Genomic DNA, 121,896 nt, shown 5'->3' with positions numbered 1-121,896 from the left:
CCTGATTCATTTGCGACATACTGGCTTGCTTCCTCCTCTAGCTTCTATCTCTGACATGACTTGAAGTTGCTTGTGGCAATGTGCGTCAGTTTTAACAAAATTTTTGTAATTATTAGCCTTTACTGTTCTGTTCTGTAGCAACACTTTGGACTGTCTGCATTGATACACTAACAAATCCCAAATTCTCATTGACAGTGTGATCTGGCGCCACTTTTATGCGACTGGCGCGAAATTCGAATAGATATCGTCTTTCAGATGTAGAAACATGCTTACCAACCTTCGTTTATGTCACCCAAATACTTCTCGCTTTTGTGATTATTTTTTTCCGTCACTGTTTTTTTACCCGGTGAAATAAAAATCAAACGGTCTACTTTCGTGCTAGCTTTAGTTTAACAACTTCGACATCTGGTGATCTATAACAGGCGTGGAGCCTCAAATTCATCTCATTATATCTGATGGAATGTCTTTCACAGATGCTGCGACAACATTGCGAAGCCTTCCTGCACGTGACAACGTCGCTCCAGTGAATGCGACGTCTTCGACAAAAGCGGCCGAGTCCCGGATACTGGGTGGTAGCTACGCACCAGAGGGCGCTTTCCCCTACCAGGTGAGTGGCGTCAGTCGACCTGTGCAACGAGTGACTCGAACTGCCCTGCAAGAGCGAAGGAACTATCATTTCGGAGTGGCTGTTGGCTAGTGCAGGCATTTCTAGCTGATAGTACTTCGCTAGCTATGTCAGATGTAAAACGTAACTGTTTAGTGCAGGTTAGTGTTTTGGGCACATGTAGAGTGTAGTGTTACGTTTATGTTGTTGATAACAACGAGAGATTAAAGCGAGAGCGAATCACGGTGCCGGCCGTAGCATAATTCTCTCATACATGTTGTCTCAGGAGGAATGGCAATATGACAGTAACGATCATTTGAAGCCAAAATGTCTAGTAAAGATTGACTCTAAACTGCATACCTTAAGAGCTATGAAAACTGCCTCACTTTCGATATTATGAAGTAAATCTCTACACTTGCAACTTGTTTACTTTCCATGGAAATGAAGACAAGTAAACGTTACCGCTAAAGCGTATACCTTAAGAGATATGGGTTGTTCATCTTCGCTGCTGCGAGACACATCTGTGCTACTGAAAATGTGCTCATAGCTCTTACGGTATGCATTTCAGAGTCCATATTTACTGGACATATTTTCTTGTCTTGGCTCCACCCATAATAAGGAAGTGTTTGTTCAACAGTATCGAAGACGAAGAAGTGCTCACTTAAGGTACGCATTTTTTAGCCCGTGTTAACTGTTATTTTTAACCCGTGTTAACTCTCGCATCAGAGAATGTTGACCACTTCTCCTGGACGCATCACCATCAAGTGTTCTATATCCTCACTGCATGAGACGCCATGAGGGTTTCGAAATTTTTATCGGGGTACTGACGAGGAACTGTGTACCATTGTCTCCCTCTCCCTCTTTTGAGTTGAGCGCTGGTAAAGGAAAACTGCTCGCCCTCTAGGATTCGAATCATCTTCTTGGAAAGGAAGTGTGGCTATGGAACTGGGTAGAGAGAGAGAGAGAGAGACACGACATAGGGGATTAACCAGAATAACCTCGAAAAGGAAACAAAAATAAATAATTTTACTTTTCACACTTAACCTTAATGTTGGGGGTTTCTCGGGGATCGTCCTAATTTTCTTGTTTTGTTGTACAGTGTTTGTTTTTTAATAAGGAACTAATCTCACCTGTTTTCTGCTGACTGTTACAGTATTCATGTTTGTAAAACAATACTTTTAATCTTCTTCTGGAAACAGGCTAAGCTAAAATTCTATTGATCATTAATGAACGTACTTGAACAGACTGGAAAGTCGAAGCTTAATCATGAAAAGCACACTTTTCCATTTTGAGTGGGTATTCCATCGTTCTCACAAATTATGTGATTTAGCCTCCTATAGCAGGTCAGAGCTGTCACACACCGCATACTGCTATTAGTAATTCTGAAATAACTTATCATACAGATACTTCATTACTGCTATTATTATTATGTAAGTCATTATTATTAGCGATGAATTACCATTTAGCCCATTTAGAACTGCGCAGATTGGTAGTAGAGTAATAGTGGTGACGCTTGATATGTCACATCCCAAGATCATGAACAACGTTGCACTATTACGTAATAAAAAATAAGTAAGTAAAAACTCACTTCATGCATAAAATACATGCATTATGTTTCTAAATCCGAATTACTCCCTATGGCAGCTTGCAGGTGGAATCGAGCACGAATCACTTTGAACGATGGCTAGTGTATGGAAACGCACCACTTCCAAGCTCCAGGGCCAAACATATCACAAAAGATATTTCACTCTATGTATATGCTGATGGAAGAGTTATAGTGAGGTAACCTGACTCTGGTAGGTGTTGTATGTTGAAATAGTTCAAATGGTTCTAGGTACTATGGGACTTAACTTCTGAGGTAATCAGTCCCCTAGACTTAGAACTACTTAAACCTAACTAACCTAAGGACATCACACACATCCATGCCCAAGGGTGTTGTATGTAATTAACTAATGTAGTACTTGTGGTGTACTTGTTGATACACAATGGTAAGGAGAGCTGAGCTTCAGTGTGGAGCAGCAGCTGTCACTGAATGAAAGCTGGACAGATGCAGAAATGATAAGCGAACAAATTAACACAGTAAACAGATTTACTTAACTGGTATTTCTCCAAGCATATGAAGCGAGCTATCAATGTCGGTAAGGATGACACTTCCTTTACTAAAGTATGAACGATGGAGTCCGAGCGGCGATTGGGCGGCGTCTGCGTAGCTTCACATAGCAAACAGGCTCCATGCGTGAGAGGGCTGCGGGCTGCCGCCGGCCATCCTGTACTGCGGCAGCAGAGGGCTCTCGTAGTCCAGAACCTCTGGAGGCGTGGCTCAGCGGGCGTGTTCCGCTGGGTCCGCTGGATCCGACGCGAGCGCTATCGACGTCTGACAGCAACTTGCATTTCCGCTGCCAACTTTTAGGCCTGTGGGATGATATCGATATATAATACCACAGTACTAATGGCCAATGCTAAGGCAGAAACGAAACGTGTAATATCCATACACATAATGTTTACTAAGCGTCTCTCCTTCCACTGAAGATGTGCGTCCTGTTCCACTCCTTCATCGGCAGTTAGCATTGGGCTCAAAGTGGCTCTGAGCACTATGGGACTTAACTTCCGAGGTCTTCAGTCCCCTAGAACAGAACTACTTAAACCTAACTAACCTAAGGACATCACACACATCCATGCCCGAGGCAGGATTCGAACCTGCGACCGTAGCGGTCGCGCTGTTCCAGACTGTAGCGCCTAGAACCGCTCGGCCACTCTGGCCAGCTTAGCATTGGGAATTGTTACCACATTAGTTAGTTGATTTAACTGTTATAGACTAATTCCCTTATTCAGTGCAAACAAACGACAAGAATAAGTTACAGTAGGATCTCGAAGATGGTAGAGGCTGACTAGAGGGTTACTTTTATGTCAGGTAATGGTGGATTTAAATGGTTTATACTCGGACTACGGGAAGAGAATAACCACTGAAGTCACAGTAATCTTTGAATACGCTCCACTGGCTCCCAAACTAGTTTTGCTATTATGTGGGATACAAACTAGTAATCCTGTAAGTTAGACAGAGCTGAAAACAGCACAATGAGAAACCTCCAGCTGACAAATTTGTTAAATCAGTGCTTTATAAAAGTACAGTGTAATGTATGTCCGAGTTTTTATGTAGACAGACAGGGAGGGCATTTAAGACTCGCTTTCATGAACATTTACTCAAAAAAGGTGGCGAGAATTCATATAAGTCGAATTTTGCAGAAAATACAGTGTTTCTACTCCACCTTTGCTTAACCTGGTAATTTTTCATATTGTTGACAAGGGGTACAAAATGAACCTTCTAGAAGAATTTGAAATATGTAAACATTCCCACCAAAATTCAAAAGGTTTGTTGAATGATCAACTAACTTTAAAAGACAGACACTATTTTGATTACACAGTATCTCTTATACAATGTGAAAATTCCTTTTATGTATTAGAACTACACTACTGGCCATTAAAATTGCTACACCACGAAGAAGACATGCTACAGTCGCGAAATTTAACCGCCAGGAAGAAGATGCTGTGATATGAAAATGATCAGCTTTTCAGAGCATTCACACACGACTGGCGCCGGTGGCGACACCTACAACGTGCTGACATGAGGAAAGTTTCCAATCGATTTCGCATTCACAAACAGCAGTTGACCGCCGTTGCCCGGTGAAACGTTGTTGTGATGCCTCGTGTAAGGAGAAGAAATGCGTACCATCACGTTTCCGACTTTGATAAAGGTCGGATTGCAGCCTATCGCGATTGCAGTTTATCGTATCGCGACATTGAGGCTCGCGTTGGTCGAGATCCAATGACTGTTAGCAGAATATGGAATCGGTGGGTTCAGGAGGGTAATACGGAACGCCGTGCTGGATCCCAACGGCCTCGAATCACTAGCAGTCGAGATGACAGGCATCTTATCCGCATGGCTGTAACGGATCGTGCAGCCACGTCTCGATCCCTGAGTCAAGAGATGGGGACGTTTGCAGGACAACAACCATCTGCACGAAAAGTTCGTCGACGTTTGCAGCAGCATGGACTATCAGCTCGGAGACCATGGCTGCGGTTACCCATGACGGTGCATCTCAGATGGTGTACTCAACGACGAACCTGGGTGCACGAATGACAAAACGTCATTTTTTCGGATGAATCCAGGTCCTGTTTAGAGCATCATGATGGTTGCATCCGTGTTTGGCGCCATCGCGGTGAACGCACGTTGGAAGCGTGTATTCGTCATCGTCATACTGGCGTATCACCCGGCGTGATGGTATGGGGTGCCATTAGTTACACGTCTCGGTCAACTCTTGTTCGTATTGACGGCACTTTGAACAGTGGACGTTAGATTTCAGATGTGTTACGACCCGTGGCTCTACCCTTCATTCGATCCCTGCGAAACCCTACGTCTCAGCAGGACAATGAACGACCGCATGTTGCAGGTCCTGTACGGGCATTTCTGAACACAGAAAATGTTCGACTGCTGCCCTGGGCAACACATTCTTCAGATCTCTCCACAATTGAAAACGTCTGATCAATGATGGCCGAGCAACTGGCTTGTCACAATAAGCCAGTCACTACTCTTGATGAACTGTGGTATCGTGTAGAAGCTGCATGGGCAGCTGTACCTGTACACGCCATCCAAACTCTGTTTGACTAATGCCCAGACGTATCAAGGCCGTTATTACGAACAGAGGTGGTTGTTCTGCGTACTGATTTGTCAGCATCTATGCACCCAAATTGCGTGAAAACGTAATCACATGTCAGTTCTAGTATAATACATTTGTCCAATGAATACCCGTTTATCATCTGCATTTCTTCTTGGTGTAGCAATTTTAATGGCCAGAAGTGTATTTGCCACATTTTTTTCAAATTTATTGTATATAACTACTTCATATATCTTAGTTACATGGAGCTCGCACAACAACTTGTCATGTACATAGATGTGATTCAGTTACTTTAAACTGTCAACTTGTGTTTACAGTAATCAGATACAACATATACATTTTTGGACTCATTATGGCACTGTGCTTCTATGAAGAAGATACTGAATTTTCTGTAATCTGATATTTATACTTAACATAAAATGGAGCCAAGGTCTAAAGATTTATAATATCCCTAATTTTATAGGCTTCTGAAGATGAAATTTGGAAATTTGTGCCGGCCGCGGTGGTCTAGCGGTTCAGGCGCTCAGTCCGGAACCACGCGACTACTACGGTCGCAGGTTCGAATCCTGCCTCGGGCATGGATGTGTGTGATGTCCTTAGGTTAGTTAGGTTTAAGTAGTTCTAAGTTCTAGGGGACTGATGACCACAGATGTTAAGTCCCATAGTGCTCAGAGCCATTTGAACCATTTTTTTTGGAAATTTGTGTTAAGGGCTATAGGAGCAAACTGCTGAGGTCATCGGTCCCCAGGCTTCCGCACTACTTAATCTAACTTAAACGAACTTACGCAAAGGGCAACACACACACACACACAGCCATGCCCGAAGGAGGACTCAACCTCCGACGGGGAGAGCCGCACGGACAGTGATAAGACGTCCCAGACCACACGGTTACCCCGCGCGGCTCTGAAGATGAAAAACTAACCTGTCGAAACCGGTAAAGCAAAATAAAAATAAATTTGCAGCTGACGACTGAATTTAACTTTGAAATTGTAACTCTCTTGTTAGCTGAACTTTTTGCTTCTGAACTGACGGAATTTGGAAGACTCCAGGCTGCCAGAGGTTTCTCTCTGAGCACTGAACTAATAGTAATAATAATAATACCGAGTAGGTACCCCAGCAGTGTACTAGCCATTACAGAGTTACTGTTGTGTTGTGCTGTCAGTCATTTCGTTTATCGTTGCGAAGTGAATAACAAAGCAATTTCTGGTCTATTGTGGGTACTACCTACAGCTCGAAGAAGGGATTTTCATGAGATATTGAAGCATACGTGACATATATGTCTCAATTTTACTGTCGTAGAAGCTTGGTTCGAAGTACAAAGTATGTACGTAGAGGCTGGACTATGTGAGGGAAATGTTGTTCATATAATCGTTTTACAAGCTCCACTAACCCTCAGGGGTAGTAACATCAACATTAGCAAGCACTGTTGTACATGAATGGATTCGAAAGATAAATGCAAAGCAGTTGCAACCGGCGACATTCGCAGTCACCCTCCAGGTGAACTCAACAATGAACCAAACGCTACGCTAGTGACTGGCCTATACGTAAATGCAGCCCTGTTATAATAATATAAAATATACACGGTTATGTCACATAGGCTGTCTGGTAAAAAATACTATATCGATATATTTTGTTGTGGGGCATGCGGGGAGGGTAGTGTGGGTGGCAGTCGCGTGGGGGAGATAGACAGATCGAGTTATATTTATTCAGATTTTAAATTAAAAGTTCTTAAAACTACAGTGATACATCTATGATATAATAACATCTACCTTGAATGTAATCCACGAGATTTAATTTGATCGGGTTTTCTATGTTATGTTATGGGGCTCAGTATTGTGAATACATGTTCATAGCTGTTCACTTTCAAGAAAATTTGTTGTGCTGTTCCTTTTTAATAAAAAGAAATACATTTTTTGTGCCCCTCACTTCTTTTCTCAGGCTGTAAGCAAGTAGTCAACATTTTGGGCTATGAATCTCTTGCATATCAGAAGTACCTATGATATCTATATTCTTGTGCTAGGAAAACTACATTCTTTACTAACCACTCAGTCACTTACGCGGCATGCATTCAGTAACAAAAACAGCTGATGCACTAAACAGCAGACGAATGCTCTGCTGAAGCGGAGGGAACGCGAAATTGGAGATTATTATGGCATGGCGTGAAGCAAAGTAGGGGAACATGTAGATCTGTCATAAGCGGTGGTTAACAACCAGGCCAGTAGTAATCTCCTAAAGTTCTGTCAGCTGTAGATTCTTCGGTAGGAAATTAATCCACTAGTACCGGCGTATAGTCACGGCTACCTGTTAGGGAGCAAGAATTCCTTGGTTTGGCTAAGCCGCTGTATAACGCCATTTTCAACATCAAGCACTGTAGCACCTCTTACCTGCGAGTTCCTCTGGGCGTTCTCGATATGACAAATACTCGATGAAACCATCCTTCCTCTTTCGTCGTCGACCGCGGTGGTCTAGCGGTTCTAGGCGCGCAGTCCGGAACCGCGCGACTGCTACGGTCGCAGGTTCGAATCCTACCTCGGGCATGGATGTGTGTGATGTCATTAGGTTGGTTAGGTTTAAGTAGTTCTAAGTTCTAGGGGACTGATGACCACAGATGTTAAGTCCCATAGTGCTCAGAGCCATTTGAACCATCTGAACCTGTTTCGTCCTCACTTGTCGTCGTTCATGTCTTTGTGAATTTTAGAACTAAATGATGTTTATTCTCCTGTTAAGTAAGAGGAGGAATCATAATATTATATAACATTCGGTAAGAGAATAACGATTTTAGATTCTCAATTTAATGAATATTAATAGAATAGATCTTTTCTTAGAGTATTGTAACAATGGACTTAAACATGTCTTAAGAACTAGAATCGATTATAAATAAGAAATTTCAGAATAGTTGTAATATTGTCAGGTTTTTTGCGTATTGTTTGTGGCGGTGTATGTGAGTCGAATGGGATTCGGCAGCAAATAAATGCAATTTCCTGCCACACTTGCCACCTCATTTCATGATTAAGTCAACAAACAATTCTACCCCTTGTAGGTGCAAGCTGCTAAGTGAAATGCACAGGGTGTATAATTACTTAAATTAAGAAATAAAATAAAAAAGGTGGACTGAAACAATTACCTTTCCTCGTTAATCGAAAATATTACTAGTAATGATACCTATACTCCTGGAAATGGAAAAAAGAACACATTGACACCGGTGTGTCAGACCCACCATACTTGCTCCGGACACTGCGAGAGGGCTGTACAAGCAATGATCACACGCACGGCACAGCGGACACACCAGGAACCGCGGTGTTGGCCGTCGAATGGCGCTAGCTGCGCAGCATTTGTGCACCGCCGCCGTCAGTGTCAGCCAGTTTGCCGTGGCATACGGAGCTCCATCGCAGTCTTTAACACTGGTAGCATGCCGCGACAGCGTGGACGTGAACCGTATGTGCAGTTGACGGACTTTGAGCGAGGGCGTATAGTGGGCATGCGGGAGGCCGGGTGGACGTGCCACCGAATTGCTCAACACGTGGGGCGTGAGGTCTCCACAGTACATCGATGTTGTCGCCAGTGGTCGGCGGAAGGTGCACGTGCCCGTCGACCTGGGACCGGACCGCAGCGACGCACGGATGCACGCCAAGACCGTAGGATCCTACGCAGTGCCGTAGGGGACCGCACCGCCACTTCCCCGCAAATTAGGGACACTGTTGCTCCTGGGGTATCGGCGAGGACCATTCGCAACCGTCTCCATGAAGCTGGGCTACGGTCTCGCACACCGTTAGGCCGTCTTCCTCTCACGCCCCAACATCGTGCAGCCCGCCTCCAGTGGTGTCGCGACAGGCGTGAATGGAGGGACGAATGGAGACGTGTCGTCTTCAGCGATGAGAGTCGCTTCTGCCTTGGTGCCAATGATGGTCGTATGCGTGTTTGGCGCCGTGCAGGTGAGCGCCACAATCAGGACTGCATACGACCGAGGCACACAGGGCCAACACCCGGCATCATGGTGTGGGGAGCGATCTCCTACACTGGCCGTACACCACTGGTGATCGTCGAGGGGACACTGAATAGTGCACGGTACATCCAAACCGTCATCGAACCCATCGTTCTACCATTCCTAGACCGGCAAGGGAACTTGCTGTTCCAACAGGACAATGCACGTCCGCATGTATCCCGTGCCACCCAACGTGCTCTAGAAGGTGTAAGTCAACTACCCTGGCCAGCAAGATCTCCGGATCTGTCCCCCATTGAGCATGTTTGGGACAGGATGAAGCGTCGTCTCACGCGGTCTGCACGTCCAGCACGAACGCTGGTCCAACTGAGGCGCCAGGTGGAAATGGCATGGCAAGCCGTTCCACAGGACTACATCCAGCACCTCTACGATCGTCTCCATGGGAGAATAGCAGCCTGCATTGCTGCGAAAGGTGGATATACACTGTACTAGTGCCGACATTGTGCATGCTCTGTTGCCTGTGTCTATGTGCCTGTTGTTCTGTCAGTGTGATCATGTGATGTATCTGACCCCAGGAATGTGTCAATAAAGTTTCCCCTTCCTGGGACAATGAATTCACGGTGTTCTTATTTCAATTTCCAGGAGTGTATTTACTCTGGAACACCGTCACAGCGAGATTACAATTCAGTCATATAAAACCGACTGGCCATATTTATTAAGATTATAAGGTCACCTCATCAGACAGTTGTAAGACAAAATGATGATGCCGTTAAAAATTAAACATTAATTTGTTTAACTTCAGAATGTTTCTCAGATCAAGATGAACTACAGTTTCAGTTCTCTTTATCGAGGATAAAAATTAATGGGCGTGGAATTACAAAAAAATTATTTACATCAATCAATAGTGTGAGAAATTGCTTATTAATTCTGAAAGCACTTTGTAAATTACACTGTAGGTAATAAAGCAACCAGCCAAAAATTTTCTGAAAGGATTTTATTAAACCATTTCTAGTTCCAGGTCTGAGCCCATCGTTATGTGGTGGCGTTGATTTCTCGCAAGTTTTACATTTGTGTTCTGTAAAACTAGAGAGGGGTCCAGGAAAATGTATACAGTCAATGTTAATGAAACAGAACGGCATCACCGGCCGTAGTGGCAGAGCGGTTCTAGGCGCTTCAGTCTGGAACCGAGCGACCGCTACGGTCGCAAGTTCGAATCCTGCCTCGGGCATGGATGTGTGTGATGTCCTTAGATTAGTTAGGTTTAAGTAGTTCTAAGTTCTAGGGGACTAATGATCTCAGAAGTTGAGTCCCATAGTGCTCAGAGCCATTGGAACCATTTGAACCTCTTCGATCTATCCTTTGTCCAGGAAGATTATTATCTAAGTAGGGTCTGACATCGCTGTGGTAGTGAGACGGAACACTATCCAGTTGTAGTTAAAGGCGTAGATTTCCTAACACCTCTCGGATGACAGGTAAATCGATGTTTGCAGCATATGAAGACAAACATCATCAGTAACGGTACCTACTTTTAGAAATTAAAAAAACAAATGTGTATATTCCCACACATATTACTAAACGAGCAAACCCAATTCAATTATTCACCTCTCTTAGATGAGATCACAACCCCAGGATAGAAGAAAAACTTCGGACCCTAGTCCATCGTAGTTAAAAATGTCTTAGCTGATGCATAGCTTCAGTCCGGTCATTGTAGTATAATTGGTGAATGTGTAATGATGGATGCAGTTTGTTAAAAATGGCCATTGATGTAAGTGTACCTTAAGCTATGGATCGATGCCTAAGAAGCTGAGATTATCTTTGCCTTGTCATCATGTTCATCTATGTATTGTCAGCTTTGGGAATCAGTAATGTACTTGAAAATGAGGTTATAACCCGAAACCTAGGTTGTGCAATAACATTAATAATAAATTGCGAAACAAGGCTAAAAACAATGTTTCCTTAGTTAAATAGTAAAATCTTTTCTAAACTATTTAGCACGAAAATTTCGTCATACTTTAAGACACAACTGTAAATCTTGAAAGAAGTCAACGCTACCATCTGACTATGGGTTCCAGCCCGAAACTATTAATGGTATAATAAATTTCTACAAAGAGGCAACTCACATTGTGGAATAAAGACTCATATTGTGAGCTGCATAGAGCAAAAACACCACAAACGCTAAAAGCGATTCTTACAGAAAAAGTAGCGAAAGAAGCACCAGGATGGGACCGGACACCTCTTGATATCTCTACAGCGAACCGTCGCCGCGCAGTACAAACACCAAGTGTCGTCTCCTGACACGTTCCATCCCGGTACTAAATGCCACCGGTTGGATTCAGACCGGAAGATTCACGAGTTTTGCGACCGTGACAACCGAGAATTTCTCCGCACCTTCCGAAAGGCGAGGGACCCCCGCAGAATTTTATCAAAAAGCGCTTGCTATACATCGTAAACTGACTAGCGACTGGTAATGGACGGGCTCTCACCTTGGTTGGCTGAAAATTTGTCTGGGCGCAAAATTCAGCTTTTTTCACATTCTGTGCTCGGTGAAAAAGAAGTGGCTCATTATCTGCATAGGCTTCTAGGAAAGTCCGTGGACATTTCTGCCTATCCACCAGGGACCTCTCATAGTTCGCACAGCTCTAAAACAGCGCTTTGCTGTCACCAACCTGGGATCACCGTTACCTGAAGCGGACTTATCATGCGGCAAAACAATCTTTGGGAGAATTTGGGGAAACGTTTCGAATATCCGCAACTTGACCACCCAACGTGTAAAGCCTGCAGCTGGACTCTCTCAACATTTCCAACACATGGAAATTTTAAGGGCTCAAAACTAGAGATTTCACAAGACCTATCAATTTAGCCACAAATCTTAGGAGAATACAACAACAATAAATTTATTAACGGTCGTTTAACGACCTTTGATTAACCAGTTTTGTCACACAAAGTGTATGCGCTGCTCTGCTTTTGTTAAAGTACCAAAATCTTTAACTAGATGTCTAAAAATGGCCATAGGTGGGCACTTAGTATTATATATATGCAATGAAAACTTTATCTTAAACCTGAATTACCTAGAATATAACTTCACATAAGTAACTAACTGAAACCAAGCGAAGTCTGGTACCATCCCAGTTCCTTCCTCTTCACGTTTTGCCATAACATGAACTGCGAAAGTGGCTGATCGGACTTTTCTCTGGAGCTCTAAAATGTGTTTTCAATTCAAGTTCTGTTAAACCTAAATACCGAAACACATTTATGAATTTCTAGTAATGACTCAAATTGATCCAAGGTGCTGTATCTATCTTTTAAGTAAGTCCATGAACATTTGTCTGTAATTTATTTAAATACAAGACTTGCAATTTCCTCCTTAATTCTATTTCTCTCGGTAGTGATTTTAATAATTGTGTAATTTGCGAAAGAACCACATCTACTATTTATGGCACAAATGAAACAACTTTACGCTTCTGGTCAAAGAAACCTCCTCGTCTTCATTGTTTTTCCTGGAATAACACAAGCTATTTGTAATCTGAGCCGTCAAATATTTAAATCTACAGTATTTCTACAAGAATGTTGTGATTTACACTTTCAAATGCACTCCTGTTGCAGGCTGGACTGTGGTTGAGCGGCAGCAGTCGGCCGTTCTGTGGCGCCACCATCGCTGACGCTAACAATCTCGTCACGGCAGCCCACTGTGTCCTCTACACCAACGGAGACATGTGAGTGAATAAATCCCAAACACTCTTTCCATTTATCACTATTTATCTTATAGATTTGTCCACAAACTGGTAGCTTACGCGTTATCTTCCATGTTAACACAAATATTACAATTACATAAACGCCCTTGTGGAATTTCTAACTGTAAACAATGGGATGCAAAATATTTTGAGAACTTCAATTACTTTTCGCGTGATATATCTACGATTATGACATAAAGAGCATAGTACACTATTACGGAACAAACCCAGTTACATATTGGTGGTTTCGGGATAATGCCAAGGAAGGAAAACTAGAGTTTAAAATCAAGTACGTTATTGATTAGTGCTGCAAATGCAAGATGTCCACTTGTGTCCAACAGTATGTTTCCCTGTAGTCTTCATTAATTAGGTTCACTATTAGTAATTTCTGAAATCACTTGTGGTGAATGCTGGAATGGTTTCTTCAAGAAAACCATAGACAATTCCTTCTGTTTATCGTGGTTAATCTAACTGTGTCTTGTGAGCAATTAAGCTTATAACTTTCTTTTCTAAACTGTCTTCTCACAGGCAACAGTCTGAGGTGATACATAATCTATTCGTGATGAAATAATGTGGCGTAACGTCCCTTTGATAAACATATTTACCTTGATGTAATACATTATGACTCTGATCATTTATGCTGTGTGATATATTCACAAATTTGGAGCTCAACTGCATGTGAAACTGCTCTTTAACTTAAATTAGCCAACCGTGAGTTAAGACAAGTCTAACACAGGCGTTAGTTTCGACTCAACCATACTGTAGAATCGCAACAATCGGATATCGTCTCGTCTACGTAACAAGATCCACATTTGTTCGAATTAATTTTGAGAATACAAAAAAATAGGTACCAAATAACTCTTCCAAAAGAATTATGACCCGAAACATTTCGACAGACTCGGCCTTTGTTTCCCAATGACCACTAACAATCAGCAATACCAGTGCACGACAGGATACTTGAAATTTCGAAGTAACTGGTCAAAATAACCAATCTCGTTCAGCAGAGAATGGAAAAAGGTACAAAGTAACTGAATTAATACTGTCTACATGTCAGAGCGTTAACACTAAAACATGCGCACATCAATAATTATTATTTTAAGCACGACTTAGTAATGGAGTGAAATGCAAGAAAGTTCCAATGAAATAAACGAAAAGGCAGTTGAAAAATTTATAAAACCTTGGCTTTGCGTTAAATCCCCTCGTTACAAATGGATGCAAAATGGGGAAGATTCAGCTTTAGAAGCAGATATTTGTATCATCATCATAATCAACCATTTGTATTTCTGGTGGATAAGGGCATCCTCAAGGCTTTTGTACATGAAACACATTAAATGTACTTTATATTACAGTTCTGGGCTGTACACATTGGTTTTTTAATGATATGTTTGTTAGCGTGGCCATTTTCCGTACCAGTTGTTACATGTTTTCCATTGTTAGGTCTATTAGTTTTCCCTCCTTAAGCTTACTGCAATTAAAGAGTATTTTTCACGAGATGCGCATCGCCTTTATTTATAAATCATCTTCTGTGATATTCTGGAAATATGATGTCCATGCGTAATATGTCTCTACAGTTTAGTATTTATGGATTCAAAGCCATAGTTGTTTATGACATTGCCGTACAATTTCTTAGACTTGATGATGCCGAGAGCACTAATGCGCTGCTTCCTGGACTCGGGTAGGCGCGCCGGGCTCGGATCGAATCCGCCCGGCGGATTACTGGCGAGGGCCGGTACGCCGGCTAGTCTGGATGTGTGTTTTAGGCGGTTTTCCACATCCCGCTAGGTTAATACCGGGCTGGTCCCCACGTTCCGCCTCAGTTACGCGACTCGCAGACATTTTAAAACGTTCGCACTATTTCCAGGCTTGCACTAGACACAGACGGCTGGGGTACACTATTTCCATCCCGAGGGGTTCGGGGTGGCGGCAGGAAGGGCATCCGGCCACCCTCCGCAACTAACACTGCCAAATCCGTAGTAACACGGCCGACCCTGCGTTGAAGCAGGACAAAGTCCCAAAGGAAATGGTGATGATGACGATGGAAATGATCATGCTGCTTGTTCACATCTTCTGAAGACCACTACTTTTTCCCTCGCTGTTAGCAGATGTTGAAGTCGGATGAAACATGATTGCTCTTCCAATTTTCGAAATTTTTCACCTTTTATGATATGGCAAAAGCACAAATGCAGCGTTAGTAATAGCTCGTTCATAAAGAGATTATTAACTACCCAATATTTGGATGATTAATTTCAGTACAGAACTATAAAAGGCATTTGTTTCATAAGACAGCCATGAACGAACTCTAGATTTTCAGCAAGCGTCTCAATAGAAATGTGGGTCTGAATTATTAAACCAACCCAAATTCGTAGGACTTTAGAAATAGATTCAGCAACATGATATTCAGTAGCCATGCATAAATGAAGAATATGAAAAAGACTAGGTAGATCTCGCATAAAATATCGTGGCACCAGTGCAGGAATGCATTCCGTTGGACAGCTACATGATTCCAACCCAGTGTTCCGAAGGGGAGACAGCTTGACTGTTTGCCTTCTGGGCTTCACACTCCATTTCCAGTATCAGTGTCGATAATAGGCACAAATCGTCGAGTTTCTCCATTCCTGGGATGTAAGGACTCCTTATATACACATTTGAGTTTGTGCAGAACCCTCTGATCACGAGTCCGACTGGCACCTGGCCAGTTATTCATTACATGCTCCCACTGAAACATTGTTGATTATCCTTTGACGTTACACATCAAGTGGTGCGACTACTACTGCTACTAATTTGCGCAGTTTTAGATGGGCCTTTTTATATCAATAACAATAATAATTTGCATAATGACGATAATAATAATAATATTAGCAATAACGACAATAATAATGAGATGTCTGTACAATATATTATTTTAGAATTATTAATAGTGGTATGGAGAAAGTGACGGCTACTGCCTGGGCAATTTTTGGCAGCATGTTGTCTATCACGTTTTGCTTTGCATATATTCTCTATCGGTGCTCTAGTGACAGACTGTTGAATCTGAACGTCTATGGTTGTCGAATTATTGGCCGTACCGCATAAGTTGTTAATATAATCGTTCGCAGACTCCCTTGCTGTAGGTACCAACTTATGCGAGATATACGTTTTAGCATAGGTTTCAGCGGTCGAACTCCACTTTCCCTATCGCGTGGTGGAGGATCACAGTTGACTACCCACGACCACCATCCCCCCGCCTGCCTTTTTGTCAGTGCAGATGCGGGTCTACTTGTACAGGGTGGCTATAATTAAACTTACGCTATTTGCGCCGGTGTAGACGGAAAACAGTTTACCGTAATGGTACCCAACTTTATAGGAGTGATGTTCGGGATGTGCGCTGCAGGATTTGTGTCGTTGGTAGTCTTACAAGGGGAAGGCCTCAGACACGGCCAACCGATTCGGCTCAGATTTGGCAGGTCGCTTGTGTACAACCTAAAACAAAGGAATCTAAGATATTTTTGGTCAACACCCCCGAGTTTTTGAGAAAATCACTCCTAAAGGTTATGACGAGCAACCAATTCAAAAATGGCGGGATCGATAGATAATTGTAAGTAGAGCATGTTTCACCATCAGGTATGGGGTCCGAAAACGCATACTATCCAGAAATCGAGGTAAGAAACCTTTACAACTGCCGCGTCTGTGCCCACATGGTAAACGCTTACCCGCCGGCAGCACCGATAGCGCAACGGCCAAGATAACTGGCGGTGATTCGGAGTACCCGGGTTCGAATCTCGAAGAAACCTCGCGGACGTTATTTTTTCCGTTTGTATTTTTCCATATCTCAATTGATAGGGATAGGAGCATTAATGAGGTAATTAAATCAACAAGGAATGATGATAATAAGGTAAGCAAATAAAATTCTTAAACCTCTTGGAATAGTAAACAACTAAAATGATACTCCAGGTCACTTTACAATGGCTCTTCCAGTCACCGTTACGAGTCCTCACTTTTCTTCGAACAACTAGATGGATGGTACTTGTCATATAAACATTCGAAACAAATATATTCACGGCTACAAGAACATCTAATGAATGCAATCTTTCGACAGCTACACTGTTCCTTCCGAAGAGTCGGCGGAAAACAAACTTGGTTTACATTTAAAAATATGTCTTTTTCGGTAATTAATTTTGATGCATGCCACGCATACGATATCATCGCCTGAAAAATCGGTGCTGAAAGTTGGTTATGAATTATGCTGTGAATAGTTATTGCATCCGTGCGGTTGTGCAATTCCCGCTGGGTTTCCAGAAGCACACTGCAATTCTGAAGCCTGGAAATAAAGTTTTTAACCTGACGTTAGAAATAAACATTACACGGTTGGCATACAGGTGTGCAGTTTGGCGGTATTACTTTTACTGCGCACGTCGGCTGACCCTCGCCATCCATAAACATTGTGTCATATATTGTAGTATTAAATTGTCCACTCCAGGAATCCAATATTAGACAAAACTTGGTATCAGAAACGTATGGTTTTAAAACGTTCTCAAGAAATGTTCTGTAAATCGCATTCGTCAGTTTTCCGGATTTGGAGCAGGTAATGTAAACATTTTTCAATGAGTCGGTTAAACGATTCACCTCTTCTATAACCCGAGGACCAAATGTAACATTCGTTTCTTGTAAACACAGGAAAACCTTAGGCAACACTTTTACAGAGGCTGTGATGGCATATTGCGCCGTGTACGAATGTGTTAGTTTGTTTTTACTACCAACTGCGACAAGGGTTCGTTTTTCTCCCTTATGCGATAACGTGCGTCGAATGTTCACCCGATACTCGCATCCTGTGTGATCGGTGTTGATCACGTAATCACGATTAAAACCGGTCATAAGTGACGCTGTTTGCGTGCTGAAAAGAGCCGCCACTTTCTGTATATCTGCTATATTTTGTACCTCCTTATGAGAGACGTATTTAGTGACGTGCCGTTGACGAATTTCATACTCCGATTTGAAATTTATTGCCCAAGATAATGATGCAGCAAACGTAAAATCCTTGTTGGCCGTATATTGAAGCGCTGCACCTGCAGCCCACTCCTGAAGTATTCTCGTTGTTACATTCTCGTTACGACAATGAGATTCGCCAAATCTGTCGTATGTCCACTTATTTGTCGCCTGGTATTTGTCGTATCTTGTCCCTCCTTTAACAATTTCAAGTCCTTCTTCCTTTTCAGGGCTGTTGTTGCTCCATTATTTTGCAGTGTTTGTAAGTTCCAATTTGGATGAGTCCTGGCTAGCGCTACCGCCTTTACATTTACTTCAAGGGGTATAGCGCCGTAGTTCAATCGTTTAGTAACCGGTTCGTAATACTCATCGGGAACAGATCAAGCACATACTCCCAGTGACGTGGAGATTTCCAAAGTGTTATGGCCATTTTGCTTCGTCTTCATGGTATACTACTTCAGTATCAACAAAAGTCATTTCGTTCGTCAGCTCAAAAAATCGCTCGACGATAGCCGCTCCTATCAATCTGGAACGCCGAGAAATAGAACTGCCTGCTTCCGGTAGTGCATTGATAATGCATCTGTCTTGCAACACATTTACAAACCAAAACACAGCGTCGATAACTTCCCGCTTGCCATCGTCTGTGACAGGCTCCCAACTATATATTACAGCGCTAGTCGAAGGGTGTACATCCTCCATTATTCAGATTATGCACCAGAAAGATATGACACAATAAACAATGACTAGTTACTACGGCATAAACAGACGAGCTACAAACTACATACAGTACTCGTCATATGTTACTTACGGAAAAACACTGTATTCATTCACAAAACGAATTTCATTCGGCGCATTAACGACGGAAAAATCACTACATGTATCCACGAGGTTCGCGGCAGCCTAATGACGGAAAACAACTCTTTCCGATTGACTTATATAAGGCTCGTGATGGACACCTTCACTCTTCCAAGTTCACAACTACGATATGACGAAGAGGCAACTGGGACAACATAACTCTCCCCGCGTGCATTCCGTCCCGTGCCTCGGTGTAAACAAGCGTCGCACGGTTGGCTATCTGTGATCCCTCGTGAGGAATTCGCAGCACTCTTACTCGGAGTTGTTTTCATGTGACAAGGCTTAAAAGTTTAATATTTTACTAACACACGGCGTTTGGGAAATTATTTTGCCTACCTTAATATTATCATTCCTTATAGATTTACTTACCTTATTAACCCTCCTATCCCTATCAATTGAGATATGGAAAAACACAAACGAAAAGGATAACATCAGCGAGGTTTCTTCGAGATTCGAACCCGGGTTCTCCGATTCCCAGCCAGTTACCTTTTCTTTTTTAAATTATTTTTTTATTTTGTTCGCTTTTGTCCGTTGCATCTGCTCGGGGTGGACGTCATAAGACATCCGTTTTAAGTTCGTTGTTGATCGATTAACTCAGTTTTTTTATTACAGAGGGCAGCTAACCCTCTGACCGAACACGCTGAGCTACCGTGCCGGCGACTTGGCCATTGCGCTATCGCCAGTGACGGCGAAAAGTATTTACCATGAGGGTACAGAAGCGGCAGTTGTAAAAGATTCTTTCCCCGATTTCTGGAAAAGTTTGCGTTTGCAGACCCCATACCAGATGATGAAAAATTCTCTGTTTACAATTATCCATCGATCCCTCCAATTTTGAGTCGATTGCGCGTCATAACCTTTAGGGATGATTTTCTCAAAATTGCGTGGATGTTGACCCGAAATATCTTAGATTCCTTCGTTTTAGGTTGGACACAAGCGACCTGCAAAATTTGAGCCGAATCGGTTGGCCGTGTCTGAGGCCTTCCCGTTGTTAGTGTCATGAACTCATGACTTGCCATTAAACGCCGGTGATGAAACACAAACACCAGTGTGTATTACAGTTGCAGACAGTCAACATGGGTCTGGAGCTAGATGAGGAAGTCTTTACTCGTAAGGCTGTTTTATCAAAACAATGTCAGTAATGCTGCTGCTCTTCGCATTATTTGTCGTACATTAAGGAAATACAGACAGACCTTCATTCCATACCGGGGTTGAAGATCATGATTCAGAAGTTCGAATTAACTCGCGATATGTGTTTTGCTCGTGGGAAATCGACGGCCAGTTGCACCACAAGCTGTAGAAGAACTTAACTGTTGCCACGGCTGAGAATGCTGGACGCAATATGCGATGTTCAAGCAGCGAACGATCTGTGTCACGACAGCTCAACGTTCCATGGTCCACCGTTCGAAAAGTGCTGCGAACAACTGTGAAATGGTACCTCTAGTGCGGCTCCATACTGTCGTGGATGCAAACTTCTGTAACCTGGAACGTAAAGATAGTACGCATTTAACAGATGTTACCCTCTCATGTGGAAATTAAAACATATTTATTTCAAAGGTTTATTCGTTATGTCTCTTCCGTTTGTCTTTAAAAGTGTTTCCACGAAGTTTTTCTGTCCTACGATCACTCGTTTTTCATGAGGGCACTCTCAAGTAGCGAAAGCTTAACTAACCACATTATACCTCATATCACGCTGTAAGAGACTTGGACACAAAAACCCACAATAGCGGAGGAAAATGTTTGTTATGGTTGGTTTCAAAATCTAAGGTATAACTCTACGTAAATAAGTGGGAAAGCAGAGAACGCTATTGCATTCTGCTTGACAAACATATTCTTTGCATGTACCAACTGAAAATACCAAAACATTTCGCAATAGAATTATTTTGTGGAGCATGAATATTTGATTACAAGCTTTCTTCGGCACTCTTGTATACGTTCCAATTCAACTGACTGTAAGGTAATTAGCCAGTGAATCAGCTTCAAAAACCGATTTTTTTTGTTTTTCACCTTAAATCGATATTTAGAGGTTTTTGATTCGAACAAAATGTGGTGGTTAAAAGAACTGAATTGGGCATCATGAGGTTGTTGAAAAATGAGATTAAAGGCCTCTCGGTGTGTGTCCACAGCCATAATTCCCCTGCTTTCACATGTCGTGTTGTGGTTAGACTCCTATAAAACTTTTATTCAAAGTGATAGCCCTGACAGCGAATACGCTTTGCTTTTGTGTTTCCTTTGTCTATCTTTGGTTTTCGAGTGTTGTTATTCTTATAAACTTATCTGCAGTTTCAGTTTCTGCTATTCTGTCACTCACGAAAGTTATTACGCCCGTAATTAGTTTTAATGTGTGGAAGTTGGCACGTGTAAAGTTCTGTAGTTGATAGGAATATACTCTGGGTTTAATATGAGACCATTACTGTTGGCAAATGATTATGTGAGAGTGGTCGAAGCTGCAAAGTGGGTCCTTGAGGCAGCTGAAGACACGAGAATGTCAAGGAGAAAGAAGAAAAGGAAGAGAGAAGATGAGGAACATGTAAATTAAGAAAATTGTGCAACTGGAGTGTATTAGGGACAAGAGAGGTGAGTCAAAGATCAAATATAAAATTGGAGTTCCCGAGAATTAAATTTTCTAACATGTTTACTTTATGCACAAAAAATCTATTTGAGCTAGAGGGCTGAAATTTTTTGGGATATTTCAGGATACTATTTGGAGGAAAGTAGACTACAAACACTAACGCACTATTGACATGAAGGGAAAATACGTGCTCATTAGTTGCAAAAAAGTATCCTTAATTTTTCTTCTCAGTTGTAAATACTGTGTAAAGAAAAAGTAACTTTGTTCACTCATGGAGACAAACTTCTTGCATGTCTCTAATGATTGTGTGTTACATTAGTTCACCAGGTGGTCTCCATGGCCATTCGTTTGATACAGTTTCTGATCCGTTTTCCATTTCAGTCTCCAACTCATACACATTACATTTCCGTAACCAGACATAATGTTGTTCATAGATCTTACATTCATTTTTACTTTTGTGCCTACTGGAAAATAAAAGCCATGTATCTTTTTAGCAACGACAAACATAAATTTACTCTCATAGATTGCAATTATGCTTTCCTTCATTATGTGAGTTGCCACCCTCCACTTCATTGCTTGGACCAATCAGTTAAAGTGTTGGTGATTCTACTAAATTTGGCACTGGGCTTGAAGGGTGAGCCTGAGATTTGATAATAGTTAACCTCAGACTCAGATAGGCTTCACTTCTCTCTCTCTCTCTCTCTCGTTCTCTCTCAAACACCCACGCACACACGTGCTTTTCTTCATAAGGACAAATAAGTGTGAGGACTACAGCACACTCAGCTTAACAGCTCGTACATCCAAGCAGCTGACAAAAATAATATACAGAAGAGTGGAAAAGAAAAACTGTAGATGCGTTACGTGGCGATCAGTTTGACTTTAGGAAAGATAAAGGCATCAGAGAGGCACTTCTGACGTTGCGGTAGATAGTGGACGTAAGACTGAGCAAAAATCAAGACACGTTCCTAGGATTTTGCGATCTAGAAAAAGCTTTCGAAAACGCAAAATGCTGTAAGATGATCGAAATTCTGAGAGAAATAGGAGTAAGCTGCAGGGGAAGACTGGTAATATACAGTATTTACAAGAACCAAGAATGAAAAATACGACTGGAAGACCAAAAACGACGTGCTCAGATTAAAACGGTTGCTAAGCAAGAATGCAGTCTTTCACTGTTTAATCTATACATCGAAAAAGCAATGGCGGAAATAAAAGAAACGTTCAAGAGTGGGATTAATATTCAGGGTGGAAGGATATCAATGGAAATATTCGCTGATAACATTGCTGTCCTCAAGGAAAGTGAAGGTTTTGCTTAATGGAATGAACAGCCTAATGAGTACTGCACATGGTTTGAGAGTAAACAGGAAAAAGAGAAAAGTAATGTGAAGCACTAGATATGAGAGTAGCGAGAAACCTAACATTAATATTGATGATCACGAAGTAGACAAATTTAAGGAATTCTGATAGCTGCTCATGAAAGACGAAGCAAGGAGGGCATGAAGAACAGAGTAGCACAGGCAAAAATGGCGTTGATGGCCAAGAGAAGTCTACTGGTATCACACATAGGCCTTAATTTGAGGAAAAAATTTCTCAGAATTTACGTTTGGAGCATAGTGTTATACGGTAGTGAATCATGAACAGTGGGGAAACAGGGACAGAATAGAAACGAACGGTTTGAGATGTGTTGTTACAGAAGAATGTTGAAAACTAAATAGACTGATAAGATACGGACTGAGGAGGTTACCTTCAGAAAAAACGTTTGGGGAAGACAGTGACTGGAATAAATCCAACAAATAATTAAGGACGTAGGGTACAAGAGCTATTCTGAGATGAAAAGTTTGGCACAAAAGAGCAATTCATGGCAGGCTGCATCAAACCAGAAAAAAAGATCCACTAAAGTACTGCAATCTTAGTCCTTAAAAGAGCACAAAAACTGTGACGGTCTTCCATCCCAACAACGTATAGAACAATTAAATGTTCGAACCTGAGAAACGTTTTTCATTGTGTTTAAATCTTGTTCACCCTTTCAGTGGTGGCAAAGCTAGCGTAGCGATGCCAAGATGTATGAGAAAGCAGTTTGAACAATAAAAATTTCATTATTCATGTGCTTCTTATTGCTCCCAGATGAAAACGTGGTTACCTGAAAGAATAATTTGCGTTTAGGTAAAGTGATCCAGGTTTTGATTTTCAGATAAAAGCTACTGGTGGTTAAAATACATTGATCTGTTGATTTATTGGATATATTTAACATGTAGTAATTTTCATGTTTCCACATTGTCTTTCAAATTCAGGACATTTTCATTAGAGACAGTCACAGTAGTTCCATAAACCCAAAAGTAGTTTTAACTCTTCAGGTTTTCCCGGCGAGATATTGACATGTGGAATAATCGGGTCTACTGCCGGATGTTTGTGTCGCTCTGGCACAATATTTCGGCCATGTAACTCGTTGCCTTCTTCAGGCGCTACCTGAGACTGCCGTATTGGAGGATCTTGTCCAGTATTTTTACCCAGTGGGCGCTGGGTGCTCTCTTTGCCGTCCGCGCCCGCCTGGCGCTGCCTGTAATGTGTTGTCTCTTCCTTGGTGCTCCCTAGGACGTCCGTGCCCGACTTGGTCGCCATCTGTGGTAGCTCTCTGCGGCCCGTCCTGTGTCGGGCGTTCCGTTCCCGATTATTCCACATGTCCAAAAATAATTGTTTCTCTTCAAAATAAGGGTTACGAAAGTAAAATAAAATATCACTACACTCGCAGTTTACGTCAACAACTACTTCTCGTTCCCACCAATACATGAGCGGCGTTCCATAAGTAATGCAACATATTTTATTCGGAAAGCAGATTGGTTTTATTCAGGACTCCAATACACCACATTACTCCCCACTCTTCTGATTACAAAACGCTATTTTTCAACATAATCTTCATTCAATACAACTGCTTTCCATCACCTTTTTGGGAGTTCCTGTTGGTTGGTTGATTTTGGGGGAGGGGACCAAACAGTGAGGTCATCGGTCCCATCGGGTTAGGGAAGGGTAGGGAAATGAGTCGGCCGTACCCTTACAGAGGAACCATCCCGGCATTTGCCTGAAGAAATTCAGGGAAATTACGGGAAACCTGAATCTTGATAGCCGAAAGTGGGTTTGATCCGTCGTCTTCACGAATGCGACTCCAGTGTGCTAACCATTGCGCCACCTTGCTCGATGGAGGGCCTGTATGACTGCATGGTACCACTCTATCAGTCGACGTCAGAAACAACGTCTTGCTGCCTCAATTAATCGTTCCATCTGCCATGTACTGCTTCCCACAGTGCGCATCCTTCATTGAGCAAAAAATATAAGTCATTTCTTCAATTTCCTGAGGGTAGCACAGTACACTCCCGAGTTGATAGTTGCACCACGAGGGAGGACATCAAACAGAGTAACTCCTTCACAGACCCAGAAAAACGCTGCCATTACTTTACCGGCTGAGGGTGCAGCTTTGGACTTATTCTTGTGAGGAAAAGTGGTGTGGCGCCACTCCATGCTTTGAGTTTTGGTTCCAGTTGGTAGTGATAAACCGATGTTTCATCACCTGTGATGATGTTCGACAAAACGTTGTCACTATCAGACTCGTAATACGCAAGAAATCCCGCACAGGTGGCCCGTCGTTGCTCTGTACAGCCTTCTTTCAGGCGTGAGGAACCACTGGCCACACACCTTTGAATACCCCAACTGCTGGACGAGTGTGTCAGCACTACCAACAGAGACGTCCAGTTGGGCAGCGAACGTGATCCGTCGATCACCTCGAATGAGAGTGTCCGCACGTTCCAACACTGCATGAGTCACAGCTGCGCGTGGCTGGCTGGCAGGCGGGACCTGGACAAGTTTGCGCGACCTTGTTGCGATGATGACGGACGCCTCGCCCAACTCTCGCCGTCCTTTTGTACTCCGCCAGATCTCGGTAGACATTCCGCAAGCGCCAGTGAATATCTGCGATGCACTGCTTCTCCGCCAAAAGAAACTGAGTGACAGCTCCCTGCTTGGAAAGCATCTCCGTTAGAGACACCATTTTTAAGGCTACGTATAGCGTCGCCAACTATCGGAACTTCATGAAACTATAGGGGGTGAAGCGGGAGTATTCCACGAAGTCCTACAACAAATTCTGCATTTTTTTTAAAAGTAAAACTGGCCGAGAAAATAGTGTGTTGTATGACAAATCACAAGACCATCGTATGACTTACGACTACTAAGAAGATCTAAGATTACAAGATGTATCAAAGAAACAGGAAGTAAAATTAAATAGGAAGATTTCGAAACAAATCCGAGATGTAGAAAATGATTAAGTTCTTCGAAAAATAATTAAAATGAATATTGCGTGTGTCAGATAATAACTGAAACACATATTTTGCATATAGGTGTACGAAACTATTTTATTGAGGTCATTAAAACTGTATGTAATGTGAAATTACAATTTTATTTCTATCGTATAGTGAATTTATGAAGTGTCGGGAATAGCCCATTTCCTTAACTGTGTCGACAAGTACTACATGTAGCTAAAGATGAACTATTGATCAGTTGCATGTCACTACGATACTGATAGTGTACAGTAAACAACATGTGTCGTGTGGAAGTGATGTATCAGTCCCACGGCAACCTGTGCAGCAATATTACACAATAATAAAACTTTATTTTCCTTCCTCTGCGGCTTTCCGCAGCAGTGAAATCTCGGGAGGGATTTCTCATGTTTTCCACCTTCTTCTTTTCTCTCTTTATTAGGCGAAAGGAATAGCTAGTAGTTCCTGAAACCCTTCCAAGCACACTTTACTATGAGATTTTTGCTTCCTCGATTGCCTCTTGTGTCAAAAATTTAATGGCATTGCATACAAACAATTGAGCGTGATTATGAAGAGCATTTGCTGCACTGTGTGCCATGATGTGCAGTAAAATGTTAACGGCGGTACCCTCTAGGTTTGCAGACTGGCTGTGCACAGTCAGCCCTTCGGAAGAATAGCTTGGAATGGTCCAGCGCTCAGGACGAGAATAATGAAGGCTAGTGCTCCACTGTTATATCTCATCGGTAGTATTTACCTCTCGCGTTCATCTCAGCCCTTTAGGGATTCACTTTAAATCATTTTGTAACGTTTATTTCTAACTGATACTTGATCACGTGTGAATAGCTGTTCAGTCTTTCCTCCCAATTTGGGTGTTTGATACTGGCTTTCCGTTTTGTTTATAAATCTTTAATGCGGAATACATTTCAATCAATGAATCAAACTTGGGGCTTGTCTGACTGCTATGATCGAGCCCCATGATAAGCATTAAGTAGTCGATGTTCATACTGGCCATTTGATTTAAGGCTGTTAGTAGGATGAAGTCAGATACTCTTAAGGGCATCACCTTCTTTGATTTCCACTTGCTAGAGGAAATGGTTGACAGACCAGTGTACCACCACAACCGCACAGAAGAAACCTTACGTGATTCACTTACAGATGTTGTTGTTTCCCTTCTTCCCTCAGGTTAACTACTGTGACAGTAGGAAGGGTATCCGATGATATAGTGAAAATAAATTGTTGAAATACCACAGAATAATAAAACTAAGCCCGTCGTCACGGGATGAAGCTAGGAAGAAGAAGAAGAAGAAGACATAATTAATAAATTTTTCAACCAGCCAAAATATTAGCTTACATTTAGTAAAAGAGGTTAAAATTATTCTTTGGCCCTAACAATATACAGGTTTTGCAATAGTGATTCTGCTTAGTCGGAGTCCTATGCGACCTTACTCTGGGGTAAGCCATGATATAGAGCAACTGAATTTTTTCCTACTGCTTCATTGCCGTAAGAGAATCTTCTAAGAGTTGTTGTCATACCATTAAGATAAGTATATGAAAGCTAGTTTCACTTAAATGACGCCATGGGAGGAGTAATATGCTAATGATTTTTAAACGTCTTCACAAGTATTTTGATGAGGAGTGGATGTTCGCTTTAATGGGCAAGTCATCCACTGCCCCCTCTACTCCCAACTCCCCCCCCCCCCCCCTGTTTCTTTAATGAACCGAGCTCCCATATAAAAAACAGCTTCAAAAGTCTAATTACTTTACCAATGAGTTAATGTTTTAAATATTTGACATTGAGCATGTAAAGCACTTAATACTTGTGATCCTTGATATGTAGGATGTGGCACAGGGGTATAGTTGATGTCCGTACTGGTCCCACATGTGTTCTGTCGGGGACAGATCTGGGATCCTGAGGGCACAGGACTACCTCAACAATACGCAGACATTTCATAGAGATACTTGCCATGCGTGGACAAGTATTGTTCAGATTAAAATGGAAACAAGATATGGTTACATGAGAGGTAATACACGAGGACGCAGGATGCCCATGACGTGCCGTCAGAGTTCCCTCAGACATCAAGAACCGTAGACTGAAGTCATGTCCGACAGACGCCCACTCAAAAAATGGTTCAAATGGCTCTGAGCACTATGGGACTTAACATCTGTGGTCATCAGTCCCCTAGAACTTAGAACTACTTAAACCTAACTAACCTAAGGACACCACACACATCCATGCCCGAGGCAGGATTCGAACCTGCGACCGTAGCAGTCGCGCGGTTCCGGACTGAGACGCCCACTCAATGACGCCAGGAGTAAGACCTCTGTGCCGCTCAAAAAGAATGGGAACTCTTCCCAGGTCGCCACCAAATTCGCCGACGATTATCATCTGGGACAGTGCAAAACCGCGATTCATCACTGATCACAATGCGTCGCCGTTCATCAGTAGTTCATGCTATACAATGATAGAACCACTCTAAAGACAGCTGGTATTGTTAACAGCATGGTTATTCCCTAGTTTCGCAATCTCTGACCAATGGTGCAGGATGGTGAAGGATGTTGAAGGAACTCCATCACTTGTTCTCGAATAGCAGACGGAGATGTGAAGGAGTTACAATGTGCTTGGTGCTCTAGCCCAGCGTCGTGTTCCAATACAGTCCAGCATTGGGCCATTGTCACATCCGAAAGCCTCAAAAATCTGGATATTGCACGACTCGACCAGCCAGAAAGAGAATGATGCCCCTTCGAAACTGTCAGGTTGTGCTAACGCTGTCTCACGCGATTACACGGCATCTTCGTCGTCTTCACAGTTACCTCTCAACGTCTGACTCTGTTCACACCCCTTTTACACCCTACCAGGCCCTGTAACAACACTAAAGCGAACAGCGCTAATGCCCACAAAAAATTGCATCTCTAATTATTTGCATACCCGCTGATGGTATTGACAATCGTCCATGTGTTCTAGGTACTTCACTTTCCTGGCAGATAGTGTACTCACTAATGTGTAGAAAATTATTGATGAACCACATCTGGATAATATCTTCGTTTGTACTTGTCTCCAATTGGAGCAAACAATTCCTTCTGTCGAACCATGTTGAAGCATAACACAGAGAGGTGATCGTAGAAACTCTGCAGTGAGTTACTCTTCTTGGACTGAACAAGATCTCGTTCGCACTAGACTCATTAAGTGTACTATCAACTTTCAACTCCTAAGGCATATGGGGCCACAACAACGCTCATATTACGAAATTCATGCCGATAGTGGCTGAACTACAGCAGTATGCAACTCAGGATTCCGTCGCTCCAAGACCACTAAAAGAACGAGTGTGTGCACCTGCTTGCAGGGGACGCAACGCTTTAGAGACACTTGCTTATTTCTGATTTCACCGCGGCCGATGACATCCCTTGCCTTAAATCGAGAGCGCGAAATACATCGAAAGAAGAGTGAGAAGAAACATGATGACAAATTTGGAAGTTTGTGATAAGTTCCTATGGGAGCAAACTGCTGAGGTCGTCCGTCCCTAGGCTTACACACTACTTAATCTAACTTAAACTAACTTACGCTAAGGACAACACACACACCCATGGCAGAAGGAGGACTCGCACCTCCGACAGGGGGAGCACGGGAACCGTGGCAAGGAGCCTGAGACCGCGCGGCTACCCCGCACTGCTAACATGATGGCAGAAGCACTGCCAGTACTACAACTTGTTCCCCCCAGAGGACTGCGTTATACGGATTTGACACGTGGTAAAATTCTGTGGCCAGGATTTGTGTGCATCACACCAATTTCCTCAGTTAGCTCTGCAGGATAGATGCTAGAGATTTTTAACCCTGTTCATACGACTCAGCATCAGAAGATGATTTAAATGACGTAATTTTTCATGTGAGTGATATGCCTATCAGCATCCAACAGGCTAAGCAAACTGAAACGGCAATTCATCACTGTTGCTACTGCACTGCTGTTCATACAATAGAAGATACAAGAAGTTAGAATATAGTCACGGGATTTTTAAGAGCTTGGATCATGCATATATAATTATCAGCAACTGTGCTACTAAGATAAAATTCGTAGTAGTCATTACATGTATTAGTAATGGAATATTTATTTAATGCTTATTTATTCTGACCATATTACGGCCCTACAGCCCTCTCTTACATCTGACCATGAGTAAAACATACCAAAAATATTACAAAATTCCCAATAAGAAAAATAACAGTAATAACCGACTCTGATAATAATAGTAATAGTAATAATATTAATAATAACAATAACCACAGCGACTGCATAGAACGATGGAAAAACACCTATAAATATCTAGGATGCAGACAAAAAATAGGAATAGATAATACAAATATTAAAGAAGAACTAAAAGATAAATACAGGCAAAGACTAAAAAAAAATACTAAAAACAGAATTGACAGCAAGAAACAAGACAAAAGCTATAAATACTTATGCTATACCAATATTGGAGTAGTGAAATGGAGTAATACAGGCCTAGAAGCACTCAATACACTTACACGATCACACTGCCACAAATATAGCATACATCACATACATTCAGCAACAGAAAGATTCACATTAAGCAGAAAGGAAGGAGGAAGGGGATTTATCGACATAAAAAACCTACATTGTGGACAGGTAGACAATTTAAGAAAATTCTTTGTCGAACGAGCAGAAACTAGCAAAATACACAAAGCAATCACTCATATAAATACATCGGCTACACCACTGCAATTTCATAACCACTTATACAATCCTTTAGATCACATAACATCAACAGATAAGACGAAAGTAAATTGGAAAAAGAAAACACTACATGGCAAGCACCAGAATCATCTAACACAGCCACACATCGATCAAGACGCATCCAACACATGGCTAAGAAAAGCAATATATACAGTGAGACGGAAGGATTCATGATTGCAATACAGGATCAAAAAATAAACACCAGATATTACAGCAAGCATATTATTAAAGATCCCAATACCACAACAGATAAATGCAGACTTTGCGAACAACAAATAGAAACAGTAGATCACATCACAAGCGGATGTACAATACTAGCAAATACAGAGTACCCCAGAAGACATGACAATGTAGCAAAAATAATTCATCAACAACTTGCCATACAACATAAAATAATAAAACAACAAGTTCCCACATACAAGTATGCACCACAAAATGTACTGGAGAATCATGAATACAAATTATACTGGAACATAACCATTATAACAGATAAAACAACACCACATAACAAACCTGACATCATACTCACCAATAAAAAGGAGAAATTAACACAACTAATTCAAATATCCATACCCAATACAACAAATATACAGAAGAAAACAGGAGAAAAAATTGAAAAATACATCCAACTGGCTGAGGAAGTCAAGAACATATGGCATCAGGATAAAGTTGACATTATACCAATTATACTATCAACTAAAGGAGTCATACCACACAATATCCACCAGTACATCAACGCAATACAGCTACATCCAAACGTATATATACAACTACAAAAATTGTAATTTTTGATACATGTTCAATTACCCGAAAGTTCCTAAATGCAATTTAACATATACTGTACAGTTAAAAGGATGTCACGCTTGATCAAGGTCCACGTCACTTTCCATTTTTAACCAGACATAACGTCTGAGAAAGGAAAGAAATAATAATAATAATAATAGCAACAATAATGTGTATTTAGGATGATGTAGATTAGCTTAGCACGTTTGAAGCCGTGTCCAAAAAGCTGAGTGGATGAAGAAAGTGGAGAAAGCTGAAATGTCCACTCACAGCCGATGTGTGTCGGGAGAGTAATGGGAAAGAGGCACTACATTAATAATGGGATGATAAGTTGCTAGGGCAGTCCGTGCGAGGGCGATAGCCACTTTGTACAGATGACTTAGTGGTCTTAGCAACTGCCTAATACACAGGAGACCTGGGTTCGTATCCTGATCCAGTACATATTTTGGACTTTCTCGATTGATTTACATCAGTATCCACTCGCAGCCAATGTCTGTAATTCATTTGTGTCTTAATTATAGTGGCTGCTGCATCAAAATTGTCTCTGTTCTTCCGGAGATGCTCGAAAGAACAGACACCACATATACAAAATGACAGTGATAGTGGCTGTCAGGAAGGAAGTGAATGTAAATAGAGAATCCTATCAACAAGGGGTAGGCAAAAGTTCTGAGGGAGAAGGACTGACGAGAATGAGCTGCACAGAATGGAGGAGAGATAGCTATTGTGATATAAGGTGCAGCATTAGCTGTCTATTGAGGATTTGAACTAATTTAATTTCTCTGATATTTTTGGTAGGTTGCTACGAAGTCGGGTTCCTGATACACAAAACGATTTAGGGAACATGCTTTGTAATGGTACAGAAGGAATTTCTGGTGCACTGATCAGCATTAGAGTAACAGTTGAAGTCAAATAAGAAGAAGTGCAATGACTGAGAAGACGACATGGCAAACATAGAGCATGATAGTCAGTACACTTATTGACGTATATCTGTGGTAACTGTTGATAAGCTTCTGTGATATGGCCGAAAAAGCGTACGTCACAGATGCATCATATACAAGCACACATTGTCAGTTCCAGCATATGTGAACTCTCGTACGAAGGTACTTGGACAGAAGCATCGCCATCGCAAAGTGTGGGAATTATTAGTGTCTCTACGTGCTTCTCTCGAAAAATATTTCTGTCGTAAGTGAAGCGGCGCTAGCACCTCTTCTTGCAGACTGCAATTGTGTGTTCAGTTCGGTCTAAATGATTACCCAAAATTATCCTCAAGTTCTGTGAGGAAGAAGAAACGAGTTTTCAGGGCCATTTAGGATTAATGGTGGAAGAGATTCTCTGAACTGAGGGGTAATAAGTCTTTGGTGAACGACTAGTTATAGATTGGTTAAGTTTCAGACCTATGCTCTGTGCTATTGCTGTTTGGACAAATAAATCGGAATTTACATACTCAGTTGCTGTGTACAGGTTTGTTGGACTTGCAGTCCCTGGACCATCATTAACATATAACGACAAGAGAAATGGACCCAATACTGATCCTTGTGGGACTCCTGATATTACATTTCTCTTTTGTGACGTTTCTGTTCGAATCAATACACACTGTTGGCGAGATGTAAGGTATGAGATGAACCACAGTACAGTGCCAAAACTTTGCTTAAATCCAAAAAGCACATAATAGTCGCCTGTTGTTTATTGATAGCTTGTTTCAACTCGTCTGTCACGTTATAAGAGCAGTCGTGATGGTGTGATTTTGCTGAAAATGGGATTAGTATTCATCTAAAAGTTTGATGTTAAATAATTAAAAAGCTATTTGTAGACTACGTGTTCTAAAGCTGTGGATAACACTGGTAGAATGCAAATGAGCCTGCAGGCTGAGGTCTGTCTGGCAGAGTCCTTCTTGGACAATGATTTTATGAATCCCTGATTTCAGGCTGTTGGAAAGAAGCTGGAGGCTATAGAATGATTAAAAATGGCTGTTATTTTGGTCAGAAGAGGGTCGACGAGAAGACTGATCATTTATGCTGTTATACTACGTGTTTGAAAAAGAACTCCCTAGTTTAAATGTGTCCTAGAATCTGTACAAAGTGACGTACACTATTCTAGTTTGTGGTGTTTGATTCATCAATTCTCCAAGTTTGGCTCCCCTGCAGTTGGCAGGTCTGCTTGTCCTTGAGACGGCACCAGTGTTGTTTTTTTCCTCTGTTCCATCAGTTCACTCCAGGCGTGCATGCAGTGCAGTGCAGAACAACTCAGCGACAATGTGTATTACGCAACAGAAAGCACAGTGTGTTATTTGGCTTGTGAAAACTGAGTCAGTTATAACACTGCAACGTAATTTTAGACGTCAGTATGATGGTGAACCACCTACAGCAAAAACTATCCGTCATTGGCTAAACTCTTTCAAGGAAACAGGCAGACCGAGAACTGCTGAAGATGTTGTTGTACAAATCCTGTTTTTCCAACAATATGGCGCCCCCACCTCTTGACAGTAAGCATGTGCGTGCAGCTCTTGACAATCATTTTCCAGGAAGGTGAATAGGCAGGGCTGGCCCAATACTTTGGCCACCACGAAGCCCAGACTTAACCCCACTGAACTTTTTCTTTCGGAACCACATAAAAAATGTTGTGTCCAGTGAAAAGATCAGAGACATCCGTCATTTACAGGAAAGAATCGTCGCGGCGGTTGGGACAGCTACACCTGAAATGTTGGTGAATACGTGGCGAGAACTGGAATACCGTCTGGACGTTTGCAGGGTAACAAATGGATCCCACGTTGACGTCTACTAACGTATAACAAAACTTGAGTCAATTCTCTTTCGTGATATGTGCTTATTGATGTAATTTTCAATAATTTTTCCATTAAATTTATAATAAAATTATAAACAGCCGACCAGTTGCAATGGATAAAGAATTCTTTACCTAGGTTTCAACAAATTTAAATTTGTCTTCTTCAGAAGGTGGCCTAAAGACAATGAACATCATAGCTTACATTAGAAAGGTATGAAACTCAAGAATAGATTTTAACACAAATAAGAGAGCTCTTGCATTACAAAAATATGAGAACGACGACTGGTACTTACAATTTTACATTAGTATGGGCTGATGTATCATCACCGTTTTTACAAATGTCTGCATAGATCCATTTGTCAAAATTAAAATATAGCCCTAAAATATGGTTTGTCACGTAAATATAAATTAGTACATGGATATCGCAGAGCTCACAACCGACTGAGTGTAATCGGCCAGCGTAGTTACTCAGCGGCCAGGGCAGGTGGCGCTCATGGCGCGAACCATGTGCCGATTGGCGTACAAAAGCAACGTGTAAATTATCAGTATTAATAACGTCCTTAGATAAAGTAACAATAAAAAGAAGGAAATCGTTTAACACTCCCGTTATAACAGTATGGGAGCCTTGGTACAATTAATGTAGTTATACATCAAAAAGGCAGGTGGCACTTACGCCGAGAGAGTTACGTACAGTGGCATATACAGCCAGAATATAAAAATTACATTACAATATTAGTGAAGCCCACACACGGCATATAAAATTGACAATAATGGCTCTTAATACAGAATTACGAACCCTGGTCCACAATCCAGTTAATACACATTCGCAGGGAACCAACGTTTTAGAGCCAGACAAAATCACATAAGGGCCGATGTAGTGGCAGCCATACATCGTGAGAAAACCACATTACATAAAGGGTAGTGAGCTTAAAGATTTGAAAGTGCATCATAGCTTCCTGAGAAAATAGACCACTGAGGTTACCAGCATTAATGTTATACCATAAACAGCACAGGTTTAAAGCCTTCGAAAAATTGTCTACAAGCAAGGTTCAACTGGTCGTTCAGTATATTACCGTCTTTGAGCTCTAGATGTTTAAAAATTTTTAACTCTTCCCACAGATCTAGTCTACGCCCTTTGACTTGTCTGTGTAGGATAACCGTGTCTTCTAACTGTTTAGGTGTATGGCCGGCTATCAAGAGGTGTTCAGCAAAAGTAGAGCTGTGTATATTCGCTCCTTTTTTTACCTAATAGGTGTTCTTTATATCTTGTTTTCACAGCTCTGCCTGTTTGACCAATATAATATGAAGGGCAGTTATTACAGGTTAATTTGTAAACACCTGAATTGGAAAACCAATCGCTGGCAATCTCTACTGAATGTACAATATTTCTTTTTAAACTTTTCTTTAGAAGACGTTTAATCCTATACGATATATTACCCAAGAAAGGAATGGAAATAAATTTTTTAGCTTCTTTGCTATCAGTGGGGAGGTTGTTGCTCAAAGTCGAACAGTTTTGGGAAATTTTCTTATTGAACAAGTAATCGATCATATTCTGATTGTACCCATTACTAGCCGCAATCGCTTTGATGACATTCAATTCCTTTTGTTGATCAGCAGGTGATAAAGGAGTAGTTACCATTCGGTGAATGGCAGAATGAAAAAACGGCAGTTTATGAGCTTTTGGATGAGTTGAGTCAGCAGGGATGACATTATCTGAATACGTTTCCTTACGGAAGATATTGAAATTGAAGGAACTATCCTGTATAGAAATTGTTAAATCGAGGAAGCTAAGTTCACCTTTTTCATTCTGAAGTTCTTTTGTGAAGGAAATCTTTTCATGTAAACCATTGAAAGTATTGAAGAGAAGCTCTAACTCATGATCAGTACCATCAAAAGCAATGATAATGTCGTCAACATAACGTGCATAATAGCGGATTTTGTGGCGTAATTCTGAACTTGAATTGAAGAACGTTATTTCCAGGGCGTTGATAAAAACATCTGCTAAAATACCGGCGACGGGGTTACCCATTGCTAGACCATCTGGTTGCACGTACATTTTCCCATTAAACGTGAAATAATTGTATTTTAAAACGACCTTAAGCAAACCAATCAGTTCCGCAATCTGAATTTCACTTAGTTTTTTATGTTTGAGAAGATTCTTTTTTACAAGGGCTATGGTTTCATCAACCGGGACATTTGTATAAAAACTGACGATGTCAAAGGACACCAGTCTAGTGTCAGGTGTACATCTCACAGTTTGAATATTGTTAATTAATTCCTTACTATTTTTAACAGAAAAATTATTTTCAAATGTGAAAGCATCTTTAATTTTAAAATGGAGGCGCCTAGCAAGTGTGTGATGTGGACTTTTTTTTTTTAACATAGCTGCACAACAGCAACGGTTCCACGTAATAAAATTATAAACAGCCGACCAGTTGCAATGGATAATGAATTCTTTACGTAGGTTTCAACAAATTTAAATTTGTCTTCTTCAGAAGGTGGCCTAAGGACAATGGACATCATAGCTTACATTAGAAAGGTATGAAACTTAAGTCAAGAATAGATTTTAACACAAATAAGAGAGCTCTTGCATTACAAAAATATGAGAACGACGACTGGTACTTACAATTTTACATTAGTATGGACTGATGTATCATCGCCGTTTTTACAAATGTCTGCACAGATCCATTTGTCAAAATTAAAATATAGCCCTAAAAATAGGGTTTGTCACGTAAATATAAATTAGTACATGGATATTGCAGAGCTCACAACCGACTGAGTGTAATCGGCCAGCGTAGTTACTCTGCGGCCAGTCTGTCTGAAGAAGACAAATTTAAATTTGTTGAAACCTAGGTAAAGAATTCTTTATCCATTGCAACTGGTCGGCTGTTTATAATTTTATTACGTGGAACCGTTGCTGTTGTGCAGCTATGTTTAAAAAAAAAAATTAAATTTATACTTAGAACTAGGGAGCTCTTTTTCAAACACTCTTTATTATCGTGCCCTACTGCTGCCAAACGAATTTGCACAATTGACTTCTGTACCGTGTTAGGGCTTACCCGCTGCAGAAATAATTTTTCGCTTGTACCAGTCACTAATACTTTAAGGAAATCGATGGTTTACGATCTCGTGCGTTGGTCAAGTAAGTATATCGGTGTGGCGAAATACTCATTTATATCCTCAGTAAGAACTATAGGTTCGACTAAAGATTTGGGTTTGCTTGTTTCTAGACATCACAATTATTCCACAGGGTGGCAGATCTGTGAAATTCCTCAGTTAGCTAGTGAGAATACCTGAACTTCACATTCCTTATGGGTTGACTATCTTGATTACGTAGTTGCTTGTAGGTTAGATGATTATTATCAAAGCTCGTGTACCATCTGTATGTCTTGTATTCTGAGTCTCTGACATTCATAGAGTGTTTGAGGTGGTCTGTAAGCCATGCTGCAGGTTTTCCCCTTAGTCTTACTGTTTGTCGAGAAGCGTGTTTGTCGTATAAATTATTGCGTCTCTTTGTGATGTTGGAAACTTCATTATTTATTTCGAAGTTATTTCCTGCCGTTGTCAGTCAAGAAATATCGCTGGCGTTAGCTATAATCTCAGAGATATTCACGCGCTTAAAATCTCTAAAAGTCGCCACTAGCGGTTTGTTCTTTGGGTTCTGCAACGGGCAAGTTATCATGAGCAGACAAGCCAGGTACAGAAATATGAGCGGTGCAAGTACTCTATCTCGAGATTTGGTTGTGAATATGAAAATAAACGTACGACCGTCAGCTGTATGGTGAGCAGGCCCAAGTGGAACCAGTGCAGGGTTTGAGCAGGAAAATGTTTGCGTGAAGTTTGATACAGAAGGGCTGTTGTTTAGCAAATTTATGTTGGCATCTCCAGTTACAATTACATGTTCATACAAAGACTCCAGACATGAGAGCGCAGATTCAAAGCTAGAGGGCTGTCCAACTGTAGGTGGGTTGAGTATTGCACGGGTGAGACACTTTCTGTTGTGTGGTTTAATCTCAATGAGCACATATTCAGGTTGCTTGTCTCCTCTTTTAGATGTGAGCGCGACCATGGGGAACAAATCTGCGCGTAGGTATGCTGCCATACTGCCCAATCCTCTGTTACATCTATCACGTCTCATAAAACTCTAAAGGTTAAGACTCACAGAACTTGAACGAGTACACAGCTTCAGCCATGTCTCCGATAGAAATGTGATATGATAGCTGAGGTCCTAAAATATGCAGTGGAACTCATTGAGGGGGTCGATAAGGACAGCACATTTGTGTAAGCGAGCTGTAGAGTGGAGCTATCAGGAGTTGTTTCCGCTTTTAGGCGGCAGGTAGGAGGAATAGCTGCCCCAGAGTCATTCATAACCCATAGCCTTGCGGAATGTGACGGGCAGCGGAGAAGGAAGGCGCACGGTTCATTAAAATACAGGTAGGAAGCGGGAGAAAGAAACCAGAGGAGTGGAAAGCTGAAGATCAGGTGCACTTATCTAGCACAGAGCGTGAAAGTTCAAGATCAGGTATACTTGTCTGGCACAGAGCATGAAGGTTGAAGTTTCGTAAGTTTTGTAGAGATCGATAAAACAGCGTCACGATGAGAGACAATGGTAATAAAAGGGTGATTATACTGAAAATAATAATGATAAAGGAAACAGTAAGAGCAACAGAGAAACCGTATGCCTGAGATTATGTCACTAATGAATAAAATGATTACAATGAAACGATAAAAATGGTGGGACACCGATGTGTAAGTATAGAGATAGTGGTAGTATCGCGTACACATGATATGAAACGGTAATTTATTGGCGGAGCTGTAATTTGCACTCAGGTGATTCATGTGAAAACGGGTCCTACATGATTATGGCCACAGACTTGAATGAGGAATAGTAGTTGGAACTAGAAGCATGGGACATTCTATTTCGGAACTCGTTTGGGAATTCAATATTCCGAGATCGACGGTGTCAAGAGTGTGCCGAGAATACCAAATTCCAGGCATCATCTCTCGCCACGTACAACGCAGTGACCGACGGCCTTCACTTAACGACTGAGCAGCGGCGTTTTAGCGAAACTGTCAGTGCTAACAGACAAGCAACACTGCGTTAAATAAGCGCACAAACGAATGTAGGACGTACGGCGAACGTATCCGTTACGACAGTGTGGCGAAATTTGACGTTCGAGGACTCTGGCGTCAGGCGACCGAAGCGAGTGCCTTTGCTAACAGCACGGAAACACCTGCACCGCCCCTGGGCTGGTGACCATAATGGTTGGGCCCCAGGTGACTGAGAAACAGTGACCTGGTCATATTATAACACTCCTGTCCGCTACTGCTATACCATAACCTCGAAGCTGGAGGCAGGTTGTGAAATAAAACTGTCTTATTACAGCATTATGGTACAAAGCAACAGAGCAGTGTTACCCACTGAGAGGAATTTTGTTATGTTGACTGTGTTGTACCTAACGGAGGTGGCTTATCGGAAATGAAAGTCAGAATTACGTAAATATTTGAACAGTAACAAACAAAACTTTGCCTATCTGCACTGTTTAACGTATAAAGAAAACGGTCGCCAGCCTAACTAGGCAAGAGAATGATTAACATTCTCGTTCAAGAAAATAATTGTTAGTAATTTTAACGGATAAACACAACCTATACTTTGTCACACGTGAGTGAAATGAACTCTGACACACACATATGTTTACGGTAAGATTGAAACTAACAGTTAGAGCAGCACAAACTATTTGCAAAATTATAACAGATACCGAAACACACTATTACTTTCAGGGCTTACACAAACTGAATGGTCTTTATAACGTTATTATTACTACTCAATGCAGAATCATTAATTGGATATAGTTTAAGTCTCTCTCAGTTAAATACTTTACTATTTAAAATGAAAGTTAATTGGAATCCACTAACAGGTTGCTTCTCACTATCATTTGAATAAAGATATTATCGTTTTCCTAATTAGTGGTCTTTCCGTTACTTCTTACCGAGCATTAACACAATAGACAAACTGTGGATCCTGTTATGCTATTAATATGCACTTCTAATACACAAGAGAGACAAACAATTAGCAAACATGAGTATATAACGTTTCACAACTGCAGTTTTCCACTTTTACTACCGTGAGACACAAAATTAACATATATGTAAGAAACTGACTCACCTTCTGCGATTTACAACAGGCAGTAATGTGATCATTTATTAAGCAAAACTTTATAAGCCTCAGTCTTAAGAACTTTTAATTTGAAGTTGGCAACAACACATTAATAAGCAGTTTTACTAGGAAAATTATTTTTATCAAGCATCATTAACTTTAACTTTCTTTTAACTATGTTCAAGAGGCATCAATTAGCAAAACACTGGCCTTTAATGTTCTTTCAATAAGGACACTCGGATATCACTTTAGTTCAAACGGAGAGGAACCTGAGAGGTGTTATGATGAGGAGAAAAATCAAGGTAGGTACATAAATTCAGATATAAATTACCCTATATTTGAGCACACTAACACATCCATTAAGCTGATCCTTCACTGTACATCATTGTAGCTTTCCGATGCAATGATTGCGCAATGTGGTGGCAACTGCATGTTGGTAGGTGGAATTGCAGGTAGAATTGCTGGACTCTGTCAGTTCTTGGTGGCGATGATAGATACAAATTCCAGAATAGTTCCAGCTATTTATCCATCCATCCGAGGCATTGGAAAGCAGCAGAAAAAGCCTCTCTCGGAAAAAGCACAATATGCATCTTTTACATGGCAGTGCACAGTTTGGTAGCTCGTCCCCGACTCGTAGCTCGTCCCCGACTGACTCTTGTTCCACCTTTTCTACCTAGGCCAACCACAATTTGCGCGCGCAACACAGTTCCGTTCCCGAGGGGAACCACTACGCCTTTTACATACAAACTAACTAATAACCCTAAGTGAGGATCAGCAGTTTACATAACAGCAACCAAACACATGAAATAAAACAGAATATTTGCACATATCGACATTTCTACAAAAAATTATTCACACAGAAATTACAATTATATAGAGTAAGGTTTGTTTCCTCCAAATGGGACAAAGAATTTAAATAACAGATACACTACATTGCATAGAATCAAATCATGACATCAAAGTTTTAACAAAGAAAGGAGTATACAATTCTGTGTTATCGATTCAATCAAACACATTTACAGAAGCTCAACGAAGTAACATTAAATAAACAAAAGCAAAATAAATCAATAGAGTACTAGAGTTATGGTGTTACAATATGAGTCCAGATTTCAGTTGAGAAAAGCAGATGGTAGGTATTATATTAGAACAAATAAGTCATCCTCAAAAAGAAAACAGCAAGAACTACTACGCTCAACACCTCACGCGCTGAAGTTAACCCCCCCCCCCAAAAAAAAAAAAAAGTTTTTCTATTCCTTTCGTAGGACCCATTTCCTATCAGATTCAGCGCATGCTTCGCAACAAATACAACTGCAATGTTGCCTTCTCTACTAACAACAATCTTCATTCATAATTTGAAATCCATTCGCTCCCCTACAGAAAATTCTGGCGTTTATAAGATCGTCTGTGGTACCTGCTCCTCCTATTATATAGGGCAAACTGGACGTGCTTTCACCATCAGATATAAAGAACATCTTTCGAGAAAAAACGGCACCAATCCCCTAAATTCATCCTTTGCCGATCATCTCTTAATTACTGGACACATGCCTAAAGCCACTGGCGATAGCAATATTCTGCATACCGAAAAGAAGGGGCGTAGGTTAGATGTTTTAGAGGAATTGGAGATTTTCAAACATCTATCTCGTCATGATGGGCTCATTCTCAACGAACAGCTGCAGCTCCGAAATAAAAACTTTTTCGACTGTATAAAGCAGTTGCTTGATCTTTGATTCAAATTTCCTCATGCAATTTGCCGAAATGTTGTTTTCCTGTTACGCCTTTGCTGTTTTCTTGTATGTCATAACTGACGTTTTTTACGTCACAAAATGTATATCTGTTTAAAGCAGATAAATATGTAACTTCATCTTATTATTATTAGTGCTTACGTTATGCCTGAATCAGCTTCATTACAATTTCATTTGTCTAATTTTGAATGCACAGTAGCGTAGTTGTTTCTGCGCCTACTAGATGGCGCTCGTAGCAACATCATGTTCACTTGCCAACACTTCCTAACGTGGGCACCTCAGTTTTGTTGCAACCCGTGTTCACTCCGGTACGAGCAGCCCTTAGCGGCACGCCATCTTATCTTATTTACAACTTTTCATGACGTCGCCTTGCCGGCTTAGATTTTTTTAGAATGTGACTTGTAAATACCGCATCTGTTTCCAGTCAGTACACACTTTAGTTTATTAATCTCTTATATACCTATTATGTTTTAGAACAGTTAGTTTAATACTGAAGACGACGCTCATAGTAGCGTCGAAACCTGGTCAATTTGGACTTAATATTTGTGACCGAGGGCTTATTTGTTCTAATATAATTCTGACACGGTCACCGAACCTTAGCAGCTATGTTCACAGTTTTGCAGTTGATAGGGTTCGAGTGTGGTGCAGCCCCACGAAGCCATGGACCCAAATTATCAAGAAGGCACTATGCAAGCTGGTGGTACTCCCATAATGGTTTGGCCTGTATTTACATGGACTGAACCGATCATTGACTGGAAGTAGTTGTGTTTGGCTACTTGAAGACCATTTACAGCAGCGCGGAGGGGCCGCACGATTAGAGGAGCCATGTCACGGATTGCGCGGCCCCTCCCGCCGGGGTTCGAGTCCTCCATTGGGCGTGGGTGTGTGTGTTGTTCTTAGCATAAGTTAGTTTAAGTAGTGTATAAGTCCAGGGAGCGATGATCTCAGCAGTTTGGTCGCTTAGGGATTCGCACACATTGGAACATTTGAACCACTTGCAGCTATTCATATATTTCATGTTCCCAAACAAAAATGTGAAAATTACCGAGCTATCAGTTTAATAAGCCACAGATGCAAAATACTAAAACAAATTCTTTACAGACGAATGGAAAAACTGATAGAAGCCGACCTCGGGGAAGATCAGTTTGGATTCCGTAGAAATGTTGGAACACGTGAGGCAATACTAACCCTACGACTTATCTTAGAAGAAAGATTAAGGAAAGGCAAACCTACGTTTCTAGCATTTGTAGACTTGGAGAAAGCTTTTGACAATGTTGATTCGAATACTCTCTTTCAAATTCTGAAGGTGGCAGGGGTAAAATACAGGGAGCGAAAGGCTATTTACAATTTGTACAGAAAGCAGATGGGAGTTATAAGAGTCGAGGGGTATGAAAGGGAAGCAGTGGTTGGGAAGGGAGTGAGACAGCGTTGTAGCCTATCTCCGATGTTATTCAATCTATATATTGAGCAAGCAATAAAGGAAACAAAAGAAAAGTTCGGAGTAGGTATTAAAATCCATGGAGAAGAAATAAAACCTTTGAGGTTCGCCGATGACATTGTAATTCAGTCAGAGACACCAAAAGACTTGGAAAAGCAGTTGAACAGAATGGACAGTGTCTTGATAGGAGGGTATAAGATGAACATCAACAAAAGCAAAACAAGGATAATGGAATGTAGTCGAATTAAGTCGGGTGATGCTGAGGGAATTAGATTAGGAAATGAAACACTTAAAGTACGAGGTGCATTCAAGTTCTAAGGCCTCCGATTTTTTTTCTAATTAACTACTCACCCGAAATGGATGAAACTGGCGTTACTTCTCGACGTAATCGCCCTGCAGACGTACACATTTTTCACAACGCTGACGCCATGATTCCATGGCAGCGGCGAAGGCTTCTTTAGGAGTCTGTTTTGACCACTGGAAAATCGCTGAGGCAATAGCAGCACGGCTGGTGAATGTGCGGCCACGGAGAGTGTCTTTCATTGTTGGAAAAATCCAAAAGTCACAAGGGGCCAGGTCAGGTGAGTAGGGAGCATAAGGAATCACTTCAAAGTTGTTATCACGAAGAAACTGTTGCGTAACGTTAGCTCGATGTGTGGGTGCATTGTCTTGGTGAAACAGCACACGCACAGCCCTTGTCGGACGTTTTTGTTGCAGTGCAGGAAGGAATTTGTTCTTCAAAACATTTTCGTAGGATGCACCTGTTACCGTAGTGCCGTTTGGAACGCAATGGGTAAGGATTACACCCTCGCTGTCCCAGAACATGGACACCATCATTTTTTCAGCACTGGTGGTTACCCGAAATTTTTTTGGTGGCGGTGAATCTGTGTGCTTCCATTGAGCTGACCGGCGCTTTGTTTCTGGATTGAAAAATGGCATCCACGTCTCATCCATTGTCACAACCGACGAAAAGAAAGCCCCATTCATGCTGTCGTTGCGCGTCAACATTGCTTGGCAACATGCCACACCGGCAGCCATGTGGTCGTTCGTCAGCATTTGTGGCACCCACCTGGATGACACTTTTCGCATTTTCAGGTCGTCATGCAGGATTGTGTGCACACAACCCACAGAAATGCCAACTCTGGAGGCGATCTGTTCAACAGTCATTCGGCGATCCCCCAAAACAATTCTCTCCACTTTCTCGATCATGTCGTCAGACCGGCTTGTGCGAGCCCGAGGTTGTTTCGGTTTGTTGTCACACGATGTTCTGCCTTCGTTAAACTGTCGCACCCACGAACGCACTTTCGACACATCCATAACTCCATCACCACATGTCTCCTTCAACTATCGATGAATTTCAATTGGTTTCACACCACGCAGACTCAGAAAACGAATGATTGCGCGCTGTTCAAGTAAGGAAAACGTCGCCATTTTAAGTATTTAAAACAGTTCTCATTCTCACCGCTGGCGGTAAAATTCCATCTGCCATACGGTGCTGCCATCTCTGGGATGTATTGACAATGAACGCGGCCTCATTTTAAAACAATGCGCATGTTTCTATCTCTTTCCAGTCCGGAGAAAAAAAATCGGAGGCTTTAGAACTTGAATGCACCTCGTAGTAAAGGAGTTTTGCTATTTGGGGAGCAAAATAACTGATGATGGTCGAAGTAGAGAGGATATAAAATGTAGACTGGCAATGGCAAGAAAAGCGTTTCTGAAGAAGAGAAATTTGTTAACATCGAGTATAGATTTAAGTGTCAGGAAGTCGTTTCTGAAAGCATTTGTATTGAGTGTAGCCATGTATGGAAGTGAAACATGGACATTAACCAGCTTGGACAAGAAGAGAATAGAAGCTTTCGAAATGTGGTGCTACAGAAGAATGCTGAAGATAAGGTGGGTAGATCACGTAACTAATGAGGAGGTATTGAATAGGATTGCGGAGAAGAGAAGTTTGTGGCATAACTTGACTAGAAGCAGGGATCGGTTGGTAGGACATGTTTTGAGGCATCAAGGGATCACAAATTTAGCATTGGAGGACAGCGTGGAGGGTAAAAATCGTAGAGGGAGACCAAGAGATGAATACACTAAGCAGATTCAGAAGGATGTAGGCTGCAGTAGGTACTGGGAGATGAAGAAGCTTGCACAGGATAGAGTAGCGTGGAGAGCTGCATCAAACCAGTCTCAGGACTGAAGACCACAACAACAACAAACAAAAATGGAATTTTTATGGATGATAATTGGCCACACCACTTGGCTACAGTTGTTCGAGATTGGTTTGAAGAACATTCTGGACAATTCGACTGAGTGATTTGGCCACCCACATCGCCCAAAATGAATCCCATGGAATACTTATCGAATATAGTCAGGAGGTCAGTTCATGCACGAAATCTTGCACTGGCAACACTTTTGCAATTATGGACGGCTTTAGAGGCGGTGTGCCTAAATATTTCTGCAGCGGACGTATAAGAACTTGCTGAGTCCATGCCACGTTGAGGCGCTACACTACGTCGGGTGACACGATATCAAGAGGTACCCCATGACTTTTGTCGCTTCATTGGTTTTGGCAATAAATTAATCATCCGAATCAAAATCCCGTGAGACTAGTGAAGTAGTAGTGAAATAAAGATCATATTGATACTGTAAATAATGAATATGGACAATAACTAGTGCTAAAAGTAAACCTGAGAAAATAATTGACGATAACAGGACACTGGTTTCAACGAAAAATTATACAAAATGAAATGTTTCTTTACAAAAGATCACTTTGGCCTTGCACAACTTAAGCTTCTAAGATCGGTAAAGTTACTCGCGGAATGCTTTTCCGTAGCTATCTTTGCGATTATCCATCCATCCCTGGTCCATACATTCTGTATTCTGCACGCAGAACTGAAATGGCTCAAATGGCTCTGAGCACTATGGGACTTAACATCTATGGTCATCAGTCCCCTAGTACTTAGAACTACTTAAACCTAAATAACTTAAGGACATCACACAACACCCAGTCATCACGAGGCAGAGAAAATCCCTGACCCCGCCGGGAATCGAACCCGGGAACCCGGGCGCGGGAAGCGAGAACGCTACCGCACGACCACGAGCTGCGGACACCCAGAACTGAGTGATTGCGCTGTTTAATGCTCTCATTCCTTCACATGTTAGGTCTTCACGTTTGGTCACTCTTTTTTTTTCTTGAATCTGGGTTCTGCATCCTGCTCTGTGGCTCCTATCAATGCAAAATTGTGAGACTTGTTCACACAATTTTTCACCGGTGACTTTGAAGAATAGACTAGTGGCCATTAAAATTGCTACACCACGAAGATTACGTGCTACAGACGCGAAATTTAACCGACAGGAAGAAGATGCTGTGATATGCAAATTATTAGCTTTTCAGAGCATTCACACAAGGTTGGCGCCGGTGGCGACACCCACAACGTGCTGACATGAGGAAAGTTTCCAACCGATTTCTCATACACAAACAGTAGTTGACCGGCGTTGCCTGGTGAAACGTTGTTGTGATGCCTCGTGTAAGCAGGAGAAATGCTTACCATCACGTTTCCGACTTTGATAAATTTCGGATTGTAGCCTATCGCGATTGTTGTTTATCGTATCGACATTGCTGCCCCCGTTGGTCGAGATCCAATGACTGTTAGCAGAATACGGAATCGGTGGGTTCAGGAGGGTAATACGGAACGCTGTGCTGGATCCCAACGGCCTCGTATCACAAGCAGTCGAGATGACAGGCATCTTATCCGCATGGCTGTAACGGATCGTGCAGCCACGTCTCGATCCCTGAGTCAACAGATGAGGACGTTTGCAAGACAACAACCATCTGCACGAACAGTTCGACGACGTTTGCAGCTGCATGGACTATCAGCTCGGAAACCGTGGCTGCGGTTACCCTTGGCGCTGCATCACAGACTGGAGCGCCTGCCATGGTGTACTCAACGACGAACCTTTGTGCACGAATGGCGAAACGTCATTTTCTCGAATGAATCCAAATTCTGTTTACAAAATCATGATGGTCGCATCAGTGTTTGTCGACATCGCGGTGAACGCATATTGGAAGCGTTTATTCGTCATCGCCATATTGGCGTATCACCCAGCGTAGAGGTATGGGGTGCCATTGGTTACACGTCTCGGTCACCTCTTGTTTGCAGTGACAGCACTTTGAACAGTGGATGTGTTACGACCCGTGGCTCTACCCTTCATTTGATTTCTGCGAAACCCTACTTTTCAGCAGGATAATGCACGACCGCATGTTGCAGGTCCTGTACGGGCCTCTCAGGATACAGAAAATGTTCGACTGCTGCCCTGGCCAGCACATTCTCCAGATCTCTCACCAATTGAAGAGGTCTGGTCAATGGTGGCCGAGCAACTGGCTCGTCACAACACGCCAGTCACTACTCTTTATGAACTGTGGTATCGTGTTGAAGCTGCATGGGCAGATGTGCCTGTACACGCCATCCAAGCTCTGTTTGACTCAATGCCCAGGCGTATCAAGGACGTTATTACGGCCAGAGGTGGTTGTTCTGGGTACTGATTTCTCGGGATCTATGCACCCAAATTGCGTGAAAATGTAATCACATGTCAGTTGTAGTATAATATATTTGTCCAATGAATACCCTTTTATCATATGCATTTCTTCTTGGTGTACCAATTTTAAACGCCAATAGTGGACTACATCTGTATTTTCCTCATGTTAATATGATGCTGACTGCATGGTAAGTACAGCAAATGTTATTCAAATTGCATAAAAAGAGCTTTGCAGGTTATGTACGCAGATATGAATGTAACTAATGGTGCGTCTCCTGGACGCGTGATGTTACAGGATACCCGCCAGTTTGCTGAGCGTCTCAGTGGGCAGCGTGCACATCTCGTCAGGAACGAGGGTGCCTGTGTCCGCAGTCTTTGTCCACTCCGAATACATCCGCACAACAAACCAGAACGATATCGCTGTTGTCAGGGTACGTTTATGCTGGCCTGTCTCATTACTCTTAACACACCAGTCATGTGTACCGTTTCATCTATCTTGAAAGTTATTCGGTCACATCATTGCCAATTTTTCAACTCTCTCGCTAGCAACTTTTTTCACGGACATGTTATGTATGAAACTGCAGTCTAACCTGGAGTAGGCATGTCACCTTAAACAGCACAGACGTCTATTTTAGAATCAATGGAACTCCATTTGGAAAGTTGTCACCATTTCGAAAATCCTTGTAAGCATGGGGTAAGTGGATGAGGTGGAGAAGATAATATTTTATCTTATCTTAGAAGAACTGAAGTTCTTTGTAGTTTTCTGAACATGAAATTTTCAGCATTATTCAATCTGAAGTACGCCTTCTTTACTTAGAATATGATCTAGGTTCTCAATGCCTCTTCAGAGAAATAGATACTTTCAAAGGTTGTAAGCCAGATTACTAATATTTTCCCTACGTATGCAAAGATTACAGTGGATACAGTGACAATGATATCATCCAGATAGTTGTCATGTAGGGGACAGGTAGGTGAGCTGTTGAAAAATTGCTTACAATAACGAATGTCAATAATTTAACAGTAAAGGCGAAAGGGCATTTTTAGCGCTGCTATACGGTGTAAGTCTTCATCGAGTGGAATTTGTAAGTACGAGGACTGATCAACAATGACTGAGACTGATTTATTTCGCAGATGTTTATCACTGCATTTCAATGTTTGCATGCTATTTTTCAGAGTCCTCCCCTCCTACTTGAAGCGTCTTTTTATAGCGTCTCTGACAGTCGTCAAACACATACTGCAGGCCATACTTCGTTGTCTCCTTGGGAATCGCCTCACTTTTCTTGAGCTCTGCGTCAAAGTTCTTAAATCGAATGTCCTGAAGCTTTGGCTTTATTGATTGGAATAACATCACGGGGTGCGAGATCGGTGCTGTAAGATGGATGCGGTACTCAGGTATTGTTGAACTGACTGCATTGTGAAGTCGCCACTCTGTCTGAGATAGTTCTGATCGTTTCTGTGCAATGTGTTTCCTCTATTTAGCGCATATTGACGTGTAGTATGCTGGTGTAACAGTAGTGTGAGAGGGATCTGCATGCTAGCAAATCATTCTACGACAGTCAAAAAATGTGATCATCACTTACCCTGCAGAGGGAACAACTGTCGCCCTTTTTGGTATTGGAGAACCTAGCGATTTTCACACTGTGCCGGTTCGTTTCCCTTCAAAATCATGCAGTCATGACTTATCACCAGTGATAATCGATTCCAAAAATATATCTCCTCCATCAGCAAAGAGAGACAGAACCTCACGGCTTGTTTCCATTCACACAGCCTGTTGTTCAGCAGTCATCAAACACGGCACCCACCGGGCACAAATATCGGTCATATGGAAATGATCATGCATAATCATAAAAAAGTGCCATATAAAATCCTCAATAGTTCATTGAGTTTACGTAAAGTTATCCGCCTATTCTCACGGAGAATGAGAGCAGCTGTGTTCATGTCGACATCAGTCTCAGCAGAAGCTGAAACATCAAGCCCATCTTGCTTGACACAAACAATTCGATCTTCTTTGAAGTCCTTGAATCACGTAGACACTATTGCACGAAGGAACATTGCGTAGCACTACTTCCACTGTCCGAGTGATACAGAGTTGTGCGTAATACGTTATTGCATCGTATTTATTGATAACATAGGCACTGCTATTTCGTACATATGTCATACGATGGCTTTCTATCATTGTGTCACAATAAAGCATCAGTTCACTTTCACTCTTGGAGTAGTGCAGTGCATGCGCGTAATTCGTTATTGGGCACTGCCGGAAACTAGAGCCGGCTGGAGTGGTCGAGCGGTTCTAGGCCCTTCAGTCTGGAACCGCTCGACCGCTACGGTCGCAGGTTCGAATCCTGCCTCGGACATGGATGTGTGTGATGTCCTTAGGTTAGTTAGGTTTAAGTAGTTGTAGGGGACTGATGACCTCGGATGTTAAGTCCCATAGTGCTCAGAACCATTTGAACCATTTGAACCGGAAACCAGTTGCAACTGGAAAAGAATGCGTACTGCCTTTGTTGGCAGCCAACTCTGTTTCAGAGACTGGCGGAATGTTACTTGATACCACTTACTTATACGTTTGTGACTATTACAGCGCCATCTATCACAAAGCGAAAACAAGTGGTCCAACAAAATTTTCGAATTTTTTTTACGTAATACACGAATATGTAATAAAATGGGGGTTGCTATTAAAAAAAAAAAACGCAGTTGATATCCGTTTGACCTATTGCAGCGCCAATCTAGCGGGCCAACCATAGCGGCACCTGGTTTCCCCATTCAAGCTAGACTAGTTTCGTTCTTTGTAGTTTTTCGTTTGACGCGTATTTCGTGAGATATTTGGCCCGGTCACGATCAATGGACCACGATATATATATATATATATATATATATATATATATATATATATATATATAGAGAGAGAGAGAGAGAGAGAGAGAGAGAGAGAGAATGGATAATAGTGGTATATGATTGGCAAGTTTGCATGAGGCGCTTATGCCATCCGTCAACACCTTTATGCTCCAGTCATACTGTGCCTTGTGTTCTTTTAATCGTCGCAGTGTGTGGCTTTTTGTGTGTGCTACTTTTAAACAGTTTTTTATCTCCATTTTACAGTCACCCCGTTTTTTGTCCATTGCCTTCCATGATGTTCCCCCTTTTTTATATCTATGTTCCCCTTCTTCTCTCCTTTGCTGTTTTTAAATGTCTTCTATTGTTTTGTTCTATGTCTTTCGGCTGAAGAGCAGCGCATATGCTGCTGCCAGCCCGCCCCGATGGGGAATTGAAATACAATAAAGAAAAAAAAAATGAGGCGCTGTTGTAGATTGTTGAAACGCTTTCTATACCTATTAAGTGGCATTACTTGACTTTACATGATCTAGAATAATCTACACCCATGCAGCAAGTTGTTTCCGTCAAAGACAAATGGCGATTTAAATTTCCACAACAGTTTTTGTAGCTTAAATTTTGACTGAAGGTGACTGACCTATTCTAATTAGGACGGCACTCTGATTTACATACTTATAAATGACAATCGAGAGCCCTACTAGATCCATTGTCGACTGTACAAGTAGAGCTGAGGTTGACTTGTTGATGGTAGTGTTCCCGTCAAATAAAGACGCATCAGTGGACAATAGTAGTTGAATTGCAGATCGGCCCTGTGGAAACCCACAAATAATTTCTTTCTACAGGAAACAGGGAAGACCGCACAGAGCACATTCAGGCAGAGCACTTTTCTCGGGAACCGTTCTTGCTAGAGCGCTACCGACACTGTAAGATTAGTACTGCTGTCTACTGAGGGCTATTACAAATTTTACAGAAGCAGTTGAATGAACATCTTAATGCGATGAACATATTTGTGCTTTTATGCATAGTTAATAAATTTTCTTACTCAAATACCGAAGCTCCTTGGAAGCACACCTTTTAGAGCTATATAAATAAATATATGTTCGTTTACAGGAGATTATTCTGCAGCATGACCCAAAAGTCCGTTAACATTTGAAAATTCAGTACTCCACGGAATAATGTAGGTAGCGAGGTAAAAACTGACACACATGCCTGAAATGACATGGGGTTTTTTTGAAACCAAAAAAGTGTACAAAATTATCATCACATGACGCTTCATATGATACAAAAGCAATAATTAGCATAACAAATGATTTTTAGCAGAGACAATGATCTTTGTAACAAATGCTCAACATGTCGACAGTCATTCATCAACAATACCTCTAGTCGAGGGACAATGTTACGAACAGCATTGTACAGAATATAAGTAGGTATGCTAAGACATTGCCATCGAATGTTGTCTTTTAGCATACCTAAGAGGTCGAAGTTCGCGGTAGACTTGCGACTCCAGGTAACCCCACTACCTGGGGACCTGGGAGGCCAACCACGACGTGGTAGCTCACCGAACGATGTACGCAAGACATCTTTAACAATTGTATCAGTACGGGATGGAGCGTTATCCTGCATAAAGGTCGTACCTCCCAGCAGGTGTTTATCAGCCATTCTAGGGATAATATGACTCCCTCTCCCCCCTGCAGCTGATTTTACACACGATTCTCATGCTGCGTCATTGGCGTGTTGCTGTCCAGCGCCATCTGTTGGCCAGTTTTAGCACTCGGTTTCGGTTGCAATAAAATCCCACGTTTACTTGAGAAAGCTTTGTCAATTCTTAGATCTGTACCTCCGTTATTATGTGAATTAGTGCATTTTCAGAAGTTAAACGACTTTTGGTTCACCCAGTACTTTACAAGGTACATTTGTATAATCTGAAAGCCTAAAAGTTACCAGTGTAGTTTTAAAACTAATTCAAACACGATTATGGCGGAACTTTGCCTAATTCTATTGGGACACCGTTTTGCATTGCCATCCTAAGTGATATTCCAAGAACAGAAGTTCAAGACAACGGCAGTTATAAACGCAGTCTAAAAAAATAAAGACACACTAGAATAAATGGTAGAAATTGTTATTTCAACCTAAAGAATCTCAATCAGAAAGAATTAATTCCATGAGAGCAAGGAATGATGATGACAAGAAATTGGTAAAAGCAATGACGAGAAAAAATGTGGACAGGCTTACCTCTGACGTCATCATTAGTGTTCATCCCAAAGGCAGGTTTTCACGCGTTGACTCTCCATGCTCTCCAGTCCTCTGCCAACCTCTTGAAGTCTGTGTAATTTCCATTTCCCTTTACGTCGTCTATCCCATCACTCCCCTCTCACAAACTAATAATTCCAAAGCGTCTATTGGCAAGCACTCCTATCTCAACAAGTGCCCCTTCCAGTTCTTCTTCCTTTAACTTAAAACCTGCAGCAGTTTGATGAAAATGCTGAAAATTGCCTTTGTAGTTTCATGTTCACAAGAAACAGAACACCTTGTACTACTAGAGAGAGGACATTCGTATTCACTTGACATGCACACTAGTATGTTCTGCAGAAATAATTAGCATTTTGGTCATCTCGGTTCAGCATGTGTCCTGTGGCACAGAGTCGGCCATGGGCCATGCTAGCTTGTTCCATGCATGGGGGCATCGACGCGAATGGTTTCCTGTGGTATAGCCATCCATGCTGCATTCACCTGGTTCCAAAGTTCGTCAGTGGTGGTTCGCAAAGGGTCACAGTGCTGCACCCATTATTTCAGCATATCCCACACATTTCCGATTGGCGACAAGTCTGGTGATCTGGCGGGCCAGGGCAAAAGGCAGACATCCTGTGACACAAAGGAGGCAACATGTGGTCGTGCATTGAGCTGGTGAGAAGTGGCGTCTGGGGTGTTGTGCAGGAAGAGATGGCTACAGGTCGCAGTATGTCATTCACATATGTCACACTGGTCATAGTGTCCTGGACACGAACCAACTGTGATTTGTGGTTGCACCCAATAGAACCCCACACCATAGGGCTTTGAGTTGGTGCTATATGTCTTGTGCGAAGGCAATCACTGGGATGCCGCTCCCCCAGTCTGCGACGAACCATCGTTTCCAAACAAACAAAACCTGGATTCGTCCGAAAACACTATCTGATGCCATTCCTGTACCGAGCGATGTCGTTCCATACACCGTTGCCGTCTTCGTCAAAGGTAGGTCGAGAAGTGGACGACGCGCACGTAACCCATGCCGTAATAAACGGCGACGGACTGTCACCGCTGATAGTGTATGATGCGTTACACTTTCCCTACTGTTGCTCCAGGGCCGAGTAGGACGCATATCCGCCCGGCAATGCCATTCGGATGAAATTTCGATCTTCTCGGGGCTGGTCTTCGTGGTGTGACTTGACCCATCCCGTCGTGTTCTACAGCCTTCCGTGAACCATTCGTCCCACACTAGCAGCAATGTCCGGGATGGATGCCTGACATTCTCCTTTGCCAATAATGATCCTTCTTTCAATTTCACTGAACTGATGGTACAGTTCGCCCATACGTCTGCGAGGCATCCTGCACTTCTTATCAAGTCATACTGATGCATTACTTTCGGTTTATAGCGAAAGCGAGTCAGCAGACACATTTTAACGGTAGGTGGTGTTGCACAGTGAACCTGCGTGCCGACATGTTTCAAATGCTAATTATTTCCACAGAACATACTAAAGTACATGTCCTGTGAATATGAACCTGCTATCTCCAGTCATTCACTGTGTTTTCTCTGAACATGAGTATATTTACTGCTTGAAATGACGCAACCATCAAAAAGAAATCAAGAATGGGTCCAGTGCCTTACATGTAAAAGGTAAAGTCACGACGATTGTGCCTCATGAAACATTATTTTATGTGTGCATAATTAACAAAACTCGGACAATGATGATGAATAGGCCTTTAATTAAGGTAAGATGAATGTGCCGTGAACTGCTAATTTATGGGACGCACAGCAGCTTTGTGCGTGGCATCTCCTGGGTTACATGTAGCTTTGTCCAAAAAATGAATCGCCATTCGCACCTTGAGGTTAGTTCTTTTCTTCTTTTCCAGAGTAAATATGCAGTGCTACCAGCTGGCAGGTGATGATGGAGCCAGAAGGTTCGAAATACGTTGTGTATAATAAATTAAGTATAAATGTAACTGAATATGATTTCTTAACCAGTAACGTAATTTCTCTACTCCTGTTGTACTAGTTCTTTCCCTAACGCCGCAGCCGTCTTGCTCATCCATCACTGTACATTGATCTGGTAGTTCGTGGTCTCAGCATCAGTAGGTATTTGTAGCTGTCTTTTGGAAACAATGACGTTGTCCTCTGGTGAGGGCCATCGAATGTGGCCTGGTTTAATATACCTGACAGAGCTCTTCGCCACGCCACAGTCTCCTCACCTTTCATTTCACGCTTTCACTTTCTGCAGGGTCAGTGTGTCGAAAGTCGTTCTTGTGAATGAGTTATGTACTGGTACTCAAGAGCACACGGTTGACAGAGTGGCGTCATGCTCCCTTCTAATTCAGGTCGTACTGCTGAATTTACGCCTCAGACACTGTAAAGTGTCAGGCAAATCCAACACCTTCCATGAAAACCCTGACATGATAAGCAAATCCAGTAGTATGTCACATAGCTCTGAATAAATCGTGACATTAAATTAACCAAAGTAATACCAGTAACGAGTGAGCAAATGGAATGCCACAGACTAACACAAGAATGCCTAAATGCATATCACACCTTCCCACCGTGAGACAGGCGCAGTTCCGGGGGGAGAAACGAGAACAGAAGCCGAGAGCAGAACCGTGTTAAGCTAGAAGGCCCTACGATAAGGGACGGACACCCACGTCGCCAGCTAACCGCTAGGGCCACCCCCCAGCCCATGTTAAAAGCTAGAGCCCTCCAGAAGAACAGTATAGATCTTACGATAACACTAAAAGGGCCACCCCAGCCGCAAGTTTTAGCGTGAGACTTTTTCACGTCTGTTACGTCAGGACCACCCCCCAGCCCATGTTAAAGATAGAGCCCTCCAGAAGAACAGTATAGATCTTACGATAACACTAAAAGGACCACACCAGCTGCAAGTTTTAGAGTGAGAGTTATTCGCGTCTCTGTTACGTCGCAAACTTTAAAAACATTGCCCCACCACGAAAAGTATAACGTTTCTCATTGGATAGACAGAATTTTTGTAGGCGGAACTTAAGGTTAACATTGAGACCCTGATTGGTCAGATGAAAACACAGCCAGATAGTTTTTTTAAACCAACTTCGGTAAATTGTAGTAAGGAGAAGTTAGGAGAGAGTTGCTTCCGAGACGGCGAGGTGAGCGGAGCTGTGCTGCCTGCCGCCCCCTGACAAACACCGACAAGGTAATGAACGCACGCGATGCCGCATAACAGCGCACAAAGCTTCACTCAGAACTGCAGAAGTCTCATCTGTTACACCCCCTTTTTGCGTAATACTAGTGTCGATCGTCAATTAAAGCTCATGGTGTTCACATTTGCCACTTGAAGTAAGAATCTGAAACGCCATGATTTTTCTGTTATATAGTTATTGAGAAGCCACATCAGCCACTGTAATTTACGACAAGTTAGATGAGTAATTAAAGATAATTGAGGGTCACTGTAGACCATTTTGATAGTTTTCTCTTTTGTGAAACTTAATTTAAACCTAGATTATAGATGTGATATGGCATAGGTCATCCTTCGATCCATTGTAGAACTTGGAAGCCCATTCAGGGAATATTCGTCCTCATTTTTGTTGAACGCAGTTGGCTTTTACCATCCTGTATTAAAACATTTCCTTTTATCAGTAGTGCAATTTATAAACAATGTTTTGTGAGTAGAATAAAATTTCCAATGGTAAACTTAACTACTTTTTCGACATTATTTTACCAGCTAACTAAAAATAGGAAAGCCTTGAACCCCTTCCACTAAATTTAGTTAGTATTAAGATTCTTTTACAGGGAGTGCAGTGGAGCTGACGCTGAAATCATTAAGTATTGGTTATATCATCGCTAGTCTCACTGAACTCTTCTGAACTCTACATGTCATGTGTAGTCTGGCGTCTCCTTACCAGCAACAGGTCCCAGGTTCAAACTAGTCAATTCCCTAAAAAACACGCTCAGAGCGTCGTTGCGCGAAAGTGGTAGGGAGACACGATATAGAACAACAGACACCACGCAGAATGTTAAAACACCTAGACTGAATGATGTTTTGCCAGGGCCACCGTTCTGTGCCACACTTGTTGCAGTACCGGATTTCGTGCATCCGATATAGATGTTGTGCACGAGCTTGCCCTGGGTTGACTCTGCGCTGGCCTGGGAGAGACTTAAAAAATTTGAGGTTTGCCCAGGATGCCTTTATGTGGCGCAACAGTCGATTTGGGCAGCTTTACAAGGATGGATTTGTTACTCAGGTGACACGTAACGAGTAGTCCCTGTTCGAACTGACTGATCTCTCCTGCTTTTATTGCTTCTCTGCTGGCAACACCGGACTCCCGTCTCCTTTTATACTGGCAGATAAGACTCTAATGACATCTAAAGGTCAATTCCAAATAACATAGTGGTATCCAGATACTTCTGGTCACATAGTATATGTTTGTGGGTCATTTTTACAGTGGGAGACAGTGCTGACTTCTGTGATCAGTGATGCTGCTGCAGGAATAGAATTCATCTAGGCGGTGCCCTATACAAAGAGTGGCGAACAAAATCATGCAAAATACTGCATGCGATGTAACAGTGAGTCGCTCCACTGCTGCTGAAGTCTATGCAGTGCATTTGTCTCAGTACAGTCTTGTCAGAAATAGGTTCCTAACGCCCCACGTTCAAATCGTGGACGATCTGACGCACTGTAGAGAGTCGATAGTCTCCTATGGCTATAGTAATGGAATACTGTGTGACACAATGGCCTGGTGCAAGTGTTTCACTCAACTTGCGTGTCCCTAACCGACCCCAGTATCTACGGTTCAACGTGAAATACCGTCCTTGAGGAGTGAAGGTAGGTGAAAGGGAAGCTTTAATATTTCGTGATCCGATTGGGATTCTAACACACGACCCTCCAATTTCCACGCACTAACTTTATCACGACACTCCTATGCCCAACAACCGGATAATTCTGGGGAGGCGGCATGACGTATGTTCGTTAAGCACTTGTGGTCGCCCTGTGACTCAGTTTACGCGTATGGAAACATTGTTAGTGCCATGCTGAAGAACCCTACTGGACACTGCTGATGTAGGAAATCTAAGTTCTTGTGTAGTCGTCGTTATACTATGACTCATGCGTCTTGCGCTGATAATCATCCGAAGTTCAAAAGCGTCTAACTCGCACCGGGACCTCACTATAGCAGAATGCTCACATATCGTGGTACTTTTTACCATACATTCGATCGTCATATAGGGCAGAATTTAAACTGGAACAACCGTTCCCGTTACTTAGTTTAATGTTCATGTTTTACTAGTTGCCGCATTTATTACGTGTATCTGTACGCTACGTGTACGTATGATGGAGATAAAATAAGCTTTTTTTCACTGTTGTCGGCACTGATGTCTCTTCTACCACCGACATGATGTGACAAATTTCATGAGACCTCAGTAACAAGTGTCGTGACCGAAAAACAATTACAAGATGGAGACAAAGTGAAAAGAGCCAACAGTAAATTCTAGGAATTAATGAAAGAGCTGCATCTATTTGGTGTGATATGAGTTCCCACAACTGTTCTTCTTAAATTAGGAGTTGTCTAAAACTGTTTGCAAACATGGGACGTGTTAATTACGGTGTAGGTATGCTCTGACAAGCAAATGTTTTCATCTTAGCACAGCCTGGGTCAACGAACGGAAAGAATTATACTACAATGATCCACTGAAGACCACAGGTTTCTTAAATGAAAAACACTCAGGAAACAATCCGGCAGAACCCCTGCGAGTTCGGACTCACTCCGCATATACACAGCATGTTCCCCATATTGTGACCATCAAAAATATAGCGACAGAAGAAAGATAGCAGCACGAAAAAAGGATCTACATCTACATACATACTCCGCAATCCACCATACGGTGCGTGGCGGAGGGTGCCTCGTACTATAACTAGCATCTTCTCTCCCTGTTCCACTCCCAAACAGAATGAGGGAAAAATGACTGCCTATATGCCTCTGTACGAGCCTTAATCTCTCTTATCTTATCTTTGTGGTCTTTCCGCGAAATGTAAGTTGGCGGCAGTAAAATTGTACTGTAGTCAGCCTCAAATGCTGGTTCTCTAAATTTTGTCAGTAGCGATTCACGAAAAGAACGCCTCCTTTCCTCCAGAGACTTCGACCCGAGTTCCTGAAGCATTTCCGTAACACTCACGTGATGATCAGAGCTACCAGTAGCAAATCTAGCACCTCGCCTCTGAATTGCTTCTATGTCCTCCCTCAATCCGACCTAATAGGGATCCCAAACGCTCGAGCAGTACTCAAGAATAGGTAGTATTAGTGTTTTATAAGCGGTCTCCTTTACAGATGAACTACATCTTCCCAAAATTCTACCAATGAACCGAAGACGACTATCCGCCTTCCCCACAACTGCTATTACATGCTTGTCCCACTTCATATCGCTCTGCAGTGTTACGCCCAAATATTTAATCGACGTGACTGTGTCAAGCGGTACACTACTAATGGAGTATTCAAACATTACAGGATTCTTTTTCCTATTCATCTGCATTAATTTACATTTATCTATATTTAGAGTTAGCTGCCATTCTTTACACCAATTACAAATCCTGTCCAAGTCATCTTGTATCCTCCTACAGTCACTCAACGACGACACCTTCCCGTACACCACAGCATCATCAACAAACAGCCGCACATTGCTATCCACCCTATCCAAAAGATCATTTATGTAGATAGAAAACAACAGTGGACCTACCACACTTCCCTGGGGCACTCCAGATGATACCCTCACCTCCGAAGAACACTCACCATTAATGTAGAGTAATGAAAATTCGGCAATACATGTGCCTAGGTGACATATTTCAGTGACTAACATTGCACGATCACAAGTTAATGTAAGCGCGAGATATGTCATTGCAAATATGAAATGCTGGTACATGAACAACCGATGTAACCGCCAGAATGTCGAATGCAAGCATGCCGAATGTGGGCTTGTGGGATAGAGTTCCATGCCTGTTGCATTTGGTTGGTCTGCACATGGACGATTAATGCTGTTTGTGGATGAAGGTAGAGTCGTCATCCGATAATGCCCCATGTGTGCTCTATTGTAGACAGAACTGGAGATCGAGTAGGCCAAAGCAACAGCTCGACACTGTGTGGAGCACGTTGGGTTGCAACAGCGCTATAGGGCGAACGTTGTCCAGTTGGGAAACACTCTCTGGAATGTTGTTCGTGAATGGCAGTACAAGAGATCGAATCACCAGATTGACGTACAATTTTGCAGTCAGAGTGCTTGGGGTAGCCACGAGAGTGCTCCATCTATCATATGAAATCGTACCGCAGACGATAGCTACAGGTGTGCGTCCGATGAGTGCAACACGCAGACAGCATGGTTGCAGGCCCTCAACTGACGTCCTAATCAATGCACGGCGATCACTGGCACAGAGACAGCTTTCGTCAGAAAACACAACAGGCCTCCACCCTGCCTTCCAATGAGCTCTCACTTCACACCACTGAAGCTGCAAATGGCGGTGGCTTGGAGTCAGTGGAATGCACGCCACAGGGCGTCTGGCTCGGAGCTGTCCTTGAACTAACCGATTTGTAACAGTTCGTTGTTTCACTGTGGTGCCAACCGCTGGTCAAAATGCTTCTGCTGATGCAGTACGATGTGCCAGAGCCATACGCCGTACACGATTATCTTCCCTCCCGGTACTGCCACGTGGCCGTCTCGAGACCGGGCTTCTTGCGACGTACATTTGGGTGACCACCGCTGCCAGCAGTCATAAACAGTGGCTACATTCCTGCCAAGTTCTACATTATCACAGAAGGAACATCCAACTTTTCGTAGCCCTATTACACGACCTCGTTCAAACGCACCTGTCAGTGACGGGTTGGTAATAGCGTATTTGTCGTCTTAAAGGTGTTGTTGACTAGCGTCAGCTCACCACGTCCAGTCTCAAAGGTAACTAACGGTCACAGCGTGTATTTAAAGAAAACCTGATTTCCATCCTCATAGTGGCGTTACTAGCGCCAATCTTATACGACTGGCGCGTATTTTGAATAGACGTCACCTTTCAGATGTAGAAACTTGCCCACCAACTTTTGTTTTATGTCGCACAACTCCTCTTTGCTGTTGCAATTTAGTTCCGTAAGTATATTTCGTAAACGATTCGAGGACACGAAATAAGGTTTCCAGTAAGTCAGTGCGTGTCAGTCAGTGGTGGCGGACGAGGGGGGGGGGGAGGGGAGAGGGGAGAGGGGAGAGGAAGGAGGAGGGGATAGAGGCGTTCGTATAATACAGAGTCAAAATTATTCTTCATGAATTCATGAAGTGTTTAATTGTACTTTCATATTCTAAATGGAACTGGATGTGGTACTATTTATTCCCATTAACTGGTGCTCTGTTAATACATCGATTTTGAGTAAAATCGAATGAACAGTATTAGATTTATTCCATCATTTTGGAATAACCATCTTAGCTTTATATCTTCTCGAAGTAAAATGTTGCACTTTCAGCAGTTTTATGCAAGCAAATTAAATTCGTTTTAGTACATTCTTTTCGGAGACGAATAGTGTGTTTTTCGTACCCCTTATATAGATCTTGTTTTAGTCATTCTTCATAAGAGTACATCACGTTCGTTCGATTCGTATTTATCAGTACTGTCTACTTGTTTCTCCCAATACGTTTTAAGTGCCTGCTATGTAGAAAACAACTATGAATTTAAGTTTTTCCACTCTTGTTTTCTAGTTAGTAACTGAATTATGTGATGCAATTGCAGACTAAGGAGAAGCTACCCTTGGGACCTACAGTGCAGCCCATCGGATTCTCGGAAAGCACTCCCGCGGCGAACACGCTGTGCAACGTAAGCGGCTGGGGTGTCACTGCTGTGGTGAGTATACTGTGGTTTTACCATCTGTCGCAATTATTTCCTTGGATGAGTATGATAAGCGCACTGTATTGTATGTAAAATCTGTTGATTCCTATCTAAGTGAATGCAAAGTACATCGAGAAAGTTGTTAATATTTTATGTCCATCTTAAAGATGTTTTTAACTTTACTGGTATATAGGTCGGTGCTAAAGTGCAGAGTTACAAAAAATTGTTATCAATTATTAGATAAGAGTAGTAGTGGAATGGTGTAAGTGGTAGAGCAGTGCTTTTTCTTTAAGTAACTGATTCTCTGTTAATTTGTATCCGAGAGGACTTCAAAAAGTAAATTACGCAATATTGTAGCAGGCCATATAATTTCTACAGAATATGCTCACTTGACTTGAAAGTGGCACAAATACGTGACGTTACTTTCAGACGTAGTCGCCAAATCTCAATAACGGTCAGAAGATTCTACCGTTTGTTCTGTTCCTCGATAGCCGTCCGGGGTGGCGCTACAGTCTGGAACCGCGCGACCGCTACGGTCGCAGGTTCGAATCTTGCCTCGGGCATGGATGTGTGTGCTGGCCTTAGGTTAGTTAGGTTTAAGTAGTTGTAAGTTCTAGGGGACTGATGACCTTAGAAGTTAAGTCCCATAGTGCTCAGAGCCATTTGTTCCTGGATAATAGAACGTAACCAGTTCGAGAACCTCTGTGTGATCGTCGTCATCCTTGGGAAATCTTTCACCCAACGTATGTTCTTCCTGCGATATGCTCATATACAGATGGCGGTAATACCGCATACACAAGGTATGAAAGTGCAGTGCATTTGCAAAGCAGTCATTTGTACTCAGGTGATTCATGTGAAAAGGTTTTCGACGTGATTATGGCCGAACGACAGGAACTAACAGACCTGAACGCGGAGTGGTAGTTCGAGCTAGATGGAAGGGGCACTCAATTTCAGAAATCGTTAGGGAATTCAATATTTCTAGATCCACAGTGTCAAGAGTGTACCCAGAACACCAAATTTCGGGCATTGCCTCTCACCACGGGAATGTCAGTGGACGGCGGCCTTCACTTAACGACCGACAGCAGGTACGGCAGCAGACGACCGACGGGATTGCCTTTGCTAACAGCACGACATCAACTGCAGCGCCTCTCCTTGGCTCGTAACCATATCGCTTGTACCCAAGACGACTGTAAAACCAAGGCCTGGTCATATGAGCCCGATTTCAGTCGGTAAAATATGATGGTAGGGTTGGAGATTGGCGTAGAACCCTCGAAGCCATCGACATTGTGAAGAAGGCGTTGTGCAAGCTGGTGGTGGCTCCTTAATGGTGTAATAGATTGTGTCCTTTGGTCTAACTGAACCGATCGTCGGTTACAAATGGTTACGTTCGGCTACTTCGAGGCCATTTGCAGCCATTCATTGACTTCAAAACAGCGATGGGATCCATATGGGTGATAATGCACCATGCCACCGCACGACAATTGCACGCGGATGCTTTGAAGAACATTCTGGACAACTCGAACAAATGATCTGGCCACCCAGATCATCTAACATGAATCCCACCGAACATTTATCGGACATAATCGAGAGCTCAGTTCGTGCTCCAGCAACACTTCCGAAATTATGACGGTAAGGGACTTCCAACGACTTGTTGAGTAGATGGTACCTCGATTTTCTGCACTACCGCAGGCAAAAGGAAGTTCGACACGATGTTAAGTGGTACCTCATGACTTTTGTCAGCTCAGTGAAGAGTGTTGCGTTGTCATGCAGAACAATGCCTCTGCAAATTTTCCACGCGCTGCGTTCTTTACTGCGTTACGCGGCGATGTCAGTTTTGCACAGTACGAATTGGCTTCAATGGATATGCCTTTTGCCATGAACTCTGCGCACACGACTCCTTCAAGGGCCACGAAAATGGTGACCGTGACCTTGTGCTGACGTTACAACTTTGCATTTGTTGGGCGGAAGCGAGTAGATGTCTCTCCATTCCATAGAGGCTCTGTTTGTTGCGGATGTGAAGTGATGGTTCCATATCTCAGCGACCGTTATGATATGCCTTAGTAAATCATTGTCGTCCACTAGGTAACCCTAACTTAAATGCAGAGACACCGTAGACCTTGTGTCTTTAATTACAGATTGGCAGTTTCTGGTACTGCAAACGACCTCTGGCAATGGGGTGCGCACCGCCTATCGAGATGCGAGTCTGCTCAGCAATGTCCGCGAAAGCCACTCTGCGATTGCTGACTATCTTTTCCTGGACTGCCGAGACTTTGTCTGTGGTCGATGATGATGGACTACTTTCCACATCAGCATCACCCACGTCTGAGCGGCTTTGGTCAAATTGTTGACACCATTTTTTGGACGCTGCATTCCCTTTGGTCCCTACACCGCCATCTTGGCCACAAGAATCGTACTGTATGGCGTATTTCAACTTTGGAGTTTGTTTCCAGTACAATTCGATGCGACAACGCCAGCAAGATGCTTTATCTACATCTTCTGACATGGTTGCACCTAATGGTGCGCTCTTTGCCGAAGTATTACGATTCGAAAATTGTAGAGATGCTCTGTCTACTAATATGTGTCAATTTTCTGTATCTGGCGCATCGCCAGAAGAGAGTAGACTTTCCAGGTTTTCTGCAGAGACAGATCTGCTGCGGTACAGATTACAGGTGCACCACAACGTGGGTCGCATTGGACAACGCCGCTTCGAATGACGAATACGATACAGGAACATATCCGTGTCTCAAAAACTATTCGCCTAAATATTATGATACTTTATTTCGCAGCCTTCCACATCGCTACATTTCTTATTACTCTGGTAAACGGCCGCCCTGGGTGGCCGTGCGGTTCTAGGCGCTATAGTCTGGAACCGCGCGAGCGCTACGCTCGCAGGTTCGAATCCTGCCTCGGGCATGGATGTGTGTGATGTCCTTAGGTTGGTTAGGTTTAAGTAGTTCTAAGTTCTAGGGGACTGATGACCTCAGAAGTTAAGTCCCATGGTGCTCAGGGCCATTTTTGAACTCTGGTAAACCTCCTGCTTTAACTCTATGCCTCTGTGCCTATGGTTTCCTTGAGTTTCGATATTTTTAATGGAAGAATTGATTTCGAGTTTCCAAAATCCTGTAAGAGAACCAACGATTTCCGTACACTGAGTTTCATTCTTAGTTACCAATGCCTTCATTTGAGAATTTAACTCATGTCTCTTCTACTTATACGGGGTCGGAACTATGGCCTCTATGTTGCCAGGATGGCATGGAGTGAAGTGTGGTGGTGCGGATCTGCCGAACATCCGAAGGCGTGAATAAGATATTGTTATCAGAATACACACTTGACAACGAAGTCTTTCGCGACGGCACTTATATGTAAAACATTCTCGGTTTTCCCGTCGCGTCAATTCGGGATAAAATCTCAAGCTTTCGACGATAGCCTCCATCGTCATCGTCAGTTGCTCCTGACGATGATGTAGACTATCGTCGGAAGCTTGAGATTTTATCCCGAATTAACGCGGCAAGAAAGCCGAGAATGTTTTACATAGAATACACTACTAGCAAGGCGAGCAGAAGGGTTCTGGCCACGCCGGTATGCTTGACGCCAGCGTGTTTCGCAGTTACGCACACTTGGCTGCCGTGGTGATCGAGGTGTGTAGTCAACACCCTACAGCATCACAGTCAGCTAGCCGCAGCTCGGTCGGTGTTGCCCAAAAGTCTCTGTCGGCCAGAGGTTACCAGGGCATTCTCGTTGACGTCATAGACTGCGTCCCGGAAAGGCAACCAAGAGCTCCATGTGAGGTGGCTGTAGTCATGAAGAGTTGTGTCATGATCCCGCATCAAGGGAATGGCCAGCGACGCTGATGTCCGCTCGTAGTGCAGGTTGGAGGGCAGTAGCTGTTGCACTCTCCGATAGTCCCACTTTTCATCAGGTACCATCAGTTAGACCTCCAGGGAACCAGTGGTAGTAGATACCCGAATCTTCTCACCAATGAAGGCGTTAGTGAGGCTGCAGAAGGCTACTGCAGTTAAGTCCTTCCGGCTGTGTGTGTTGTAGAATCCTAGACTGCAGTCATCCAGGTGTGCTGCTGATGGAGGGTCACAGACCCCACGCAAGGGCTGGTTAACTCCAAACCGAGAAGTAAACTGTGGGAGACAGAGTATTTGCACCAGCTGATCTATGCTGATGACGTTATAATGTCACAAAGACGACCAAATGTGACCCGATTTCCTAAACCCTTCACCACTCTATAGTCTACACCAGGGCTTCCCAACCTTTTCAGCTGGTGGACCCCTTCTTCAGTCGAATATCCATGGCGGACCCCTAGTCAGTCAAGAGCACAGTAACTTTAAATTTCAGAACGAAAGCCATCTGAACTGAAAGCTTCTTAATGCATGTGTCATGTCATATGTCATGTTCCCAATGATCCCCCCCCCCCCCCCCCCCCCCGAAGTATCAATAGTCTTTGGTTTAGAGATGAATGAAAACAACTTGAAGGTCAAAAATCGACTTATGAAATAGGTAGCGCACTGGCAAAGCAAGTTTAACATTTAATGATGCCTGGGGCTGCATACGTGCCAGCGAGCACTGTGATTGGTCGACAAAGCTTGCTCCGCTCACGCGTAAAAGGTTTGAGCGCATCTAGCGCCGTGAGCCGGCGCACAAAGTACACCAGTATTGTTGCGAAACGGTCGATCAGAGAAGCCGCATTCTCCGGCACTAAACTGCGTATGCGTACTCACTTATGAACCGCAAAGGCTGCTTGGAAATACGACCTGAAGTAAAAGTACACATGTTTTTCACATGAAAAAAGTGATGAATTTGATTTTTACATTTTTATTCAATAATTTTACTCATTATTTTACACGATTTGGTGAAACGTGGCCGCGGACCCCCTAGAAAGAGCCGGCGGACCCCTAAGAGGTCCGCGGACCACACGTTGGGAAGCCCTGGTCTACATCATACCATGGTGTCCCAGCTCACTCTTCAGGCTTTCAGTTCAAATACTGCTGCGGCATCTGCGTGCTGAAAACCATTCTTGCATATGACTTACATGTTGTTGCTTCACAGTGTCTGCTTAACAGAAAGACATTACACTGTCTTCTCCATGAGGTCACCTTGGTGCCTTGACACCTTTGTCCTCTAGCTAAGTTTGTCATTGGCAGTTTAGCTGAGTGTTGCCTGTAATATGGGCTTTTCTTCCGGGTTGTCATTCCAGCCTATGTATTGCTTACTAGCCTGCCTTGATTTCCAATCTAGCTTGGATACTGACTGGGGAAACTTTAAAAATTTTCACATTCACCCCATGTATCATTCTGGGATGTAACATATTTTGTGCTAATACTCAAACCTCCAGACACCAGACCCTCAGAATGATACCAACCGTTGTCTCTCGGTAGTGTCAAGGAAAACACTGATTTAGTTCGTGGTATGTGCTGTCGTCCAGTAGAACGTGCGTAAACTGTAGTTGAAAGTAACACCAGAAATACAGAAATACGGAGCACAGGAAAAGTGTATCTATGAAGTGTGGCATCGAAGATCTTCAGTGGGTGAGCCGATGGAGCGTGAGGTCATTGTACAAAAGGTCAAGCGTTTAAACCCCCCTACTAAAGGGCTTTCTTTAACTGTTTACGATTAAAACTGGTATATGGGAAGACACTTTCCTGAAATTCGAAGAAAATTTTTGCAGTTTGTTCAAAAATGTTCAAATGTGTGTGAAATCTTATGCTAAGGTCATCAGTCACTAAGGTTACACACTACTTAACCTAAATTATCCTAAAGATAAACACACACACCCATGCCCGAGGGAGGAGTCGAACCTCCGCCGGGAGCAGCCGCACAGTCCATGACTGCAGCGCCTAAGACCGCTCGGCTAATCCCGCGCGGCTTTGTAGTTTGTAGCAATGTTCTTTTGGTAGTCTGTTTGTGCTTCGTTAGTTGAAAGTAGCAAACCTATAGAGCACATTTGTATAGACAGGTTTGGTGTTGTGTCGCACGTGTCCGACAAAACACCACATCTATCTATACAGATATACTCTACAAGTTTGTGACCTTCAACTAACGAAGCGAAAACAGACTGGCAAAGGAACATTGCTACAAGCTACGAAAAGTTGTTTTACATGTCAGGAAAATGTTCTCTCGTATAACAGTGCCACGTGTAAACAGTTAAAAAAAATTGGCGTCAATGTGGTTTGAACGGGGAACTTTTGCTGTGATAACCTCAGCCTCTTCCAACTGACCCAACCGATATCTACAAAATAATCACTCACAGATATTGTTCTCCTGAGCACCGTAGTTCTGGTGTCACTTCTACTTATAGTTTACGCATGTTCTGCTGGACGACAGCACATATCACTAACTAAATCAGTGTTATGTTTGATACTCTATCGAAGTATAATGTTTGGTACTGATCTGAGTGGTTGACATCTGGAGGTTTGTGTGTAAGCTCCAAATATAATTTCTCCGTTTGAGAATTTATTTCATAACATTTTCCTTACATATTAGAATTTAAATTTTGCCTTAACCATGCTATCATGTCTTCTGTAATATAAAAACTCACTGCCCTGATTTAGAACTATTAGATCGAGCAACATTGATGATCGTTTAGTCATGCGAAAATTTAATTCTGGTGGTAAACCCGCGAATACACACATATTTACGCTTCTGACTTTGATACCTATCAGCCTTGTTAATTGCTTGTGTTCTTCTTCTGTTGCCGAGGTGGAGCTGCTGCCCAAGCCTAACTTGAAGATTCTGTGTCTCTGTCATTAGCGACTGCTCGAGAGCTGTAGCCGTTGCTGAAGACGCAGAATCTGATGGGATACCTGTGGCTGATGTCTCAGCTGTTGCTATCAGTGCTATATAGGGTGTTACAAAAAGGTACGGCCAAACTTTCAGGAAACATTCCTCACACACAAAGAAAGAAAATATGTTATGTGTACATGTGTCCGGAAACGCTTACTTTCCATGTTAGAGCTCATTTTATTGCTTCTCTTCAAATCACATTAAGCATGGAATGGAAACACACAGCAACAGAACGTACCAGCGTGACTTCAATCACTTTGTTACAGGAAATGTTCAAAAGTCCTCCGTTAGCGAGGATACATGCATCCACCCTCCGTCGCATGGAATCCCTGATGCGTTGATGCAGCCCTGGAGAATGGCGTATTGTATCACAGCCGTCCACAATACGAGCACGAAGAGTCTCTACATTTGGTACCGGGGTTGCGTAGACAAGAGCTTTCAAATGAAAGTCAAGAGGGTTGAGGTCAGGAGAGCGTGGAGGCCATGGAATTGGTCCGCCTCTACCAATCCATCGGTCACCGAATCTGTTGTTGAGAAGCGTACGAACACTTCGACAGAAATGTGCAGGAGCTCCGTCGTGCATGAACCACATGTTGTGTCGTACTTGTAAAGGCACATGTTCTAGCAGCACAGGTAGAGTATCCCGTATGAAATCATGATAACGTGCTCCATTGAGCGTAGGTGGAAGAACATGGGGCCCAATCAAGTCATCACCAACAATGCCTGCGCAAACGTTGACAGAAAATCTGTGTTGACGACGTGATTGCACAATTGCTTGCGGATTCTCGTCAGCCCACACATGTTGATTGTGAAAATTTACAGTTTGATCACGTTGGAATGAAGCGTCATCCGTAAAGAGAACATTTGCACTGAAATGAGGATTGACACATTGTTGGATGAACCATTCGCCAATCAGCTGCTGATAGTGCCTGCACACGCTGTACATGGTACAGAAACAACTGGTTCTCCCGTAGCACTCTCCATACAGTGACGTGGTCAACGTTACCCCGTAGAGCAGCAACTTCTCTGACATTAGGGTTATTGTGAACTCCACTAAGAATTGCCTCGTCCATTGCAGGTGTCCTCGTCGTTCTAGGTCTTCCCCAGTCGCGAGTCATAGGCTGCAATATTCCGTACTCCCTAAGACGCCGATCAATTGCTTCGAACGTCTTCCTGTCGGGACACCTTCGTTCCGGAAATCTGTCTCGATGCAAACGTACCGCGCCACGGCTATTGCCCCGCCCTAATCCATACATCAAATGGGCATTTGCCAACTCCGCATTTGTAAACATTGCATTGACTGCACAACCACGTTTGTGATGAACACTAACCTGTTGATGCTACGTACTGATGTGCTTGATGCTAGAGCAATGAGTTGTATGTCAACACACGCACCGAAGTCAACATTACCTTCCTTCAATTGGGTCAACTGGTGGTGAATCGAGGAAGTACAGTATATACTGACGAAACTAAAATGAGCTCTAACATGGAAATTAAGCGTTTCCGGACACATGTCCACATAACATCTTTTCTTTATTTGTGTGTGAGGAATGTTTCCTGAAAGTTTGGCCGTACCTTTTTGTAACACCCTGTATACGCAGCAAATCTCCATCCGTCGCCGTCTTCTTCCCCTTGCCTAAGTTCTGATAGCCACTTTTATGCACACAACTGCTGAAAAGTATGTAGCTTGCGACTCCCACGCAAAACTATCTATTATGTCTTCGATTTAGTACTTGGACCACGAAGAATGAATTTAAATCTCAAATGAGAAAAACATTTGCAATTTCAAAGTGATTGAATTCATTATCCCAGGGGAGAAAAGCCCCACCTTCGACGGACTGGCACTAGCGCTGTTTACTTAAATTATTCCTGTGACGAGATGGAGCACTAGAAAAAGTTGGGCGATATATCTGGAATAGTAAATCAGTACTTCTGTAGAGTCGAACTGTATATGTCTGCTTTCATGTCCAGTAGCTACCTTGCGATCCTTTGGTCAAAGCTTATCTAAGCATCAGGATGTACAGTGAATTTAAACAAGTGTAAGATGCATTAAAATATATAATAATAATATATTAGAAAAGTTAAATTCTCTGGAACAATTATTGCAGCCAACACCAAAATATTTACATTATAATGAACTGATGATTTATTCAATAAGTAAAAGCAGATGATTTAACCTTTTCACAGTTAAAATTTATATTCCATATATATGAAAAATAAAAGGTCAAAAACTGTCTTCCTTTGTGATAAATAATGCACTTTCGCCACAAAAAATTATTAATCTGAGCGAATATAACGAGACCTCTGTTTTCATGTGAATCTACAATTTTCAGAGTTAGATTTTTAACTTTAGAATGATTTTATCAGGATGGCAATTATGAAACAAAATATAACAAATCAGTGCAGTGCCAAAACACATTTATTCTCCTTACAATGAAAAATATAAAATGTGATACTCAACTTTCCAACATAACATTTGAAAATGTCTTTAACATACCACACAGCAATGTTTTCTACATTCTGTGAAGTAGTCTGGGGCATATACGTCCTACTACATACAAATTATGTGCAAACCAGGAGAACTATGAGGAGTGTAGTAATGTTTTAAAACAATGTCTATGATATGTAAGAACATACAGTTTACCTCAGACGTTCTTTTGATGGAGAGGATGGTGATCTGATCTGATTTTCGTGAAAAAGACGCACTGTATCATCTAAATGCACATGCCATCCCATTTGATCGCTTGCACCCTTCTATATGTCCATCGTGTGGTCCATAGTATTTTTCTCCAAGTTCCGAAAAGACGTTGCCACATGCTAGCGTTAGGCATATATCAGTAACAGACGTCCTAACCATCAGAGCTGCATTCCACTTTAGTGGGGTATCTGTGTGCCATCAACCACGAAAGGATTACAACGGTGATCCTACAAATATTGTTGAAAAAATTTCAGAAATTATAAAATTCAGTAACGTTCGCATGATTGTGTATTTAAAGTGGTAGCTGATCCATTGAATACAATCTGAAGTGCTGACTATACGCAAAATATTTGGCAACTCAGAAACAATTAAAATTCACTTAATGGCGGTCAACATATCAGAATTCACGTCATTGTGAGGAGACTCTCGCAGTCTATTTAATAACGTAAATAATAATAATAATAATATAAAATAATCAAAGTTCAACATTGTACATCGCGTAACATTTGCAAAAAGTTAAAGTTCCAGCAGATTCACTGATTCTAAATCCCATTTGATTCGTGATTTATCTAAGTGTTAACAAATGCTCAGTTCAATAATTCAAAAACAGTCTTAATCGCATTTATTATTATTGTTATACCGCCAACCGGTTTCAACCCGACGTAGGGGTCATCTCCTGGGCGTTTACACCATTGGTCGACTGCTGGTGGTGTCACTCCTGTCTACATAACATAAAGTTTCCTGCCGTTATGTAGACAGGAGTGACACCACCAGCAGTCGACCAATGGTGTAAACGCCCAGGAGATGAAATGACCCCTGCGACGGGTTGAAACTGGTTGGCGGTATAATAATAATAAATGCGATTAAGACTGTTTTTGAATTATTGATTAATCATACTAATCGCTGCTTCTCTCCACAGCCATGTTGCCCAAAAGTACTCAATTACTGAGCGGCCATATACCGCACATAATAAATCGCTTCACAACTAAAAGCACACTACCAGCTCTCCAACATAGAACTTACCCATAAGATCAGTCCACATAGTGTGGATGTCCAACACGGAATGCTGCTCGATGACTGTTATAAGACTTCAGTTTCTCCACCAGAACTGACAAGGAACATAAAATATAGAAAATGGACCACCACTTACAAAATATACAATTTACAATAATAACATATGTGTCAAAATTTAGAAAGTGAACCACCATTTACAATATGTACAAGTCACATTTATAACACAAATGACTAACGAAAGGTCTTTCTCTTCTGTCCTGCCCTCAGACCCTACACATTTAACAGTTTATGCAGAATTCAGTAAAATACGAAATTTACACACCTGTGACTACGATAAATGACGAAGAATTTGTTGTTAAAACTTGATGAAAAATAAAGATAGCCCGTTTGTAGAAGCATCTCTTCATGCTTTGTTCGATGGTAGGATGAAATACCACATTTAAATTACCTTTGCAGCAGCTGATTTTGTTCCGTCACAGCCCCATCTGCTATTACAAAATTGTTGGGGGTCAGCATTTGTTTGACAGGTAAGGGGTTACTCAGTATACATATTTTAATGGACAAAATATTAGACATTTTAAACAAATACATTCCAGTTTGTAAGCTGAGAAACAGTTGGTTGTCCTACTCATATCACATGGCCACCACGTAATTTCATGACGTAGACATCAGCTATCATTCGCCCAGAAAAAGACACAAAACCTAGTTACGCAACATTCTATCCATTAAAAACGACTGCAGCTACTCAAAATCCGCCTGGTACGAGCAGACCAAAATTTGTCTCAAAACTATATGACACCGTCATTTATACCTTGTACGGTTGAGGACAATGTCAATGTAAAGTCAGAAATTCCACCAGCAGCGGAAATGACCGATAGGTTTTATTCCGGTGTCTAGCTAAGATGATAATCACATTTTGATATACGATATTTTGACAGGAGACTGATGTCATAACCACTTTTTGTGAGCCATGGTATGATGTTCTCCAGATGCCTGAGATCCGATCTGTCTGGAGCCACAGTCCTACCCGTCGCCTTCACGTCGCGCAAGTGATGTAACGTGTGCCTGTACTCTAAACTGTGTGACCTACTCATCATTTTATCCACTGTGAGGGAATTTCTGCTGTGTTTCGCCTACATCGGAACCAGGCGCATGTGAGAGGACCGACTCACTTGGCTTTTTAGGGTCTATAGGTAAAGGCCTAATAAGTGGCCCCCCTGCTTAGACCTCAGTCATACCACTCACTTAGTCATCTCGTGGGTCCATGACCGAAGACCGAATACGTAGTCTCCGTCTGTATTCTATGCAACTGTAAGCTGGTCTGACTTGTGTTGGTGCTTGAACTGAAGCTAATCTATGATATAGGCGTAACAGAGAGATTGTAGTCCAGACAACGAGCGGACATTAAAAAATCGCTTCAAGCATCTCGAAAAGGAGACAGTATAAATAGGTAACATGCTGTGTACACAAACATAATTACTAACCATATATAACGTACCGATTAAAGAGGATGAATATAGCGCATAACTGGTTTTCTTTTCTACCTGATACTTTCAGATATTTTAATATTGTTATTGAATTGCATCTAGATGACTTAAAGAGATAAATAATCATGACAGTCATACGAAACAGAAGAAAGCGGAAAGTCCTCGGTTTGACACAGAGATGGTGTTAATATCAGTCAAGTTCAACTTTAGTCTTGGTTCAAATTGGGGTATGTCATCTTTCACAATAAATTTTCAGTCTGCAGTTCAGTGCGTACTCGTTTAAGACTCGATAAGAATGGTGTTTCGGACCAGGTCTCGAATCCGAAACATCTGCCTGAGTTATCCAGGCACGCCTCATGCCCTCACAGCTTCACTTCCGCCATTACCTCATCTCCTACCTTCCAAACTTGACAGAAGTTCTTCTCTGTGCGGTGCTGTTAGTTAATACAAGTACCATAACCAAATTATTGTGTCATATTGAGATGTTCCAACAGTAATACAACCAAAGGTTCCCTCATGTCATCAGTTTAATCAATATATACAAAAAAATATTCATTCCACCACTCCAAATTAACATACATCTATGTTATTCAGAACAGAAAATCATTACTCACAAAATATAAAGGCAAGAAGTTTTTGACATCAATGTAACACTGCAGTTCACAGATACTGGCCAATATCTTTAACAGTGCATACCTTGCAAAAGCTCAGAAAAATTTCCATAACGTCTCAACAACTTTAAAACAGTTCCCCCTAGTGTAAATACAGAAGACACATTGACACACAGTGGTTACGGTTACTACAAGCCACACCACAAGTTGGGAAACGGGGCCAAATTTCTAGTAGTTTACTGTCGAGTTGAGATTTTCACACACAAATGTTTTATTCATATCTTACAGAAACTAGCAGTCCGGCCATAAACAGCCTTTTAAACGCGGCGCTAACGGCAATCAAATCATTTATAGCAATACAACAATTTAAAAAAAATTCATTTTTTTTAAAAAAAAGCACAGATGCTAGCAGTACGGCAATAAACAACCTTTCAAAACACGCCGCTAACGGCAATCAACTAATTTATAGCAATGCAACAGTTTAAAAATTTCTTAAAAAACACACACAGAAGCTAGCAGTACGGCAATAACAGCTTTCAAAACACGCCGCTCACGGCAATCAAGTAATTTATAGCAATACAACAGTTTAAAAAATTTAAAGAACATTAGTAAACAGGCTACTAAACTAAATACAGAACTTTGTTAATAAAATACGGTGAGGCAGTGAAGCTACCAACACTGCCATAAAAAAAAATCAAAGGTCTCAGCAAAAACACGATTAATGGCAATAAAGGAATGGAGGAATTTAAAAAAAGTTTTTAAACAAAGTGTCCTGGAATATCATTAGAACGTAGCAGATACGACGAACCCGTGTATGGCGGCCACAAATCACCCACTCAGGGATGCTCAGGCTAGGCAGAATACTGACCAATTTAAATACGCCCGTAAACACAATTGCCACTCTCAGGCTGGTCACTGCACCGACTTTTAGTTAGCCGAAAACTTGTAATAAGATGGCTTAACTTGATGACAGAATTAGAGCTAACCTCGTGCAAGGAAACATTACACCCCACAGTCCTGAATGAGCGACCACATGATCAACCAACAAGAAGCATGAATTTACTCATAACACACGACAGAATAGCGAAACAAACTGCCAAAACTACACCTCCCATCGGGCAGTAACGAGAGGAGGAGGAAAGATCACTGTCTTCAATTACACCGGTGCCGGGGACAGGAAACCCGATCGCCGGAGGCCACAAGGCCGAAGAGACACTGGTTACGCGAACTTATTACTTACTGATTGAACCTTCCACTAACTTAACTTGCAATTATGCTCGAACAGGCAGTACACGACCTCCGATGGCAAGGATCCACACATCCGACCTCGCACGCGTCGCCATTGTACCCAACACGCCACGGTCACGCGCCAACACGCTCTGTCAACGGAGTTCACGTCTTCTCTGCAAACGTTGACGGGTAGTGACCGCTCCTTCATGTTAGGTGTCTCCTCTTTAAACTCCAGTGTTGAAACGGAGGACTTAAAGAAGCTTGTTAACGTCTCACCAAGGTTGGTTGGTTGGTTGTTTTGGGGGAAGAGACCAAACTGCGAGGTCATCGGTCTCATCGGATTAGGGAAGGACGGGGAAGGAAGTCGGCCGTGCCCTTTCAAAGGAACCGTCCCGGCATTTGCCTGGAGCGATTTAGGGAAATTACGGAAAACCTAAATCAGGATGGCCGGACGCGGGATTGAACCGTCGTCCTCCCGAATGCGAGTCCAGTGTGCTAACCACTGCGCCACCTCTCTCGGTCTCACCAAGGTGAAATGAACAGCAACTACTCGTGGGGCGATTCTGTATTTAACCAACCCGCGGGGAGCTCTTCCGTCAAATCGACCCGCCCGTTACACACAACCGACATACTTCACGTGGCGACTCGGTACAACCGACCACGCCTGGTACGCGCTGGCGAGCCACACTGCCCTCCCGTGTCCACCACACTCTCTGAGAGCACGCCCCTACTTCCGCGCCACCACACGAAGTTACCACAGGTCAAAGATCTCACTTCCTCCGTAGCAGTTTCCCGGAAGCAAAAACGCAGCTATCGATAGCCGAGGGAAAAGACAACTAAGCAGCCACTTAATGACAGACAACATATCAAACAAACATGTCAGGGGAAGAAAAGGAAAACCAATGCAATCTAAATACAAGGTGTCGCACGAGTCGATACACGGTTCACACATGTTCTAACAAGGGGAGGCCGCCAGTTGTGAAATTCAGATTCGATTCATACTGCGCATAATAGAAACTTATGGCCAGAGGTGTAATGTGGCAAAGCACCAAGATGCACTTCTCAGCGTTGTCGAGAAAATCGAGTTAAAAGAAACCGTTGCTGTGAAATGCTCTCTACGATTAATGATTTCCTACAGCGTCGTGGCGCAGCGGTACGCGCTCGGGTTCGTAATCCGAAGGTCGCCGGATCGAGTCTCGTGCCATGCAACTTTTTTTTCTTATTTGTTTTTTGTAATTCAAATGTACACACACACACACACACACACACACACACAGATATATATATATATATATATATATATATATATATATATATATATATACACTCCTGGAAATGGAAAAAAGAACACATTGACATCGGTGTGTCAGACCCACCATACTTGCTCCGGACACTGCGAGAGGGCTGTACAAGCAATGATCACACGCACGGCACAGCGGACACACCAGGAACCGCGGTGTTGGCCGTCGAATGGCGCTAGCTGCGCAGCATTTGTGCACCGCCGCCGTCAGTGTCAGCCAGTTTGCCGTGGCATACGGAGCTCCATCGCAGTCTTTAACACTGGTAGCATGCCGCGACAGCGTGGACGTGAACCGTATGTGCAATTGACGGACTTTGAGCGAGGGCGTATAGTGGGCATGCGGGAGGCCGGGTGGACGTACCGCCGAATTGCTCAACACGTGGGGCGTGAGGTCTCCACAGTACATCGATGTTGTCGCCAGTGGTCGGCGGAAGGTGCACGTGCCCGTCGACCTGGGACCGGACCGCAGCGACGCACGGATGAACGCCAAGACCGTAGGATCCTACGCAGTGCCGTAGGGGACCGCACCGCCACTTCCCAGCAAATTAGGGACACTGTTGCTCCTGGGGTATCGGCGAGGACCATTCGCAACCGTCTCCATGAAGCTGGGCCACGGTCCCGCACACCGTTAGGCCGTCTTCCGCTCACGCCCCAACATCGTGCAGCCCGCCTCCAGTGGTGTCGCGACAGGCGTGAATGGAGGGACGAATGGAGACGTGTCGTCTTCAGCGATGAGAGTCGCTTCTGCCTTGGTGCCAATGATGGTCGTATGCGTGTTTGGCGCCGTGCAGGTGAGCGCCACAATCAGGACTGCATACGACTGAGGCACACAGGGCCAACACCCGGCATCATGGTGTGGGGAGCGATCTCCTACACTGGCCGTACACCACTGGTGATCGTCGGGGGACACTGAATAGTGCACGGTACATCCAAACCGTCATCGAACCCATCGTTCTACCATTCCTAGACCGGCAAGGGAACTTGCTGTTCCAACAGGACAATGCACGTCCGCATGTATCCCGTGCCACCCAACGTGCTCTAGAAGGTGTAAGTCAACTACCCTGGCCAGCAAGATCTTCGGATCTGTCCCCCATTGAGCATGTTTGGGACTGGATGAAGCGTCGTCTCACACGGTCTGCACGTCCAGCACGAACGCTGGTGCAACTGAGGCGCCAGGTGGAAATGGCATGGCAAGCCATTCCACAGGACTGCATCCAGCATCTCTACGATCGTCTCCATGGGAGAATAGCAGCCTGCATTGCTGCGAAAGGTGGATATACACTGTACTAGTGCCGACATTGTACATGCTCTGTTGCCTGTGTCTATGTGCCTGTGGTTCTGTCAGTGTGATCATGTGATGTATCTGACCCCAGGAATGTGTCAATAAAGTATCCCCTTCCTGAGACAATGAATTCACGGTGTTCTTATTTCAATTTCCAGGAGTGTATATATATAATGCAGCATCTCCACGCGGCATGGACTCACTGCTTGTTGAATATGACTGTTACTTCCTTGTGAACACACAAGCACAGGGAGGCTCAGCCGTACGCCGCAATATGTATCTGGAATGATTTTCTCCAGTCCAGGAAGCACTCGAAAAGCACTGCAACACGAGAAAACGTTAACCAATAGCCTGGTTACCGCAATGCAGCGAAACGTGGTACTGTTCGACGGCGCAGAAACCATGTGCATTCCCCCATCAGCTAACATCCTGCTCTCGGCAGCGTTTCCGCCTTAGCGACTCGTAAAGCCACTACTGTCTCTCCAGTCGGAACGTCTACCTGCGTTCGCTACCTGTCCGTTACTTCACATTCTTCAGATAACATATCAGAGAGGTCACGTGACCTCGCAATATCTTTCAAATGGTCCAAATGGCTCTGAGCACCATGAGACTTAACATCTGAGGTTATCAGTCCCCCTAGAACTTAGAACTACTTCAACCTAACTAACCTAAGGACTTGCTGTCAGGAAGGTCGCAGTTCGTAGTAATAGACGGCAAATCATCGAGTAAAACTGAAGTGATATCAGGTGTTCCCCAGGGAAGCGCCCTGGGACCTCTGCTGTTCCGGATCTATATAAATGACCTGGGTGACAATCTGAGCAGTTCTCTTAGGTTGTTCGCAGATGATGCTGTAATTTACCGTCTAGTAAGATCATCCGAAGACCAGTATCAGCTGCAAAGTGATTTAGAAAAGATTGCTGTATGGTGTGGCAGATGGCAGTTGACACTAAATGACGAAATGTGTGAGGTGATCCACATGAGTTCCAAAAGAAATCCGTTGGAATTCGATTACTCGATAAATAGTACAATTCTCAAGGCTGTCGATTCAACTAAGTACCTGGGTGTTAAAATTACGAACAACTTCAGTTGGAAAGACCACATAGATAATATTGTGGGGAAGGCGAGCCAAAGGTTGCGTTTCATTGGCAGGACACTTAGAAGATGCAACAAGTCCACTAAAGAATCAGCTTACATTACACTCGTTCGTCCTCTGTTAGAATATTGCTGCGCGGTGTGGGATCCTTACCAGGTGGGATTGACGGAGGACATCGAAAGGGTGCAAAAAAGGGCAGCTCGTTTTGTATTATCACGTAATAGGGGAGAGAGTGTAGCAGATATGATACGCGAGTTGGGATGGAAGTCATTAAAGCAAAGACGTTTCCCGTCGCGGCGAGATCTATTTACGAAATTTCAGTCACCAACTTTCTTTTCCGAATGCGAAAATATTGGTAGGAATGATCATCAAAATAAAATAAGAGAAATCAGAGCTCTAACAGAAAGGTTTAGGTGTTCGTTTTTCCCGCGCGCTCTTCGGGAGTGGAATGGTAGAGAGATAGTATGATTGTGGTTCGATGAACCCTCTGCCAAGCACTTAAATGTGAATTTCAGAGTAATCATGTAGATGTAGATGTAGATCATGCCGGAGGCAGGATTTGAACCTGCGACCGTAGCGGTCACGCGGTTCCAGACTGAAGCATCTAGAACAACTATGCCATAACGGCCGACGCAATATCTTTGACACAGCCGCTGTCGTTTGCAATAGCGCCAGCCATAGGCACGATACCTTGCGCGACTACCAGTCCTGAAAGTAAAGCTGTGAGAGGCGGTCATAAATGACGCCTATATAGCTCGATCGGTAGAGGAGAAAAGTTTCGGGTTCGAGTCCTGGTCTGGAACACAGTTTTAATCTTCCAGGAAGCTTCAAACATCGTATCGGTCTGTGGATCACTTCTTGCACGACTTACGCTTGGAAAAGGTCGATGAACTGCACAGTCTTAATGTTTTGTCTTTGTGGTGTTCTACAGTGTGCAGCTATAAGCTTGATGTGTTATTTCTGCAGAATGGGCCCACTACAGAGCAGCTGAAGTACGTGACGGTGAACGTGACAGACACAGCGGTTTGCCGCACGAGGCTGCTCGTACTGGAAGGAATGCTGTGTGCTGGAGGGATGGGGAACGAAGACTCCTGCCAGGTGAGCCTACTGTCCTTATATAGATAATAGTCCCTTCACTTCACCGTGTTAAGTCCTCATAGTACTCACGAATTGTGTCCCACTTCTGTCATAGAATCTTCAAGTAGATGATGACACAATGTATTCCTTCTTCAGTACACTTTCCGCAGACATAGCCATAGATCATTTATTATTTAACAGTTTGTTTCTTCAGCTCTTCCTGTTACCTATAATTTGAACTTTCTCTTTCAAATTACTACTATCAAAACTTAGTACTGTTTTCTATACATCGGCATGTAATGAAACTACATGTACTACTAGAGCTAACATATTACTGTTTAACCTTGCCACAGTGGCTACTGTTGTTAATTACGGACTGCAACCACTGAGAAAACTAACTGTCCTTACCGCTACTACTGCACTATTCGCTATTACCTATAATTTGTGAAAATACTATAGCGACGGTAAAAAAATTGCAAAACCAAGGAGTTGTGAGACATAAACGGAAGTTGAAAGGTGTGTTTCTACATCTGAAAGATAATGTCTATTCACATTTCGTGCCAATCGTGTAAGAGAGGAGCTAGTGGCGCCACTGTGAGGATGCAAATCAGGATTGCTTTAAATACACACTGTAATGGTCGTGAGCGTTTGTTGGCCTTGAGATTGGACGTGGTAAGTTTATGTTAGTCAAGAATGCTTTTAGGGCGACAAAGACGCCATTGTCAGCACCTCACTGACATTTAACGAGATCTTATAATAGGGCTAGGAGAAGTTGAATGTTCTTTCTGCAGTTCTGGGAACGAATGTAGCCACTGTTCGATTCAAATGGCTCTGAGCACTATGGGACTTAATTTCTTATGTCATCAGTCCCCTAGAACTTAGAACTACTTAACCCTAACTAACCTAAGGACATGACACACATCCATGCCCGAGGCAGGAATCGAACCTGCGACCGTAGCGGTCACGCGGTTCCAGACTGAAGCGCCTAGAACCGCACGGCCACACCGGCCGGCAGTAGCCACTGTATACGACAGCTCGTAGCGGTGGTCAAAGGAATGTATTGTCGCTAGAAGACGGGCTCCGGACATCACGTGACACTACTGAGAGAGAAGACCACCGTATTCGGCCTATGCCTCTGGCACAGCGTACTGCATCCGCTGGACCAATCTGAGCAGCAGCCGGCACCACAGTGATCCAACGAACGCTTATAAATCGGTTACTTGAAGGACAGCTCCGAGCCAGATGCCGTATAGCTTGTGTTGCACTGACCCCAACCACCGCCATTTGCTGCTTTAGTGATGTCAAGCGAGAGCTCATTAGAGGGTTGGGTGGAAGTCTGTTGCGTTTTCTGATGAAAGCTGGTTCTGTCCCGGCGCCAGTGATGGCAGTGTGTCAGGCCAGTTGGAGGACAGAATGCAACTTATCTACATGCTAGACACACTGGACCTATACCTGCGCTTATGGTATGGCGTGGGGTTTTGTATGACAGCAGGAGACTCTCGTTGTTATCCCACGCACCATGACCACAAATTTGTGCATCAATCTGATGATTCGATCTGTTGTGCTGCGATTCACGAAAAGCATTCAGGGGGTGTTTTCCTACAGGATAACACTCGCACACATACAGCTGTCGTAACCCAACATATAGTTCAGGGTGTCGACATGTTGCCTTTGCCTACTCGATCACCAGATCTGTCTCCAAACCAGCACATAAAGAGCATCAAGGGCGACAACTCCAGCGTCATCCACAATCAGCATTAACTGTCCCTATCTTGACCCAGTGCAAAAGGCATGGAACTCCACCACACAAAGTGACATCCAGTACCTGTACAACACAATGAATGTACCTTTGCGTACTGGCATTCAACATTCTGGCGGTTACACCGGTTATTAATGTACCAGCATTTCATATTTACAATTGCTTATCTTGCGCTTACATTAATCTGTGATCCTGTAACGTCAATCACTTCAGTATGTTACCTAGACAAATGTATTCACGAAAATTCATTACTTTACAGTAACTATATTTTGGTGTTGCGAAGTTTTTCCCATCAGTGTATATGGTTACTGGTGCATGTATAGGATCAATATAATTGTAGCGATGTGACAAGAAAAACTGGAGCGGAGCCCCTCTGTGTTAAGGAGGTAAAAGCGCGCCAATGGGGAAGGTGTACGAAGCGTCGACGGCGTGCCAATTGTCGACCAAGCAGTGGTTTGAATTCACCCATTGTAGTAAATGCATACCGGTTTGAATACGTGACGTCCGCCTGCTTAGCTGGATTGTAATGTGCTTACCTCCTATGCAGCGGGCGCGGGTTCGATTCCCTGCTGGAATGAAGATTATCTCCGCCCGTGGACTGGGTGTTGTGTTGTCCTCATCATCATTTCATCCTCATCACCGGCTCGCGAGTTGCCCAATGTGGCGTCGACTGAAATAAGACTCGCACTCGGCGGCCGAACTTCCCCGGTTGGGTCCTCCCAATCAGCAATGCCACACGATCATTTCATTTCATTTGAATACAAGACGGAAACTTCCACAGATACGTGGAATTATTGTCTCGATTGGCCGTTGCCTCTGCTACTAAGAAAGTGGCTTGATTAAACAGTACTACATAGTATTTGTCAATTACTAGAAGAGCCATGTCTGAACCATCAAACACTGAGGCTAAAAGCACTGAATACTTGCAGACGCCGACTCAGCGTTTCAAAACATCGTCTCAAAGTAATTTCCTTTTTCCTTTTATGTTGTGACACCCGCTAGCATTTTTTGCGTGGTGCTTCATCAATATAGTTTAATTTAGGGATGCATACAATCATTTACCCAAATCATGCTACCTATATCAGTTTTCTGACCCAATTCCTAAAATCTGCTTGAGCGTCACTGTTATAGACACCGTAACTGACTCAACAAAGACACTTAGGGAGTTAATAAAATTTTATCGGGCTTCCAGCCGCGTCAGACCTACTACTTGAAAATGACTGAGGAGAGCTCGGTCGAAAGCTTTTGGGATTTTAACCACCTGATGTGGTTGGAAGCCCGAGAAAATTTTATTAATTCATATCACCGCGAAACCATGCATTCATACACAATTAGTGAGTTACATTATCTGAAAAACATTTTACAAATTTAGTCCATTTAAGTTGTGGTGGTAATTAGTTTCGCAGTTCCGTAATACACTGCTGGAAAAAATCTGGTATCCTCTTTAGACGTTCCAGATCACTCAAGATTTATTGTTGCAACAGTACACATGGAGTACATGAAATGATTAAATTTTCAGATCAGTAGCACACGCGGTTTTGAGGTACCACGGGTAGCAATGCAGGTGCTGACTCTAGCATCCAGTTGATCGTATAGATGGTGAATTATCTCCTGGAATACGTTAGTCAACGCCTGCTCGACCTGTTCACGCAGTTCTGTGAGACCTGTTGGTTGACGAGTCGCACGCGTCACGTCTTGCGCCATCATATCCCACACATGCTCGATTGGAAACAAGTCCAGAGATAGTGTTGACCAGGGAAGTTCCTGCACGTCTTGCAGGACACGTTGAGTTGCACAGGCAGTGTGTGGGCGAGCAAGAATGGCAAAAGAACAGATCTAACAACAGTCTGCATGTACCTAGCGCTGGTTAGCTTCCCCTTCAGAAACATCAAAGGTGATCATGTGTTGCAACGCATCGCGCCCCAGACCTTAGGGTATGGGATGGGGCGAGTGTGCTTTGGACAAGTGCACTCTACGAGACAGCGCTCACCAGGTCCACGTCCTACGTGCAAACGACAATCACTTGCGTGCAGCCCGCAGCTCGTGGTCGTGCGGTAGCGTTCTCGCTTCCCACGCCCGGGTTCCCGGGTTCGATTCCCGGCGGGGTCAGGGATTTTCTCTGCCTCGTGATGGCTGGGTGTTGTGTGATGTCCTTAGGTTAGTTAGGTTTAAGTAGTTCTAAGTTCTAGGGGACTGATGACCATAGATGTTAAGTCCCATAGTGCTCAGAGCCATTTGAACCATTTTGAACTTGCGTGCAGACAGAATCTGCTTTCATAGCTGAAAACCACTGCGTGCCATTCCATCTGTCAAGTGATGCTCTGACGGCACCGGTCGAGCCACGCTCGTCTAGGCTGTTGCATTAATGGAAGATAGGATAGAGGTGTGCTTGCCACTGCTAATAACCGCTTCGCAACAGTTCGTGTTGTTACGTCTACACTCACAAACCCTGCTACCTGACCTGCGGTAGCTGTACAATGGGCCACTGCTGCCTTTAGAACGCGACAATCCTGGCGGGCGTCTATGCTGCGTGGACGTCCAGAACATCATCTACCGTTGAGGGGACGTACAGGCGATCCCTGATAGCAGTATCATTGCACGATTGACGCAGCACATCCACCTTGTGCGGAGATTTTCCCAAAGGACTATCCTGTCACACGAAAGGCAACAATTTGACACCTTTAAAACTCGTTCACTCGTTCAGTTGGCTGTAGAGAGCAGGAGTGCGTCCCCGTGACGTGATTGCCTGCTTACTGCACGCATATGAACCTTCTGGATGTGAAAATTCCCTATTAAAGGGTAAACACAGATCGCACTCTGGTAGCTCTGTCGCTGCGCTATGTGCAGGCGGACGACGCTAAAACTATTATCAGAACATCTACCATCCTCAATGTGGCATATGCCACCATGGGATCAAAATAGACACTATGTTTCAAGGTGTGCTAATTTGTTTCCGGTAGTGTATACACTCTAAGCCATAAAACACGGCGCACATCAAAGAATTATCCGAATGGGGCGGAAATCGGTAGATATTCAGATAAACAAATGATTACAATTTCAGAAAATCAGTGGATGATTTAGTGATGGGAAAGAGCTTTACAAATTGACCAACGCAATAAAGTGTTGGTCCATCTCTGGCCCTAATGCAAGCAGTTATTCGGCTTGGCATTGATTGGTAGAGTTGTTGCATGTCCTCTTCAGGGATATCATGCCAAATTCTGTCCAATTGGAGAATTATATCGTCAGAATTCCGAGATGATTGGAGAGCCCTGCCTATAAAGCTGCAATCTTACGCCGCGCGGGATTAGCCGAGCGGTCTTGGGCGCTGCAGTCATCGACTGTGCAGCTGGTCCCGGCGGAGGTTCGAGTCCTCCCTCGGGCTTGGGTGTGTGTGTTTGTCCTCAGGATGATTTAGGTTAAGTAGAGTGTAAGCTTAGGGACTGATGACCTTAGCAGTTAAGTCCCATAAGATTTCACCCATTTTTTTTTTTTTTATTTTTTTTTTTTTTTGCAAACTTTCTCGATTGGGGGGAAATCCGGCGACGATGCTGGCCAAGGTATGGTTTGGCATGCCCAAAGACAAGAAGTAGAAACTTTCGCAGTGTGCGAGGGGAGAGGGGGCTGGGATTATCTAGCCGAAATGTAAGCTCAGGGTGGCTTGCCGTGAAGTGCAACATGATGGGGCGTAGAATATCGCTGACGTTCTGCTGTGCTGTAAGGGTGTCACGGATGACAACCAAAGAGGTGGTGCTAGGAAATGAAATGGCACCCCAGACCATTACTCCTGACTGATGAGACGTGTGGTGGACAACAGTCAAGCTAGTATCCCATCGCTGTTCGGGGCGTCTCCAGACATGTTTTTGCTGGTCATCTGGTCATCAGATCTCAGTTCGAAGCGGGACTCAGCACTGTAAATAATTTAGTCAGTGAGATTCCAGGCCGAAGACGTGCCTGGAGACGTGTCTGCCACCCCTTCATGGGGCCTGGCAAAATGGAGTTTGGGTCTGAGGTTCAATTTCTTTTCATAGCAGGATTATTTGGTTGCTATCCACGGCAACCTTACAGCATATCGATACGTTGACGATATTTTATGCCTCATTCTGTTGCTTTCATTGCAAACCATCCTGGACTTACATTTCAGCGAGATGATGCTCGCCCACACACGGAGGTAGATTGCACTGCTTGTCTTCGTGTTTGGCAAATCCTACCTTGGCCAGGCAGGGCACTGGATCTCTCTGTGATTGAGAACGTTTGTAGCATTATGGACAGGATCCTTCAACCATCTACGGATTTGCACGATCTAACGCTCCAATTGGGCAGAATTTGGCGTAATATTCCTCAGGAGGACATCAATCAACCCTATCGACCAATGCCAAGCCGAAGTGCCAGAGGTGCACCAATGGGATACTGACTTGTTGAATTTGTAAAGCTCCCTCTCTTGAATAAATGATCCAATTTTTCTGAAACTGTAATAATTTGTTTGTCTGTACGTATGGATAATTCCTTCTTTGTGTGTCGTTCTTGTTGAACTTTATGAAAAGGTAACAATTTAACTATAGTAATACTCGTACCCGAGAATATTCTACGAGAAATAATTAAACTGTGTTAGTACTGCATTGATGGAAAAGAATGGAAACTGTATGTTCAGTTATTATGTGAATTTGTGGTTATGGGATACCTTTCTACGACTGCAGATCAGCTCCTTAAATTACTTTAGATGTTGCTTTATTTAAAACCATCTAAAATATTATTATAACCATTAATGTGATGGAGCGCCTTTCAGGTTAATTAGTGTCTCATAGTGATGTATATAATAGATATTGGAGATAATGGATGATTCGGTACTTTTTCTCAAGGACTGTATATTTGGTTTAGAATGACGACTTCATTCTGTGTACAGGGAGATGGTGGTGGGCTACTCGTGTGTAACGGTTCACTTGCCGGAGTCGTCAGCTTTGGCTACTACTGCGGTCTGCCAGGCTACCCTAGCGTGTACACCGACGTGTCCAAATACGGCGACTTCCTCAACCATTCGCTGACAGAGCCGGTGTCGCCTCAATGACGTCACCAGGCTACTAGACGCTGACCGTCGTCGGCTCCATGGACAGCGTGGGGAGCGTCAAGCCGGGTTTAACTCTGCTGCCTGTTTTTCTGTGAAGCACTACCCGACAGGACAGTCTCTGTAGCAAGAAAACGCTCTCATAAATGGATGTCTTATGTAGGCTTAATGCTCTCGTCAGTAAAGGGCATGCGATTTTCTGCTGTTCATGTACTTTATTATATTTAATGTCATACAATATGCTGGTACGAGTGAAACTGCCCTACACCATGGATGATACATACCGTACATGACATCCTTATAGTGGAACCAACATCTCGATCAGCTGATTATTGGAGACATCCATATTCAGCAGACCTGTGAAGTACTGTTCAGTTTATCTTCATTTTAGTATTTTCAGTAAGGGTTTCTTTATTAAAATGATGCAGTACTGTACAGCGTTTGGTTCCAGCGAAAGATATATGCAAGCAGCTAATAGAGGATGTACATAAATGTTTACCTTGCTAACAAAATTCTTTAACTCTTTATTGATATAGTAAATGAAACTTGCGTTATACCACATACAGCTCTACTCATTAAATTTTGAACCTTACATGAACATTTAATGCATTTCATTTACGTCACAACATCTGTACCTCTCGAAACACCCAAAATATCAAGCTGGCGCTCAATCGCATGCCACACATGCAACATGTCTGGTGTGACTGCGCTAATTGTATCTCTGATGCGTTGCTGCAATGTCGTAACATCAGGAACTACTGTTGTACACAGTACCTTCACATACTCGCAAAGAAAGAAATCGAAGAGGATAATGTCAGATGATTTCGAAAGTCACGGAATAGAGCCGTCTATGCCAGTCCACCTGCTGAGGAACGTTTCATTAAGAAAACCGTGGATTTCTACAGGCCGATGAGGGGGAGTTCAGTCTTCCTGAAATATGGCAGAGCTTTGCTTATCCTGTAGCTGGAGCATGATATAATTCAGCAACATGCCTAGGTAAACATATACACTTACATTGCTTTCAAGGAAGTAAAATGAGCAACCAACACCACACCACACTTTAATCTTTGGACTGTCCCGAATGTGTTCTTGTATGACATGAGGATTTTCTAGTCCCCGGATCCAGACATTATAGCAGTTAACTGAGCCACAAACATGAATTGTATCCTTATCGGAAAAAACACGCACGATCTAAGAAATCATTGTGATCACCCAAACGATTCAGCATATCCACTGCAAACTGTTCACGTTTTCGGTGATCAACTGGTTGTAATGTTTGAACAATTTGGACCTTGTAAGCATGCAATTTAACACGTTTGCGAAGCACATTATGCACTGTACTCTTTGGTACTTGAAACTCCCATGACGTTTGTATAATCGATTTTCGTGGCAACCTCGTGAAGGTGGTTTGAACTACCTGCACAGTCTCATCCGAAACAGATGGTCCGCAGGTGCTTGGCCGTGAACCGACCCCGTTGCTAAAAAAGGTCCCATCCATGTTCTGGGTAACTTGACATCAGGCGTCTTCTTTCGATAATGGGACACTAACTTTCGCTGCACAGTAATCGGTGATTTGCTTTCTGCCAGCCACCCAACACATTGAGATTTCCCCTGGGGGAGGGAGAAGCCATTTTTATGATATAACTCACACAACGTTCCTTGTGGCGAAATTGTTGAATGACACACAGGTATACAGAAAATTTACGGGTTTCCTAGTAGGCCTGTAACAACTAACGTTGTGATCATAAATATAATTAACATTTAATCTTGAAATCAGGGTAAACATTTATGGTCACCCTACATTTCTTTCCTCAGTTACAGTTGTTTTAAGAATACAAAAAAAATGGTGATTACTTTTTTTGAAAGTTGGTCCTTGAAATAAAACTTGATGAATGGAGAAGGTTTTGAGAAAAGAGAAATTTAATATCTAACTCACTACAAGAGCTTTCTCTTTAACCGACTTTTCTAATATACTGCGCTTTATTTCTTTTGTTTCTGTATCTATTCTGGACTAAACAAAAGTAATAAAACATAAACGCTTATATTTTGTAAGGACCGTATATGATGGATAGAAGTGAATGTCACTTCTTATAAAAGCATAATAAAAATGTCGCACGAGACGTTGAGGTTGTGCCAGAAAACCAAATGCTTCCTACCAAACTGATGTTTAATTGTTTGCTCCTGTGGAAGTGGCAAACTAAATGACCTAAGGTCCAGCAAAACCATGAATTTACTGAAAGACTGCGATTCTGTCGTTTGTGAAAAGAAAGAAATGTTATAGTGTTGCAAACTGTCTGTTTCCCTCTCACCTGGCAAAATGTAAAAATGATAACCTCCCTATTAACTTTGAGCATTTCGGAGAAATTAGATTAATTGTACTACCAAGTGTGTAATATTAATAAAACATAAAAGCAAAGGCGGTCCGTAGTAGGCTGTAGCGTAAAAGTGCTTTACTTCAATAGCGCGATTAGCTAATTTTGAACATAAGTAATTTTCAAGCACATGTTTGATATTACATCTTATATACTGCAATTATCAGGTTTTTTACTGTACACATTGTAATGGTCGCCTAGTCGTAGATATTGCTATAATCGCACTATTTCACTCCCATTTACGGAGCTTGTTAGGACTTGATGTTAGGTTGACGCCATTAAAATGCATTGTGGTAATCGCTGCTGCTTGCTGGATAGCTGTTGTGTCTCGATGCTGATGCTGGCTCTAAATCCGGTTGTCTAGGGGTAAAAAGATGAGGTCCTGTGTTTTTGATGTGTTTTTGATGATAAATAACGAGCGAAACCAACAAATATTTAAACTTCAAATATTTATTACTCTGATAGCCATCTTAATTCCACTGTCCACCAAAGACAATGACACAACACAAAGTAGTACTTCTTTTACATGTTCTTTGCATTGTTTATCCACTTCGAACAATAAGACACAAACACACTTTACCAAAGTGACATTCCGACTGCCCCCTCAACCCTTCTTGCTGCTTGCATTTATAACCTTGTCAAATAACTACTAAAAAGAGGTATAGTTTATAAGTCACATGTACATCTGTTATCGTAATTTATGCAGAAAAGTTATTAATTTACATCAAGTGACATAATTTAACATGTTATTAAAATGACAGACAGATTGTTGACTTGACAGAATAATTCTTTGGTACAAAAAGGCCGTTTTTTAGAAGTTTGTCAATTGACTTCTCTAATTTGCATAAATAAGTAAGTAACATGCATTATTAAGAATTACATTGGTTTTCGTCTAAAATAGGAGAGTTTACATGAATACTGAGTGGAAACGCTCCTAGCGAACAAATAGGTTTCACTGGGTGATTTTTATTTAAGGAGATCCAAAATACGTAAGTTGGCCACTATTTTTTGTACTTAATATTAATTATTTAAGATGAACTTAGTGTTTTTACATGATGACATTTGCTGTATCAGTGATCAAGTGATATTAACTTTTGTGTGGGTCAGTTATTCAGTATCATTTAATGGGTTGACTGTTTATGGAGACATGTTATGCAATCATTGTTAACATACACAATAACTTTTCTATAATCATAAATACTCGTTAAACTGTTTGAATTTGGAGGGTATCGCATACTTCGGTAAAGTAAAGCCTTTAATAGGTTCTGTTACAACATATAAATCCAGAGATCATATTCCATAATTGTATTAAGAATAAACGACATCAGAAACGTTACAGCCTCACGTCACTTATTGGTAACAGTACCCTCGGCTACGGCACTAGTATATGAGTTAGGTTGTAGCGTTTTGGATGTGGACTTATTCCAAATCTAACTATGGAATATGACGCCTAGTTTCAAATGTGTAAAGTAAAAGAATCTGGTAACTGCTGTATATAATACTGTGCAGTAGAAATTCAAGGTACTTTTGAATTAACCAGGATCGAGGTTCAAAATGACGTCCATTTAATTACTTGAAAGAACAAAGTGAAATCACAACGTGCAAATATTATCAGATGCTACCGTCAGAATTAAAGGTACTTTTGAACTATCCAGGAAGAAAGTTTATAGAGTGCAATTCATTTAATTCATTGAAACCACAAATTGAAAGCATGACATGAAAATATTGTGAAAAGCTTACTTCTAGGATAATCTGTCCCTCCAGGGTAAACAGCAGCATTTCTGAGAACAGTTGATCCAGTACTTTAGACCAATATCATGTAAAATTCTCCTTACCGTAAATTCCGATGCTGGCTCCCGCCCCCCTCCCTCCCACCAACTTAAAATTAATGAACTACCAGAGGTGGCTCTGTCTTAAAAGACCAATAATACCTCACACCTCATATTAGTAAAACAATGTTTACAACTACATACATAAGACTTCAGTATACGAGGTTTGACTGAAAAGTAATGCTTCCACCTTCGTAACTCTTCAACAGTTGGCAGCATTGGTATGTGGCAAGTACTGGCTTGTTCCGTAGCCTCTTCTCTACGGCTCCAGTTGGCGGGAAGTCTTAGCATTGAAAGGTTGTGTTGTTACGGTGGAAAGTATGTAACCCTGCGCAGACGGTCGATCAGTGCGATTTAAGTAACGTGCAGTCATTGAATTCTTGACAGCAGAAGGTGTCACCCCAAAGGAGATTCATCAGAGAATGAAAGCAGTTTATGGTGATTGTGTTGATGTGAGTACTGTGCGTCTTCACTGTCGTAATGCGAGAGGAGTACCTTGAAAAGTGGCTACACTGAGTCACAGCGCCAGAGATCGCGCCAAAGAGTTTTATTCCGCCGCCTCCACTGGCAGCACTTGTTCAGAAGTTGTGGTGGTTAGTGCTTTGCTGAGAGGATGTTGATAGCTGTACTATTTGAGGCCATGTCGTGTGCAGTTGTTTTGATGGGCTAGACAGCAGATGTTGTTCGAATGGAGATGTTGTAATGATCAGAGTGTATTTTTAGTCAATATATATGAAGGTAAAAAACATTTTTTTTATTTTTTTTTTAAATTTTCTAACTAACAATGCCTCTTGGTCACAGGTTCAGTCAACAAAGCATCTGGCTTGTGTTCATATATTAGACTGTAATTCGGGTTTCTATGTGCAATTATAGTATTTCAGTTTTATTTAATTAATTCTGTGTAAATGGTATTTAAAATATCTTGTCTTATTGAGGAAGAACCGTGCCAGATGTGTACGTTGAATCACACTTCCACACACAGAACAGTTACACTTGTGCTTTGTTGTTTCGTAGCTTTTATAGTTGCTGGGGAATTAATTCATTAATTGTGTTAACGGAAGCTTCCTTTCATTCTTTGTTGTTATTCTATGCAGTCAGATTGCGTACTAATACTACTCAGGGCCAACCGGTTACGAGACTGAGTAACCGGACAGACAGCGACTAAAATTAAAATTATTTGCATTGTAATTAATTAAGCCCCTATGCAACCTGCCAAATTTCAAGTACGGGCGCTTTAATTTCAGGAGTCAGTATCCGGGGTATCCATCACGCACAGATCTTCCAATAACAAAGGAAAGCAATAACGTGATCCACACGTTCTTCTGAAATGCCGATTGTGCTTGCAGTTTCTCACTGAGTGATACGACGATCGTCCTGAATCAATTTGTCAACATTTTGCTTGTGAAACTCAGTGGTTGCTGTCACAGGACGTGGAACTCTTTGTTTGTCACGCAGGTCAGATGTTCCCACCTCAACATCTTTAACCTTACTCGCCCAGTGACGCACAGTACTCACATGAACACAGTCACCATAAAATGCTTTCATTCTCTGGCGAATCTCCTTTGAGCTGACACTTTTTCTGTCAAGAATTCGATGACTGCACGTTGCTTAAATCGCAGTGACCGATCGTCTGCGCAGGTTTCCATACTTTATACTGTAACAACACAACCGTTCAATGCTAAGGCTTCCCGACAACTGGAGCCGTAGAGAAGAGACTACGGAACAAGCCAGTACCTGCCGCATACCAATGCTGCCAACTGTTGAAGAGTTACGAAGGTGGAGGCATTAAATTTCAATCAACCCTCTTAACAGATTGTGATTTACTCAACGTATCTACCATAGATGAGACTGCGTGTCCAGTAGAAATCCATAAACTTGCCTCTGAGTTAGACCGTTCCCAAACATGTCATGCACCTAATTGCTCAAGAAGCCACAGTCCGCCACTCATGCTACGGAGATGTTCGTCCTCCCAGCTCCCAGTTCGAACAGGACGATGGAAGATTTACACACAAGAACTCAGTATAGCGCTCAACTACAGCAACGCACTTGCACTGCCGTTAGCAGACCTTCAGAAGCCGTGAAACTGCATTGCACAACCACATCGGACAGTGTTCTAAAAATTAAGTGACAACAGGATGCCCAACAATGCATCTCGTATCAACCGCCGGCCACAACCAAAAGTACCCATGCTAGTGGCAATTCATCTTCGTATTACTGTTCTAAAATCCACGTAGCGTATGATTTCATACAGTTTCGGCTCTGTAACATCAGACCATACGGTGATGCTCGACAGCTTATGGGAGCACAACATCAGAATTTCACTCAGAAAAGTCAACACAGTGCCCCGGTTCACCGGGACTCGCCACAACGTGCCAAACGCGCTTTCTGCTGTCATCACTCAGTGGCTCCTTTCCCATTTGCCACGTCGCCTTGCGGCTCCATCCCTAAGGAAAAAAGGCGATAGACACTGATTGATAGCAAAACCCTGGTCGATACGCAGAGTTGTACAAAGCGGCACAATATGGAACACCAAACATGAAATCAATATGGACGTACTGTCCGGGAAAAGTGAAACACCAAGACAGAGAGATGTAATCACAGTAGCACTTACTTCACCGATTATGGACATGACATTACACATGGCTGGATTGAAGAGTTTTTAGCAAACAGAACACAGGATGTTCTTCTCAATGGAGAGACGTCTACGGACGTTAAAGTAACCTCTGGCGTGCCACTGGGGTGTTATGGGACCATTGCTTCTCACAATATATATAAATGACCTAGTAGATAGTCTCGGAAGTTCCATAAGGCTTTTCGTGGATGATTCTGTAGTATACAGAGAAGTTGCAGCATTAGAAAATTGTAGCGAAATGCGGGTAGATTTGCAGCGGATAGGCACTTGGTGCAGGGAGTGGCAACTGACCCTTAACATAGACAAATGTAATGTATTGCGAATACATAGAAAGAAGAATCCTTTATTGTATGATTATATGATAGCGGGACAAACACTGGCAGCAGTTACTTCTGTAAAATATCTGGGAGTATGCGTGCGGAACGATTTGAAGTGGAATGATCGTATAAAATTAATTGTTGGTAAGGCGGATACCAGGTTGAGATTCATTGGGAGAGTCCTTAGAAATTGTAGTCCATCAACAAAGGAGGTGGCTTACAAAACACTCGTTCGACCTATACTTGAGTATTGCCATCAGTGTGGGATCCGTACCAGATCGGATTGACGAAGGAGATAGAGAAGATCCAAAGAAGAGCGTCACGTTTCGGCACAGGGTTATTTGGTAAGCGTGATAGCGTTACGGAGATGTTTAGCAAACTCAAGTGGCAGACTCTGCAAGAGAGGCGCTCTGCATCGTGGTGTAGCTTGCTCGCCAGATTTCGAGAGGGTGCGTTTCTGGATGAGGTATCGAATATATTGCTTCCCCCTACTTATACCTCCCGAGGAGATCACGAATGTAAAATTAGAGAGATTCGAGCGCGCACGGAGGCTTTCAGACAGTCGTTCTTCCCGCGAACCATACACGACTGGAACAGAAAAGGGAGATAATGACAGTGGCACGTAAAGTGCCCTCCGCCACACACCGTTGGGTGGTTTGCGGAGTATAAATGTAGATGTAGATGTAGAAATGATTAGATTTACAGACTCTACGTGCTCTGTGACTGTGGTAGTTCAGTAGGGAGTAGTGCCACAATGTGCTGCAATCAGAGCCGCTAGACGTCATAGCACGGCATCAAAGAGTGCCTGAATGTGCTATTGGGGAATATTCTGCCACGCAGTTTGTTACCGCATCCACGAAGGGTCAACCTGAGCTGCCGGAGGACGTGAACGAACCGTTCACTGATGCAGCAGTAGCTGTTCAAATTGCCTACAAGACGTAGGAGGCGAGATCGCGTGTTACAGGTGGTCCAAACGTTCACATTACGCGTTCGTCCATTACGTCGCTCAACAATATAGTCTGCCAAACTGCATTCACCACGACGGAGTTGAAGACTTACGTGCCCATCACTGGACGCCAAGCTGAAGTGAAACTCGTCCGAAAACGCGACGTTTTGCCTCTCAAAACTGTAGTGTCGGCGTTCAAGTGCCCATTGCAGTCTGCGATGTTGTGGGGTTCTGTCAGTGGAAGCCGAAGCAATGGCACGCATGCCACAAGACAAACCTCCATAAGAAGCTGTCAGAACGTCGTCGCAAATGTCCTCACCCGTTGCAGTGCTCCGACATCGCGCCAACACCGTGGAAGACGCTGTTCTCTCCGTTACGGCCAAGTGGACAAGACGGTGGTCATCTTGTGATGTGGTCACATTGTCTCGTCCAGTACCCTCTCGCCACTGTGCACAACCCTCTTCCCTCCGCTGGTGACACACGTGCTTCACAGTTGAAGCAGGATGTAAAACTAGAGCGCCGCATGCTGGAACTCCCAGTGGGCAGGGCAAAGTCCCTAGAACGCCCATGCTAAGGAAGACATACAAAAGCACGTTTCCAACACTCAGAAAGTGCCCCTGAGACACTGTGAGCATCCCAGAATGCCCCTGAGACACAGAGTGCATCCTAGAGTGCCCCTGAGAGCTGCAACACCAAGAAGAATCGATTCTCGGCTTTTGGCAAGATGAGTGTGTAGTTTTTTTGGGTTGAAGGTCAACTTTATAATAAAGAAACACTTTTTGAGTTCAAGGTGAAGTTTATTGTCCATAGTACAACATACAATCACCTACAATCTTTATTTTACAATTGTTATTGTCTACTTTGACCCAAATAAACAGGTCAGATTTGAGCTTCTTCTTTCTTCTGGCAGACAAAACAAATGGTTTCTCTGGAAACAAAGTACCATAAAGTATCTTAGCTAGTAATCTTGTAGTCTCGATTATACTCCAGGTCTTCCAGGCAAGAATATTTGCGTCGGGGAATTCTTCAAGGCCACCATAATCTGCATGATTCCCCCAGACTATGCCCAAGGTCAACCATGTACTGCCTTCAAAGACAGCTGATATATCACAGGTAAACTACATTCGAAGTCCACGAAAAACATTTGGACCACCAACAAGCTGCTGCTTATTGAATTGCTCAGTAAGATCACTGTTTATTGCTTTCAAAGACTTACGCAGAGGCACACTGTGCAGCCTACGGCGACGATAATAACGTCGACGTGGTGTATGTTTTGTTCTTGGGGCTCGCCAGGCGTTGGCTTGCAACGTTCACTGTGTGTTAACGTACTTCTGCAGTGCCTCGTCGACGTTATTATCGTCGCCGTTGACGGCACACTGTGCGAGCCGAAATGTCATGTAACGATAGACCCCCCTCCCGGGGACCAATCATTTTTCCCCGTTCGAATGCACTGACATGACAATATGCCACCATTTGATGTCGTCGAGACATAGTGGTACCTGGTTACACGTTTCCACTTCATAGGACAGCTCTGCATAGATTGGACACTGTGTAACACTGACCTGTCTGGTCGCTCAAAAGAGGGCACACTTGAGCCTATGTTCAAGCCACCTCTCTGAAACTTAAATCACTTATTATGATTCCGTTATTCTACACGTCTTATCGTGGCCTGTTGCAGGTCAGTGCTTCTGAATGTTTCACTTTTTACGAACAGTAGTGTCTAAATGAGAAGAACTGCAACTTTCGGCTCCATGTCAGTATGCGTATTGACAGACTCGGCTTAACTTTCGCCGTCTGACTTAGATGTTCGTTTCAAACCTAACACTGCGGAGATCGGGGCCCGCATTCTCTATATGAATCTGTGATCTAAATAAATTACTTACTTGGAGGTTTGTTGCCAGTATACCGCTTGCCTCCTCTTCGTCCTCATCACAGCTTTTTCCTCGTTAGGAAAACGCTTCATTAAGTTTAGGAAGATATTTCATTATCTCTTGTGTTTGCACCCACATACGAAAATGTGAACCATTGAGAAGGACGGTAAAATCCATTTACATTCTAATGAATGACGAGATATGTTATTGATTCCCTTATTATTCACAGTTAAGATAATATGCATAAATTAAAATATTAACATGGATAAATTAAACAATACAAAATAATCATTTAGCGTACGAGGCACGCGAGCCACGAGCTACGACAGCCGACCGACCAAGTCTCGATTCACAACTGATCTGCAGGCGTGGGTGTCCCTTTATACGCCCTTGGACAGATGGGCTGCTGACCACTATCCCTAAGATAAAAATAACTCCAGAGACGGCAGCACTCTCCAGTGACTCAGTCGAACGTAGAAAATGAACATCTTCTGTTCAATGGGTATGGTATGGCAGCTGGGCCTGGATTATAACTAGCATTGCAACTGATTCTATAAACTGTCTCCCAGGAATTGTCAGACATGTTATACCTTCCAGCTTGAGACATGCTGTGCTCCATTCCAGTTAAGGTTGTACTAAACTTGCGATTAAGTATTCCTGAGCACCTTCCAGATCACATCGTAGAATATACATTCAGTTCTGTTTCGGACCCTTTATACTCAGCAAATTTTAATATTAAATCGTCTTACCTAGCATTTATCTCTTCCTACGGGGCCAGCTCTTTTTCATGAATTGGTAAATATTATTTTTTGTTTGAACTCTGTGGCCGGATACCCGTCCTATGGCCACAGTCGCCTTTAATACAAGGGGTGCAAGTCATGGATGCCGTCTGTCTGTGAATCATGCAAACTTTTGATCTGTGTGTAATCGTATTTTAACTGTTTGTATGTTTTTTTTTATGCGGCGACGTTTGAAGACCTGCCCACTATTTCCTTAATAGATTGTGGAAAAATACATACAAGGTGGCTGTTGTACCGCATCAGCGGTCGTTAAACTGCAGCACAGATTCAATCTGGGTCTATTTCATATCAATGGCCCGCAAACGAGCCACCTGCTCGTTAAGCTGTAGGAGCAAGTTAGCAGCATCTTAATATTCCCATCTCTTGTCAAATAATACAGCACCCCATTCCTTTAGCTTAGAGATGCTAGCAGTGGCGTTGCGTTTACTCGGACTGTACACACCACGTCCATTTATTTGAGCCACAACTCATTTGAAATTTTGATTTGCAATGTGCAAATAGACCAGCTTTAGTGTTTTGCTGCAATCAGTTTTCATACATTCCTAAGTAATTCTCGTGCAACGAGAGAAATTTTTGTCAGGATTTCACCGTAGTATGTGACTAACATGTTCAACTCCCTGTTTATGATTTTCTTACTATGCTTTTGCAACCGAGCTGAACAGATCTACACTAGCAGACTCGTGGTAGCTTATTATAAATGTCAAAAGATAGACAGCGCAGTTCTTCTGACCAGTAACAACGATCACATTCGGAAGTCTTGAGAGAGAATCCCTACTTACGACGCATAACTTAAAATTTATTTAGAGAAATTTGTTGGAATATTTCCCAGTTCCAGTGAAACACCAATGGCTAACACAGAATGCTCGACACAAATCACATAAAAAATTAATGAAATTTCTCGTTTTACGAAGTGATGTGAGGGAATGCATGAAACTTTGCAATAACGTTGTAGAATTGTTAATAACAAATAAGTTACACAAATACTCAGGTATGCTTAGACTTACTGCAGCTCTTGGTTGATCAAATGTTATGACGTGGAGTTCTTGATTCAAGGTGCACAGCTGCTGTCTTCTATAACGATAAATGTGTTTGGCGTGATGTATTGTAGTCGAAGAGCTGTCAGAGTTATATAAAGCAGAATAATTCCTTATGGGCAACTTTTGTACGACAAACAATGCGTGTCTTTCATACTGAGGATTAATAAAGAATGTATCGTGTGTTTTAATCATTAGACGAATACTACAGACTGAAAAACGTATAATGTAATTATTTGCCTATAGATTTTGTCCCAGCGGATTTCATTATGTTCAGTTATTGAAACCACAGAGTTTAGTCCGCTGTTTGGTCGTCAAAGTAATCGAAACAACTTTTTATGCAAATTAACGTACACTATTGTATTTAAATATTTAATACAATTCCGCAGAAAGTGTTACGGCACATTTGGCTACTGGATATTATCTTTCGTAAGAGGTGACAAAATTTGTGTTGCTAATCCAGCGAAAAAAGTATGATCTTTTAAACAGAGGAAATAAAGAGGTAAAAAGGTAAGTTAGATGGCCAGTTTTTTCTTTCACGGATTGTTGTTCTATTACTCTTAATGATGTACAAAGTTATTTTATGGTTATGTATAAAAATGGTTACCTCCTGACCATTTACAATTTTTTAAAAAAATATAGATGTAAACTAGTAATTCCTACCCACCACCTTGTACGTACTACATAAATAGAAATTATTCTACGGAACAGTAGAAGAGAAGGAGGAACTTTCTTTTCTAATTTAACTTTACTGTCTGACAGACAATTATCATTGTGCAAGTGATTACAAATTTTTGTTGCAGCATTGTGCATCCCTTTTTATGTTAAAGACAAGCTCAATGTGGATGAAGCAGTTATGTACATAATTGTTCCTTTTGAATTGCAGGAGATTATTTAGACAAACTTCACAAGGGAATAAATATGGCGTTAAACAGTAGTCAGAATACCTATGTCCTGAAACAGATGTCTACAAGTTGATCGTGGGTTAACATTGCAAATTATTCCTACAACACGTTTTTGAACTATGACAACTCCTTTTCTTAAAGATGAGTGTCTCAGAACATTATACCATCCAACATTATTGAAAGAAAATGTACAAAGCCTGTAAACTTTCTAGTTTGTAAGAATGAACAACTGTTACAGAGGGTATTTTAGTATTATTAATATAACCATTATTAACATGGAAATGTATGGTTCACTGTTGCCATAGTGAGATGTGGTAGTGGAGTTTCTAGTGTACCTGGACTTGAAAGTTTTAAGGACAGTGTGGCACTATGCTTTATAAATTTTTTAAAACTGTTCCATCCTTGAGCCCTTGGTTCGTGATGTACCCTTGTCCGGTTAGTGGCTGACGCTACAGATCTTTAATTATGGAAATATAGAGTACAATCTGATACAAATTTTACATATTCACATACACCTTTACCTTTAATCCATATAAATACAGATTCATTAGGCAACTGCATTGAACGCCGCCAACATGCCGTACAGGAAATACCGACGTCGTCGTCGCACAACAGTTTACAAAAATATGGAAAACATTGAACTTACTACAACATCAGGAGACAAGAAGAACCGTATTCCAGTGAAGAGTGTTGCAGCCCACGCCCTCATCGATGGACCTTGTGTATTTCTTGGATGTTCACTTAATTTAAGCTTGGATATTAACGACACATTCTCACATGGAAATGCGGCAGAACAACTGAGAGAAAATTTGGAATACATTTCACATAAATTTTCTCAGCATGTTATAGTCTTCAGTGGTGATTTCAATTTACCAGATATAGACTGGGACACTCAGATGTTTAGGACGGGTGGTAGGGACAGAGCATCGAGTGACATTATACTGAGTGCACTATCCGAAAATTACCTCGAGCAATTAAACAGAGAACCGACTCGTGGAGATAACATCTTGGACCTACTGATGACAAACAGACCCGAACTTTTCGACTCTGTAAGAGCAGAACAGGGAATCAGTGATCATAACGCCGTTGCAGCATCCCTGAATATGGAAGTTAATAGGAATATAAAAAAAGGGAGGAAGGTTTATCTGTTTAGCAAGTGTAATAGAAGGCAGATTTCAGACTACCTAACAGATCAAAACGAAAATTTCTGTTCCGACACTGACAATGTTGAGTGTTTATGGAAAAAGTTCAAGGCAATCGTAGAATGCGTTCTAGACTGGTACGTGCCGAGTAAAACTGTGAGGGACGGGAAAAACCCACCGTGGTTCAACAACAAAGTTAGGAAACTACTGCGAAAGCAAAGATAGCTTCACTCCAAGTTTAAACGCAGCCAAAACCTCTCAGACAAACAAAAGCTAAACGATGTCAAAGTTAGCGTAAGGAGGGCCATGCGTGAAGCGTTCAGTGAATTCGAAAGTAAAATTCTATGTACAGACTTGACAGAAAATCCTAGGAAGTTCTGGTCTTACGTTAAATCAGTAAGTGGCTCGAAACAGCATATCCAGACACTCCGGGATGATGATGGCATTGAAACAGAGGATGACACGCGTAAAGCTGAAATACTAAACACCTTTTTCCAAAGCTGTTTCACAGAGGATGACGGCACTGCAGTTCCTTCTCTAAATCCTCGCACAAACGAAAAAATTGCTGACATCGAAATAAGTGTCCAAGGAATAGAAAAGCAACTGGAATCACTCAATAGAGGAAAGTCCACTGGACCTGACGGGATACCAATTCGATTCTACGCAGAGTACGCGAAAGAACTTGCCCCCCTTCTAACAGCCGTATACCGCAAGTCTCTAGAGGAACGGAAGGTTCCAAATGATTGGAAAAGAGCACAGGTAGTCCCAGTCTTCAAGAAGGGTCGTCGAGCAGATGCGCAAAACTATAGACCTATATCTCTGACTTCGATCTGTTGTAGAATTTTAAAACATGTTTTTTGCTCGAGTATCATGTCGTTTTTGGAAACCCAGAATCTACTCTATAGGAATCAACATGGATTCCGGAAACAGCGATCGTCTGAGACCTAACTCGCTTTATTTGTTCATGAGACCCAGAAAATATTAGATACAGGCTCCCAGGTAGATGCTATTTTCCTTGACTTCCTGAAGGCGTTCGATACAGTTCCGCGCTGTCGCCTGATAAACAAAGTAAGAGCCTACGGAATATCAGACCAGCTGTGTGGCTGGATTGAAGAGTTTTTAGCAAACAGAACACAGCATGTTGTTATCAATGGAGACACGTCTACAGACGTTAAAGTAACCTCTGGCGTGCCACAGGGGAGTGTTATGGGACCATTGCTTTTCGCAATATATATAAATGACCTAGTAGATAGTGTCGGAAGTTCCATAAGGCTTTTCGCGGATGATGCTGTAGTATACAGAGAAGTTGCAGCATTAGAAAATTGTAGCGAAATGCAGGAAGATCTGCAGCGGATAGGCACTTGGTGCAGGGAGTGGCAACTGACAACATAGACAAATGTAATGTATTGCGAGTACATAGAAAGAAGGATCCTTTATTGTATGATTATATGATAGCGGAACAAACAGTGGTAGCAGTTACTTCTGTAAACTATCTGGAAGTATGCGTACGGAACGATTTGAAGTGGAATGATCATATAAAATTAATTGTTGGTAAGGCGGGTACCAGGTTGAGATTCATTGGGAGAGTCCTTAGAAATTGTAGTCCATCAACAAAGGAGGTGGCTTACAAAACACTCGTTCGACCTATACTTGAGTATTGCTCATCAGTGTGGGATCCGTACCAGATCGGTTTGACGGAGGAGATGGAGAAGATCCAAAGAAGAGCGGCGCGTTTCGTCACAGGGTTATTTGGTAAGCGTGATAGCGCAAACACAAGTGGCAGACTCTGCAAGAGAGGCGCTCTGCATCGCGGTGTAGCTTGCTCGCCAGGTTTCGAGAAGGTGCGTTTCTGGATGAGGTATCGAATATAATGCTTCCCCCTACTTATACCTCCCGAGGAGATCACGAATGTAAAATTAGAGAGATTCGAGCGCGCTCGGAGGCTTTCAGACAGTCGTTCTTCCCGCGAACCATACGCGACTGGAACAGAAAAGGGAGGTAATGACATTGGCACGTAAAGTGCCCTCCGCCACACGCCGTTGGGTGGTTTGCGGAGTATAAATGTAGATGTAGATATTCCTGCTACTACTACTGCGAGAAGGCCACTTTAAAAATTTGAGTGTTGTCCAATGAAACAGGAATGAGAAGTGAGCCAATTATGAATTCAATTAATTAATCATTATCAGGAGGATATATCTAAATTGACACTTATTGTATGGATAAGTAATGTACTATACTTGGAAACTGTGGTGCTGTAGACCAGAAACATAAATTCAATGACTTAATATTCATCATAAAAAGAACACATACTGTTAGCAATAACTTGATAGAGGATAGCACATCATACTGTCTACAAAAAAATAACACTCATTTTAAATCTGTGGAGGAAAAGTTAGCTGTAATAATTACTTACGCCTCTTAATCCAGTGGAAATGTTTAGAGAAACAACTATTTGTTTGCTGCTAAATAACAAGAAAACATGTGAAACAGAATGTATCGCACCCAGAAGATTAACAAACCTATACTACTAGCATAACACAGCGCAAACTAAACAATGGCCACACAGTTCAACGTACAAAGAAGGTGGTATAAATCTCCACAACTAAATCCTAATTTATATGAAATCAACAAGTAAAACACTTACGCAACATTTTTTGTTGAGTCATCAGTCCTCTGAACGATTTGATGCAGCCCTCCACAAATTACTCTTCCATGCCAACCTATTCATCCCGGAGTACCACTTGCAACCTAAATCCTCAATAAATTTGGTGGATATATTCCTGTCTCTGGCTTCCTCTACAGCTTTTGCCCTAATCAGTTCCCTCTAGTACCATGGTAGTCATTCTCTGATGTCTTAACAGATGTCCTATCATCCTGTCCCTTCTCCTTGTCGGAGTTTTCCACATATTCCTTGCCTCTCCGATTCTGCACAGAACCTCCTCATTCCTCACCTAACCAGTCCACCTAATTTTCAGCATTCGTCTCTACCACCAGATCTCAAATGCTTCGATTCTCTTCTGTTCTGGTTGTCCCACAATCCATGTTTTATTACCCTACAACGCTGTGCTCAAAACGTATATTCTCAGAAAATTCTTCCTTAAATTAAGCCCAATGTTTGATACTAGTGGGCTTCTCTTGGTCAGGAATGCCATTTTTGCTAGTGATAGTTTACTTTTGATGTGCTCCTTGCTCTGTCCGTAATTCGTTATTTTCCTGTCTAGCTAGCAGAATTCCTTTCCTTCGTCTACTTCGTGACCAACGATCCTAATGTTAATTTTCTCCTACTTCTCATGACTTTCGTCTTTATTGGATTTACTGTCAATCCGCATTCTGTGCTCATTAGACTGTCATTACATTCAGCACAACGTGTAATTGTTCTTCAGTTTGACTCAGGAAAGCAATGTCATCAGCGAATCATATCATTGATATCCTTTTGCCTTGAATGTTAATTCTACCCCTGAACCTTTCTTTGATTTCCATCAATGCTTCTTCGATGTAAAGATTAAACAGTAGGGGCGACAGATTACATCCATGTCTTAAACGCTTTTTAATCCGAACACTGCATTCTTGGTCCTCCACTCTTATTATTCCCTCTTGTACATATCGTATGTTACCCGTCTCTCCCTGCAGCTTACCCCTATTTTTCTCAGAATGCCGAATATCTTGCACCATTTGACATTGTCCATCGCTTTTTCCTTTGAACGTGTCTTGATTTTTCTTTAGTCTTGCTTCCTTTATTAAATGCAATGTCACAGTTGCCTCTCTGGTGTCTTTACCTTTCCTAAAGCCAAACTGATCATCACTAACATATCCCCAAATTTCTTTTCCGTTCTTCTGTATATTATTCTTATCAGCAACTTGAGTACATGATCTGTTAAGGTGACTGTGATAATTCTTGTACTTGTCAGCTCTTTCAGTCTTCGGAATTGTGTGGATGATATTTTTCCGAAAGTTAGATGGTATGTCTCTAGACTCAAACATTTTACACGCTAACGTGAATAGTAGTTTTGTTGCCACTTCCTCCAATGATTTTAGGAATTCTGATGGCATGTTATCTATTCCTTCTGCCTTATTTGATCTTCAGTCCTCCAAAGCTCTCTTAAATTCTGATTCTAATATTAGTCCCCTATTTATTCTAAATCGACTCCTGTTTCTTCTTACATCACAGCAGAAAAATTTCCCCCCTCATAGAGGCCTTCAATGTACTCTTTCCACCTATCCGCTCTCTCCTCAGCATTTAACAGCCTTGCTTTAATTTCACTGAAGGTTAATTTTTCCTTCCTATATGCTGAGTCAGTCCTTCCAACAATCATTTCTTTTTCTATTTCTTCACATTTTCAATGCAACCACTTCGTCTTTGCTTCCCTGCACTTCCTATTTCCTATTTATCTCTTTCTTCAGTGACTTGTATTTCTGTCTTCCTGAATTTCCCTGATCATTTTTGTATTTCCTTCTTTCATCAATAAACTGAAGTATATCGTTTGCTACCCATGGTTTCTTCCTAGTTACCTTCTTTGTACTTATGTTTTTCTTTCTAACTTCTGTGAGTGGCCTTTTTAGAGATGTTCATTCCTCTTCAACTATACTGCCTACTGAGCTATTCCTTATTGCTGTATCCATAGCCATAGGGAACTTCAAGTGTATCGCGTCATTCCTTAGTACTTCTGTATCCCACTTCTTTGTGTATAGATTCTTTCTAACTAATATATTAAACTTCGGTCTACTCTTCATCACTACTACATTGTGATTTGAGTCTATATCTGCTCCTGGGTATGCCATATTATCCAGTACCTGATTTCGGAATCTGTCTGACCATGATTTAATCTGAAATCTTCCTGTATTACCCAGACTTTTCCAAGGGCACCTCCACCTCTTGTGATTCTTGAACAGAGTATTCGCTATTACTAGCCGAAATTTATTACAGAACTCGATTAGTCTTTACTTCTACTCCTTCCCCTACAACTGCATTCCAGTCCCCCAGACTTTTATCTCCATTTACATATTGTGTTACCCTTTCAATGTCTTCATACACTTTCTCTAGCTCTTCACCTTCAGCATGTATACCTGAACTGTCGTTGTCTGTGTTGGTTTTCTGTCGATTCTGTTAAGAACAACACTATCACTAAAAGTGTTCCCAGTAACCCCCTTTCTGCCCTACCCTCCTATTCGTAACGAATCCTACTCCCAGTATTCCATTTTCTGCTGCTGTTGGTACGAGATGCATTCAAGTTCCAAGGCCTCTGATTATTTTTCTCCGGACTGGAAAGAGATAGAAACATGCGCATTGTTTTAAAATGAAACCGCGTTCATTGTCAATACGTGCCAGAGATGGCAGCACTGTACGGCAGATGGAATTTTACCGCCAGCGGCGAGAATGAGAACTGTTTTAAATGCTTAAAATGACGACGTTTTCCTTACTTGAACAGCGTGCCATCATTCGTTTTCTGAATTTGCGTGGTGTGAAACCAATTGAAATTCATCGATAGTTGAAGGAGACATGTGGTGATGGAGTTATGGATGTGTTGAAAGTGCGTTCGTGGGCGCGACAGTTTAATGAAGTCAGAACATTGTGTGACAACAAACCGAAACAACCTCGGGCTCGCACAAGCCGGTCTGACGACATGATCGAGAAAGTGGAGAGAATTGTTTTGGGGGATCGCCGAATGACTGTTGAACAGATCGCCTCCAGAGTTGGCATTTCTGTGGGTTCTGTGCACACAATCCTGCATGACGGCCTGAAAATGCGAAAAGTGTCATCCAGGTGGGTACCACGAATGCTGACGGACGACCACATGGCTGCCCGTTTGGCATGTTGCCAAGCAATGTTGACGCGCAACGACAGCATGAATCGGACCTTCTTTTCGTCGGTTGTGACAATGGATAAGACGTGGATGCCATTTTTCAATCCAGAAACAAAGCGCCAGTCAGCTCAATGAAAGCACACAGATTCACCGCCACCAAAAAAATTTCTTGTAACCGCCAGTGCTGAAAAAATGATGGTGTCCATGTTCTGGGACAGCGAGGGCGTAATCCTTACCCATTGCGTTCCAAAGGGCACTACGGTAACAGGTGCATCCTACGAAAATGTTTTGAAGAACAAATTCCTTCCTGCACTGCAACAAAAACGTCCTGGAAGGGCTGCGCGTGTGCTGTTTCACCAAGACAACGCACCCGCACATCGAGCTAACGTTACGCAACAGTTTCTTCGTGATAACGACTTTGAAGTGATTCCTCCTGCTCCCTACTCACCTGACCTGGCTCCTAGTGACTTTTGGATTTTTCCAACAATGAAAGACACTCTCCGTGGCCGCACATTCACCAGCCATGCTGCTATTGCCTCAGCGATTTTCCAGTGGTCAAAACAGACTTCTAAAGAAGCCTTCGCCGCTGCCATGGAATCATGGCGTCAGCGTTGTGAAAAATGTGTACATCTGCAGGGCGATTACGTCGAGAAGTAATGCCAGTTTCATAGATTTCGGGTGAGTAGTTAATTAGAAAAAAAATCGGAGGCCTTAGAACTTGAATGCACCTCGTAGTATCCACCCCACTCCAAGGACAAGGTAGTGCCCCAACTCTCTGTCTGCTCCTCCGCTCTCTTTGACAAGGTCGGTGGCAGAATGAGAGGCACTTCTTACAACGGAAGTCTTCGGCTGCTAATGCTGATTATTAATCGAAATTTAAGTGGTGACGGGTTTCTAACAGGGGACCCATGACATTTTGATTACTAATCAAAAACGCTATCCCTACATCATGGGTGCTACTCCGCAACACTGTAAATAGTTAATGGAGCCTTCTGGAAAACTGTCCTAGTATTACAACGTGAATAAGCTGACTTACGGCCACTTCCTCTTAAGAGAAATGAGAATCATATGCTTATTGCAGGTGGATTGGGAGTGGGGGGGATGGAGGGGGGGAGAAAGAAAAGGGAAGAAATTACTGATGTCACCTGCATCGGAACATAATACGCGGAATTAACGGAGACGAGCGAAAATGTGTACCGGACTAGGATTCTAACCAGGGATCTCCTGCTTACTAGGCCGATGTGCTATCCACTGCGCCATCTGGGCGACATGGTAACTCCGCGGACTACAGCATGCCTCACAGGCGACCCACATTCCCACCGAGCGCCACCTATCCGGAGTCCCTGTTCATTTCTTCCACGCCCTCAACTTAGAGAGTCCTGCAAGAGGTCGACGTACTTGTACATCCGCACTGAAGAAGGTGGATCCATTGCCCATCTAGGCGAATCATTTTTATGGCTGCATGAGGTCTGTTCTTCTGGCAATGTCCAAAAGAACAGTACCACACATTCATATAAATCTCATGTATAAAACAGCTTCAGATGTTTGACTACTTTACAGCTAAGTTAATTTGTTAAGTATTTTACGTTAAGTGTATGAGTGAGAAATAGTTTCGAAAAAAAACTATGTTTCAAGTTTGTTAGATGTCGCTGCATGTTCTCATTATCAAACGCTGAATGAATGTAGTCTGGGTAATTTGGGCACCGCTTTAGACAGAAGCTACTTTTTCACGCATCTCAGTGTTCATGAAGTCACATCTCCTGAACAATACGTTGTTCAATTACATAATTTGCAGTTACATTCAGTGCTATATGTTGATAACTTTTGTAAAATACACATGATGGAGAAAAATTGTGTCACGAAATTTTAACCCTGGATGGGTGATGCCAGTAGGAACCAAAATTACGCGCTCCGATTGGCCGTGGGATTGCCCTGTTGCCGTTCGTCGGTTGACGGGCAGCGCTATGGTTGTTGGTTCACACAGACGTGGATACATCACGATCTCCGGCAGGCAAGGTATTCGCGGTCATGCGTTGTCCAGAGCATCTGGCAACAGGGTAATCCTGCGGCCAATCGGAGCGCGTGGTGCCAAGTTTCCGTAGTTTAAGGAGAGCTGGAACGCCCTATCTCGCAATGTTATATTTAGTGACTTGGATTCCCTGTATTTTAGGAACCACTGTAGCCATTGACATGAAACTTTTTCAGGACATTAAACCGTATGTTCTGAGTCTACTAAACTACAATGATTATATTTCAGCCACTGATTTCGGAAATACAATTTTTTAATTACACTGTTAAAATTTTGTGTAGTTTTTTGTACGTTATCCTAAATAATTTTAATTGTACGTTACATCATGTTCTTCTTTTAGTTCAGTAGACTCAGGATATGTATATTATTACTCCCTGAAAATTTGAATACTCCACTGGAAGTGGTTACTGATATTCAGGAAAAAATGCAACAGAAAATGTAAATTTTCAGGAACGGCTTCTAAAGTTTCAAAAGACTGTAACTCACTTAGTATATGCTTAATTTTTTATTTTAGGCACCAGAAGCACCCTGCACCATGCTGTAAATTAGCCACTTGATCTTTTTCCAAGTTTTTTCTTCTTTTTGGACTCTTTAGTGCACAACTGTGCTGCACACACAGCTTTACCAATGCGAACCCAGGATTAATTCCCATATACTGTTGCACTTTCACCTTACCAATGTTACCATAATTAAAAGCAATAACAGCATCACTGACCCCCCCCCTCTTTAGTGTCTTTATTCCAACAAAAACATTTTTTTGGTAAGCGACTCCATATAAGATTATTGAACGACTCACTGGGATTTTAAGTCTCAACATGCAGACACTTCTTTAGTAATTCAGGATTTGTCAGGTCTCTGTAAATAGGTTGTATGATATCCGTGACTGCTGATGGGATAAAATGTTTGTTGCTGTATGAACTGTTTGAGTACTGGACATTGCAGTAATTGCACCATGGATCAGGTCCAGGAGGGCGAAGGTGGTGTACTGGGTTTTCACCAGTTGACAGTCTGTGAAAGAGGGTAGCCAATACTGCCTGCTACATTTTCAACAAGTCCTCAGTATTATTTATAATGGCCATCCCATAATACTGCTGTAGTTCATCAATAATTTTGTCTGTCAGCCTTTCTCTTATGGTTTTACCATCAGAAAATTCCTTGTCTCTCAAACTTTGTTTCAACTTCCTCAACCTTGTGCCGATCCTCTTCTGGACACGACCTTTATAACACAACAATCCACAGCCTACTATATAAAAAAATTACAGATTTTATTATATCTTGAAGGAATGCACACAAAAAGTTTAACATTTTCTACCAGTGTAGATTTTATTTAAGAAAATAAAATAAAATACTTCCCATGTGGGTTTATAAGTTCAAATGGCTCCAAGCACTACGAGACTTGACATCTGAGGTCATCAGTCCCCTAAACTTATAGCTACATAAACATAACTAACCTAAGGACATCACACACATCCTTGCCTGAGGCAGGACTCGAACCTGCGACCGTGTCAGCAGTGCGATAGTTTATAAGTGACATAAATGTCATTTTATTCGGAAAATTGCAAATTTTATGAGATAAAAACCCGAAAATGTGAAAAAATTTCGAAAATTTCGTTTCCAACTCACCTTAAAAATTGTGCATTGTCGACCTACACAACATCAGTAATTTTGGTTCCTACTGTCATCAGAAATCCAGGATTAAAATTTCGAGAGACAGTTTTTCTCTATCCTGTATTGCGAATAGAGTTAGTAGTAAAGAGGTAATAAATTAAAACGTCATGCTTGATGGTGAACTTTTAATGGATAAACAGTGAAAATGTTGCAAGAGATGAACTTTCTTCCTTTCATTGCGTGGCGAGAGGGTGGGGTGTTTCATAAAGATTTGAAATTATGTGTAAAATTGTTGGAAGTTGTGAATTTCACTCAATCTGAAAAGCTGGATGAATATAGTCACGGCAAGTTCCACGCCATGAGTTACGCTGGCTGAGAATCTATCCACAGTTTCTAAGTGCAATATTATTTTGTCTTACTGTGTTAAGCTGTTAACATGACATTATGCTTCTGAATGAGTAGATTCTTACAGGATTTTAAATTTTTAAATTTGATGAATAATTATGCGAAATACTGAACATAAATTTTCTTGTTGCCCCTGCAACCCCATCCAACGAGACAGGCAACCTGCAGTTGGTACAATGGACCAAGAACTGGGATAACTGTCTGGTAATATAAATTACAATCATGCGAAAAATGAGCAGAATCGGTCTCCCGTTGGTTGTATTCTCCCCGTAACTCTCCAAGTCCCCACAACAACAAGAAAAAAAAAATTTAAATTTTTTCACAAAAGTAACACTTATTGTCATCATAAGCAATAAAACACAGTAAGAAACTGTCAAAAAGTAAACAAGCGATGGTTTTATGGAGGTGGTTCACTTTGAAACACAGATATCAACCTCCTATAATTTCCCATAGAAAAAAAAAACTCGAAATACTTCCACAGCAGATGCACAGTTTACATCAACAGTTACTCCAGCCTCTTCAGAGAAGTCATGCTCAGCTGCTAATTTGTATGATGTAAACAATCCTGTTTGTGTATTTATCATGGCAGGCATACCTTTACTGTTGTGATCAACATTCAAAGAAGCATACTCAGGCTCTTTCTTCCTCAGGTACCTGTGAATACAAATCAGTTGAAAATTCTTCATTAAAAAGACAGTTGATTAGAAAAATGGGTGACGTCTGGAAACTTCCAGACACACATAATCTCTAAAACACATTACAGTCCTAAATTGCAAGCAGAACTGGACCTAAAATTTAGTAGATTCACTTCCAATTAGAAAATTAATCACAAAAGTAAGTACAGCGCCAGTGGTTTCCTGTCGAAAAACCACCCATACAAGCTGTAGTACAAACTCAAACTTACATTACATTAACTTAAGGGGACCACACCGTGGTTCAGGTCGAAAAAAATCGATTTTCGGTTTTCGATAGGTTAAGGTTTTATTTAAGTACTCTGAAAATGATTTTGATGAAAATTTTTTTTGAGCATTTAAAGAGCATTTTCCTACCATGTGTGTTTATGTGGCACACCCACTTTTCTGTCACCCACTTTTCTGCATATATTTTAGATCTTTATATCCCCTATATTGCACATTTGGGAACTTTTTTACTCCCAAGTGTGTTGGCTATCCTTGAAATGCAACAGTTGGTATTCTTTTGTTTTTGTTGTTTGTAAACAACACCCATTCAAACACGCTGTTAGTTTTGTTCAAGTGTGATTGCGAGTTGTTATACTTACGTTTGCAGTGCTTGTTTACGTGTGTTTTGTTGTATTTATTGAAGATGACAAAATGTAAAGGCATTTGCAAGAAACGAAAATTTAGAGGAAACAAGTTTAGAAAGCTTTCTGTACAAGAGAATATGTCGCCTGGCAACGATGTTTCTAATTGTAATTTCAAGTGCATCATCAAAGAATCTCTCACCATTTCAAGAGAGTTACAACTAATTTACTGTAAGTGACAAGAGGTGCAGTAACGTTATTATAAATCTGAGAATATTATCAGATGTAATGTCTAAATTTGTTCAATGTAGACAGTGTGGTGAGTCACAGAGTGTGAAAATTTAACTAATTACAACAGGTTAAGAAAATATTAATTAATTACTTTAATTATATCACACAGTTTTCCTATTTTTACATGGACTGTCAATAATATGATAGTATGTGACCCTAAAACTAAGGCAAAATCGTGGTATTAGAAGCTCCAGTAAAGTAAAGAAATCATAATTAATTGGTTCAATTATTTTAGAAGAGTTTGGATGTCATGAAGAATTATTCCACAAGATTAAAACAAGACAAACATGTGTACTAATATATATTATTTTTTGAGATTTCATGATAATCTTTTTGGAAATCTTGACCACCAAGACAAGAAAAAATAGTGAGACTGGAACAAATTTATCCATTCAGTATTAACCTATTTGAGCCAGAAAGAGGAAACAAACTGTCAAAAAAACGATTTATTTGAGGTTAAAGAAATAAATATATATTTAATGAAAAGTTAAAGCTTTGTCTGTTGACTATAAAACGATGATGATAATAGTAAACTTGATACCATTAGTGAGGAAACAGATTATATAATGAAAGCACTTAATTCTATGTTAGAAGTAGGTAAATAGAAAACTAATTTTAGAAGAAGAGCTAAGTTGAATATAACAATAATGAACCCAAAAAGGTTTAATCCATTTTTCCAATGCTTATAAGGCCACAAATAATACTAAAGAATATGTTCACATTTTATGCAATAAACTCAGGGATATAGTAACATCTGATGAGCCTATTGTTATACTAAATGCTACATTTAATATTCAAATATTAGCAGTTCCAAGAGGTACCAAAGCTAATAAAATAATAAATTTAGCTGATGATAAAAATACTAATCTAGTAATACTACTAGATTAATAACAGTGATAAGCTATTTTGCTTTACAGCAATAATAGTAGCATGAAAATATCACACAGATTTCATTCTAGACAGAGAACTACAACTCATGAACTTATGAAAGTTGGAAGAGATAAATATAAATTACAAAAAGAATTAACCAAAGTATGTTGTAGCAAACGAAGAAGGATTTCCTCTAGATGGCGTTACAACTGTTGAACAACTACTGGAGATTTAAATAAATATTGTACTTGCTGAAAATTTCAATTCAGTTATGTATCTTGGCCCTGAAAAATCCATAAAAATATATCTGTACAAAAATTGCAACCATTTAAATATAACTAACAGTATGTCAGTATTCTTAGGATCATCATATTTCTGTGATAAATGCAACATCAAAAACGAACATAAATGCAAGATATATATATATATATATATATATATATATATATATATATATATATATATATATATAATGAAATGGTACAGAAGAAAATACTGTGGAAAATAAGATATATTGTGAAAAATTTAACAGATTCTGTTGTAATGAAGAATGCTTAAATGATCATGAAGAAGTTTGTGATATAGCTTATAAATGTGAAGAATGTAAAAGGATTTGTTTTAGATATAGAGAACATATATGTGGCTTTCAAAATTGAAGAAAAATCCATAAAAAAGTAGAAGTAGAAATTAAAAATCATGAAGGTTACATTCAATACAAAAAGGTGATGCATATGAAGAAAAATTTAGTGAAAAATGTATAGTCAAATATTGTCCATAATGAAGCTGTTATGTTAATGGAGAATTAAAAAATTATTAAATTTTTGAATATTCAAAGTACTGTAATATAGCTACAGAAAAACAGTTCAAGTGCTATAATAATGGATCCCCTACAATGAAATATACATGTGGTCTGATTATGAAGGTCAACAAGTAACATGATACAAATTCTAAATGTCATAAAAGTTCGCAATTTTAATGGTGATACTGTTTAAAAATTTAAAAGAAATGATTAGCTTTGTAAGTTAATGATATCTAATAAACAGAATGCTTATACATTCATTGCTCGTTGTGCTAACAATTATGAATCACAATTCATTCTGAAGTACTGTGTTGAAAACACAATAAAGTCATATACTATCTATAGAGGAACTGAAATAATGTTATTGGAGATAACGCAATTAGGCCTAAAATTATAGCAGCAGCAGTTTTGTACAAGAAAAACTTAACGACTCTCCAAAAACATCTGATTGTAGAGAATTAAAGAAAGGTTATAAATAAACTGGAAGCAGTCTTGATCACAAAAATTTTTTAATGTAGTGACCTGTTTCGTTCTTATTATAAAATCTTCTTCAGACCATGGATGTCTGCCAGAGGCAGTGGTGTATGGCAACCCCGTTGCTTGTGGCTGGTGGTGTACTGCTGGGCTATGTTGGTGATTTTCTCTGCTTAGGGACTGGGTGTTGTGTTGTCCTAATCATCATCATTTCATCCCGATCGAAGCACAAGTCGCCAAGTTGGTGTCAAATCGAAAGACCTTCCCCCAGCAAACAATCTGCCCGATGGGAAGCCCTAGTCACACGACATTTACATTTAACACCTACCATCACGATATGAGGTTCTGAGGCTGGTCAAAAACTGATCGAAAACGGTTACCACAAAATAAATGTTGGCAATACACTACCAGCCACAAGAAAGAGGGTTGCCATGTGCCACCGCCTCTCGCAGACATAAATGGTCTGAAAATGATCTTATAATAAAATCAAAACCGGTCACCACAATAAAAAACTATGCAATAATTATAGATTGCTGTTTCCTATAGTAAGAACTATGTTCTTTAAAACGTTAAAGGAAGGTTACTTCCCACATTTATTCTGTACACCAGAAAATGAAAATTTGCTAAGGATCAATTCTTAATATTATTGTGTTGACACCATGTATAATCAAGATAGTGGAATATTGGTCAAATGGCAAATTGTGTGTTCAATATGAAGAAAGAAATTAATGAATACTGTAGTTCTGATGTAAGTATATTAAGAAGAGGTTGTCTAGAACTAAGAAAACGGTTCCTATAAATAGCTGATATAGATCCCTTCTGTTATTTAACAATGTCTGGAGTTTGTATGGCTACATATATATATAATCTTTTACGTAATAGGAAAATTGCTGTACTGGATAAAGAAAAAAGGAAAATTATAATAAAGAATATGTAGCTTGGTTAAATAGTTTAAACAATAATAATATTCAACATGCTCTTAAAGGTGGGAAATAAATATAGCAGGAGCTGAAACAGATGTTTTTGTTAAAGAAAGCAATACTGATTATCAATACCTTGCTGTTTTTGGCATGGTTGTAAAAATGTTTAAAACTGAAGAAACGCAATTTGAGAATCAGTGGATGATTTATATAAAAAAACATTTGAAGGATATGCAGAAATACGAAATTCGGGATATAGTTTAGTAGAGATATGGGAATATAATTGGATCAGCTCAGCAGCATATAAAAACTTAGGAAATTAAAACAGTTACCTGAAGTTGTCAAACCACTGAATCCAAGATATGCTTTTTATGGGGTTGCTCAAATGCAATAAAAGACAGAGCTAAAGCAGATAGCGTTAACTCAAAAAAATGTGTGAAATCTCTATCTGACAGTACAATTTTATGATTATTCTATTGTAGGTCAATCAAACCAACAAAAATATATATACCAAAATATTATGATATATAATAGGCTTATAAAATGTAGAAAAGTGCCACTTAGACGATTGTATCATCCTGTTTTACCTGTACAAACAAATATTGATAAAAGTGAAAACCTGCTGTTTCCCTTATGTGTAAGAGGTGCAGAAGAAAGAATAAATAAATGTAATCACAATGATGATTAAAGAAATTGGAATTTGAACAACTCATAAAGTAAATAAAGCTATAAACAAAGGATACAAAATTTTAGATATCTACCGAAGTGTGGAATTTTAGAAATAAATGAAACTTGTTGAAAACTGATATCAAATAGTGTTTCGAACTCTAATTGCAAACTAGCTCCAAACATTTGAAACTGATAAGATTTATATAAAATATGTAAAAGAGGATATAAGTATTGATATAGATACTGATAAGATGAACGAAAATCCAATAACACAGCTATAAGCATTTTTATAACAGAATTCACTACATCAGATGCAAGACTCAGATTATATGATATCTTAGATGGCATGAGCATTTCGGAAATGCATGACTTGTCAACTGTTTGAGATGTACTATGGTGTGTGTCTTTAGCACATAGTGAAACCATGTCTAAATGTTATGGGGTTGGGCAACCACCCTTCATTACAGATTTGGAATGTGACTGAACATGGCGTTAGAGCTTATCGTCCCGTCCCATCCCTGGAACTTATGGGAATTAGGTCGTTTGTGCACGCAAATGTGGTGTGAAAGACCAATCAAGGCCTAATTGCTTCCATGCCACAACACGTTGTCACTGTCATCCATAACAAAGTGGGATATAACAACTATTAGGTAGGTGGTCATAATATTCTGGCTCATCAGTGTATATTCTTTTACAGGGGGCATGAGAAATTACTTTTAGTTTATACAGTGGCGACCCTGATGATTAGCACAAAAGCAATAGTTTAGACCATAATTAACTAAAGATATGAGATAATATCATCAGTAGAATTAGTGACATGAAATAACTGTTAGCTGCTCATGTTGCTTTGATCTTTTGTTGAGTCAGAATCCTGCGTAATTAAGTCTACTGAAAAAAGGTCTCGATTCATATGCTTACTTTGCACTGTTGTCAGGTTCCCTATGAAATCAGTTGAATTTCCATTATGAATTTGAACTTACCAACTGCGTTCAGATAACAATCCTTTATGTACGTTATGATAATCTTAAGTGTAAATCTTTGTTGCTACATTGTTGTTGTTGCTGTTTTTGTTGTCTCCTGTCTGAAGGCTGCTTTAATGCTGCTCTCCACGCTAATCTGCCCCTTACAAACTTCTTAATCTTTGAACAAATACTTCAACCTATATCCATTTGAGCTTTGAAGCTGTTTTCTTCTTAGGTTTCCCTCTACAATTTACTCCCTCTCTTCCCACTTCCTTCCATTGCTAAACTGACCAATCCTTCATGCTGGATTATGTGTTCTGTCAACTGATCCCTTCTTTTAATCCAATTGTGCCATAAATTCATTTTTCTCCAATTCGATTTGTTACCTTATCATTCATTATTCTATCTACACATCAAATTTTCAGTATTCTTCGTAGCATCACAATTCGACTATTTCTGTTCTCTTCTTGTTTGAAATGCTCACTCTGTACTTTTCACTGCCCCATAAGGCTACTGTACAGACAAATAGCTACAGAAAACACAATTATTTCTGTTCAAAAACGTTTTCTTGCTATTGCCAGCCTGCACTTATAGTGCCTCTACTTTGGCCATCATTAGTTATTTTACTGCCAAAATAATAAATCTCATCTACTTCCAATGCTTCTCTTACTAATCTAATTCCCTCAGATATGGCTGATTAAATTTACTTTATTTTATTATATTTGTTTTACTTTTGTTGATGTTCATCTTGTAACCTATTTTCAAAACAATGTCTATTTTATTCAACCGCTCTTTCAAGCCATTAACAGCCTGTGACAGATTTATGATGTCATCGATAAATCTCAGTTTTTATTTCTTCTCCCTGACCTTTGATTCCAATTTCCACATTTCTCCATGGTTTCCTTTGCTGCATGCTAAATGTGCAGATTAAATAATACTGGGGAGAGGCTAGAACCCTGTCTCATTTCTGTCTCAACCTATGATCCTCCTTTAAATATCGTTCCATTCTTATGACTGCAATCTGAGCTATATACAGGTTGTAATATCCCTTCTCTCCCTGTACGAGTATTTACCCCAGGTACCATCAGAATTTCGAAGATTATATTCCAGACAACATTATCAAAAGCTTTCTCTAAATTTACAAATGCTATGTACGTTACTTTGCCTTTCTTCAACCTGCCTTCCAAAATAAGTCGTAAGGTCAGTATTACCTCACATGTTCCCACATTTCTGTAGAACCGAAACTGATACACCCAGGGTTGGGTTTCTGCCAGTTTTTCCATTCTCTTGCAAATAATTCATGTCAGTATTTGGCGACTATGACTTATTTAAATGATAGTTCGGTAATATTCACCCCTGTCTGCACCTGCCTTCCTTGGAACAGGTATTATTACATTCGCCCATAAATCTAAGAAATTTGGCCTGCCTCATATATCTTCCACACCAGATGGAATAATTTTCTCATTGCTGGCTTTCCTGAGAAACTCAACAATTTCAAGGTAATGTTGTCTTATCCAGAGTCCTGATCTAGATTTAAGTCTTTCAATGCTATGTCAGATTCTTCTTACATTATTATATCTCACATATCATCATCACTTACTTTTCTTTTAATTCCTATAATATTGCTGTCAATTTCATTTCCCTGATATAGTCCCTACACAGAGTGAACATTAACAAAACCGACAAACTGCATGGAAGGATTCCTGACTGGAAATTGAGGAAAAACGGACCTATGAACATGTGTGTGAAAATGGACGGTGCGAGTGAAACAACAACAAATCGTCCCAGAACACGAGAACACGGTACAGAGCTGCATAGCGTCCGTGTCACAACTGATTCTCAAAGTGAGCTCCATGGGGTTGCCGGTGATAGGGGTAGTAGCGGTTGCCATACAGGATACACATAAACGTACTTTGGCTACACCATGTTGGTGGGCCACTTGAATGGGCCTTGTGCTATGGTTCATCTCAATATCCTGTAGAAGCCTGTTCTTCAAATCTGGTGTACGTATAGTACGCCGCTTCCCAGCACGTCCGTCTGACTAAAAGGATCAGTGATCCGGAAAGAGTTTCAAATGTTGTATGGTGTGGTTCCCATGAACCATGGATCTTGCCGTTGGTGGGGAGGCTTGCGTGCCTCAGCGATACAGATAGCCATACCGTAGGTGCAACCACAACGGAGGGGTATCTGTTGAGAGGCCAGACAAACGTGTGGTTCCTGAAGAGGGGCAGCAGCCTTTTCAGTAGTTGCAGGGGCAACAGTCTGGATGATTGACTGATCTGGCCTTGTAACACTAACCAAAACGGCCATGCTGTGCTGGTACTGCAAACGGTTGAAAGCAAGGGGAAACTACAGCCATAATTTTTCCCGAGGGCATGCGGCTTTACTGTATGGTTAATGATGATGACGTCCTCTTGGTAAAATAATCCGGAGGTAAAATAGTCCCCCATTCGGATCTCCGGGTGGGGACTACTGAAGAGGACGTCGTTATCAGGAGAAAGAAAACTGGCGTTCTACAGATCGAAGCATGGAATGTCAGACCCCTTAATTGGGAAGGTAGGTTAGAAAATTTAAAAAGGGAAATGGATAGGTTAAAGTTAGATATAGTGGGAATTAGTGAAGTTCGGTGGCAGGAGGAGCAAGACTTTTGGTCAGGCGAATACAGGGTTATAAATACAAAGTCAAATAGGGGTAACGTAGGAGTAGGTTTAATAATGAATAAAAAAAACAGGAATGCGGGTAAGCTACTACAAACCAAATGGCAGTTATAAGAGTTGAGGGGCATGAAAGGGAAGTAGTGGTTGGGAAGGGAGTGAGACAGGGTTGTAGCCTCTCCCCGAAGTTATTCAATCTGTATATTGAGCAAGCAGTGAAGGAAACAAAAGAAAAAATCGGAGTAGGTATTAAAATCCATGGTGAAGAAATAAAAACTTTGAGGTTCGCTGATGACATTGTAATTCTGTCAGAGACAGCAAAGGACTTGGAAGAGCAGTTGAACGGAGTGGATAGTGTCTTGAAAGGAGGATATAAGATGAACACCAACAAAAGCAAAACGAGGATAATGGAATGTAGTCGAGTTAACTCGGGTGATGATGAGGGAATTAGATTAGGAAATGAGACAATTAAAGTAGTAAAGGAATTTTGCTATTTGGGGAGCAAAATAACTGATGATGGTCGAAGTAGAGAGGATATAAAATGTAGACTGGCAATGGGAAGGAAAGCGTTTCTGAAGAAGAGAAATTTGTTAACATCGAGTTTAGATTTAAGCGTCAGGAAGTCGTTTCTGAAAGTATTTGTATGGAGTGTAGCCATGTATGAAAGTGAAAAAAATGGTTCAGATGGCTTTGAGCACTATGGGACTTACCATCTAAGGTCATCAGTCCCCTAGAATTTAGAACTACTTAAACCTAACTAACCTAAGGAGATCACACACGCCCATGCCCGAGGCAGGATTAGAACCTGCGACAGTAGCTGTCACGTGGTTCCAGACTGAAGCACCTAGAACCGCTGGGCCACCACGGCCGGCTATGGAAGTGAAACATGGACGATAAATAGTTTAGACAAGAAGAGAATAGGAGCTTTCGAAATATGGTGCTACAGAAGAATGCTGAAGATTAGATGGGTAGATCCTTTAATTAATGAGGAGGTGTTGAATAGGATTGGGGAGAAGGTTGTGGCACAACTTGATTAGAAGAAGGGATCGGTTGGTAGGACATGTCCTGAGGCATCAAGGGATCACAAATTTAGCATTGGGGGGCAGCGTGGAGGGTAAAAATCGTGGAGGGAAACGAAGAGATGAATACACCAAGCAGATTCAGAAGGATGTATGTTGCAGTAGGTACTGGGAGATGAAGAAGCTTGCACAGGATAGAGTAGCATGGAGAGCTGCATCAAACCAGTCTCAGGACTGAAGACCACAACAACAACAACAACAACATGGTGTGGTTGGTGCCCGTAAAGGTAATTGGTTTGGTATAGCCGTCTGCCTCTCTACCGTTTCCATCTGATTGGCCATACACAATCACTGTCGCGACTTTTCTCGACATAAATATCTGACCATTCTGCTGCTTACCGTTTGCTGCGTCCATCACACAGCCTGAAACACACAATGAACGCGCGGTACGTGCTCAGAGGAGGTGTTCTCCGTCAGTGACATCTACCATGACAACGACACAATGATGCATTTCCAGACACATTTTCATAGGACCTTTTTTTCCTCCATTTCCAGTCAGGAATCAGTCGGTGGAGTTTGACAGTTTTATTAATGTTCATCGTGTATACTCTTATACTCCTTTCACTTATCAGCTTTGCCTTCTTTGCTTAGTACTGACTTGCCATCTGACCTTCTTGATACTGGTACAGCTGTTTCTTACTTTTCCAAAGCTCTCTTTAATTTTACTGTAGGCTGCATTTATCTGTCTCCTAGCTATGAACACTTCTATAGCCCTGCATTCGTCCTATATTCATACTTGCTTAGTCATTCTGCATTTTCTACCAACCTCTACTTATAGACATCTACATTTTTTTTAGCCACCTTAATTTGACGTATTGTTATGTCTTCTCATTTCGTCAATTAAATATTACACTTCCTGTTTCATCCAAGACCATCTACTAGGCCTTTTATTTATTCATATTTGAACAACTGCTGCCTTCTATATTTCACCTCCGAGAGCCACCCATTCGTCTTTCTTCCCCTGCTTCAGGTAGACGTTGCCTAATACGTTCTCCGAAACTCTCTACCATTTTGGCTTCTTTAATTTATCCATATCCCATCATCTTAATTTACTACCTTTTGTGATGATATACAATGACGAAAAAAAAATCGCAACACCAAAAAATAATTAGTGTAGAGTA

At 41.9% G+C, this 121,896-nt stretch overlaps 1 protein-coding gene across 1 annotated transcript; it reads left to right on the top strand.

Moving 5' to 3' along the window:
• The first annotated feature begins 460 nt into the window (after positions 1-460).
• Positions 461-87,108, top strand: LOC124788541 (trypsin eta-like). The gene is made up of 3 exons (XM_047255811.1): positions 461-607; positions 80,177-80,308; positions 86,947-87,108. The coding sequence occupies exons 1-3, from the start codon at positions 461-463 to the stop codon at positions 87,106-87,108; spliced, it is 441 nt and encodes a 146-aa protein (XP_047111767.1).
• Positions 87,109-121,896: the final 34,788 nt, after the last annotated feature.

Source organism: Schistocerca piceifrons, chromosome 3 (assembly GCF_021461385.2).
Source record: "Schistocerca piceifrons isolate TAMUIC-IGC-003096 chromosome 3, iqSchPice1.1, whole genome shotgun sequence".
In the NCBI taxonomy this organism is placed as follows: Eukaryota; Metazoa; Arthropoda; class Insecta; order Orthoptera; family Acrididae; genus Schistocerca; species Schistocerca piceifrons.
This window is presented reverse-complemented; position numbering and strand designations above follow the sequence as displayed.

What these genes read in the sequence shown, in the direction of transcription:
- LOC124788541 (XM_047255811.1), top strand. Translation starts at nt 461, where the DNA reads ATGTCTTTCACAGATGCTGCGACAACATTGCGAAGCCTTCCTGCACGT. An exon ending in AGGGCGCTTTCCCCTACCAG is followed by an intron (nt 608 to 80,176) that starts GTGAGTGGCGTC and finishes TTATTTCTGCAG; the next exon opens with AATGGGCCCACTACAGAGCA. An exon ending in GGAACGAAGACTCCTGCCAG is followed by an intron (nt 80,309 to 86,946) that starts GTGAGCCTACTG and finishes TTCTGTGTACAG; the next exon opens with GGAGATGGTGGTGGGCTACT.